Raw genomic sequence first — 144179 nt, 5'->3', positions numbered from 1 at the left:
CCGTTAGTACATTGACTTACCATTTATTGTCTTGCGGTAGCATGGATCTTTATGCCTGTCTTTGAAACAGCATCCTATAAGCAGACAGGCTGTCTCATTCATTTCATCTTCGACAGCACAAACTTTAATGTTTCTTCCATGGGGATTGCACCCTTGAAGGGAATCATATAAATCATACGTCGTCAAATATTCAGCACCGACACTGATGAATCATTGCTTTACACTATTAGTGAGATATTGAATGAGAAGTTACAAAACATAGACTGGTCAAAACTTGAGCAAAACACAAAGTGCTGGAGGAACCTAACGGTCAGGCATCATCTGTGGAGGGAATGAACAGATGACCCTTCCTCAGACTTTACCTGAAAGGTCACCTGTTACCTGTCCATGATGCCCACCACAGATGCAGTCTGGCCCGCTGAGCTCTTCCAGCACTTTGAATTTTGCTCAAGATTCCAGCATTGCATTTACTTGTATCGCCGCTGGTCAATACTTGCTATTGTTGTGGAAAATGATGAAGAGGGGGAAGGAAGGTGGAATAAAGACTAAGGAGAGGGATCAGGGAGGGGGAGGGGGAGGGGGGGGGGGGGGGGGAGGAGGGGGGGGGGGGGGGGGGGGGGGAGGGGGGGGGGGAGGGGGGGAGAAGGGGGGAGGGGGGAGAAGGGGGATGGGGAGAATGGGGATGGATGGATGGATGGATGGATGGATGGATGGATGGATGGATGGATGGATGGATCGAACAGGAACATGTAACCAGGATTACTTTCCATTTGGGATGTGTTTTACTGTACAGCTGGCCCCTCTTCTAAAGATATTGTTCTCAGATTCTGTGTATTCTGCTGGCTTTCCAGTAATGTGGTAGAATATCGGTTGAGGGTGTTTTATTTTTTAACTGAGCATAAGCCTTTCCAGGACAGCATCTCACGAAAGAGCAGGAGAATTCTCCTCAACATTCTGACAAACGTTTGGCACGCGATCAAGAAGAGAAACATTATCTTGGTGTTATAGATGGATGCAGCTTGGACACAGACCGTTCGACAGGCAGAGACTGTGTCGATCCTCAACCATCTATTTACACCTCTCCCATACTAATTCCATGCGTGTCCTCCATAACTCTCTCCCTAAAGTCTACGATATGATAAACTTTATTCATCCCTGGAGGGAAATTGGTCTGCCAACCGTCACAACACGCAAGGTGCACAAAAACCTGAAATTAAAAGTGAAAACAAAAAGAAAAAGACAAGCGACTGTTGTCCGGCTGCCGTGTGCCCAGCCCCTTCACCGGAACAAATGACCAAACACACAAACAAACACAGATTTATCCGCTGGACAGGGGATTCTAAACTGCCGCGTCCCCACTGTCTTCCCCTCCCCTCTCACCTCTGGGAACAGAATAAGATCCAACTTGCCCTGGATCCTATTGTCGCAGATTAAAGGGAGGAAACCGGATCACCCGGAGAAAACCCACGTGGTCACAGGGAGAATGTAGGAACTCCGTACAGACAACGCATGTAGTTAGGATCACACCCGGGTCGCTGGTGCTGAAAGGCAGCAGCTCTATGATTGTGCCACTGTGCCGCCCTTGCGGTCTTGAACAGAGTTGTTCCCAAACCAAGCTGTGATGCAACCCAACAAGTATGTTTGTTTTTATAGTTTGGGTTAAGAGATACAGTGTGGAAACAGGCCCCTCTGGCCCACCGAGTCTGTACCGACCAGCGATCCTCACACATTAACACCATCCTACACCAGGGACAATTTTTACATTTATCAAGCCAATTAACCTACGCACCTGTATGTCTTTGGTGCGTGGGAGGAAACCGAAGTTCTCGGAGAAAACCCACGCAGGTCACAGAGAGATTATACAAACTCCGTACAGACAGCACCCGTAGCCAGGATTGCCGGGTCTCTGGTGCTGGAAGTTCTGTAAGGCAGCAATTGTACCTCTGCGCCACCGTAAACCTTAATGGTTTCAATGAAAACTGTGGAAGGGAAGTCTCATTTCATTTTCAATTGACCATGGGAAAAGTAACTTGGTAAAGTTATATAACCATAATTACTTACGCATTGGATAAAATACATTGTTGAAGGTGTCCTTGATATTTGCTGCTCTCGTGAAGCGGCTAAAACTCCATGCACTCTCCTCCAGAGATCGCTCTTCCTGGTTGGACACCCAAAACTCACTTGCCATAACAAGACCTGCACGTCAGGTTTCAAGAGGCAAAAGTATTTTATCGTCACATGTCCCAAAACGAAACAATGAAATTCTTACTTGCAACAGCAGCACAACAGATATATACAGTAAACATAGTGCTTTGTAAAACCCATAATAAACGGGCAATGTTCATCACTTTTGGCAGTCTTATTTGTTCCTGAGTGAACAAGCTAACAGCCATCATTTTGTTTCTCAGGAATCCTAAGATTAAGGCAACTAGACGAGGTGGCCCATTAGCAGAGCTGTTACCACTCGACTGGAGACCCGACTTCAATCCCGATCTTTGGTGCCGTTTGCACAGAGTTTAAACATTCTCCCTGTGTCGGCTTGAGACTTTCCACAATGACGTACAGGCTTGTAGGATAGCTGGCCACTGCCAACTGTCTCCAGTGTGTTGGTGAGTGGCATAATTTGGGGGAGGGGGGTGGTGCTGGGAATGAGGTGGGTGGTGATGAGGAGATTAGAGACTGGTTTGCATGGAAAATTAGTGGGAGAATGGGAAAATGGGCCTGGCAGAGCATCACCAGAGAAGACACCCAGCAACTGGTGATGTCCATGAATCACAGACTTTAAGCAGTCATTGCATGCAAAGGATATGCAACAAAATACTAAACATTTACTTTCATTTACATGACATTGCTGTGTCCCAAACATTATGATGCCCAGAAATGGGGTGGGGGGGACTATGTATAAACACTGCTGTAGTGCGTGGGTCTCAAAAGGAAGCACGAAGTCCAGTGTTTTGAGAGGCACCTTTTATTATGTTCCTCCCAGTTGTAGGGAAGACCAAACGAGAGGAAGATGGCACCCAAACCCCTGCCTTTAAACCCTCTGGCTAAGGGCCGCCTCCGGACTGAACCACTCCTGTGCCGAGGGGTTTGACACTATGATGGCATGACCCTTGGGAGCCGCCACAGGACCCCCCCCCCACAGAACCAGAGGCACGAAACGCACCGGCGGGCGCACGACCTGGCCGGCCCGCGTGCGGAAGTCAGCCGCTCGTGGGGCTTGCGGAGGCATAGGTGGAGGGACAGGTCGAGGGACCGGCGGGAGGACAGGTGGAGTGACAGGCGGAGGGAACCGTGAAGGGGACCGCCCTCAAGGCCGAGGTTGGGCAACCAGCACCGGCTGGTCAATGTCCAGGTGTGCCGGCTTCAAATGGTCAATCGACACTGCCTCTGGCCGGCCCGCCATGTCCAAGACAAAAGTCGACTGCCCGTGTTCCAGCACTCGGAACGGGCCCTTGTACGGCCTCTGAAGTGGCATCACGGCGCAGGAAGATGTAAGGGCAGTCCCTGAGGGCTGATGACACGTGTGGGCGAAATGTCCCATGGCGGGACGTCGGGACGGGTGCGAGCATGCCAACTCGCTTGCAAAGGCGCTTTAGGGTGGATGAGGGCCATCCCTGCTGCCCTGACGCCGACGGCACGAACTCCCTGGGCACCGTGAGTGGCGACCCGTACACGAGCTCCGCCGATGATGAGGCCAAGTCCTCTTTAGGAGCAGTCCGGATGCCCAGCATGACCCACGGCAAATGGTCCATCCAGTCCGGGCCGGAGAGTCGTGCCTTCAGTGCTGCCTTCAGCTGCCGGTGGAACCTCTCCACCAGACCGTTAGCTTGCGGGTGGTAAGCCGTGGTGTGGTGTAGCCGCACCCCCAGCAAGCGAGCCATGACTGACCACAGCTCGGAGGTGAACTGTGGCCCCAGTCTGAGGAGATGTGCGCCGGCACCCTGAAGCGAGCAATCCAGTGCGCGGACAACGCACGAGCACAGATAACCGTTGAAGTATCGGCCAGTGGAATGGCCTCTGGCCGCCGCGTGAAGCGGTCTACCATTGTAAGAAGGTGGGTGATGCCCGGGGATGGCAGGAGAGGCACTACAATGTCTATGTGGAGATGGTCGAATTGCCGGAGAGGTAGACCAAACTCCTGGAGAGGCGCACGGACATTTTTGCCGTCTGGCACGGAATGCAGGTGCGAGCCCAATGGCCAACCTGCTTGTGCAGACCGTGCCACATGAAACGAGCGGCCACTAGTGCCGTTGTCGCCCGGATTGATGGGTGAGCCAGTCCGTGGATCACCTCGAACACCCTCCGGCGCCAGGTGGCAGGGACGATGGGGCGCGGCTGACCGGACGACACACCGCACAGGATTGTCACTCCCCCAGGACCGAGAGGGACATCCTCAAGGCGGAGGCTGGAGATGGCAGTCCGGTAGGCGGGCACCTAATCGTCCGTGAGCTGTGCCTCTGCCAGAGCAGAATAGTCAATTCCGGGTGCCACCTCGAAAACGGCGTTGATAGCCGGGGGGGGGGGGGGGGGGGGGGGGGGGGGACAATGCGTCGGCCACCCGGTTTTCTTTCCCCTCGATGTAGCGGATGGATGTTGTATACTCCTCCGATATGTAGGTCGAATGCTGCTGCTGTCGTGCGGACCAGGGGTCGGGAACCTTCACCAGGGCGAAAGTTAGCGGCTTGTGGTCCATGTAGGCGGTGAACGGGCGGCTTTCCAGGAAGTAGCGAAAATGGCGCACAGAGCGAGGAGCTCGCGATCGAACGCGCTGTATTTTGTCTGCGCACGGTTGAGGTGCCGGCTGAAGAAGGCCAGGGGCCACCAACCTCCGCCCGTCAGTTGCTCCAGCACAGCACCAACCGCCGACTCCGAGGCGTCCACCGTGAGAGCAGTCGGGGCATCTTCCCGCGGGTGCACCAGCAGCACGGCCCGAGCAAGGGCCTCCTTCGCGCCATCAATAGCTGCTCCTGCCTCGTGGGTCCATTCAACGTTCTTGTTCTGCCCACCCGCCAGAAGTTGATACAGAGGCCGCATGATGTGGGCCGCGGATGGCACGAAACGATGATAAAACGCCATCATGCCGACAAACTCCTGCAGGCCAGGCACCGTGCGTGGGCGGGGAAACCGACGGATGGCGTCGACCCTGTCAGGCAGGGGAACCGCACCTTGCGCAGTCACGCGGTGGCCGAGGAAGTCAATCTCGGTTACACCAAAACGCCACTTGTCTAGGTTGATGGCCAAACCATGCTCGCTGAGCCGCTGACAGAGCTGCCGAAGGTGGGCGCAGTGTTCCTGCTGCGAGCGGCTGGCCACCAGGATGTCGTCCAGATACACAAACACGAAATCGAGGTCGCGACAAACCCCGTCCATTAGGCGCTGAAAGGCCTGCGCAGCGTTCTTGAGGCCGAACGACATCTGAGTGAACTCGTAAAGTCTTGGGTACGTCATCCGGATGAACCGGGATCTGGTTATAACACCGTCCCAGATCCACTTTTGAAAAAATTGTGGCCCCAGCCAAATGGGCGGTGAAGTCCTGGATGTGGGGTACGGGGTATCGATCCGCTGTTGTTGCGGCGTTCAGCCGTTGGTAATCCCCGCAAGGTTGCCAGCCCCCGCTTGACTTAGGGACCATGTGGAGTGGGGACACCCAAGGGCTGCTCGAAGGGTGGACGATCCCCAAGGTATCCATTGTGCAGAATTCCCGCCATGCCAGACGCAGTTTATCCGGCGGCAGTCGGCGTGCTCGTGCATGGAGTGGTGGGCCAGTAGTCTGGATAAAATGCACCACTCCGTGGCTGGGGGTCGATGATCGAAACTGTGGGGTCAGAATGTCTGGGAACGCGGCCAAGATCCGTGTGAAGCGGGAGTCCACGGACGCCAGGGGCCGTCCCACCGGTTGATACAAACGCAACATGATCGACTCCATCGTAGCGGCGATTACCAAGCGCTGATGCCTGACGTCCACCATGAGTGAATGCGCCCGGAGGAAAGCGGCCCCGAGCAATGGTTGGGAGACGACGACAATGGTGAACTGCCATGAGAAATGGCAGGAGCCGAACACGATTGGAACCATGCACACTCCGTATGTGCGGATGGGGCTGCCATTTACCGCGATGAGGACGGGCCCCCGCTTACTGGAACGAATGTCGGCCAGCGAAGGGGGCAGGATGCTGAGCTCCGCTCCAGTATCCATGAGGAAGCGGGTCCCGGAGCGCCAATCCCAGGCGAAAAGGCGGTGAATTTGGTCGGCCGCCGCAGGGAGTATTGGCAGCCGACCCAGGCGTTTCCCGGGAATGTGCACGGCTGGCGGTATTGTCGTGCTGCAGCACCCCAGCACTGATGGAAATAGCACCAGCGCCTCGTGTTGGTGCTACTTGGAGCTTGCCTGCTCCTGCTGGTGGTGCCTGCAGCTTGCTGGCACTGGACTGCAGATGCAGGACCCCTCACTGCCGCTGGGGGCGATCGTGCGATGTAGGCCGGCAGCAGATGCAGGTAGGTGTACTCGAACAACAGGCACGGCGTGTGCCCGTCTAGTAGAGCCACCATCTCCTTTAGGGGGGGGTAAGATGGCCGTCGGTCGCCCAGGCCCCCCATATGCAGGATCCTACCAGCACGCTCCATCATGCTTAGTCCATAAATCTGGAGCAGGAGCTCCTTGAGGCCGAGATACTTATCAGTGTCTGGGGGGGCTGCGAGGAAGTCCGTGACCTCTTCAACTGTCCTGGTCGAGGGCCCCCACCAGGTAATAGAAGCAGGTGGCATCAACCGTGATGCCCCACAGGTTGAACTGGGCCTCCGCCTGCTGGAACCAGATGAGCAGCCGGGTGGTCCAGAAGTTGGGATGTTTCAACGAGACCGCGTCCAGAGACAGGGCCGGGCCGGGCCGGCCTGTGAGGAGGTAGGACTTTCTCTTCTCTCCATCATGACGCCAATGGAGCGTCGGGGTCACCAATGTAGTGCGTGGGTCTCAAAAGGAAGCACAAAGTCCAGTGTTTTGAGAGGCACCTTTTATTATGTTCCTCCCAGTTGTAGGGAAGACCAAACGAGAGGAAGATGGCACCCAAACCCCTGCCTTTAAACCCTCTGGCTAAGGGCCTCCTCCGGACTGAAACACTCCTGTGCCGAGGGGTTCGACACTATGATGGTACGGCCGATGGGAGCCGCCACACTGCTGTAATTTCTACATGGTGCAACCAAAATGTATAAAAATGGCCTTTATTAAAATCTGACAATGTGCACTTTGACCACATGTGGTTCTTTCTATTACAGATCTCAAATTGTGAAGTACAGATGCAAATAAATAAATGATGGGTCTGTGTCCCAAACATTATGGAGAGCACTGCAGCAGTGGCATTTTACAAGCTTTTAGATAGGCTCATGGATATGCAAGAAATATTAGGGGCAGCGGGGTGGTGCCACCGTAGAGTTGCTCCTCGAGTGGGCTGTAGACCCGGGATCGATCCTGACGACAGGTGCTGTCTGTGTGGGGTTTGTATGTTCTCCCTGTGACCATGTGGGTTTTCTCTGGGTGCTCCAGATTCCTTCCACATGCCAAAGGCAGGTTTGTAGGTTATTTGGCTTAAGTAAGTTGTAAATCGTTCCTAGCATGTAGAATAGTGTTAGTGTATGGGGTGATCGCTGGTCAGCGTGGTCTCGGTGTGAGGAAGGGTCTGTTTCCGCACTGAATCTCTAAAGTCGCCACAAAGAAAGGAGGGATATGGATCATGTGCAGGAAAATTAAATTACTTTAACTTGACACCATAGGGAAAATGGAGCTAAAGATGATCGAAACAATAATCAAAATGCTGAATAAACTCAGCGGGTTTGGCAGTATCTCTGGAGGACATGGATAGGTGACGCTTTGGGTTGGGTCCCATCAAAGCCTTCTTAAAATATAATGTGATGTCATTGTGATTCCGAGGGCTCCCTGCCTCACCAATAGTCAAAGTGGAGAAGGGAGTGGAGTCCGTGGAAGGGTCCCGATCCAAAACATCGCCTATCCATGTCCTCCAGAGATGCTGTTTGACCTGTTGAGTTACTCCAGCACCTTGTAGCCTGGAATCATGTTCGGCATGGCCATTGTAGGGCAAGGAGCCTATTCCTGCATTGCACTGTTCTATGTCCTACATTGAAGTTCTTTCTTAATTAAACTCAATCTAGCCTGGAAGCATTGGGCAATGTTTTTGGTCACTACTAATCTCCACTCACATGTTATGGGATTGATTGCAATAATCATGGACAACGTACACCAAGTTAGTGCCAAGTCTCCTTCAGAGGCTTTTGAGTAAATTATGCATTGCTCGAGTTAGAAGTAGTGTCTTCATTCATTGAATAATTTACAATGTTTCCACAACCAAAAAAGGAAAGAATTCTCTTAAATGCCAGAAGTAGAAATGCCAGAAGAGGGCAGGAAGAGGATTTTTTTTTGCCCATCATGCTTGTACGAGCCCTTTCCAATTGGACACACTTCTCTTTAGTTTGGACATACATTGGAGATACAGCACAGAAGCAGGCCATTTGGCCCACAAAGTCTGCGCCGACCAGCAATCTCCTCAAACACTAGCACTGTCCTACATACAAGGGACAATTGACAATTTTACTGAGCCAATTAACCTACAAACTTGCACGTCTTTGGAGTGTGGGAGGAAACGGGACACCCGCATAAGACCCATAGGGTCACCAGGAGAATGTACAAATTCCATACAGACAACAATCATAGTAACGTCTCTGGCACGGTAATGCAGCAAATCTACAGCTGCACCACCATGTCACCCACAAACAGCATGAAAGCCAATTATCATTTGGTAAAACGATTCTCCTGCATAAAAATCCCTGCAATAGTTTTCCTTCATCCTTTTAAATTAAAAAAGGAATAAAGTCTCTCAATGCGATGGTTACATTGGAAATTGGAACAAATGCAAATTGGAGGAACAGCATCTCATATTTTGCTTGGGCAGCTTACTGCCCAGTGGTATGAATATTGATTTCTCTCACTTCTAGCTTCTCGTTTTCACCCTACAAACAGACTACAATTTTTCCATATCATTCATTCAGTGTTCTTTATCTCTCCACATCACTGTCTATATCTCTCGTTTCCCTTATCTCTAACCAGTCTGAAGAAGGGGCTCGACCAGAAACATCACCCATTCCTTCTCTCCAGAGATGCTGTCTGTCCTGCTGAGTTACTCCAGCTTTTTGTGTTTATCTCCGAGGTATACCCTTAATTACATAACACCACTCATCCTTGCCGTCATTCTATATGGCATGTTGTGCCTCATTGGTTCTAGTTGTCTTGGTTGAGCAGCACTCTCCATGTAACATCAACAATGACTAAGTTACCTGATCACTCAAATCATTGCTTTCGTGAAGCCTTCTGTTATGTGAAGAGCCTGCCACATTTACCCTAATCCCTAATGTAGTCTTTTCGCTGACTGGAGAGCACACAACAAAAAGCTTTTCACAGTACCTGACACGTGACAATAATAAACGGAACTAATCCAAACTGCTCCCCTCGAGTCGTCCTGATCCTCCCAAACATTACCTTCTTCTCCATTCTTTCAGTACAGATGAAGGGTCCCGGCTTAAAAAAAAGTCTGTCATATTCCCACCCACAGATGCTGCCTGACCCGCTGAGTTCGTCCAGCAGATTGGTCTTTGCTCTGGAATCCAGCATCTGCAGTCCCTTGCGTTTCCCACCCAAACCTCAACATTATAATCCATTCACAGCTCTTTGATTATAGTATTGAAAAAGCAAGGTGTCTGAGCACAAGCTCAGGGCTCCTCAGTTCTGCACAAGTGAAGGATTTCTTCACAGCTATCCCCTGTCTTGAAAGAGGCAGCCAGGCTGATAATATGCCCACAAGTTCCACCACAGATCATTGTGTTAACAGCCCTGTGGTTAGATGTCAAAAACTATGGGCTAGCGCATCAGAAAGAACATGGCTGCTCTTCAAAGTAGAACTACAAGATCTTTTATGCCTGAGAGATTGCACGGCCTTCAGTTTAGCATGTTATCGTGAAAACACTCTTGGTTCTTGGTCCTCCAAAATATTCCAAATGGAATTTAAACTGGAGGTGGTGAAGGGAGGGCTTAAGCCAGAAAGGATTATTGGGAAGAAATAGCTACTTTAAATTTAGTTGCATCTGGTTGGGTAACTATAGTTGGGTGGAGATTATTCCATGCTTTAATTGTGCGGGGAAGAACGAATTGCTGTACACATCTGTCTTTGTAGCTGGAATCACAAATTGGATCGAATGCCCTCGTCTGCTCCTAATTGGTTTGGGTTTGGTGTAGGTCTTGTAGTCTATGTCGAGCTGACCATTTAACATTTTGTAAAAACAGGTCAAACGGTGAGCTTCACGTCTGTCTTGGAGAGGGTTCCACCCCAGAGAATTCAGAAGTTTGGTGACACTCGCTTCTCTATCATAGGTGTTAGTAACAAATCGAGCTGCCTGTCTTTGGACACGTTCGATGGAAGAAATGTTTTCATTTGTGTATGGGTCCCATGCTGCAACTGCGTAGTCCAAATGAGGTCTAACGAGGATGAAATATAGCTTCTCCTTGACAGAAGTTGAACAATGATGAACGTTGCGCCTCAGAAAGTTTAGGACACCTGTAGCTTTCACCGTTGCATGATGAGTCTGACCATTCCAACGCAGATCATTCTGCAATTTGATGCCAAGATACTTGGTTTGTTTGGATTCTTCAGGGGTGGCACCAAGTATATTTTAAGATGTTTCGCCTGGATTCCTCTTTCTGGTGACACGCATGGTTTCACATTTGGAAGGGTTGAACTGCATGCCCCATTGTTGTGACCACAATGTGATCTCCAAAATGTGGTGATTCCTCACATTTCACTTAGATTAGCAGTTTAGAGTTTTTAGGACCGATTCTCTATAAATTGGTCCTGACCTACCATCTACCTCATTGGAGTTTATTTTGAATTAAACATTATTCTCATTAATCATGTATCTATATGTTGTGGATGGCTCAATTATGATAATCTAAAGTCTTTCCACTGACTGCATAGCATGCAACAAAAGCTTTTCACTGTACCTCGGTACACGTGACAGTAAACTAAACTAGTGAAAGGAGTTGACGTCAGCAATAGAGTTGCTGCCTTACAGCACCAGAGATCTAGGTTAAATCTAGGTTAAGTCCTATCTGTGTGGAGTCTGAACGTTCTCCCTGTGAACGCGTGGGTTTTCTCTGGGTGCTCCAGTTTCCTCCTCCATCCCAAAGACATGCATGTTTTTAGGTTAATCATATGTATAAATATATATGTATGTGTATATATATGCATGTATGTGTGTATATGCATGTATATGTATATGTGTGTATATATGTATGTATATATGTTTATATGTGTGTATGTATGCATATAAATGTATCCATATGTATGTGTGTATTTGTATGTGTGCATATGTATGTGTATACGTATGTATGTATGTGTATATATGTATGTGTGTATATATGTATGTGTATATATGTGTATATATATGTGTGTATAAATATATATATGCATATATATATTATTACTATATAATTATATATATAATTGCCTTTATGGTTTAGGTATATCATCTGACAAGACAAATAAATTAATAGTGATTATTTAAATCAAAGTTGCTTCTGATCCATGAGAATAAACTTAACTATCTCTAACTTGCCTCACACACAGACACACATTCATATAAATATATATAATATGTATACGCTAAATTTAATTTTGTGCAGTGTGTGTTAAAGCAATACAATGCAAGGGAAACTACGCAAAGGAGGGGGCTGTTCCAGCTACAAGATACTCGAGGATCTTTGCTTTGGATCAAAGATTATAGCGGACCTCTATAATCTTTGCTTTGGATCACAGCGGGTGGCATACCGGAAGTCGCGTGTCGCATTGAAAAATGGCGGCCGTGACGTTCCGTCACGTACTACACGCCAGTCCATTGGATTTCGAAGGAGTGGTCTATCTTGCTCCTCTAGGATCTTTGGTGCTGCCCACTGTTGAATTTGTTCTTGAGACCTATTGTCACCGGAAATGCCAGTGCATTGTGTATCTGTTGCCGCTGATCTCAGCAGACAGTTGGAAGTTGACGGTACACAAAAATGCTGGAGAAACTCAGCGGGTGCAGCAGCATCTATGGAGTGAAGGAAATAGGCAACGTCTGAAGAAGGGTTTCGGCCCGAAATATTGCCCATTTCTTTCGCTCCATAGATGCTGCTGCACCCGCTGAGTTTCTCCAGCATTTTTGTGTACCTTCGATTTTCCAGCATCTGCAGTTCCTTCTTAAACAGTTGGAAGTTGACATTGGTTTACATTGGAACAAATAAATTGCTTTAACTAACAACACTTCAGATCACAAAACAGAAATACTTGTACAAAAGTGACCAACATACTTACAGGTTGTGATGGGTGTGGAAGCAATCAGCAGTAAAGCCAAACAAGTCTTCAAAATAAGACCCATCAAAAAGCCATTCCTAGTGACGGAATAAAAATTCTGCTGTCTTAAACCGCACAAAATACTTAAAATAAGAGTACAATGGATAGTCCTCCACCAGCTATGAATTGGGTGAAGTAACTCATCACTAATACAACAAATAGGTGAACCACTCTGGAATAATAACCATTTTTGAAGGTGTTATCAGAGATACAGCACGGAAGCAGGCTCATAAATGGAAACTAGTTAGTACAACGACATTTCCACTGATGAAAGTTCATTGACCTGAAGTATCATCTTTTTCTCCACAAATGCACTCTGCCCAGCTGAATGTTTTTAGCATTTTCAATTTATTCCATCAGCCAGTCAAGATCTCTTGGGTTATACTGTAGGCTTTGGCAAAATTGATGTTGCCAACTTTCCGACAAATGGAACTAATGGCCAATTTGCGTGGCACAGCAGTGCAACAGTAGAGTTGCTGCCTCACAGCACCAGAGAACCACGATCGATCCTGATTACACGTGCTGTCCGTACATAGTTTGTACATTCTCCCCCCGACCGCCTGGGTTTTCTCCGGGTGTTCCGGTTTCCTCCCATATTCGTGCAGGTTTGTAGGTTAATTGACCTCAGTAGGTTAATTGACCTCTGGAAAATTAACCCACGTGTGTAGGAAGTGAATGAGAAAGTGGAATAACATCAAACTAGTGTGAATGGGTGATCAATTGGACTTTCTCCATGCTGTATCTTTCAATCAGTCTCATATTAAAGTATCCTTGTTAAACAGACACAGAGATTAGCAAGAAAAGGTTTCATCTTAACTTGGCATTGTGACTTGATTTCAATTAAATGCTTTGATGAAACAATGTGAACACTAGGAACAGGCCAGTGTGGGAATTCTGGCTGCTTATTGCTCTGGAATTAATCATTTCCCCATGACATTCCAAAGAATATCTTGCATTATTTATGAAATTACTTTAGCAGCAATAAAATGTTTTGGGAATATAGCCACAGGAAGTGATTTGGAAATAAAAAACAATTTACACACAGCCATTCCTACAGATGGTAGTGTGATGTGGTTCTCTTTGGTGACAAAAGGACACAAAGTGTTGGAGTAACTTAGCGGATCAGGCAGCATCTCTGGAGAATATGTATAGGCGACGTTTTGGGTCGGGACCCTTCTTCAGAATTATTGTATGGGGCAGGGGGAGAAGAAAGTGGAGAGGCAGGACAAAACGTGGCAGGTGATATGTGGACATAGGAAAGGGGGGGGGGGGGGGGGGGGGGGTTGACAGGCAGATGATTGGAACAAAGGCAGAAGGTGTGAGAGACAAAGTGATGCCATAGGTTTAAAGTGAGATAGAAAGATTTAATAGAAACCCGAGGGGTAACTTTTTTTACACAAAGGCTGGCAGGTATATGGTACAAGCTGCCGGAGGAGATAGTTGAGGCAGGTACTATTGCAACATTTCACTGAACATCTCCGCTCAGTCTGCCGAGACCAACCCGCTCCCATTTGCTAAACAATTTAACTCCCCCCTCCTATTCCCACATTGACCTTTCTGTCCTGGGCCTCTTCAATTATCAAAGTGAGGCCCAGCACAAACCTCATATTTCAGTTGGGCAGCATACACCCCAGCAGTATGAATATTGACTTATCTAACTTCAAGTAAGCCTTGCTTTCCCTGTAGCTCCATCCCTCCCCCTCCCCAGCTGTCCCTGATTACATTTTATCTGTTTGCTTTGTTGTTACCTTCTCCTAGCTAACAATGATGTATTCTACATCTTACACCTCGCACTTCTTTATCTCTGTATCTCCCCCTCCCCTGACTCGGTATGAAGAAGGGTCTCGACCCGAAAGGTCTTCACCTATGCCTTCTCTCCAGAGATGCCGCCTATCCCGCTGAGTTACTCCAGCATTTTGTGTCTATTTTTAGTGTGGAGGTCTATGACAAGAGGTCTAATTCCAGGGATGATTAAAGTCCATGTTGAAAATAAGCTAGGTATTGTTATACCAAGTTATTCTGAACCGCGTTACTATCAGCATTCACTGGGTTATTAAGATTACACACGGCAGTGAATCAGCGTTCCAGTGAAACATTGGGAGGAGACACCACAAACACAGGTGGAACTTACTCAACAGCGCCGCTGCTAGGACCTCATTACCGAACACTCCGCCTTTGGGGAGTTCAATGTTTCTCCGACCTCGGGAGCACACCTGGAACGTTTTATTTGGATCACCGAGCCTTCATTTCAACAAGCAGGGGGGTCTCCAGTAAATCAAAACCGTGCACACCACTCTGTGAACGAAAGGGAGGCAATGTCACTGCAGGCCGGGCACACTTTAAAGCGCAGCTCCCTCTTTAGTCCCGGGACGCCCAGTGACTTCACAATGGACAGAGGTGACGTCGTGGACCATTCCCCAGATGTGACCGCAGCCCCGGAGATTATACACAAAACCTTGCAAAGGCGATAGCTGCAGCACTCAGTCCAGAATCACTTAGTTGCACCTCGTCAAACCAATCAGTTGCACTAGCTATCAAATTGCTTGTAGTTTTCAAGAAAACATTCTGAAGAAGGTGTGACAGACACAAACTGCTGGATAACAGTTTGTCAGGCAGCATCTGTGCAGAAAAAGAATGGTTGGTCTCGACCCGAAATGTCACCTAACCATGTTCTCCAGAGATGTTGCATGTTCTGTCTTTTTTTTTTAAACACCACTTACGCTTTCCACATTATTAAACGTATACTTCTTAAATCTCTTACCCTGCAGTCTGGAATTCATCCCTCCCACTTACTATCTTTAAATACACATGTTGAAATGTTTAGGAAAGAGACCAAGCACAGGCTCCCATTCCCAATCTGACCTTTCTGTCATGGGCCTCCTTCAAGTGCAAATTGGAGGAACAGCACCTCATATTTTGCTTGGGCAGCTTACACCCCAGTGATATGAATATTCACTTCTCCAACTTCAAATAGTCCTTGCTTTCCCCCTCTCCCTTCCCAGTTCTCGCACTCGTCTTACTGTCTCAGACTACATTTTATCTCTGTCCTGCCCACTCCCGACATCAGTCTGAAGAACGGTCTTGACCCAAAATGTCACCTATTCCTTCTCTCCAGAGATGCAGCCTGTCCCGCTGAGTTACTCCAGCATTTTGTGTCTACCTTGTTGAAATGTTTCTCTGTGACCAAAGGTTTTCTGCTAAAGTGACCAGGGAAGAATTTCACTCTGCATTTACACTTCACACATGTGACAATAAAAGCACAATTGAAAGAAATTAATTATCTATTAATTATCTATTAATTACACTACGTTCTTGTAAAATTATCTAAACCTTCCATACAAGAGGGCACGCTGGCTCGCCAGAAGATATGCTGCCTTACAGCGCCAGAGCACAGGGTTTGATCCTGACTCCAGATGCTGTCCATACGGAGTTTGTACATTCTTGTAAAAATCAAGAGAGTTTTATTGGCATATGTTCTGAAACTGAACAATGAAATAGAATGCAGTATTTCAACTGGGCCTAACTATTGTAAAGAATAGTTCAACATAATCTGTGTTTGAACCTTAATTTCATTTATGAAATTCAGGATACTATTTGCTTTCCTAACTAATTATCACAAGTGCTGTTAATTGTAACAGTTTGTTTAATGATAAAATCTTCAACCACAAGTCATTACTCTGGTAATTATATTGCTCTTTCCATTTCCTCCCATTGGCAATATAAGCATACAACCTTAATTCTATTCCTCCCACATCTATCATTGTAATAATTTAGTGCCGAGAATCTCACTCTGGCTTTATATTACTTTTCACTTGGAGCATTAAGATATCAAGGACGAAACAGATTGCAATAGTATTTAAATTAAGGCATGCGCAATGCATCAAAGTAATTGAGTTTTTCAAAGGCAAATGGTGAGACTTGACACTTAAATTTAGAGAGTGTTGAATACGATCAATAAACCAAACTGTTGTGAATCATTAAAAAGCAAAACACAGCAGATGATGTAAATCCAAAATAAAAACAAGATGATGGAAATACTCAGCAAGTTCTGATGAAAGGTGATTGACTTGCAAGATTGACTGTTCCTTCCCCCGGAGATGATGCCTAATCTGAGGATAGACATAAATGCTGGAGTAACTCAGCAGGACAGGCAGCATCGCTGGAGAGAAGGAAGGGGTGACGTTTTGGGTCAAGACCCTTCTTCAGACTGAGGATAATCTGAAGATATCTGCCGCCATGTGTGTCAAGCATAAGGCCCTTGTATGATTAAATTTTACTCCAGACCTTTGAGCTCCTATCTCTAGCCACCACTTAAGGAGTGACAAAAAATGTCTTGCATTTATAGAGCACCTTTTTGTGTCAGCTTCCTATCCTTAAGCACTTAACAATTGAAATGATTTGAGCTACTGTAACAGAAAATCCTCGCAGCAAGTTTGGACTTGTTGAGACCCCAAAAACAGGAATGAAATAACCAAATAAACTGTTATGGACATGTTGTATGGAGGGAATATACTGGCTGGGACGTTGAAGATAACTCTTCCTGAAAATAGTGCATGATCACTTGCAGCACCTGTGTTCAATATATCATGTAAAATAGTGTCCCTCCGACAATGCAGCACTCCTGATGCAAGTACCCAATCTGGCACTTGAAGTTCCAGCAAACAGTTTGCCTTTTAATTGTCTACTGAAATAGCCTTGCAAGCTAGATAGTTATATCAAAAATAGACACAAAGTGCTGGAGTAACTTAGTGGGTCAGGCAGCATCTCTGGTGAAGAAAGAATGGGTGACGTTTCAGGTCAGGACCGTTCTGCATACCTGAAGAAGCACCCCGACCCGTAACGTCACCCATCCTTTTTCTCCAGAGATGCTGCTTGACCCGCTGAGTTACGCCAGCACTTTGTGTTTATCTTTGGTATAAACCAGCATCAGCAGTTCCTTGTTTCTACTAGTTCTAACAGAAACCTGCCATTCATATTATCTCAATTGGAAACGGCAATGATTTGGAGGGGGCTCACCACAGTAGTATCACAAGGTAACCAGACTGAAAATAAATAAGATCTTGTCAGCCCAGTGTGTGTTTTTCCTTAAAAAACAAGTATTTTTTTCTTTTACAATCATTCTTGGCAAGTACTATGGGACAACCCTTCTTCCGACTGATGGGGGGTGGGGGGAGGCGGGGAGAAGAAAGGAAAAAGGAGGAGGAGCCCAAGGGCTGAGGGAGAGCTAGGAAGGGGAGGAGACAGCAAGGACTAATAGAATTGTGAGATTTCCAAGTTCATGCGACCATGATGCAGACTGGGAGGGGGAGTTGAAGTGCTGAGCCACCGGAAGGTCTGGTTGATTAATGCGGATCGAGTGTAGGTGTTCGGCGAAACGATCGCCAAGCCTACTCTTGGTCTCACCGATGTAGATCAGCTGACATCTAGAGCAGCATAGATGAGGTTGGAGGAGATGCAGGTGAACCTCTGTCGCACCTGGAACAACTGCTTGGGTCCTTGAATGGAGTCGAGGGGGGAGATAAAGCGAGAAGTGTAGCATCTCTTGCGGTTGCAAGAGAAAGTGCCCGGGGAGGGGGTGGTGCGGAGGGAAGGGAAGAATTGACAAGGGAGTTACGGAGGGAGCAGCCTTTGTGGAAGGCAGACAGGGGGGGAGATGGGAAGATGTGGCGAGTGGTGGGGTCACGTTGGAGGTGGCGAAACTGACGAAGAACTATTTGTTGTATGTGACGGCTAGTGGGGTGAAAGGTGAGGACCAGGGGGACTCTGCCCTTGTTGCGAGAGGGGGGGGGATGGGGAGAGAGCAGTGTTACGAGGTATGGAAGAGACCCTGGTGCGAGCCTCATCTATAGTAGGGGAGGGGATCCTCGTTCCCTGAAGAATGAGGACATTTCCGATGCCCTGGTGTGGAACACCTCATCCTGGGAGCAGATGTGGCGTAGACGGAGGAATTGGGAGTAGGGGATGGAGTCCTTACAGGAAGCAGGTGGGAAGAGGAGTAGTCTAGATAGCCGTGGGAGTCAGTGGGTTTATAGTGGATTTGGAGGAAATGGGAGGAGTCAAACAAGAAGTTATTGAGGGCACTTTGAAAAATAAAGAATTGTAAGTCGTATGCTCTGATCTGTCACAGTACTGCTTAACTGTTTTGTTGCTAAATTCCTCGAATGCAAAAATGTATCGATTTTGATCATGTACTCAGCCTTTTGGTGTGAAATTCTAAGGATATACAGTGCCCTCCATAAAATTCGGGACAAAGATCCATCATTTGTTTTATTTGCCTCTGTACTCCACAATTTGAGGCTTGTAATTTAAAAAATGAGGTTAAAGTGCACATTGTCAGAGTTTAATGAAGGCCATTTTAATACATTTTGGTTTCACCATGTAGAAATTACAGCTGTGTTTATACATAAGAGTCAAGAGTGTTTTAGTGTCATATGTCCCAGATAGAACAATGAACTTCTTACTTGCTGCTGCACAACAGAATATGTACTGGGTAATCATAATAAATAATAACAAAAACTCAGAAAAAAAACAAACAATAATAGTGCAAAAATAATAATAATAATAATGAAAATAGTATATTATCGTTCATAGGTTATGAGGTTGTGGTGTTTAATAGCCTGTTCCTGAACCTGGACGTTACACGTCTCTTGGAACCTGGACGTTACCTTCTTCTCAATGGCAGGGGTGAGATGAGTGTGTGGCCAGGATGGTGTGGGTCTTTGATGATGTTGGTTGCATTGAGGCAGCGACTCCGATAGATCCCTTCAATGGTGGGGAGGTCAGAGCGGGTGATGGCTCGGGCAGTGTTTACAACTTTTTGCAGTCTTTTCCTCTCCTGGACGTTCAAGTTGTCGAACCAGGCCATGATGCAACCAGTCAGTATGCTCCCTACTGTGCACCTGAAGAAGTTCAATAGAATCCTCTTTGACATACAATCATAAAGAAAAAATTACGGAGATTTGGTATCAGTGTGCTGGGTCTAGGAAAGATAGTCGGAAATATGTACGCCCAGGAATTTGAAGTTTTTTTACTCTCTCCACCATCGTCCCATTGATGTAAACAGGATTGTGGGTCCTCAATCTTCCTCTTCCAAAGTCCACAATCAGTTCTTTGGTTTTGCTGATATTGAAAGCCAGGTTGTGCTGGCACCATATGGTTAGTTGGTCATCTCACTTCTATACTCTGACTCAATACCATATGTAATTCGTCCCACACCAGTGGTGTCGTCAGCAAAACGTGAAAATGGAGTTCGCAATATGTCCGGCTACGCAGTCATGGGTATAGAGTCAGTAGAGCAGGGGGCTGAGCATGCAGCCTTGAGGTGCTCCCGTATTGATTATCACTGAGGATGAAGTGTTTCTGCTAATTCGAACAGACTGTGGTCTAAGGATGAGGAAGTCGAAGATCCAATTGCAGAGGGATGCGCAGAGACCAAGTTCCATGAGTTTCGTAACAAATTTGGAGGGGATGGTATAGAACGCCGAGCTGTAGTCTATAAACAACAGCCTGACGTAAGTGTTATTATTGTCCAAGTGGTCCAGTACGGAGTGGAGAGCCAGTGAGATTGCTTCTTCCGTGGACCTATTGTGACAGTAGACAAACTGTGGTGGGTCGAGGTTCTTATTGAGGTAGTAGTTGATATGCCCCATAACCAACATCTCAAAGCACTTCATCACCACAGACGTTAGTGCCACTGGTTGATAGTCATTGAGGCACGTCACCTTACTCTTCTTGGGCACCTGTATTATTGATGCCCTCTTAAAGCAGGAGGGAATCTCAGACCTCAGCAGTGAGTGATTGAAAATGTCCGCAAAAACCCCTGCCAGTTGGTCTGCACAGGTTTTGAGAACTTGATCGGGTATATCATCAGGTCCAGGCGCTTTCCGAGGGTTTACCCCGCCGAAGGTTCTTCTGACGTCGGCCTCTATGACTGTGACAGTAATACCATCAGGGCGTATGGGGGCTCGGGAAGGCACATCAGTGTTCTCCCTAGAATGCATTGAGCTCATCAGGGAGTGATGCTTCGCTGTCGTTTGAGCTGCCTCCTGAAGTTGCCTTGTAAGAGGTGATGGGATTCAATCACTGCCACAGTTGCCGAAAATCCGCCTCATCCTCCAGCTTTGAGCGGAAGTCCCTTTTGGCCTTGTCAAGGTCGTATCTGGACTTCTTATAAACCTCTGCGTCACCAGACCTGAATACCCGGGATCTGGTCTTCAGCAGAATGCGGATATCATAGTTCATTCAAGGCTTCTGGTTAGGAAACACACCAAAGGTTTTTTGTTGGAACGCAGTCCTCCACACATTTCCTTATGAAGTCTGTAAGGACTGTGGCGAATTCATTTAGGCCCGTTGCCGAGTCCTTGAGCATTGCCCAGTCTAGACTCCAAGCAGTCCTGTAGTTGTTCCTCTGCCTCCCCCGACCAGCTCTGTACAGTCCTCACCTCTGGGGGTGCACTCTTCAGTTGCTGCCTATATGCAGGAAGAAGCAACACCACTTAATGGTTGGATTTCCCGAAGTGAGGGCGAGGGATCGAGCGATAGGCACCCTTGATGATGGTTTATAGCAGTGATCAAGGGTGTTTAATCCTCTGGTGTTGCAGGAGACATGTTGATGGTAGTTTGGGAGTGATTTTTTCAGGTTGGCTTTGTTGATGTCCCCAGCTATGTTGGTAAACGCCTCTAGGTAAGCTGTCTGGTGCTTGTTGACCACGGCAAGCAGCTCCTCCAGTGCCAGCCGGACATCTGACTGAGGTGGGATGTAGACCGCAGTCAGGACGATGGTGAATTCCCTCAGTAGGTAGAAGGGACGGCACTTCACCGCCAATTGTTCCAGGTGTGGAGAGCAGGAGTTAGACAGAACTGCTACATCTGAGCACCAGGAAGAGATGACCACGAGGCAGACGCCTCCTCCTCTCCCTTTCCCAGATGCCTGCGTACGGTCCATATGGTGGATGGAGAAACCTTCAGGCTGGATCGTTGAGTCTGGTGAGCTGGGGGTGAACCATGTCTCTGTGAAACTTTGTTTTCTAGTGACTGCACGTTTCTAGGGACTGTAGTGACTAGTCCCGCCATTTTAAGGCTCCATAATATTTGGGACACATGGCTTCACAGACGTTTGTCATTGCTCAAGGTGTGTTTAATTGCCTCCTTAATGCAGGTATCAGCACCTAGTCTTTCCATCACCTTTGGGAACTTTTATTGCTGTTTATCAACATGAGAACCAAAGTTGTGCCAATGAAAGTCAAATATGCCATTATGAGTGAGAAACAAGAATAAAACAGCTAGAGACATACATTAGGCTTATCAAATCAACTGTTTGGAACATCATTAAGAAGAAAGAGAGCACTGGTGAGCTTACTAATCGCAAAGGGACTGGCAGGCCAAGGAAGACCTCCGCAGCTGATGACAGAAGAATTCTTTCTTAATAAAGAAAAATCCACAAACATCTGTCCGACAGATCAGAAACACTCTTCAGGAGTCAGGTGCGTATTTGTCAATGACCACTGTCCACAGGAGAGTATTGTGTTCAGTTTTGGTCATGATGTTTTAGGAAAGATGTGGTTAAGTTGGAAAGGGTGCACAGAAGATTTACGAGGATGTTGCCAGGACTCGAGCGCTTGAGCTATAGGGAGAGGTTGAGCAGGCTAGGACTCTATTCTTTGGAGCACAGAACGCAGGAGGATGAGTGGTGATGTTTAGAGGTGTATAAGATCATGAGAGTAATAGATAGGGTAAATGCAGTCTTTTGGCCAGGGTAAGGTAATCAAAAAGTAACATGCAAGTGAAGCAAGCTATTAAGAAGGCAAATGGCATTAGGATATGATTTGAGTACAAGAGTAAAGATACCTCACTACAGGACCTTGTAGTGTCCTATAGTACAATATAAGTGTATCTAATGTACAATATGCACTATTAGTACATCAAAGATACACTATAAACAAGCTTCTCTCTCTTTCGCTCCAGGACATGAAAAGGTGATGTTTCAGGTCAGGACCCTTCTTCAGACTGGAAAGTCCCGCCCCAAAGAGTCACCTATCCATGTCCTCCAGAGATGTTGCCTGACCCACTGAGTTACTCCAGCATTTTGGTTTCAATGTTTTTATTGGAAGCATTTGTACAAAAAAAACTTGACAATTTTACACCTTCAATTTTAACACTTTCCAAAAAGGACATTACATTAAAAAGGAGACAAAAAAAGAGGGGAAATATACCTGTCGACCCACCCATGCGCCTGCTCACCCAGCTTTATGAGTAATTTCGAATTTGTGTTCAAATATTGTGTTGTTCGAGAAAATCAATAAAAGGTGACCATATTTTTTAAAAATTGCTTCAGTTTATCATTCAAGATAAACCTAATTCTTGCTAGATGTAATGTGTCCGTCGTTTCTATAATCCACATCTTCACTTGAGGAACTTCAGCATTTTCCCAGAATTTAAGTACGAGTTTTTTTGCTGATATTAGTCCATAGCCGACAAAGTGTAGCTGAAAAACAGTCAATTTACTACATGCCTCTGATATTCTCAGTATAATCAGTTTTGAGTCTCTAATGGGATTTTCAGTATTTTGGAGAGGGTGTTGAATGAATACTTCCGTCTAAAAATGTTCTATTTTTGTAGAGTACAAAACTGTGGGTTAAAGTGGCCTCTTGGAACTGACACTTATCGCAGAGGGGAAAATGTTGTTCAGTTTGTTTTTTGAGTAGTATAACCTGTGCAGCACTTTGAAATATATCAGACAATGTCTGGCATTTAAGGAGCAAGTACGGATATATTGTAAACTTTCGTCCCATATATCATTTGAGATTTGTGACCCATCTTATCTTCCCATGCACACCTGTAAACCTCAGATGATGGGGTATTGATGTTTTGAAGAACGTTGTAAATGCAGGATATCAACTTCTCTGTATCTGCATGTCTATTCAAACGTTCATTGAGTGTATCTGGACTTGCAGTGTTGTAGTCTTGCATGTATGTTTTCACATAGTCCCTAACCTGAAGATATCTGAAAAAATTATTGGTATTCAAATCGTATTTCTCCCGCAACTCTTGGAAGGAGGGAAAAGTCCCCTTTCAAAAAACGTCTCCCAGTGTTCCTTTGTTCTTCCATTGTGTGAAAACACCACCTAAAGTAGAGGGTTTAAAAGAGGGGCTGTTTGTAATAGGAAGGAGAGACTGAACTTCAATTGTTACTGATATGAACAGTACCATGTATTATAGGTTTAAGAAGGAACTGCAGATGCTGGAAAATCGAAAGTAGACAAAAATGCTGGAGAAACTCAGGGGGTGAGGCAGCATCTATGGAGCGAAGGAATTATCAACTTTTCGGGCCGAAACCTTCTTCAGACCAAAGAAGCGTTTCGGCCCGAAACGTTGCCTATTTCCTTCGCTCCATAGATGCTGCCTCACCCCCTTAGTTTCTCCAGCATTTTTGTCTACCCATGTATTATAGGGTTGTGATCGTACATTGACTTATTCAGGGATATTGGAGACAGGACAATCGAGCCTATGGAGAAAGGCAAGCAATCTTCTCTTTCCATTTTTAGCCAGTTGGCCTGTTCGTGTGAATCTTCCAACCAGCCGATTATGGTTTTAATATTCGTTGCCCAGTAGTAAGAGAGGAAATTGGGTAAGGCTAGTCCTCCATTCTCTGGATTTGCACAGGTGTTGTTTATGTATTTGGTGGCTTTTGTAGTCCCAAATGAAGTTAGTAACGTTGGAATCAATTTTTTGAAAGAAAGATTTGTTAAGATATATCGGTACTGTCTGGAATAAAGCTGTGGGTGAAAGATCACCTTTAAGGCATTCAATCTGCCGAGGAGGGAAATAGACAATGATTTACAAAATTGAATATGTATGAAGTTTTGTGATTAATGGAGGGAAATTTGTTTTTAACAGGAGGGAATATTTCCTGGTAACGTAAACTCCGAGATACAACCCTAAAAGGGAACTGTTGGAGCCTGGTGACGTCTTGTTCGTTTATTGGCATAATTTTGCTTTTATTTCAATTAATTCTGTAGCCAGAGAAGGTGCTGAACTGGTCTATAATGGATAGTAAATTTGGGATACTAATTCGGGGGTTAGTAATGTATAATAGTACATCGTCTGCATAAAGGGAAATTTTGTTCATAGTATGTCTAGTATTGTAACCATATATGTCTGGGTGGGAACTGATACTCTCAGCAAGTGGTTTTATGGCTAATGCAAATAGCATTGGGGAGAGAGTGCATCCTTGTCTATTGCCCCTGAATAAGTAACATTTAGATTAAAGTATTTGATTGGTTAATATTCTGGAGCTCGGGTTCGTATATAGAAGCTTCAACCATGAGATGAAGTTTTTGCCTAATTGGAATTTTTCTAGCGCTGTGAAGACTATTCAACTTGGTCAGCATTTTATGTCAACAATGCAACCAGTATTTTATGTCTACAATGGGCTGTCAATTAGTCTACATCAAACATCAGCTAAGTTGTAATACCAGTTCCACAGTTCACGATTATGCATCCCTCTTGGAACCGTACCATCCCTAGTCAACAATCAGCCTATTGGAACCACTCTGACTGCTGCCGGTCGTGATTTGTCCTGGTCTTTTCTTGCTTCCAGGTCTCCCCCTACAATCAGCCCGAAGGAGAGTATCAACCTGAAATGTCACCCATCCATGCTCTACAGAGATGATGCCTGACGAGCTGAGGTACTCCAGCACTGTCAATCTTCAGCTAAGTTATTTTACATAATTGAGATCCATATCAAGAAAGTGTCCAGATACATTTTGTCACATATCACATCAAACATGGTTATTGGCATCAATTTTCTAAACCAGCATCTGCAGTTCTTTATGTCTACATCAAGAATCGTGTTTTATTGTTATATGTCCCAAAACAGAACAATGACATTCTTACTTTCAGCAGAGCAACAGATATGTAATTATATGACTCTGTAAATCCCATAACAAAAATTCTAACAAAGAAAAATCCAGTTTATATTAAAAAAAGATAGCAACATCAAAAATAATGTCCCCAAGTCTCTATAGCTCCGAGCCTGTTTGGAGGTTGTAGTGTTTAATAGCCTGATGGTTGAAGGGAAGAAGCTGCTCCTGAATGTTAGTTTACAGGTTTCTGTACCTTCTTTCCGATGGCAGGAATGAAATGAGTGTAGCCGGGGTGGTGTAGGTATCAGATAATGCTGGCTGCCTTTATGAGGCAGCAACTCAAAGCATTTTGTTGCTCTATCTAAAATTGGGATATTTGACTACCCAGAGAATCAAGTCTCAACACACTAATTTTGGGTGTCCAAGGTACTCTGCCCAGAAGCTTCTGGACCATCTATGTGAATGTGTGTCCCAGCAAAGGTGTTCTGAGCATTTAGAGGTGTCTTGACAGTTATAGCATGTAAGCATTTGTAATTATGTAATTCAATCGACCATTTGTCAGACTCAAAATACTAAACGTGTCATTAAAGGTTTTTAAATTGTATTGAATCACCTGCAGTTATCTTTGTTCTTAAGAGTACAAAAACTCTACTGCTTGCTATGACGATTAAAGACCTTTTATATCTACCAGCTTCCGTCTCGTGATTAAAGCCATTCACAACAGGCTCAGCCAAAGGTATCAGCACACTATAAGTATTATGTAAAAAGCCAATATTTTAGAAAACATTTAGAGATTTAAGGATCATGCTTAATGCATTTGGCAGCTGTGTGTGAAATATCCATGGCAGTGGCACTGAGTACAACCATGGAAAATGCTGCCTGACCCACTGAGTTACTTCAATACTGTCTTTAGTTTAGTGTGGAAACAGGCCCTTCAATAGGTCATCTGTTGTGGCCCTGATTAGTCCTCGTCTTTTCTTGTTTCCAGGTCCCTCTCCCTACAATCAGTCTGAAGGAGGGTACCGACCTGAAACGCAACCCATCCATTTTCTACAATGATGCCTGACCAGCTGAATCAATATTGATTTGTCACATATGCAACTGCATAGTGAATTTTTTGTTGCATATATTACATGCCATTTTTGACGTCATTATTTTGACTCAAAAGTCTGGTCGGCTGCGCACTCAATGTACAGCAGCAATTCCCACAAACAACATCCCTCTCCTAGCCATTTCTGTGTCCTGGGGGCACCTCCTGCAACCTACCTGAAGGCGCTGGAGGAATTACCCCAGTTTACCCTCCTTTGTTCCTCGTGTCTGATTTCTACAGCTCCCACCTGGTTATGCTGTCTGCCAAGCCTTCGGGAGGGTTTCCGATCCCATCGACCGCCGAGTCGTCAATGTCCCGCCGACCGCGAGCATTCGGGCAGACTCAGATTCAATTTTAATTGTCACTAGACCAAGTGCAGACCCGTTGGGTCTGCTCCCCCAATGGTGTGATCCCCCAACCCAATATTCCACCATGCACCCGTCTCCTCCATTGGAACTGAGCCCGTTCCCAAATGTAAGATTGCAGCTCTCCCCTGCCTGCTGCAGCAGTTAAAAGTTCAGTGTTCCTCTCTTGCAACTTTGTTTCGAAGTGTGTTGGAAGCTGACATGTAAATGGAGAAGCCTGTTTATTTTTGAAATACTTGGGGGTGGGTGGGGGAGAAGGATTTGATTAAAAACATGTACTTCAACACGACGAAATGAAATGAGGAGCGGATACTTAGAAAGAAAAGCGAAATCTCTACCGAAATGGAAAATATCTCGGAGATTGAGCGTCTGGATTGGGCGTGGCAATGAATCAAAGGAAGAAATGCAGCCGGGCGGCACCGGACGGCAGGCGGACTGATTTGAGTTATATATACTAGACCAAGTGTTTCCCCAACAGCGTTTTGGGGGGGGGGGGGGGGGGGGGGAGGGGGAGGGGGAGTAGGGGCTGCGGCATCACACTCAAATTAACCACCCCCCAAAGTCACAGGTGGGCGGAAGGGGGGGGGGGGGGGGGGGGGGGGGGTGGGGGGGGGGGGGGGGTGGGGGGGAGAGGAGGAGGAGGAAACATGACAGATTTGGGAGGGAAAGGATAGTGGGGTAGGGGGTGAGAGAGGGGGATGGGGAGAGAGATGTGGGGGAGGGGGGGGGGATGGGGAGGGAGGAGAGGAGGGGGGGGGAGGGGTGGAGGGAGAGACGGGAAAGAGTAGGGATTGAGAGGGAGGAGGAGAGGGGTAGGGGAAGGGGGCGGGGGGAGAGAGGGGGAAGGGGTGGGGTAGAGAGGGAAGGGGGGTGAGGGAGAGGGGTGAGGAGAGGGAGAGGGGTGAGGAGAGGGAAACATAGAAATGAAGTGCAGTAGTAGGCCATTCGGCCCTTCGAGCCTGCACCACCATTCAATATGATCAAGGATGATCATCCAACTCAGTATCCTGTACCTGCCTTCTCTCCATACCCCCTGATCCCTTTAGCCACAAGGGCCACATCTAACTCCCTCTTAAATATAGCCAATGAACTGGCCTCAACTACCTTCTGTGGCAGAGAATTCCAGAGATTCACCACTCTCTGTGTGAAAAATGTTTTTCTCATCTCGGTCATAAAGGATTTCCCCCTTATCCTTAAACTGTGAACCCCTGTTCTGGAGTTCCCCAACATCTGGAACAATCTTCCTGCATCTAGCCTGTCCAACCCCTTAAGAATTTTGTAAGTTTCTATAAGATCCCCCCTCAATCTTCTAAAATCTAGCGAGTACAAGCCAAGTCTATCCAGTCTTTCTTCATTTGAAAGTCCTGACATCCCAGGAATCAGTCTGTTGAACCTTCTCTGCACTCCCCCTATGGCAATAATGTCCTTCCTCAGATTTGGAGACCAAAACTGTACGCAATATTCCAGGTGTGGTCTCACCAAGACCCTGTACAACTGCAGTAGAACCTCCCTGCTCCTATACTCAAATCCTTTTGCAATGAAAGCTAACATACCATTCGCTTTCTTTACTGCCTGCTGCACCTGCATGCCTACCTTCAATGACTGGTGTACCATGACACCCAGGTCTCGCTGCATCTCCCCCCCTTTCCCAATCGGCCACCATTTAGATAATAGTCTGCTTTCCCGTTTTTGCCACCAAAATGGGTAACCTCACATTTATCCACATTATACTGCATCTGCCAAACATTTGCCCACTCACCCAGCCTATCCAAGTCACCTTGCAGTCTCCTAGCATCCTCCTCACAGCTAACACTGCCCCCCCAGCTTAGTGTAATCTGCAAACTTGGAGATATTGCCTTCAATTCCCTCATCCAGATCATTAATATATATTGTAAATAGCTTTATTGGGAGGGGGGGGGTACCCCACTAGGGCCTGAAGAATTTGATTAAAAATGTCTACATAAATACGACAAAATGTAATCAGGAGTTTCTATAAGATCCTCCCTCAATCTTCTAAAATCTAGCGAGTACAAGCCGAGTCTATCCAGTCTTTCTTCATATGAAAGTCCTGACATCCCAGGAATCAGTCTGGTGAACCTTAACCATATAACAATTACAGCACGGAAACAGGCCATCTCGACACTTCTAGTCCGTGCCGAACACGTATTCTCCCCTAGTCCCATATACCTGCACTCAGACCATAACCTTCCATTCCTTTCCCGTCCATATAACTATCCAATTTATTTTTAAATTATAAAAACGAACCTGCCTCCACCACCTTCAATGGAAGCTCATTCCACACAGCCACCACTCTCTGAGTAAAGAAGTTCCCCCTCATGTTACACCTAAACTTCTGTCCCTTAATTCTCATGTCATGTCCCCTTGTTTGAATCTTCCCTACTCACAGTGGGAAAAGCTTATCCACGTCAACTCTGTCTATCCCTCTCATCATTTTAAAGACCTCTGTCAAGTCCCCCCTTAACCTTCTGCGCTCCAAAGAATAAAGCCCTAACTTGTTCAACCTCTCTCTCTGTAACTTAGTTGCTGAAACCCAGGCAACATTCTAGTAAATCTCCTCTGTACTCTCTCTATTTTGTTGACATCCTTCCTATAATTAGGCGACCAAAATTGTACACCATACTCCAGAATTGGCCTCACCAATGCCTTGTACAATTTTAACAGTACATCCCAACTTCTATACTCAATGCTCTGATTTATAAAGGCCAGCACACCAAAAGCTTTCTTTACCACCCTATCTACATGAGATTCCACTTTCAGGGAACTGTGCACAGTTATTCCCAGATCCCTCTGTTCACCTACATTCTTCAATTCCCTACCATTTACCATGTAATTCCCTACCATTTACCATGTAAGAGGAGAGAAGTGGGAGAGTGGGGAGGAAGGGGTAGAGAGACTGGTGGAAGAGGGACAGAGTGGTAGGGGAAGGGGGTGGGGTAGAGAGGGAAGGGGTGGGGGGAGAGAGAGAGATGGGTGGCAGAGGGGAGAGAGAGGGGGACACATAGAAACATAGAAATTAAGTGCAGAAGTAGGCCATTCGGCCCTTCGAGTCTGCACCGCCATTCAATATGATCACGGCTGATCATCCAACTCAGTATCCCGTACCTGCCTTCTCTCCATACCCCCTGATCCCTTTAGCCACAAGGGCCACATCTAACTCCCTCTTAAATATAGCCAATGAACTGGCCTCAACTACCCTCTGTGGCAGAGAGTTCCAGAGATTCACCACTCTCTGTGTGAAAAAATGTTCTTCTCATCTCGGTTTTAAAGGATTTCCCCCTTATCATCAAAGACCCACACCATCCTGGCCACACATTCATCTCCCTGCTACCTTCAGGTAGAAGGTACAGGAGCCTGAAGACTGCAACAACCAGGTTCAGGAATACCTACTTCCCCACAGCCATCAGGCTATTAAGCCTGGCTCGGACAAAACTCTGACAGAATGACAGTTAGTGAAGAATTTGAATAATCGCTGAGCGTTCTCTATGGCAACAATGTATTTGAACATTGGGCATTGTGACATCACACGATGGAACGTTCACCGGGGCTGTGGCTCCTGCAAAGGCAGATGTAAATGAATCCATTCCGATTGGCCATCTGTGAGCATCGGGCATTGTGACATCACACGATGGAACATTCACCATGGGCTGGTTCTGCTTGTGTGGGTGTGAATCCAGTTTCTTTTTGAAACATTGAGGTGGTGGGGGGGGGGGGGGGATGTAGGATTTGATTTTAAAAAAAGTGTACTCAAACACGACGAAATGTAATGAGGAGCGGATACTTAGAAAGAAAAGCGAAATCTCTACCGAAATGGAAAAGACGTCGGCGATTCTGCGTCCGGTTTCGGAGTTGCGGAGCATCAAAGGAAGAAACGCGGCCGGAAAGCCGTACATGCAAATGGATCCATTCCGATTGGACGTCCGCGAGCATCGGGCATTGTGACATCGCACGGCGGGAACGAATCGAAAGGCAGGCAGCCATCCGTACTGCAGGCAGGCGGACTGATTTGAGTTTTATATATTACTAGACCAAGTGCAGACCCGTTGGGTCTGTTTCCCACAGCGTTTGCGGGGGGGGGGGGGGGGGGGGGGGGGGGGGGGAGTAGGGGCTGCGGCATCACACTCAAATTAACCACCCCCCAAACTCACAGGTGGGGGAAGGAGAACTCACACGAGAAGAGGTGAGAAGAGGGGAGAGGAGGAGGAGGAAACATGACAGATTTGGGAGGGAAAGGAGAGCGGGGTAGGGGGTGAGAGAGGGGGATGGAGAGAGAGATGGGTGGGAGAGGGGGGATGGGGGGGAGGGGGGGGAGGGGGGGGGGGGGGGGGGGGGGGGGGGGGGGGGGGGGGGGGGGGGGGGGGGGGGGGGGGGGGGGGGGGGGGGGAGGGGGGGGGGGGGGGGGGGGGGGGGGGGGGGGGGGGGGGGGGGGGAGGGGGGAGGAGGGGGAGGAGAGAGGAGAGGGGAGAGGGGTGAGGGAGAGGGGTGAGGAGAGGGAGAGGGGTGAGGAGAGGGAAACATAGAAATTAGGTGCAGGAGTAGGCCCATTCGGCCCTTCGAGCCTGCACCACCATTCAATATGATCAAGGATGATCATCCAACTCAGTATCCTGTACCTGCCTTCTCTCCATACCCCCTGATCCCTTTAGCCACAAGGGCCACATCTAACTCCCTCTTAAATATAGCCAATGAACTGGCCTCAACTACCTTCTGTGGCAGAGAATTCCAGAGATTCACCACTCTCTGTGTGAAAAATGTTTTTCTCATCTCGGTCATAAAGGATTTCCCCCTTATCCTTAAACTGTGACCCCCTGTTCTGGACTTCCCCAACATCTGGAACAATCTTCCTGCATCTAGCCTGTCCAACCCCTTAAGAATTTTGTAAGTTTCTATAAGATCCCCCCTCAATCTTCTAAAATCTAGCGAGTACAAGCCAAGTCTATCCAGTCTTTCTTCATTTGAAAGTCCTGACATCCCAGGAATCAGTCTGTTGAACCTTCTCTGTACTCCCTCTATGGTCTGTTTCCCCAACGGCGTTTGCTCAGGGGGGGGGGGGGGGGGGGGGGGGGGGAGAGAGGGGGGAGGAGGAGGAGGAAACGGATAGATTTGGGAGGGAAAGGAGAGAGGGGGGTAGGGGGTGAGGGATGGGGAGGGGGGATGGGGAGAGGGGTGGGGTACGAGTGGGGGGTAGGGAAAGGGCGAGAGTGGGGGGGAGGGAGGAGGAGAGGGTAGCGGGAGGGATGGAAGAGGGGACAGAGGGATAGGGGAAGGGTGTGGGGGGAGAGAGGGATGGGAGAGAGGGGTGAGGAGTGGGGGGAGGAGAGAGTGGGAGGAAGTGGAAGAGTGGGGAGGGAGGGAGGGGTAGAGGGGTAGCGGGAGTGGGAGAAGAGGCACAGAGGGGTAGGGGGAAGGGGGGGGTGGTGGGAGAGAGGGTGGGGGGTGGTGGGTAGAGAGGGAAGGGGGGGGGGAGAGAGGGATGGGAGGGGGAGGGGTGAGGAGTGGGGGAGAGAAGTGGAAGAGTGGGGAGGGAGGGAGGGGTAGAGGGGTAGAGGGGTGTGGTAGGAGAGGGTAGAAGAGGTGGTGGTATAGAGAGGGGGGGGCTGGTGGTGGTGGGGGTGAGAGGGGTGGGGGGTGGTGGAGAGAGGAAGGGGGGTGGGGGGAGAGAGATGGGTGGCAGAGGGAGAGGGGTGAGGAGAGGGACACATAGAAACATAGAAATTAAGTGCAGTAGTAGGCCATTCGGCCCTTCGAGCCTGCACCATTCTCCATTCAATATGATCACGGCTGATAGAAACATAGAAACATAGAAATTAGGTGCAGGAGTAGGCCATTCGGCCCTTCGAGCCTGCACCGCCATTCAATATGATCATGGCTGATCATCCAACTCAGTATCCCGTACCTGCCTTCTCTCAATAACCCCTGATCCCCTTAGCCACAAGGGCCACATCTAACTCCCTCTTAAATATAGCCAATGAACTGGCCTCAATTACTCTCTGTGGCAGAGAGTTCCAGAGATTCACCACTCTCTGTTTGAAAAAAGTTCTTCTCATCTCGGTTTTAAAGGATTTCCCCCTTATCCTTAAGCTGTGACCCCTTGTCCTGGACTTCCCTAACATCGGGAACAATCTTCCTGCATCTAGCCTGTCCAACCCCTTAAGAATTTTGTAAGTTTCTATAAGATCCCCTCTCAGTCTCTTAAATTCTAGAGAGTATAAACCAAGTTTATCCAGTCTTTCTTCATAAGACAGTCCTGACATTCCCAGGAATCAGTCTGGTGAACCTTCTCTGCACTCCCTCTATGGCAATAATGTCATTCCTCAGATTTGGAGACCAAAACTGTACGCAATACTCCAGGTGTGGTCTCACCAAGACCCTGTACAACTGCAGTAGAACATCCCTGCTCCTATACTCAAATCCTTTTGCAATGAAAGCTAACATACCATTCGCTTTCTTTACTGCCTGCTGCACCTGCATGCCTACCTTCAATGACTGGTGTACCATGACACCCAGGTCTCGCTGCATCTCCCCCTTTCCCAATCGGCCACCATTTAGATAATAGTCTGCCTTCCCGTTTTTGCCACCAAAATGGGTAACCTCACATTTATCCACATTATACTGCATCTGCCAAACATTTGCCCACTCACCCAGCCTATCCAAGTCACCTTGCAGTCTCCTAGCATCCTCCTCACAGCTCCCCCCCTCTCCATACCCCCTGATCCCTTTAGCCACAAGGGCCACATCTAACTCCCTCTTAAATATAGCCAATGAACTGGCCTCAACTACCTTCTGTGGCAGAGAGTTCCAGAGACTCACCACTATCTGTGTGAAAAATGTTTCCCTCATCTCAGTACTAAAGGATTTCACCTTTATCCTTAAACTGTGTCCCGCGTGTCCTGGACTTCCCCAACATCTGGAACAATCTTCCTGCATCAGACAAATGCAATTCAGGACTTTTCACTTCACAAGCAAAATCAGAAATGACAGTTAGTGAAGAATTTGAATAATCGCTGAGCGTTCTCTATGGCAACAATGTATTTGAGCATTGGGCATTGTGACATCACACGATGGAATGTTCACCGGGGCTGTGGCTCCTGCAAAGGCATATGTAAATGAATCCATTCCGATTGGCCATCTGTGAGCATCGGGCATTGTGACATCACACGGTGGAACGTTCACAGGGGGCTGCTTGTGTGGGTTAGAATCCAGTTTCTTTTTGAAATATTGAGGTGGTGGGGGGGGGGGGTGTAGGATTTGATTAAAAAAGCGTACTTAAACACGACGAAATGTAATGAGGAAGGGGAGGAGGAGGGTGGAGAGGGAGAGGGGGAGGGGGAGGAGAAGAAGAGGGGGAGGAGAAGCCGCGGTCTCAATTAATAAGCGGCCGATTCGCGATCGTGGAGCCGAGGATCATCTCCGCGGGCGGGCGGGGGTTGGGGGGGGCCTTTACATAGTGCCGTCTGTAGCGGTCGTTTGCTCGTTTTCATACCCTGTTAACGGGAGAAAAACGGAGGGATATCGATCGCTATTTACAGCGAGTACCTAAGTTCCGCGATCGGAGCACTTTTTCCCGGCAAGTTTTCGCAGGCAGCTTCGAGATTATTTGTTAAAGACTTATTACTGTACAACAGGCTGGCATTAGTGACAATGTTTAATTGACCGTGTTATAGTTTAGGCCCTCAATTTCATGAATGAATGAGTGAAAAGTAGGGAATTTGCTTTCTTGCACTTTAATCCACTTCGCAGCACTTTCTTCAGCCTTTTTTATGCTTTTCCCACTAAATACAATGAAACTGCAGCAAGTTTCCATGACATTTATTCTACAGAACAACACATCGGAATCTCCAGTAAAACAGGCATCTGTGAAGCCCCCTCAGCCATTTTGTGTGCTTGCCTGAAACAAAGCGCGTGATTGGCCAACTGGCAGACAACTCAATGTCAAACGTGCTTTCATTGGACTATAAAATTCCCGACATTTTTCCGGTTTTCTCTAATTTAATAAAAATGTGCAAGTCTTATTCATATCGAGTTTCAGCGGTGATTTATATAAATATTTTTACACAATATGTGACAATTTCATGTAGTTTGGTGACTTGGGTCACGAAACTGCTGAATAAAGCTCCTCGGCCCACAGCCTATTCTCTGTACTCCCAATATGGCAACAATGTATTTGAGCCTTGGGCATTGTGACATCACACAATGGAACGTTCACCGGGGCTGTGGCTCCTGCAAAGGCATATGTAAATGAATCCATTCCGATTGGCCATCTGTGAGCATCGGGCATTGTGACATCACACGATGGAACGTTCACAGGGAGCTGCTTGTGTGGGTTAGAATCCAGTTTTTTTTTTTAATATTGAGGTGGTGGGGGGGGGGGGGGGGTGTAGGATTTGATTAAAAAAGCGTACTTAAACACGACGAAATGTAACGAGGAGCGGATACTTAGAAAGAAAAGCGAAATCTCTACCGAAATGGAAAAGACGTCGGCGATCCTGCGTCCGGTTTCGGAGTTGCGGAGCGTCAAAGGAAGAAACGCGGCGGACGCCGTACGGCGGCAGGCGGACTGATTTGAGTTTTATATATATAATGATATGATAGATTGTCAGCGTACAGTACAGAGACAACGAAATGCATTTGAGACAAGCCTCCGGGCGGGTTCCTGGTCCCGCCGGGCAGATCCTCCGTCGTTGGTCTGCAGCGGGCCGGTCAATGGCGAGCAAGCAGGGCCTACCTGGGGGGCCTCAGTCATTGGTCTGTGGTGGGCGAGTCCTCTTCAGAGGTTGGTCCGTGGCGAGCGAGTTTGGTCTGCCTTCCGGGAGCGTCCCGGCCCGAATTTGACCCAGAGTCCGCGCCAACCAGCAATCCTTGCACATTAACACTATCCTACACACACTAGGGATAATTTACTATTTTACCAAGCCAATTTACCTACAAATTTGTATGTCTTTGGAGTGTTGGAGGAAACTGGAGCTGGAGTCAGGATAGAACTCGGTCTCTGGCGTTGTAAGACAACTCCACTGCAGCGCCACCATGTATATTATGGAAATTACAAGCTCTACTTTACTCAACTGGCACAATAACATTTAGAATTCTGCTGTTTACTACAGTATCCGGTAGTGTTACTCAGAGGGAGGCAGTGTCTGCAAGCGCGAGAGAAAAAGGGAGGGCGCATGAGGGAAACAGGGAGAGTGGGTGCGAGAGAAAGTGACGGAGTGAAAGAGAAAATTACCAGCACATTCTCGTGCAGCACAAGTTATACTAAGCCACCAGGCTCCTGTATATTGGCTGTGGTGTGAAATTCTGGAAAAACAATGAATTATGAGAGGTTCATAATCCCACTAAAATTACAAACACAAGATGAGTCTGATCTGTATCTTTGTCAAGGATTTATGGGCAAGAAATGCCCAAAAAGTAGCAAATTAAATTAACAAATGGGCTAGGGAAATTAAATATCAGCTTCACAAAGTTAATTCTAATCACGGGGTACATCTTTACAACTAAATATTGTCCAACCTGTGCATTAGTAAGCACGTACATTGTTCAGACCCATTCAGTTTTCCAACAAAACCTGGTTAATTATCTCTTCATTTACTCAGACAAGTCATCAATTGCAAACATCAACCCATTCCTTTAGTTCCCCTCCCAAGTCACCTCAACAGCAACATAGCTCCTTACACCACTTGCCTAATTCCCCATACAATTAAATAAAGAGACACCAGGGGAAAGAAATGGGAAAGAAAACATTGCAAATGTTGTATTTTGTACACTGCCACGTCTTGTCACATTTCTAACCATTGTAACCACATGCATAACATTTCATAATTTTTACCAGGGAAATCCACTTAACTAGCGAAAAAATCAGTGTCGGATTAAATTAGCTAATTGAAAAGTCATTAAAACTGATCTCCAACTCTTAACCCTTAACTGTAGTAAATCAGAAGGAAGTAACTTTTGTCCTACAGTCAGCAGAGGAAGATCAAACTTTATTAATTGAAACTGCTTGCATACAAAATATATTGCACTTCAACCGAACAATATCAACATAAAACCAAATTATTTGTTTTCACTACTATGTACAGAGAAAAATATTGCCCCGTTGCAGATCATACACTGTAAGGTCAATCTACCTTTGTTAATCATCTATACTAAGTTAACACAATAGCCCATAGTGGACAGGTACATAAACAAAGCTTTACCCCTCCCCAAATACTGTACATTCCCAAAAATAAATAACTACAAATCATCAGTTTGGCAACAATCTCCAGGCATTATATGCCTATCAAACAATACACTATTTAATTCTTTACATTTACCCTTGTACATCAAATGCAGAGGTGTAAAGAAAAAAAGTGCCCTCCCACACTGACCAATCAATGCCATACAAACTTCAGTGCAAGGATTTCTGATCCTTTACTGTTCAGCTAGATGCATATATAAGGAAAATCATGAAAAGCATGCATTCTTTTGTAAAGGTTCGCCGGTATTTAACCACACTTTATCTACATACATGTATTTTACATTGTTACTGTCTTCTGCTCATTTAGCTTCCCTGATTTCTGCAACTATAGTAAGGTTATCCCCTTCTGGCAAGTTATATTGAAGGCACAGATCAAACAATATACTTTTTTTTTTCAAAAAGGAGTTTGCTAAGTGAAATGAAAATGGTTACTGCACAAATGCTCCACCTGTCTGGCAAAAGACAACAGTGGGCCGTGTGCATCTGCTGTGCACAAATGAGTTTTATGTCTTTGGCCTAATAGGTTTCTCTAAGTGACATGTAAGCATCTGGTTTGTATGGTTAATGAAAGGAAATTAAGAGAGAACATCACTCTGCAGGTACACGCTTTAAGAGACGCCGTTCACCATCACTTGCTGGTTGTCTGCGGAAGTTTCCGACTTCTCCTTCTTTGGAGTGCGCTCCTTGCCTATGCGTTGTCGAGTGCTCTCACCAAAAACGTTTGGGCTGTGTGAAGCTTTCGTTATGACACTCCTTTCATTATTGCTGTCAGTTCTGATCTGAAACAAATCAGAAAGTGTTCAGAAACTAAATACTGCAGGCATTACACTGAATATGCACCAAAATCAGAACAAAACATAGATCAGTACAGCACAAGAACAGGCCCTTCGGCTCGTAATGGCTATGCCAAACACAATGCCAAGTCCATCTCTTATCTACCGGCACATAACCAATAACTCTCCATTCCATGCAAATCCAGATGCCTATCCAAAAATCTTTTAAATGCCACTAACATAGCTGCTTCAACCACTATTCCCAGCAAAACGTTCCAGGCACTTACCATCCCCTGCTTAAAAAAAAAAACCTGTCCTGCCCATCGCCTTTAAACTATGCTCCTCTCACTTTAAAGTTATGCTTCTCAAGTATTTTAATTTTCCAAACTCGGAAAAAGATTTAGACTGTCTACCATCAAACCTTTCAGAATTCTTTATACTGATACTGGAACGTATGCAAAATATCAAAAATTATGCAAAATGTATATAGCTGCAACACTTTAAATAATTCAGCAAATGTTCTAGTGCATTACTGGCACAATGTCCTCAACTGACCAACCACAATGATAAACGAGCAACAATTGATGAGGGCACATTATAAGGCACAAAGAGCCGGAGTAACTCAGCGGGTCAGGCAGCTTCTCTGGAGAACATGGATCTGTGACGTTTTGGGCTGGAACCTTCTTTAGACCCAAATGTCACCTATTATGCCCCAACCAGAAATGTCATCTCTCCACATCGAGTCTGAAGAAACATAGAAAATAGGTGCAGGAGTAGGCCATTCGGCCCTTCGAGCCTGCACCGCAATTCAATACGATCATGGCTGATCATTCAACTCAGTATCTTGTACCTGCCTTCTCTCCATACCTTTAGCCACAAGGGCCACATCTAACTCCCTCTTAAATATAGCTAATGAACTGGCCTCAACTACCTTCTGTGGCAGAGAATTCCAGAGATTCACCACTCTGTGTGAAAAATGTTTTCCTCACCTCGGTCCTAAAAGATTTCCCTCTTATCCTTAAACTGTGATCCCTTGTTCTGAAGGGTCCCAACACAAAACGTGACCAATCCACGTCCTCCAGAGATTCTGCCCAAGTTACTTCAGCATTTAGTCTATTTTTGCTAACCAGAATCTGCAGCTCCTTGTGACTCCATCACATGTGCAAACAGTACATTCAGAAAGTATTCACACACCTTCACTTTTCCTACATTTTGTTCCATTGCAGCCTTATTCTAAAATTGATTAAATTCTTTTTTTTTTTTTTTAAATCATCAATCTACACAATAACCCATAATAAAGCAGTGAAAACAGGCGTCTAGAAACTTTTGCAAATTAAAAACAAATAACTGAAATATCACATTTACACAAGTATTCAGACCCTTTACTCAGTACTTTGTTGAGGCACCTTTGGCAGCTATTACAGCCTCAGGTGTTCTCGGGTATGACGCTACAAGCAAGGCAGACAGACCTGTATTTGGGTAATTCCTCCCACTCTTCTCTGCAGATCCTCTCAAGCTCTGTCAGGTTGGATGGAGAGCGTCGATGCAGTTATTTTCAGGTCCCTCCAGAGATGTTTGATGGAATTTAAATCCGGGGTCTGGCTGGGTCACTCAAGGACATTCACAAACTTGTCACAAAGACACTCCTGCGTTGTCTTGGATGTGTGCTTATGGTTGTTGTCCTGTTGGAAGGTGAACTTCCGCCCCAGTCTGAGGTCCAGAACAATCTGGAGCAGGTTTTCATCACGTATCTCTCTGTACTTTGCTCCGTTCATCTTTCCCTCAATCCCGACTAATCTCCCAGTTCCTGCCGCTGAAAAACATCTCCATAGCATGATGCTGCCACCATCATGCTTCACCGTAGGTATGGTATTGGCCAGATGAGCGGTGCCAGATTTCTTCCAGACGTGATGCTCGGCATTCAGGCCAAAGAGTTCAATCTTGGTTTCATCAGACCAGAGAATCTTGTTTCTCATGGTCTGAGAGTCTTTTAGGTGCCTTATGGCAAACTCCAAGCGGGCTGTCATGTGCCTTTTACTGAGAGATACTTCCATTTGGCCACTCTACCATAAAGGCCTGATTGGTGGAGTGCTGCAGATATAATTGTCCTTCTGGAAGGTTTTCCCATCTCCACATAGAGGAACGCTGGAGCTCTGTCAGAGTGACCATTGGGTTCTTAGTCACCTCCCTGATCAAGGCCCTTCTCCCCCGATGCTCAATTTGGCCGGGTGGCCAGCTCTATGAAAAGTCCTGGTGGTTTCAAAGTTCTTCCATTTAAGAATGATGGAGGCCATTGTGTCCTTCGGGACCTGCAATGCTGCAGAAATAGTTTTATACCCTTCCCCAGATCTGTCTCTCGACACAATCCTGTCTTGGATGTCTACGGACAATTCCTTCATCTTCATGGCTTGGTTTTTGCTCTGACATGCACTGTCAACTGTGGGACCTTATATGGACATATGTGTGCCTTTCCAAATCATGTCCAATCAATTTAATTTACCACTGGTGAACTCCAATCAAGTTGTAGAAACATCTCAAGATTAATCAATGGAAACAGGATGAACCTAAGCTCAATTTTGAGTGTCATAGCGAAGGGTCTGAATACTTATGTAAATGTGATATTTCAGTTATTTATTTTTAATTACTTTGCAAAAATGTCTAAACACCTGTTTTCGCTTCTTCATTCTGGGGTATTGTGCGTAGATTGATGATAATAAAAATAAAATAATCCATTTTAAAATAAAGCTGTAATGTAACAAAACGTGGGAAAAGTGAAGGGGTCTGAATACTTTCTGAATGCACTGTAGTTGCTCTTGAAAATCCTTGCATTACTCTGCACATTGATAAAATTTAGTTTTCCTCAAAATTCCTGATATTTTCTGAACTCTGTCTTCTTTGACAAAACTTACCATTCTCATCTGTGATGATGTTCATTGGTTCTCTACATAGTCTAGAACAAAAACGATACCAGTCCCTTGCTTATTCCTCTAACCAAAAAGTATTTGTTTAATTGCAACCTTCTTCACATGGCTCTTGTATGCATGCCCCCTCTCATGCCTGCTCCATAAACAGCATAAAAACCTTGATGAAAGTTTCCTACATTATTAATCTTATTATTACTTCTTGATCCATGTCTTTGATCACCCCTCCAACATCTGTTCTTTTCAGCATCATTCACTTTTCAGCAATGACACCTCAACAAAATTCACTGGGTTATTTCAAAAGGCGCTATGAGCGCATAAGACCATGTGCCGTTCTGCACTAGAATGTAGCATGTTGCCAGTCAGTCATACCTGTGATTCCCCATATTGTGGCTTCCCAACCTTGGCAGTGCCAGCAAAACATAAAAAGGGGGAGAAAGGTAATACGTTTTAGAATGTACAAGGTAATCAAGTTCAAGCTAGCGTCAAGTGTACTTTCCAACACAAGATAAACAAGGTAAAAGATACGGAAATTTGAGCACACGAGCAACTCAGCTAGCACACCGCACTAAACCAAATACCTTATTTTTGAACAAATACCTCATTTGAAATTAAACCAAATTGCAGCATCCCAAAATCATTATATCTTATTGAGGAAATATATTAAGAAAAATATGAGAAGATTCAAACATTGGGTGTAAAAGATTCTCGTTGGGTAAAATCCACTTTTCAACGGCACTGATCTGGATTACATAAAGATATCGATTAAATAGAATACTGAAGTTATAAAAGTTTAATCCTAATTTTTTGCATGTAAATTTCTAGATAAAGTTATTTTCTGAACATTTGCTGATTTCTATCTGCCTACAAAGCCTTGAACAAGTCAAATATCACAAGATACAACATTGCTTACATGGAACGTTAACTCACCACATAATCAGTTTTTTGAACTTTGGAAGATTTGATTGCATTTAAGAGGGTTCTGAATTGTTCAGTTAATGACTTATGGATGCTTAGTTGATATAGAATTAAGTTTTCATTAGATGAACAAATAAGACTGCTTCTCATTTAAATATTCTTTCAAAATGTAATAACTTTAGAAAATCAATTGCTGATGTCCTAATACCTCAAGCTTAAAAGCAAAAAAAATGCTTGTGCTAAACTTGTGTAAATGTTGATTGTGAGATCACAATACTGTAACACAGATCATAGACTCTGCAGGCGAGATAGTCTCCCATGAAATATGATATAAAATAAACATAGGTTTTGAGCACTTTGAAATCTAACTACCCTGATTATCTGACAAAGAATGAGAGTCATACAGCACAGAAACAGACACTTCGGCCCAACTCGTCCATGCCGACCAATATATCTCCTTTAAGCTAGTCTACACTTAGAGACATAATTTGGTAAACTTAGCTTCGGGGACATTTAACAGCAGAATATACCTCAGAGTAGACAACTCCAAACCATGCAAACCTAAACCATAACCGAAAGGCTACCTCCAATGAGCTGTCCGTCGTCCCAGTCTTCGAGTCTCTTGATGAATTGCGTTTACGGATGTCTGCCCTCAAGAATTCATCTAAAACACCAAAAAAAAAAAAAAATTGAAGTCATCCCAGATTTGGACTCGGGCCACAGATCACAGAACACGAATGCCTGAGCAAAATCATGTATGAAAATGCACACACACACACAAACAGAATATATTCAGTTTGAAACATGATACCATTATGTGTGGCACAGTGGCGCAGCTGCTGCCTCACAGCACCAAAGGCCCAGGCTCGTGTGGAGTTTGCACATTCTCCCTGTAACCATGTGTATTTCCACTGGCTACTTTGGTTTCCACACATCCCCAAAACATGCAGAGCTGTAGATTATTTGACCTCTATTGTGTAGGGAGTGGGTGTGAAAGTGGGATAACATAGAACTAGTGTGAATGGGTGATTGATGGTCGGCGTGGACTCAGTGGCCGGAGGGCTTGTTTTCATGCTGTATCTTTTAATCAATCAAAACTATTCATCTGTGCAAGGAAAATGTTGTAGCCTTTTCAGTTTGTAGGACGTGAGCGTGTTAGTTAGCCATGCACACGAAATTCAGGTGTCATTAAAAAAAACCCACTGTTAATCTTGACACATCTAGGCACGGAAAGACACAATCAGCAAATACAAATTGATGCCATTTGGATTGTAATGTCAATCTAGGATTAAATGATGCAAAACCACAAAATGACAGAACAAACATTCTTGTCAGTAGACTTCTTTCATGAGAGACCTTGACCAAAAAAGCATGTAAATCATGGAAGAGTTGACATGGAAGGAGAAAAGAGCAAATGTGTGGCCATTTACCTGAAGTTGCCGACAGGTTTTTGTTACTCCCACGGCCGCGGCCTCCACCGCGACCACGCCCGGCATTGCCACGCCTGCGATTGTCACCCCGGCGAGAATATGGTTCCCTCTCCTCATCTGTAGGCGCCAGCGACCAATCACTTAGCTCATCTCTGTGCTCGGATTCAGTCTCAGAGGCATTAGATGCTTCAGAGTTGTTTCCTTAGCAACAAGAAGGGGAAAAGAAATATTTTACAAAATACAAACTGAAAGAAAAACAATATTCTTTATTTCTGAAATAGCATTTGATTAGGAACACACCTCCTCTCTTAGATGCCACTTATCAACCTTATAAAACAAATAAAATGAGTCCAATAGTCATTGTTTAATATATTCGCTGGCAGCTCTACCCACATTGTTCTAACCTTTTCTTTAATAAATACAACTCTGAAGGTTGCACATCAAAATCCACATGGCAAACCCCTCCCACCTATTTTTTTCTCCAAATAACTAAATTTCCATTATAATCCTGCCTTTAAGAAACATGGTTGACATGCCTCAGGCCTCACGCATCATCTCCTAGCCTTCAAATCTCCTATTTTTAAAATGTATCTAACCTCTCTTTAAATACCTCAAATTTTCCAGTTTTCATCTTCTTCCCAGGCAGAGAACTAGAGAGAGATTCACCCACCACAATCTGCGAGGTTCCTCCCTAAGTCAATAAGATTATGCCCTATTCTGAACTCGAAAGGATAATAATCTAATTTCTTCAGCCATCCTCTCATGTCAGGAATTAGCCTATTGAATGTTCCTTGCATCACCTTTAATGCTAGTTCCCCCGTTCCTAAATAAGGGGACCACAACCACCTGTAGTCGCCTCTCCAGTAACCTCTACAATTGTAAGAAGAATTCCTCATGATTGCTCCAAACAATTTTTAATCAAAGCCAGTGACATTGGACTTCCGAACCACTTGCTTCACCCTCCTATCAATTTACTGCGATTCATGGTCAATAATGCCTAGATCCTTTGTGTGCTTTGCACACCTGCATTCGTTCGTCCATTTAGATAAGTCTTAAATGTGATTTCTCTAATCGAAGTACATCACCTCAGCTTCCCATATAACACTCCGTTTTCCGAGTATTTCACTCCCTCACCATGTAGTATTTCAATCATCACACTCACTAAGTAGCAGTCCAAAAATCCTCATCTCGATTTGTCACCCTCCCCACCCCATTTCCGTGTCACCGGCAATCTTGGATACCTTACACACTGCTCCACATTCAAGTTATTAATATGAATAGCAGTTCAAAATATTCAAGAGAAGAATCCAATTTCTGTCACATGAATTTCTTCAAACGGTGTTTACAAAATTTAAATACATTTTTTGAAATTGTAAAATACAAAGTTTTAAAATACAGTCATGTATAAATGTTGATTGCAAATAGAAAACAAACAAATAAACTGATTTTTTGCAGGTTGAAATGATACCTGATGCATAGCCTGGGCCTCGCCTACCGCGACCTCGACTACCATAAGGTCTTCCCCCGCGCAAGTAACTTGTGCTCTCGTCGGTTGAGTAGCCCCTTTCTTTATCGGGGCGATTTGCCGGAGTCCTCAAACCGGCACCCATCTGCCGAAGCTGCTCATCTATTTGTAAACGTTCCATCCGGAGCTGGTCAACCTCCTGTACACAAAACACACAATCACCTTTACCTCTGCCACAATTAATAGAAGACAGAATCTACCGAACCTGTTCAATGTTCCTAGAATGTTATGACCCTGATAATTAAAGTTATATGATTTATGTTTTTGGTGCCGGCAGGTGCGTGGCAAAGGGGGAGTGTGAAGAAATGGAAATGCATCCAGTTGGATTTGGGCTAAATGCAAAGATTGGCAATATTTTCTGAAAGCAGATCTTTCACCCCAAACAGTTTAAGATGGACAATCAGGGCAGCATTCTACAAGCTGACAGAAATGGATCCATTTGCAGTATAATGTGGATAAATGTGAGGTTATCCATTTTGGTGGCAAAAATAGGAAAGCAGACTATTATCTAAATGGTGGCCGATTGGGAAAGGGGGAGATGCAGCGAGACCTGGGTGTCATGGTACACCAGTCATTGAAGGTAGGCATGCAGGTGCAGCAGGCAGTAAAGAAAGCGAATGGTATGTTAGCTTTCATTGCAAAAGGATTTGAGTATAGGAGCAGAGAGGTTCTACTGCAGTTGTACAGGGTCTTGGTGAGACCACACCTGGAGTATTGCGTACAGTTTTGGTCTCCAAATCTGAGGAAGGACATTATTGCCATAGAGGGAGTGCAGAGACGGTTCACCAGACTGATTCCTGGGATGTCAGGACTATCTTATGAAGAAAGACTGGATAGACTTGGTTTATACTCTCTAGAATTTAGAAGATTGAGAGGGGATCTTATAGAAACTTACAAAATTCTTAAGGGGTTGGACAGGCTAGATGCAGGAAGATTGTTCCCGATGTTGGGGAAGTCCAGGACAAGGGGTCACAGCTTAAGGATAAAGGGGAAATCCTTTAAAACCGAGATGAGAAGAACTTTTTTTCACGCAGAGAGTGGGTGAATCTCTGGAACTCTCTGCCACAGAGGGTAGTTGAGGCCAGTTCATTGGCTATATTTAAGAGGGAGTTAGATGTGGCCCTTGTGGCTAAGGGGATCAGGGGGTATGGAGAGAAGGCAGGTACGGGATACTGAGTTGGATGATCAGCCATGATCATATTGAATGGCGGTGCAGGCTCGAAGGGCCGAATGGCCTACTCCTGCACCTAATTTCTATGTTTCTATTTCATCTGACTCATCTTTCCTTTCACCAACCTGATAACAGTAAAGTTAGCAATATGCATTTTGGAAATGACAAGGCTGCATATGAACAAATTTGAATTTAATGTACACTTTTGACTCAAGGAAAGTAAAATATTTTAGCCAGACTCGCTTCACTGATAATCTACCTTGAGGATGGCATCTGAGGATGGGAATGGCAAGGAGAGTCACAGTGCAACATGTCAACATTAGCTAGATATAGTCACAGTTGTCCATAAAATAAACGTTTTCAGCATACCACATCTATGCCTAACTACCAATTCCACATACCTGTAATAATTCCATGTCCCTCTCTGCCCTGCTCATTCAAATACCTTTTCGAAATTGGGGTCAATGACACAGCATAGAGTTCCAAACATTTACCACCCTTAGAACAGAGATTTCCCCTAATTTCAGTTCTCTAGAACTGCTGAGTTCCTCAAATGGTTTGTTTTTTTTGCTCCAGATTCCGGCGTCTGCAGTCTTGTGTCAATATCCTAGTGAATCTTTTGAGCTGCTTCTTGAGCGTAATCACAAACTTCCCGTAGTGTGCTGATCAGAACTGCACACAACACTCAAACTGTAACCTACTCAACTTTTTGTACCACTGTAACAAGTTGTCCCAACTACTGTTTTCAATGCATCGGTTGATAAAGGGAAGAATGCCATCCATTTTTTTTCACTTGCCTGTCTACCTGTGTTGCAACTTTCAAGATATATTTGGATCTTAAGATCTCGCTGTTCAATAACACTTCCCAGCCCCTGCCATTCATTGTGCATGCCGTGGCCTGGTTTAATTTCCCCGCTAAGCCGCTTTGCTATTACTTTAATACTTCTCCCCATCCATCCCAATTCTGATGGAATGCCATACACCTAAAACATTTACCGTTTTCTCCTCCAGAAATACTACTTCACTTGTTGAACATTCCTAGCATTTCCCATGTTTAAGGTAGACAAAAAAGCTGGAGAAACTCAGTGGGTGAGACAGCGAGGGAAGGAATAGGCAACGATTTGGGTCGAGACCCTTCTTCGGACTGATGTCCGAGGGGGGGGGGGGGGGGGGGGGGGAAAGGAAAGGAAGAAGTGGAGACAGTAGGCTTTGTGAGAGCTGGGAAGGGGAGGGGAAATAGGGAGAAAGCAAGGACTACATGAAATTGGAGAAGTCAATGTTCATACCACTGGGGTGTAAAGTACCCAAGCAAAATATGAGGTTCTTTTCCTCCAATCTGTCGTGGGCAATTTCCTCCATTCACTCTGGCCATGGAGGAGGCCCAGGACTGAAATGTCGGATTCGGAATGGGAGGGAGAGTTGAAGTGCTGAGCCACCGGAGATGAGGTTGGTTATTGCGAACTAAGCGGAGGAGTTATGCGAAGCGATCGCCAATGTCATTTGAAGAAAAATGTCTGATACAAATAACTTGTATTGTGGCCAGAGCTTTTCATTTTAAGCAGCGGGTAATTGAAAATTCCTTTCCAATTTCAAGCAATCAGCTTACTGGGATACTATTTACACAACAGAAGCTAATAATAGATAACAGATGAGTTGGGAAAGAGGAAATTGGTTTGTGGAAGTCTACATTCCACCATTCTATTGTTGGCCAAAAACTTTCGATACTGCATCAACATTGTAAAGAATTTTTAGATTTGACAAAATATTGAGATTTTAGATCACTCCAATGTCATCTTTTGATTGCAGATTTAAACTGCAGTAAGAGGTGAAACAACTCAAGAAGAGCAACATAATATTTCTTACACCTCAGGCAGAATAAAGTTTATTACACCAAATATTCCTTCTCCATTTTACGTATCAAAACAAGGAAATTAAACAAATTATATGTTAACAGAGTTCACTTCTTACCTTTAAGTAGTTTAGATGATAGTCTAATAGAACGCGAGCATTGCTAATGCTTTCCTTTGTTCCAACGAAGACAAAAGGAACCATGCCCTAAAAATGATCAATGAATTAAAATATTTATGCCCTTAATAGAATGATCTTTCAAATTAAAACTTATTTTATTAGTACATCTCAGTCTAAAACATTTTAGTACGCTGACGAATTCTATGACATCTTAGTATTACACTGCTTATGCTTTTGTAAGCTCAAATATAGATTCTCTGCTTCTCAAATGGATTTATAAAAAGCATGAGTTAAGGTATGGGTAATATTTAAAAGCACATTGGTGAATCTAGTGATCGAGAAAGATAGCTACTTCATGATATTCCTGGTCATTTAGACTGAGTTTGAGGTCAGATCATTGCTTTCATATCTTGCCACCCTAATCCACTAAACATTAATCAACTTTTGTCCTTATGGCAGCTATAGCTGTGGACTATTTTGGTTATGTGGTCCTTGAACACTCCATTCCAGGACTAAATGATATTTCGGAAAAGATTCAAAACTGATCTGTAGAGCCAAGATCAACTGTGAATACTTAAACATTTTCATTATTTTCTGAAATGAAAAGAGAAAAGCCAAATTCATCTCAAGAGTCTTTGTATTGGATAAAGCCTGTAAAGTTGTGGTGAATACATTTACTTTTAGCAAAGACAGTAAGACAAAAAGATGATAATTGTTATGGCTAATATTTACACACCAGTAATGAATATCAGTAATGTTTGTGAAAGTTGCATCTAATTACTTGCCAATATCACACAAGGATTTAAATCCATGATAGAACAACAGGCTTCAAGTAACACAATCAACTTGTTCATATATTATTGTAATATGTCTTCAGGACACCTAAGACACTCCAGCGTACAATGAATTATTTTCAAAGTACAAATTTCTGTTATACCGGTTGATATGGTAACCATTTTGCATGCTGCATGGTGTCACAGCCATATAATGATGTTGGTTTGTTTTGTGTCGCGTTAATTAAAAAAGACCAGTATTGATCAAAAGCCAAAACTGCAGTCATGCACATGCCTCGATTGTAGACTGGCAACTAATTAGGGATGGACATTAAAAGAGATGCCCAAATCTTGAAAAATGTATAGGGTTATTGGGCTTTGTGGAAAAATTTCAGAAACAGGAGATAGGGCAGTGCCGCAGAAGGATGATGATTACAATTGATAAATTGGACTTTCATTACGATTTCGTTGCTTCAGGTGTGATAGAATTGGAGGGGCAAGAGGTGGAGGTGTTGCATTGCTAGTCAGGGAAGATATTACAGCAGTGCTTTGGCAGGATAGATTGGAGGGCTCATCTAGGGAGGCTATTTGGGTGGAACTGAGAAGTGGGAAAGGTGTAGCAACACTTATAGGGGTGTATTATAGACCGCCAAATGGGGATCGAGAATTGGAAGAGCAAATATGTAAGGAGATAGCAGATATTAGTAGCAAGCACAAGGTAGTGATTGTGGGAGATTTCAACTTTCCACACATAGACTGTGAAACACATTCTGTAAATGGGCTGGATGGTTTGGAGTTTGTAAAATGTGTGCAGGATTGCTTTTTGCAGCAATACATAGAGGTACCTACTAGATGGGGCAGTGCTGGACCTCCTGTTAGGAAATGAGACGGGACAGGTGGCGGAGGTATGCGTTGGGGAGCACTTCGGGTCCAGTGATCACAATACCATTAGTTTCAATATAGTTATGGAGAGGGTCAGAACTGGACCTAGGGTTGAGATTTTTGATTGGAGAAAGGCTAACTTTGATGAGATGCAAAATGATTTAAAATGAGTGAACTGGGACATTTTGTTTTATGGGAAGGATGAAGAAGAGAATTGGAGGACATTTAAAGGGGAAATTTTAAGAGTACATAATCTTTATGTTCCTGCTCAGTTGAAAGGAAACAGTAAAAATTGGAAAGAGCCCTGGTTTTCAATGGAAATTGGACATCTTGTTCGGAAAAAGAGTGAGATCTACAATAATTATAGGCAGCATGAAGTAAATGAGGTGCTTGAGGAGTATAAGGAATGTAAAAAGAATCTTAAGAAAGAAATTAGAAAAGCTAAAAGAAGATATGAGGTTGCTTTGGCAAGTAAGGTGAAAGTAAATCCAAAGGGTTTCTACAGCTATATTAATAGCAAAAGGATAAAATTGGTCCATTGGAGAGACAGAGTGGACAGCTATCTGCAGATCCAAAAGAGATGGGGGAGATATTGAACAATTTATTTTCTTCGGTATTCACCAAGGAGAACGATATTGAATTATGTGAGGTAAGGGAAACTAGTAGAGTAGCTATGGATACTATGAGTTTCAAAGTAAAAGAAGTACTGACACTTTTGAAAAATATAAAAGTGGATAAGTCTCCAGGTCCTGACAGGATATTCCCTAGGACATTGAGGGAAGTTAGTGTAGAAATAGCCGGGGCTATGACAGAAATATTTCAAATGTCATTAGAAACGGGAATAGCCCCCGAGGATTGGCGTACTGCGCATGTTGTTCCATTGTTTAAAAAGGGTTCTAAGAGTAAACCTAGCAATTATAGACCTGTTAGTTTGACTTCAGTGGTGGGCAAATTAATGGAAAAGATACTTAGAGATAATATATATATATATAAGCATCTGGATAAACAGGGTCTGATTAGGAACAGTCAACATGGATATGTGCCTGGAAGGTCATGTTTGACTAATCTTCTTGAATTATTTGAAGAGGTTACTAGGGAAATTGACGAGGGTAAAGCAGTGGATGTTGTCTATATGGACTTTAGTAAGGCCTTTGGCAAGGTTCCTCATGGAAGGTTGGTTAAGAAGGTTTCAACTGTTGGGTATAAATGCAGGAATAGCAAGATGGATTCAACAGTGGCTGAATGGGAGATGCCAGAGGGTAATGGTGGATGGCGGTTTGTCAGGTTGGAGGCAGGTGACTAGTGGGGTGCCTCAGGGATCTGAGTTGGGTCCTTTGTTGTTTGTCATGTACATCAATGATCTGGATGAAGGTGTGGTAAATTGGATTAGTAAGTATGCAGATGATACCAAGATAGGGGGTGTTGTGAATAATGAAGAGGATTTCCAAAGTCTACAGTGTGATTTAGGCCATTTGGAAGAATGGACTGAAAGATGGCCGATGGAGTTTAATGCTGAAAAATATAAGGTGCTAAATCCTTAATAGGCCAAATCGATATAGGACGTACATGGTATATGGTAGGGAATTGAAGAATGCAGTTGAACAGAGGAATCTGGGAATAACCGTGCATAGTTCCTTCAAGGTGGAATCTCATATAGATAGGGTGGTAAAGAAAGCTTTTGGTATGCTAGCCTTTATAAATCAGAGTATTGAGTATAGAAGCTGGGATGTAATGTTAAAATTGTACAAGGCATTGGTGAGACCAAATCTGGAGTATGGTGTACAATTTTGGTCGCCCAATTATAGGAAGGATGTCAACAAAATAGAGAGTGTACAGAGGAGATTTACTAGAATGTTGCCTGGGTTTCAACAACTAAGTTACAGAGAAAGGTTGAATAAGTTAGGTCTTTATTCTCTGGAGCGCAGAAGGTTAAGGGGGGACTTGATAGAGGTCTTTAAAATGAGAGGGATAGACAGAGTTGATGTGGACAAGCTTTTCCCTTTGAGAATAGGGAAGATTCAAACAAGAGGACATGACTTCAGAATTAAGGGACAGAAGTTTAGGGGTAACATGAGGGAGAACTTCTTTACTCAGAGAGTGATAGCGGTGTGGAATGAGCTTCCAGTGGAAGTGGTGGAGGCAGGTTCGTTGGTATCATTTAAAAATAAATTGGATAGGCATATGGATGAGAAGGGAATGGAGGGTTATGGTATGAGTGCAGGCAGGTGGGACTAAGGGAAAATAATTGTTCGGCACGGACTTGTAGGGCCGAGATGGCCTGTTTCCGTGCTGTAATTGTCATATGGATATAGAAGCAAAAAAGAGAAGGAAAGAGAAAGTTAACTAAAGTAGTGATATTGATAGTTCGTGAAAGAAGATAGAAAGAACCCGTAAAGATATAAAGAAAGAGAAAAAATACCCGCGAAAAAACCGAAAAAAATATAAAATATTAAAACGAAACAGAAATAAAATAAAAGGGAAAGGGGATATGCCTGCTTCATATCTTTCCACACCCGAATAGCAGGACTTTCATTTGAAGAAAGACTGGATAGACTCGGCTTGTACTCGCTAGAATTTAGAAGATTGAGGGGGGATCTTATAGAAACTTACAAAATTCTTAAGGGGTTGGACAGGTTAGATGCACGAAGATTGTTCCTGATGTTGAGGAAGTCCAGAACAAAGGGTCACAGTTTAAGGATAAGGGGAAAGTCTTTTAGGACCGAGATGATAATTTTTTTTTCACACAAAGAGTAGTAAATCTGTGGAATTCTCTGCCACAGAAAGTAGTTGAGGCCAGTTCATTGGCAATATTTAAGAGGGAGTTAGATGTGGCCTCTGTGGCTCGAGGGATCAGGGGGTATGGAGAGAAGGCAGGTACAGGATACCGAGTTGATCATATTGAATGGCGGTGCAGGCTCGAAGGGCTGAATGGCCTACTCCTGCACCTATTTTCTATGTTTCTATGCTTAAATATACTACCATTGGAAAAAATGTGAAACATTTTAACTCAGTTGGATCCTGTAATTAATTGGCTGTGTTGAGGAAAGATCAAATTGACACTGGACTGGAGTTCAGAAGGACAAGAAGACACTGAGAAAATGTGTTCTGAAGGACTTGCCACGAGAGATGCTGTTTTCCTTCATAACATGAGGACAGAGTTTCAAAGGGGTAATTTACTTGGGAAAGAGACAAGGGGGTCTGTAAATCTTTGAAATTATATATTTCAGTGAGCTGTGGAAGATGAATCATGGAATATAATGAAGGACAAAAAATAAAACATTTTTGATTTGTCCAGGGTTGTATTATTAGAAAAGTATAGCCGAGATTAAGGCCAGCACCGTGGTGCAGCAGTAGAGATGCTGTCTTCTAGTGCCAGAGATCTAGGTTTAATCCAGATCACGGGTGAAGTCTGTACAGAATTTTTACATTCTACTGTGACCACGTGGATGTTCCATGGGTGCTCGGGTTTCTTCCGACACTCCAAAGATGTACAGGTTAATTGGTTTCTGTAAATTATATTTGTCCCTAGTGTGTAGGATAGTGTTTATGTGCAGGGTAATTGCCGGTTGGCATTGGTGGGCCGAAGGGTCTGTTTCCACACTATAGATTGACCATGACCTATTTGAATACTGGAGCAGGTTTGAAGGCAATTTCCCTTACTCCCGCTCCTTTAGATCTTTCGCACCTGGGCAACTGAGTTTTCAATGACTAGAGAAAAATGTTAACTAAAACCACAAAAATGAATGCTGAAAATACAGCATTTGAACAGAAGAAAATGTTAACATTCTAGGATCATGACTATTTATCAGAACTGTATAAAAGTTCTGAGCTCTATGCAGAGATTCAGCCAGAAAGGCATTAGAAGAGTGAAGTAAAAGAAAATAGGTGCAGGAGGAGGCCATTCGGCCCTTCAAGCCAGCACTGCTTCAAGTCAGGAGAGAAGGAAATAAAAAAATGAGGGCATTAGCATGGATGAACTAAGGCAGGAATTAAAAATATTGTTGTGGTAATGACACAGGTGTAAATGAAGCTTCCCTGGGTCAAATGCAACACCATGTTGGAAATAATAAACAAAGATGTCAGTTCCGACAGCAGATAGCAGGCAAAAAGTGGCGTAACCTCTTTCTTCAGGAAAGAGTGTGATTTGATGTATTAGAAATTATGGGCTTAGTTTACCACTTTGGGGATAGAGGGCAACATTGAAGTCCTTGATACTGAACCACTAGGAAAAGCAGTCTTCAATTGTATTGGACCTTGAGGAAATAATATCTGCTGTCTCATTGCTGGAGGGGACAGATTCCACAGTGTATTTGAACTAGGGTATCATACATGCTTTGGATATATTTTTTCTCAATAACATGCTGCAGTGTTATTAGGCATTGAACATAGCACAACATACCTCTTCCCGTGGAATCTTCTTATCGCCATCTCCTTCAATTCTCACTCGGACAACTCCAGATTTGTCGACAATTTCTTGTATGAGCTTTCCATTTTTGCCTATTACCTTTCCTGGAAAGGAATGTATTGCATAGATATTAAGAGCCACCAAATCAGATTATACAAGCTTAATAATGAATATTTGTTTTATAAATGATAGTCTTACCTACAAGGTTCCTCGGTACTTGTACAGAGTCTTCTGTAAATTCGAGATAATTCCTGGCCTGCTTGACTGCTTCTTGGTCCTATAAATCAGATTGATATTAAAGGAAGAATGTCGCCTAGAGAAAACATTAATTTCAACTAAATTAATGACATTAATGATACTATTCCTGTATAAAGCTAAACTGCAAACCTACTTGTATTGGATTTACTTGCTATTTTTGTCTACTGAATGAACCTTAGAGCGATTACAGCACGGAAAGCAGCCATTTGACCCGTCAAGTCTATGCTTTCCCCCTGCAAGAACAATCCAATAATTTGCATTCTCCATTGGACCTAGTTAAGTTAAAGAACAATTTCTTCCTATCAACCATCACAATCTTGAACCACCCTGCACAACCCTAAATACAATCCTACCATGGACTTTGAATAAGGTTGCACAATTTCATTTGGCTTGCACTATTATGGTCTGATTTACGAAGTGTAACTGATAATTGTTGTTTAGCTGTGCTGTTGTTGTGTTTAATGCGACTGTAAAACTGCAGCAAGCAAGAATTTAATTGTTCCGACCATGGTACATATTATAATTAAACACGCCCGACTCTTCAGAATCACACAATAATCCACGAAGTTAAACCAACCTTTTAGAGATTCAACATAACCATTCTATGAGTCTATCTATAAAGTCTAGCATCGTATCTGCTTTAAAAAAAATATTTTTCATAATCAGCACTCGTCACAATACATACATATACACAAACACCCAGGTGTCCATATATTAGTACAATTCATAAGAATTGTACTCAGTAAATTCCATGCATGCGCAAAAGGTTGACAAAAATTGTGCCTGCCCAAATCTTCCAGCCTTGTGAATTCCGTAGATACATTCCATAATTGTTTATTATATTTCCCCACCTGAACATTCTGAAATCGTGCTCTTGGACTCTGGTTCGTCATTCTTAAGTGGAATAAAATCTGTGTTCCTAGTTTGGTCTTTGGGGAACATGAGCACACATCTTCCTCTTGCCCCCCCCCCCCCCCCCGAAAAAAAAAGATGTCCATGGCATTTCTGACGTCAAGGTAATGATGGCATGATCTTTCTTTCAGCATAAAAGTTTATAAACCCAGATGAGATCCGAAAAATAAATTAATTCTACAGCATACACACAAAAATGCGAAAGAACCCAAGAATAAAATTGTCTGACCGCATGCAGAATGTTTTTGTTTATTCAGAACAGAGGGGTCCTTACTCTTTCTTCCACATAGTATAATTCCAAACCACTCGCCTTGGTGGGGTGAAGATAGTAGGCTTTAAATTAGATCAATTGACTGCCAGGCTGCAAATCATCCTTAGTTGAAATATCAATGTAGAATTGGGTTCAAGTACACAACATACAAATATGAATTATAAACTCCTCAGGTTAACAAAATCCAAGACTGAGAAGACATTCAAAAGGCTTTAAATGCATTGGTGTTTAGCCAAATGAATATCAGTTTAGCAATTTGTCTAGTACCTTCCTAGGAGACTACGCCTATGAATCTCTTGAAAAGGCTAGTTGTAAAATGCAAATAAAGTTTTCTTCGTCTCCACATAAATGTCAATCCACTGACAATCCATGCAGAGTTGGATAAACATTCACTTAGTTAAAAGCTTAGGTAAGAAGCTTATGCAAAGCATTCACGCAACACATTGCATATGGCAGAAATAAAAACAAAATTGCTGGAACCAATCAGAAAGTCAGATAACATGTGTGAAAGAAGGCTCAAAGAATAATTCTTGACCTGAAATATTAACTCTTGTTTCTCTTTCCAGGGATGCTGCTTGACCCCCTGGTCATTTATAACATTTCCTGGTTATATTTTATATTTGCAGATTATCATCTGCAGTTTAAAAAAAAATTAGTTAAGGCACAGCTCATCAATTATTTAAAAACGTTCATTCTCTCATGGTCACTAACTTGTATCACATTGTGGTTTACGCATAAATGGTAATTAATTGCCAGGAAGTGCCAAATTTGAGAACGATATGCATCCTAGTGGCTGCCTTTTTTCGGCACTCTTCTACTCTTGACTCTTTATTACATGTTTGGCACACAAAGCTTAATAGCAGTGATGAATCCCTGCTTTCATTACATTTAAGAAAGAACTGTGGATGCTGGAAAAATTGAAGGTAGACAAAAAGCTGGAGAAACTCAGCGGGTGAGGCAGTAGCTATGGAGCGAAGCCATTCCATCGCTCCATAGATGCTGTCTCACCCGCTGAGTTTCTCCAACTTTGTCTACCTGCTTTCATTACTGTTGGTTACTGGATCTCTTAGACTCTTTCCACCTGCCCTCCCTTCCTTGGGCCATAGTTTATTTGGACCTCAGCCTCAGATGATGGTAGATCTGCTTTTCTCAGTCTTTTCCTCTAACCCAAAGAATGCTTACGATTTATTAGCTATCGAGCTCACCTTTGGGCATTGTGGTAGAGAGCATATTTACAGGTGCTAATTATACTCCTGCCTTTGGCTGGAAGCCATCACTTCAGCCATAAGATGTGGATTGACCACAATGGTTTTGGTGAGCACTTTGATATTGATTTTCCAGTTGCAGCATTTCAGTCACCATCATTATTATTTCGGGGTCAGGTGAATGGAGGCGACAGCGTGGATCTGACAGTGGTTGGTTTTGCTGTCACTGGCATCCACCATGGCACAAGACATGCCCATGTACTCAAAGAGTATTAGCTGCCAAACAGTGGATCACAAGCCCGTATAGTTGTTTCTCTTGACAAAAGGTGCTGGTTATGATAATGCTGTGTTTTCAGCATTTTGGTTGGAGGAGAACTCCACTGGAATTAGTTTTCCTTTCTCCTTTGCTGTCTTTCTACAGTTTTCCTCGGGGGATAAGCTTTGGGACATTGGGACATCAGTCATGTTCCATCACCAAATCTCAGCACAAGACTGTCATTGCATTAACCCTCTTCTCATTCTTCCTCTTTGCAATATTTGAAGCTCATCTCACAACAAGCTCTCTGCTGGTGTGAAACTGTTCAGCCTTATCACCACCACTTCAGAATCAAGCTTACACCACCTTAGTCAATGAGATAAAGCATGTCGATAATGCTTGATCTTATATAGAACTCAAAAATCATCCCTGATTCCTTTAGCAAAATGTAAAAGGGAATGGGCTTTATACTAACCTCCCCACCACACAATACTGCTTCCCTCTCCAATTAATCATCACTTTGACGAGGCCCTGGTCAACAAGGATGTCACCGATAGCTATATCAGCAAAGACATATAACTGTACAAATGAATCTGTGCAGGGATGATTATCTGTTGCATGGATGTTGGTGGCTCGATCTGTTGCACTTGTTCCATCCACCATCTCTTCTTTAGGATATGATGCTTCTGTTGGACCTCAGCATCCACTGCAGTGCATTAGCAGGGCTTGAATGGCAAGACCAAAAATCACCTCCAAGCTCATGATCCACAAGCAGCAATGATTGCTCCCCTCTCAGCAGAGATGTCCAGACACATCAAAGCACAAATTCAGTTTCCAAAATCTTCCAAATCCGATGGGAGGTCGGGTGAATCAATTACATTACCCTCTTCCAGGCCACCAACTCCAGCCTCAAGATTCTGATTGTTTAACTAGCTGAGATGTAAAGTCACTTTGTCTTCAGAACTGACGCAAAACTCCCAAAATAAGCAATTGACAAGCTCTCTTGAGCTAAAGGATATCTTCAGGAAGGTGAAAAAAAAGCCTCAAAGCCAGCCTTAAGGGCAGCATCTGGTAGAGCTACTGTCTCTCAATGCCAGCGACTCGGATTTGATCCCGACCCTGGGTGCTGACTTCTGCGTGGGGTTTGGATATTCTGCCTTTGACGGCATGGGTTTCCTTTGGTTACGCCCATTTCCTCCCACACCCCAAAACGTGGGGTTTTGCAGGTTAATTAGTCTCTGTAAATTTCCTCTAATGTATAGGGAGTGGATGATAAAGTGGGGTAACATAGAACTAGTATGAACAGGTGAACTAGTGTGAACAGCTGATCGATGGTTGGCATGGTGAGCCAAAGGGCCAGTTTTACTTCTCTCTCCAAACTATAACTAAACTAAGACTTCCTTGTAGAAATGTCACCACCAAGGAATCATTGGGTCATAAACCTGGGAGAAAATTCTGAGAAAGCTCCAGACACAGAGCATATCCTGTAAGAACACATGCAAGCCAATGGTTAATGGCAAAAAAAAGAGCACAAATACAAAACAACCAACCAACTTGCTTTTATGTGATTCTGATACCTGCCCATCTGGATTAGAGTTTGCAGATCCCATATATTAATCATCACAGAATTGAAAGGAAGCAAAATATTCTTGAGACTGAAGCACTAAATAAAATTCAACAAGCTAGGATCATGCTTCACCATATAGGCAACTTCAATTGACAAAGAGCACAATTGTCTGAATGGAAGAATATACAAAATTCCACACCAAGTTTAATCCAATCGGGTGACACATGGAATTGAATTTCAAAGCTGTTTGCACAAAATATTCAGATATTCTACCTCAAGGGATGAAGTCTTAAATGGTGCATTTAGTACACCCCAAAGCTGCATTATGCTGTGTTTCAAAACTGCACTCTGGAAAAATTGGGTCAAAAACATTCAATAACAAGATTTTTAAGATGTCACCATTGCAAACAAGGTATGTCTAGAGGTTAATCCAGTGATTAAAATGAACATTTTTCTGTTTATCTTTTCTTATCCCCGTATATCTACTGAATATTCCTCAGACAATTTAGTTGCATTGATAAAATAAAAATATAAATGGTACAAAGCACAAAAAAAGACAAGCAGTATTATAATAAAAAATTACCCTCTCAAACATGTTGTGGGAGGCGTGGTGAATATTTCTGCCATTTTGATTGGCACGAAAAAGAACAAACAGCTTTGGACATTGCATGTCAGTTCATTAGACATTACCTATGCTTTCAAATAGTACTTTGAAATCTTTAGGTTCTACCTATACAGGCAAGACCAGATCATTGTTTCCTACTTTACCTCATGATGAAACTTTTTTTCTTCTCTGGCCATTGTCTAACCATCTGCCTGTTTTGTTTTCTATTTGTTTCCTAGAAATTAATCCAATTTTTTACCTCAACTAAACCCCTCGTCTCGACTAAATTTCGCCTCACACTTTTTTTTTTTTTTGAACTCAACATTTATTGACATAACAAAATATACATACAGACCAAAGAGAAACACAAAATACAATCGCAAAATGACAAAATACAAATCACCTAACATCTATTAGCATCGCATCAGATCCTCTTAACAATCTATCATAGAAGCATCTTATTCACAGGCACCAGAGCAAGCTCATCCATTCATATCTTCGCCTCGCGCTAAACCTCAACTCACTAAACCTCGCCTCGACTAAACCTCCCACCTCTCACATAATTCCCGCATCGACTAATCGCCGCCTCTCTCCCGCTCTGGCGGGGATGGGCTGTGCCGCCGTGGGCGGGGCTCGGGCTTGACTTCAACGCGCGTGCGCCCCTCCCATCGGCTCACTCGGCCAATGCGCCTGTGCTGCTCTCGGCCCCCCCCCCCCCCGGTTGGGGCCGTTCCGATCACGCAAGACGCCACCAACAGCGCGGGGGGGCTATAAATAGCGGGAGCGGGAGGGAGGTGCAGATTAGGTGTGGTGGAGTTTAGTCGTGAGGTGGGAGGTTTAGTTAAATTGAGGTAGGGGTTAAGGTGTGAGGTGAGTTGTGAGATTTATTTGAGGGGCGAGGTTTAGTAAGGTACGGTTTAGTCGAGGTGAGGTTTAGGTGTGAGAAGTTTGGTAGTGAGGTATCATCGAGGTGAGGGGTTTAGTCGAGGTGTAGGTGTGTAGGTGAGGGGAAGTGAGCGTAGGTGAGGTGAGGAGAAGTGGGTGTCAGAGCTCAGGAATGGAGACCGAGGTGCTGAGGAGGAGACGAGACCACTGCCTTCTGTGGCAGAGAATTCCATAAATTCACAACTATGGGTGAAAACGTTTTTTCTCATCTCAGTGCTAGGCAAAGAGACATTCCAGGTAACATATTTTTTATCAAGATTTTTTTTAGCTGTATGAGGCCATTTATTGAAACATAAGATTATTAAGGGTTTGGACACACTAGAGGCAGGAAATATGTTTTCAATGCTGGGAGAGTCCAGAACCAGGGGCCACAGTTTAAGAATAAGGGTGGGCCATTTAGAGATGAGGAAATATTTTTTCACAGCGAGTTGTGAATCTGTGGAATTTTCTGCTACAGAAGGCAATGGAGGCCAATTCTCTGGAGGCTGTCAAGAGAGAGATAGAGCTCTTAAAGATAGCAGAGTCAAGGGATATGGGAAGAAGGTAGAATGGGGTACGGATTGTGGATGATCAGCCATGATCACAGTGAATGGCGGTGCTGGCTCGATGGGCCGAATGGCCTACTCCTGTTGTCTATTTCATGAAATATCTTTTGGAGGTTATTTTACTGCTTATGTGCTAGAAAAATTCTAAGTTTCTGTTATGAAAACTACCAGCAGAAAGCTTGAGAATCATTTTCAATATATTGAAAATGCAGGAGCTTCAGGGGACGTTGACCCCGGAAGTCCTAGCCAGCCTCCTGAACCCCCCGGCCAATACTTCCAACTTTTTTTTCTGGAAGTGAATATCATGCTTAGTCCACATTGCTTAAAAATGTTGGGTCTACTGTATGAGAAGAGATTTTTTTTAAATAATAATATTAATAGTGTAATTCAATACAAAATAATTGTTAAAATAAAAATTAAAAGGTTATTAAAGTAACATGTAGGCTAGCCTTAAACGAAAAAATGTTCAAATTAAGGATGTTTCATTCTAAATATATTTAATATATAATTATAAATAATTTAAAACACTATTAACATTTATGACAGAAATTAAAATGTGTGGTGATCTGTCGTGGAACAACCCCATTGAAGAAGATAACAGTGGTTAGCCAGACCTCGTTGCTGATTGCGAAGGGGCCCCCATAACAGTTCAAGCTTCAGGGCCCCAAAAATGTAGGTCCGCCACTGCTCTTATGTACCTGCACATAATGCATATCCCTCCATTCCCTGCAAATGCATATGCCCATCAAAAAAGCCTCTTAAATGCCACTATTGCATCAGCCACAACCACCAACCCTGGCAGCACTTTCCAGGCACTCACCCTCTGTGTAAAAAAGTTGCCCACATATCTTGTTTAAACTTTGCCCCTCACCTTATGGAAAGGCTATGCACATTGGTACTTAATTTTTCAAGCTTGGGTAAAAAGTTCTGACCATCTACCCTATCTGTCGCTCATAATTTTACATACTTCTGTCAGGGCAGCACGGTGAAGAAGCAGCAGAGTTATTGCCTTACACCGCCAGAGACCCGGGTTCGATCCTGACTGGGTGCTGTCTATATGGAGTTTGTATGTTCTCCCCATCGCCATGTGGGTTTTTTCGGTGTTCTGGTTTCCTCCCACACTCCAAAGACGTACAGGTTTGTATGGTTTTTTTTTAATAATATTTTTATTAGTAGACATATTATAAAATGTAGTTACATATTATAGTAAAAAAACTTTTCATATACATCAGTCATACATTATTAACATTTTCAATTGTCAATTACTTCTGCTTCTAGTGTTTTTTTTTTATATAGATAGAAAAAGAGAGAAAGAGAGAAAAAAGTTACAAATATAAAAAAAACAGAATAGGTGGAATGGATTACTTATAATACGTCATTGGAGATAGGTTCGTAGATTATAAAGTATAACTTTTTATCTACTCATGAGTTCAAGTTTCAGTTGGGTTTTCGTGCGGGGCCAGTCTATCCCTTCAGATAATTAATGAATGGAGCCCATATTTTAACAGAGTTCTTGTTTGTCCATTAAGACAAGTCTAATTTCTAGATATAGGGTCTCCGACATTTCCACAATCCACATTTTAATTGTGGGGGTTACAGGGCCTTTCCAAAATTTTAATATTATTTTTTTCCCGGTTATTATACTGTAGTCGAGGAAATTTATTTGGCTTGTTGTGAGTGTTAAACTTTGTTCTGGATCCAGTTTAGTATTAATAACTTCTGAAATTATTTCAAAAATATCAATCCAGAAATGTTTAATTTTTGTACAATTTGCAAATGTGTGTGTTAAATTAGCCTCTAGATGTAGACATTTATCACAAATAGGAGAGATATGTGGGAAGATTCTATTTAGTTTTATTTTGGAGTAGCGTAATCTATGTAAGACTTTAAATTGTATTAAAGCATGTCTGGCATTTAACGAGCATTGATGTATATGTTGTAAACTTTTGCCTCACATATCTTTCGTTATAGGATGACCTAATTCATTTTCCCATGTGTATCTATATGGTTCCATCGGTGGTACCTCGCTGTTTAGGAGGGTGTTATAAATATAAGCTATTAATTTTTCAGTGTTAGGATGCTTGTTCAAACATTCATCAAGGATTTCTGGTTCCCTAGTCCTGTAGACTTGTGTATTAGATTTAACATAATCTCTAATTTGTAGATATCTGAAGAAATTATTTGAGTGCAGTCCATGATTCTGTTGTAACTCTTGAAATGAAAGAAAAGTGCCTTTCCCCATAAAGATGTCCAATCTTTTTAAATCCATGATTTTTCCATTGTGCGAAACCCTTATCCAATAAAGATGGCTTGAATAAAGGATTATTTACAATGGGAAGTCATAGTGGTATATTATTCAATTTTAAAGCTTTTTAAAAAAAATTGTTTCCAAATTTGCATTCCACTATGTATTATGGGGTTTTCCTTATGGGTTTTTTTGTGCAGTTTTGTGGGAGCAAATATAATCGGAACAATTTCAAAACCAATTTTCCATCCTTAACCAATCTGGTTGTTGATCCATTTCTTCCAGCCAGAAATTCATGTTTTTAATATGGACTGCCCAGAACTAAAACAAGAAATTTGGCAAAGCCAAACCTCCATTTATCTTTGACTTACATAAATGTTTTTTACTTATTCTATGATTCTTATAATCCCAAATAAAACTTGTAACAATGGAATCGACTTTTTTGAAAAACGTTTTGGGATATATATCGGGATTAATTGAAATAGGTACAGTAGTTGCGGTAAGATCATTTTTATAGCATTAATTCTACCAAGCATTGAAATGGGAAGTGTTTTCCAGTATTGAATATTTTTGTGTAGTTTATTCAGTAAGGGTGGAAAATTTAGTTTAAATAAAGAGGTATATGTCTTAGTTACGTAGATTCCTAAGTATTTAAGTTTATATTTAACTATTTTAAAAGGGGATTGTTATAATGTATGTAAATTGAGTTTTGTTGTTGGCATGATTTCACTTTTATTTTAATTCTATATTATGAAAACTGACCAAATTGAGTTATTAAATTTAATAGATTTGGAATACTAGTTTCTAACTTTGTAATATATATTAGTACATCATCTGCATATAAAGAAATGTTATTCCTTGTTTCACTTGTGTTGTATCCGTATATTCCTGGATGGGTTCTAACGCTTTCTGCTAATGGTTCAATTGCAAGAGCAAATAATAGTGGGGACAGTGAACATCCTTGTCTACAACCTCTAGAGAGATTAAATTTAGTTGATAACATTTGGTTTGTCAATATTCTAGCTGTTGGATTAGAGTATAACAATTTAACCCATGTACAGTACTTCTCTCCCAATTGAAATGTTTCCATCACTGAAAATAAATATGGCCATTCTACCTGGTCAAATGCTTTTTCAGCATCTAACAAAATAATTGCTAGATCTACATTAGGAATTCTATTGGAGTATATAATATTGAATAGTCTTCTCAGATTATAAAATGTTATAAAATGTTTTGGAATAAAACCTGTTTGGTCGGGGTGTATTAATTTGTTAATCACTAAGCTCAATCTATGAGATAGAATTTTAGTTAATATTTTCTGATCAGTATTTAAGAGGGCTATTGCTCTATATGAACCTGGGTCTTCAAGATCCATATCCGTTTTTGGTATGAGTATGATTGTAGATTCATTTAGAGTTTCTGGGAGTTTCTGTTGAGTGTAAGCATATTTGTACAGTGTCTGTAGGCATGGTGAAACCAGTTCATAAATTTGTTTATAAAATTCAGAACTTAGACCATCAGGACCGGCAGCCTTTCTGTTTTTTAAAGATTTAATTGACTTTGATGTCTTTTATCATAATTTCAGCACCTAGTGACTCTCTCTCTCTTTCTGATCTAAACCCACAAGATTACATTTCTGTAGAAATGTTTCCATTCCTGCTGATGTTTCTGTCATTTTAGACGAGTACAATTTTTGATAGTATTGTAAAAATCTATCATTAATATCTTTAGGCAGTGTTAATGTTTCTCCCTTGTCTGTTCTAATTTTGTAAATTGTTTTTTCCCCGTCCAGTTTACGAAGTTGTCGCGTTAATAGTTTTTGTATGTTGATAAAGTTTTATAACTTGGTCTGAGTATATCTTGTTTAACTTATATTTCAGTACTGCAATTTTATTGTGTTTTATCATGGATGGTGCTGCTGGATTTTCTATGTCTAATTGCCTTATTTCCATTTCCAATTTCTGTTGTTTGGCCCTATTCTCTTTGTTAAGAAATGATTGGGAAGAGATTAATGCTCCTCGCACAAATGCTTTAAATGTTTCTCAAAGAAGGGAAGCAGAGGTTTCATGGCTATCATTAGCCTCAAAAACATATTAATCTGTTTTACGAGGTATTCATTACATAACTTTTCTTTTAAGATTCGGGGATTAAGTCTCCATTGTGACTGTCTCGGCCATTCCGTTTAGTTTAATCATATATGTTAGTGGAGCATGGTCTGAGATTATGATATTATGACATTGCGTGTTATAGGTAAATGGGATAAGTTTTGAGTCTACTAAAAAAAGTCTATCCTTGAGTAAGTTTTATGCACTGGTGAGTAAAATGAATATTCTCGACCCGATGGGTTTTGAATTCTCCAAACATCCTTAACGTTGGTAGTATTAATATATGAGTTTAGAAATTCACTTGATTGAGATTTTAGTTTTCTTTGAGTTGATGATCTATCCAAATAAACATCCAATGTGCAATTTAAGTCTCCACCGATTATTTTGTTGTAATATATTACAATATATCTGCCTTCAATATCTTCTATCGTTGATATATGTTTAAAGGGTATACCTTTACGAATTAATATTGCAACCCCTCTAGATTTATGTGAGAATGAGGAGTGGTACGCTTTAGCAATCCATTTTGCTTTCAATCTATGTTGTGCTTCCTTTTTAAGATGTTTTTCCTGGAGAAATATTATATCTGTTTTCAATGATTTTAAATGAGCTAACACTTTGCCTTTCTTGATAGGTTCATTAATTCCGTTAACATTGCAGCTACAGCATTTAATTCCTTCACCCCCCAATTTTCCTATTCACTTCTTGCATCTTGTGATTAGAGTGGTCTATGTTAGAGCAGATGGCTCAGCACACTCAACCCTACCTTATACTCGAACATCAGGTAGATGAATTTTAAGTCTCGTCTGTTTTCCATCCGAACACATCTCCCTAAATAAAATATGTAATTCCATTCCAGATACAAAATATAATATAATACAAGATAGAAAAGGTAAGAAAAAATGGTATTAGTAACGTGTAAAAGGTTGAGAAAGAAAAAAACTACAACTACGATTAGTGCAGTTAGTGATAGCCACACTAATGTGGCTAAGCATCTGAGGACTTCCGTAGCTTTTGGTAAAAAAAAATTACTAGCTCCATACTTTCCTTAAAAGAAAAGTTTCAAATTCAATTAAAACAATTTATGGAGGGGGGGAAGGAAATAATGGTTATTCCATTAATGATATGATTATTAGTCTCAAATTGAAATGTTAGTCTCGTATAACATAAAAATTTGTCAAAGAATAATCAAAATCAAAAATATCAGAGAGAACCTCTATAAATTTGTATTAATAAAACATCTGAATCACATTTTACTTATATTTCATACTTTTAGTTAATTTTTAGTTGATCCAGTTAACAATAATTAGTATTAATTAGTATTCATGATTATTAATAGTTGTTAGAAATTAGTACAGGTGCACAACCTTTTATCCGGAGTTCCGGAAACCGAAAAACTCCGAAAACCGGCCATTTTTACCAGGATGTCATCTGCACACCAAAGCTCGCGTTTGGCGCCAAACTTGACCCGAAACGACCCACGGTCAACCCAGGTCTATATTACTGTAGCGGCTGCCTCCTCCCCGGAGACCGGGGAGACACTTAAACATCTGTAAATCATTGCTTAAATGTTAGTCAGTTATTTTGGAGGGCTTTTATGTGAAGGGGGGGGGGGAAACTTTAATTCTTAGTCCCCTACCTGGTCGGAGAGGCGGGGAGCGGTCAATGCCTTACCGGGTCGCCATGCAGTAAGCTCCGCACGCTGTGGCCGCCAACTCCCAGCTGGGGCTGCGGGCATCCGGCCGCGGCAACTCTACCCCTGGCTGCGCGGCGCTCCGGAGCTTACCGCACGGCGAGCCTGCAAGGCATTGCCCGCTCCCCGCTGGTATCCCAGCGCTGCAACGCCGCCGACTCCCAACATCGCGGAGCTGGGGCTGCGGGCGTCCGGTCGCGGGCCGCGCTGGATTTGGAGCGCCGCGCAGCCAGGAGTAGAGTTGCAGGGGTGGGAGCTCCAACCGGGGCCACCCGCAGCCCTCAGCTGGGAGTTGGCGGCCACAGCGCTGCGGAGCTTACTGCACGGCGACCCGGTAAGGCATTGCCCGCTCCCCGCCCAGGTAGGGAACTAAGAATTAAAGTTTCCCCCTTCACCCCACCCCCACCCACATAAAATCCCTCCAAACTAACTGACTAACATTTATGCAATAATTTACAATGATTCCCCGGTCTCCAGGGAGGAGGCAGCCGCTCCAGACTTTTCAAACCGCCCGCGCTACCTACCTAATCTACGCTAAAAATCTTCCATTCGGAAATCCGAAAATGTCCGAAATCCGACAAGTGTCTCGTCCCAAGGCTTTCGGATAAAAGGATGTGCACCTGTACTAAAATGTAAGGATTATATATCAGTAGCAAGATATTTGCCCAATTCTTATTGCAGATTTTGGGCAGCTCTTAAGTATAATAGTGGTTAGCCAGACCTCGTTGCTGATTGCGAAGGGGCCCCCATTACAGTTCAAGCTTCAGGGCCCCAAAAATGTAGGTCCGCCACTGCTCTTATGTACCTGCACATAATGCATATCCCTCCATTCCCTGCATATCCATATGGCCATCAAAAAAGCCTCTTAAATGCCACTATTGCATCAGCCACAACCACCAACCCTGGCAGCACTTTCCAGGCACTCACCCTCTGTGTAAAAAAAGTTGCCTACATATCTTGTTTAAACTTTGCCCCTCACCTTATGGAGAGACTATGCCCATTGGTACTTAATTTTTCCAGCCTGGGTAAAAGGTTCTGACCATCTACCCTATCTATGTCGCTCATAATTTTACATACTTCTATCAGGGCAGCACGGTGAAGAAGTAGCAGAGTTATTGCTTTACACCGCCAGAGGCCCGGGTTCGATCCTGACTGGGTGCTGTCTATATGGAGTTTGTATGTTCTCCCCGTCGCCACGTGGGTTTTTCCGGTGTTCTGGTTTCCTCCCACACTCCAAAGACGTACAGGTTTGTATGTTAATTGGCTTCGGTAAAAATTGTAAATTGGCCCTAGGGTGTAGGGTAGTGCTAGTATATGGGGATTGCTGGTCAGCACGGACTCGGTGGGCCGAAGGCCTGTTTCCACGCTGTATCTCTAAAACTAAAGTCCTCCTGCAACCTCTGGCGTTCGAGTAAACAGTGAAGAAATCAATAATATGCCTTAATAAGTAGGAATGCAATCATTACTTAATATTCGGACTCGATAAATCACACTTCATGTAGACTTGTAGATGCTTCTCGATTCCCTTGTGCATCATAAATTTACAAAAAATTGTCCTCAAATATACATACACACATATGGTATAATATATGGTTTAAATAGACTGCAACACGGAAATAGGCTCCCCATGGTGTAATATGGGCATTGGACACTAGACGGCGCTTACTTTTTCGAACTCTTTTTCTAATTAGTTTAATTAATTAATGTGCAACTTTTGGCACTGACGCGTTATGACTTCCTTCTCAATAATATTTTATCTAAATCAGTGCAAAATTTCATGTAGCTCCGAGACATGGGTTACGAAAGTTGATATCTGGACATATTTTTGGTGCTCAGCCCACAGCCTAATTAGAAAAGCCAGAGTTGGATATATAGTTTGAATAAAACTTCACTGCTCTCATAGTTTTTAAATAATGACAAAGTATCCTGCTATACAGAATTCTAAAGTTTCACCATCTCCAGTGATAATTTCCTCTAATCCTCATCTGATCATTCTTTAGCAGAGAACATGGTCTTTCAGTTTCTACCCTATTAGCTTCCAAACTTTTACACCTTTCATCTGAACACTGGACAACATAGCAGCCAGAATAAAGGCCTCGACCCGAAAAGTCACCCATCCTTTTTCTCCAGAGATGCTTCCTGACCCGCTGATTTACTCCAGTACTTTGTGTCTATCTGCAGTTCCTTTCTACACACTGGACAATATAGTTTCAATATAGGTTCATAAAACCAAGAAACTCTAATATATCTGCATTTTTCTTTAATTGAAACCAACTTGGAAAAACTCAGCTACATCCATATTATTAACATTAAACAGGCTTATTTTAAAATATATTCTAAAAGAACCCACCTCACCGTAGATGTGGAAAGTGCAAGTCTCTTCATCCAGCTCAATAGCAGTAACACCTGACACTTTCCTTGCCTGTTGAATGTTGGCTCCATGCGTACCGATTGCAAGGCCCATGAGGTCTTCTCGTACTATGAACTGCTCATGGAAGCGCGAGGCAAGCTGCCGTGAACTCTGAAGGAAATTCGTACATGCATACAGATAGTATTAATGGAGACAGCAAATACACTGTGATACTTGGCAAATCTTAAAAGAACACATACTTTTAACTGAAGTGAGCTGTCATCAGTGGAAAAGGAATGATTTACATTTTGAACACATTTGCTCACTACAAATTGCAAATCAAATTAAGCCCTTTTACCCACAGGTTAACTCTACATAATGCATATATATTCCATGAGTAACACTCAGTGAATATTCTGCGGGTCAGGAAACATGATAAACAAGGAAGGAAAAAAATAAGAATAGGAGATAAATTCAGCTAGAAATACATAGACTGATGGGAAAGCTCTTTATAGATATTTGAAAAAGATAAAAAGTGCTGGAGTCACTCAGCTGGTCAGGCAGCTTCTCGAGAGCACATGGATAGACGCCAGTTTGGGTCAGGACCTTTCTTCAGAATGATAGGTCCCCACCTGCGCCTATCCATTCCCATCACAGATAGCAATACACACTGATTACCTCTAGCATTTTGTGTTTTTACTCAAGATTCCAGCAGTTCCTTATGTCTTCAGTTGATATGGTCTGGGGAGTTACCAATGGAAAACGGTGAAAGAACACGATCAACCTTCACGATAGAGGGTACAATTAATACATGAGAAATAGATGGAAAATGAGAAATGAAAGGAAGGGAGGAAACTGGAAAATTGCTGGAAGCTGGAAACTAGGGGGCCTGATGGACTTCATACTAAGATATCAAAAGAAATGGCTAGCTGCATTTATGATGGGATTGCTTTTACCTTCCAGATAGAATGCAAGTAGCAGTAAGCTAGGGTAAACACAAAATGCTGGAGTAACTCAGCGGGTGAGACAGCATCTCTGGAGAGAAGGAATAGATGACGTTTTGGGTCGAGACACTTCTTCAGACTGATGTAAGTAGTAAGCTAGTTAGCCGACCATCTATTTATAGGGAAAATGTTAGAAGCTATTCTTAATAAACTTGGTAGCAGAGCATTTACAATGATTTTAGGTAACCATACAAAGTCAAAAATTTTTAATGAAAATAAAATTATGCTAAACCAATTTTTGTTTTGGAGTTATTTTAAAAGGTAGTTTATGTACTGTTCTTAGTTTTGCAAAAAGCATTTGATGAATGCTGCCTCAAACACTGCTGCAGAAAATAAAAGCTCATGGTATAAAAGGCAACATGCTGGCACGAAAAGAAGACTGAATGGCCAATAAGGAAACAGAGTAAGCATTAATAGGCATTTAACTGGTTGGCAAAACGTAATGAGTAATGTGCCCCAAGGATCATTGCTTGGCCCCAACTTCTTTCAATTTATGTAAATAAGTTGGATGAAAGGTGGGAAATTCAATTGTGAACTCAACATCCCTTTGAATACAAAGGGATACAAATATATTAAACAAGTGAGCAATGATATGGAAAATAGAGGGAAATGCAGTCAAATATGAAATCATCCAAAGGATGGAATGAGTGCACCAGTATATATCTTAAGTATCTGAACTTGGACCTGAACCAACAACTTCTGATTCAATGGGAGAGTGTATCACTGACTAAATTACTTGGTCAAATTGAATTTACTTTCATATGAACTAGAGCTGCAATTAAAATCTTATTTGCAGTTGTTTTACAAGCACAGAATCAGACAACACCACATAACATAAATTATACAAGACAGCAAAAAGAAAGACTCACAAAAGCAAGATAATAGTGGAAAAACACAAGTAGAAAAGAAATCCATGGGAGTGTAATAGGTGGTCCACAGTATTCTGTGCTGGGGTAGGATTAAGGTTGTGCAGGTCAGTTCAAGAACTTGATGATTGCAGAAAGTAGCTGTTCCTGAACCTGATGGGGTGGGACAGGAGAGCAGTGGAGATAGTCAACAGCTTCAAATTCCTAAGCGTGCATATATATAAAGATCAGTTCTGGCACAGCAATTTGTGCTATCACAAAGAAAGGTCAACAACACCTCTACCTCCTCAGAAGATTGCGATTTTGATGTCACTCAATACTCAAACTTCTATAAGTGTACAGCAGAGAGGATACGAATTGGTTGCATCATAGACTGGTTATGTAACTCAAATGCCCAGGAACGTAGGAGGCTGCAAAATGGTCGACATTCCAGACAAACCAGTCTGAAGAAGGGTACCAACCCAGAACATCACCCATCCCTTTTCTCCAGAGATGCTGCTTGACCCGCTGAGTTACTCCAGAATTTTGTGTCTATCTTTTGAAAGGTAGATATTACCAGGTCCATCACAGAATCTGACCTCCTCACAATCAATGGGATCTAGTGGAGGCACGGCTCCAAAAAGACAGCTAACATCAAAGACCTATATCACCCTTGCCATGCACCCTCGAGAGAAGGTGCAGCAGTTCTGAAAGCTGTGACCACCATATACAAGAACAGTTTCATCCCAGCAACCATCAGGCTCTTGGACACTGCACAGCACTAACCATTAAAGGGCCTGTCCCACGATGCAAGTTTACCCAAATGCAGTAAGTTCATGAAACTCGTGAAGTTTTTTACAACAGTGTGAAATATTTCTAAGAGTAAAAAAATACTCGTGATGAAGCTGATTTTTTTTAAAACTCGGGAGAGCTCTTGGGTAAACTCGCATCGAGGGACAGGCCCTTAAGTCAGCAACTATGATGTAGTATGGAGAAACAAAGAACTGTAGATGCTGGTTTGGCACTGCAACGTAGCAGCTCTACCAACTGTGCCACTTTGCTCCTTTTTTGTTGACCTGTTCTGGCAATAGGCAAGTTGGTGACTTGTTGTGGCGATAGCAGATCCAGGCCATTTCTGAGGCTGGAGTTGATTTGCCAAAACCTCTTGGAGCCCTTCCCCTAAAGATTATCCTACCTTTCCAAACAAATGCTTTATTTCATTTGTCAGTCATTTGAGGTCCTAACAAACTCATATTTGAATCCCTTTAGGTGGTTTTATGGACAGTGAAGAGTGTTATCAAAAATAAGCACGTAAATGAATTGGGGAAATGGGCCAAAGAATAGCAGATAGAATTTAACACTTGACAAGTGCAAGGTGTTGCATTATGATAAGTTAAATCAGGACAGGTCTTACAGTAAATGGTGGTGCCCGGGACAGTATTATAGAACAGAGACACCCAAGGGTGGAGGTACATGAATTATTTGAAAGTGGCAATGAATATAGACATGGTGAAGGGAACGATTGGCATACTGCATTCACTGATAAAAGCATTGATCATAGGAATTGAAACGGTTTCAATCATTGGTGAGACTACTCTTGGAGGATTGTGTGCAACTCTGGTCACCCAGCCATAGGAAGGAAGTTATTACGCTGGAAAGAGTGCAGAAAAGATTTACAGGGATGTTATCGGGACTGGATGGCTGGAATGATAATACATTTTTTTTTCTTGGAGCATAAGACATTGAAGGGTGACCTTATAGAGGGAAATAAATTAATGATGGTCAGTCTTTTCCCCCTGAGATAGGGGTAAAAAACTAGAAGGCAAAGATTTGAAGTGAGAGGATAAAGATTTAAAAAGGGGCAAATCTTTCCACACAGGGCATAGTGGGTATGTGGAATGAGCAGCCAAAGGAAGTGGTAGATGTAGACACAATTACAATGTATAAAAGAGATGTGGACAACTACATGGATGGCAAAGTTTGAAAGGGATATTGGATAAACTCAGGCAGACTCTAGCTTAGATAGACTTCTTGTTTAGTGTGGAGAGTTGTTCCATGCTGAATAACTATGATTCTACAACGATAACGATGTAAACAGCAAAGATAATCAGTGATGATGTACTTAAGGATATAATGGATGTGTTCTCTAAGAAATCAGACATTATTCATTTTATTTGGTCAGTTGAAATTACCCTAAAACCATCTGTTTAGTTGTACCATCCTTAGAACTATAAAACTCTGATCTTGGATGTGTGTGTGCGCGCGTCTGTCTGTGTCTGCTTGTGTGTGCGCGTGTGTCTGTCTGTCTGTGTGTCTGTCGGTGTGCCTGTGTCTGCGTGAGTGTCAGTCTGTGTGCGTGTCTGGGTCTATATATATATATATATATTTGTTTGTGTACGATCACATCTACTCAAAGAAACACACTAACGGTAACATTTTAATATTCCGGTAGAGATATTTATCCCGTGAAATCAAAAATGGCCTTATCTGAAAATTTCATGCATTATTTCTCGAGTTATTTATGAAAATGTTCACAAATCTCAAATAACTTAGAAAATAAAGGAGATGGTTTCGCTGATGACGTCACAATGAATCTGCCGGCCTGACGCTGCTTGCGCTGCGAGTGACATCACCCGTTCTGTCTTCTGTACTTCTTGGCTTCTTAACTTTCACTTCTTTAAATTTGTTACTTAGCATTTTTAAACTCCCTCTGGGAGAGGCAGTCTATGGAAACTATGTCGACCGCAGAGACTTGGGGAATCGTGACGCATTTTCCTCGCTGGTGATCCCGATCCCACCTGGCGATATCTGGCCATCACGTGGGACGACCTCCTCTCCATCTCCTCCTACCGAATGTCTGCCACGCGAGTGGGTGGGCGGGCTTCCCCTCGCGGATGCCACGATCGGCCGGCCCTCTGATGCTCTTGACCGTCCTCAGATCGAGTTCATGTCAGCCACAGCCTCGCTCAGGCCCGTCGCCTGGTGGGGAGGATGCTGCTCTACAACCTGGGTAGGTGCTGCATCAACCCCCTTCCCGGGGGAGGTAGAGGAGAGGGGGGGGGGGGGGGGAGAGAGGAGAGAGAGAGAGAGAGAGAGAGAGAGAGAGAGGAGAGGAGAGAGGGAGAGAGAGAGAGGGAGGGGGAGAGAGAGAGAGAGAGGGGGAGGAGAGAGAGAGAGGGGGAGGGAGAGGGGGGAGGGAGGGAGGAGAGAGAGGGGGAGAGAGGGAAGGAGAAAGAAGAGGAGGAAGGGAGGGAGGAGACGGAGAGAGGGAGGGATAGAGAGAGGGAGAAGGGCAGAGAGAGGGAGGGAGAGAAAGACAGGGAGGGGGAGAGAGGGAAGGAGATAGAGGGGGAAAGGGGGGAGAGAGAGAGAGAGGAGGGGGAGAGAGAAGGGGAAGGAGAGAGAGAGGGGGGAGGAGAGAAGGAGAGAGTGGAGAGAGGAGAGGGGAGGAGAGAGAGAAGGGGAGGGGGAGAGGGAGAGAGAGGAGAGAGAGAGGGGGGAGAGAGAGGGATGCGGGAAAGGGAGAGAGGAGAGAGAGAGAGAGAGAGAGGGGAGAGAGAGAGAGAGGGGAGAGAGAGAGAGGAGAGAGAGAGAGAGAGAGAGAGGAGGAGAGATGGAAAGAGAGGGGAGAGGGAGGGAGAGAGAGAGAGGGGGGGGAGAAGAGAGAGAGATAGGGAGGAGGAGAGAGAGGGAGGAGGAGAGAGAGGAGGGGGGGAGAGAGAAGGGGGGAGGGAGAGAGAGAGAAGGGGAGAGGAGAGAGAGGGAGGGGAAGAGAAAGAGAGAGGGGTAGATAGGGGAGAGAGAGGGGGGGGAGAGAGAGAGAGAGGGGGGGAGGAGAGAGAGAGGAGGGGGGAGAGAGAGAAGGGGGGGGGGAGGAGAGAGAAGGGGGGAGAGGAGAGAGAGAGGGAGGAGAGGAGAGAGAAGAGGGAGGAGAGAGAAGAAGGGGGGGGGAGAGAGAGAGGGGAGGGGGGGAGGGATGAGGGAGAGAGAGAGGGGGAGGAGGGAGAGGGAGAGAGAAGGGGGAGGGAGAGAGAAGGGAGGGGAGGAGGGAGAGGAGAGGGAGAGGGGGGAGAGAGAGAGGGAGAGAGGGTGGGAGGAGAGGGAGGGAGGGAGAGGCGAGAGAGGGGGAGAGAGAGTTGGGAGAGGAGAGGAGAAGATGGAGAGGGAGAGGAAGAGGGAGAGAGAGAGGGAGAGGGAGAGGGGGAGAGAGAGGGAGAGAGGGGAGAGAGAGAGAGAGAGAGAGGGAGAGAGAGAGAGGGAGAGAGAGACAGAGGAGACGAGTTGAGGAGACTAGAGGGGTGAAAGAGGAGTAGGGAGAGAGAGGGAGAGAGAGAGGGGGAGAGAGGAGAGGAGAGGGAGAGAGAGAGAGAGGGGGGAGAGAGCAGACCCGTAGGGTCCTGTTTCCCAACGCGCGTTTGCAGGAGAGAGAGAGGGGGGAGAGAGAGGGGAGAGGAGAAGGAGAGAGAGAGAGGGGAGGAGGAGGGAGGGGGAGGGGAGGAGGAGAGAGGAGGAGAGGAGAGGAGAGAGGGGGGGAGAGAGAGAGGGAGAGAGAGAGGGGGAGAGAGAGAGAGAGGGGGAGAGGGAGAGGGGGGGAGAGAGAGGGGAGGGAGGGAGAGAGAGGGGGGGGGGGGGGGAGAAGGAGGGGGAGCGAGAGAGGGCGGGAGAGAGGGGGAGGTAGAGGGAGGAAGGGACGGAGGAGGGGGGGGAGAGAGAGAGGAGGGGGGGGGGAGAGGGAGGGGAGAAGAGAAGGAGGGAGAGAGAGGAGAGGGGAGGAGAGAGGAGAGAGGAGGAGGGGGAGGGAGAGGGGGGGGGAGAGAGAGAGAGAGAAGGAGAGAGAGGGAGAGAAGGAGAGAGAGAGAGAGAGGGGGGAGAGGGAGAGAGAGGAGAGAGGAGAGGTGGGAGAGGGAGAGAGGGAGAGAGAGGGAGAGGGAGGGAGGGCGAGAGAGAGAGAGAGAGAGAGGGGGGGAGAGAGAGAGAGAGAGAGGGAAAAAGAGAGAGAGAAGAGGGGGGAGAGAGAGGGAGGGGAGGGGGGGAGGGAAGGGGGAGAGAGGGGAGAGAGAGAGGAGGGTGAGCGAGAAGGAGAGAGAAGGGGGGAGAGAGAGAAGGGGGGAGAGAGAGAGGGGGGAGAGAGAGAGAGAGGGGGGAGGGGGGGGAGGGGGAGGCGAGGGGAGAGAGGGGGGGAGAGAGAGGGAGGGGGAGAGAGAGAGAGAGAGAGAGAGAGAGAGAGAGGGGGGAGGGGGGGAGAGGGAGGAGAGAGAGCAGAGAGAGGGAGAGAGAAGGGGGGAGGGGGGGGGAGAGAGAAGGGGGAGAGGAGGGGGAAAGAGAGAAGGGGAGAGAGGAGGGGAGAGAAGGGGGGGGGCTCGCTCGGGTACACGCCCACCCGCAGCCTCGCTCAGGCCTGGCGCCTAGTGGGGAGGATGCTGCTCTACGACCTGGGTAGGTGCTGCCTCTACCCCCTCCTTCTTGTTACCTCCATTTTTTTGATAGGTAGTTTGAAACCACTCACGTCACTGGGCTAATTTGTTGTTTAAGAAGGAAGTGCAGATGCTGGAAAAACGAAGGTAGATAAAAATGCTGGAGAAACTCAGCGGGTGAGGCAGCATCTATGGAGTGAAGGAAATCGGCGACGTTTCGGGTCGAGACCCTTCTTCAGACGTTTGTTGTGTACTTTTTTGTTTCCCATATGGCAGCCTTTCACAGAAAATTTCCTGATGAACTTTGTCCCCCACTTTGGATTGTCAAAGAAAGTACATTGAGAAATGCTGATCCACTTCAACGTACCTCCAGTTGCTTGCTCGCCTCCTCATTCCTCAACATCAGAGTCAACTTTGTCCGAATGCTTCTGAAATGCATGTCACTCAGCATGCTTGCTCGCTTTGCTGTCATTTCATTTGTGGACTGCGTTTAGTAAAAGAAAGTGGAGTTAAGATCAAAGTGCTCCAATAAACCTCAACAGTTAGGATATTTTAAAAGCACAAAGGAAGAAAGAGCCAAACATACCAACACAACTAGTTGATTGCTTTCCGAATCAAAGTACACGCAATAAGCACCAATGGCCTTTTTAAAATCCTTGTGTGCAGATTCATTGGCACATCTAGAAATACATAATTGGAAATCCAGAAAGACTGTTAAATGCATCAAAGATTTTTTTAAATGTGCAACAGAATCGAGAATTAATAACGGTTGTGAAATTCTTACTTAGCGTGATAAATTTACTTACGCTCGTCTCAGGTCATCAGGAACATCAAGTTTTATTTTGTGAAACGTGCTTTTTGTCGCAGGTTTATTAGGGTTGATGGGTCTTAGTCTTTCAACTGTGACAATTTCATTGAATGTTGCATCACAAACAGCATACTCTATAACATAAAACTGAATAACAATTTTCATGAGAAAAAAGATACTTGAAATGTATGCTTTACTTTCACTTAATGCACTCAAATCATATTTTTCAATCAGAAATTTCCACATTGATATTGCACATCACAATGGTATGCTTGTTACTGTTTGGTAAAAACCACAGGTTTATATTTTGAATGCACTTAGTACAATGTGTATCAGCCAACCCACACCTCAACAGTCTATAAAGAGCGTGATAAGAATTGATCAGCAGCAACATCAAAACTTAATTCACGTGTTTACTTTGAGAAGTAAATTTCTACCTATATTTTTGCCACTTTAAGTGAAATTCAAATTCCGAATTAAAATGAGATCTTATTAAACTGTTTTCAAGGTCAGTAAATCGATGGTATGTGCATGTGTGTGTGTATACACTGAACCTCTTTTTATTATATTGTTTACAGAGAACTATGTTTACATATTCTATTGTGCTGCTGCAAGTAAGAATATAATTTAGTTCTGTTTGGGATATATGACAAAAACACTTGACTCTTGAAGTCTGATAACTGTGCCATTTTTGCACACTTGAAAAATAGCTTGATTTAAAATTAATTGTCATTAAATGGTCACCATTAACTAGCCTCAATTATTATCATGTTGCTATGTAGCTTTTGTTATATACCTATTCACTGAATGTGCTGCCTGGTGGAAACCTAGATAACATAACGTTGCAGGAAGTAGTTCCCGGCAAAACAATCCTATTAATGTTACAAACTTACATGAGATCACTTTCCTTCCTCTCTCACCCTGTAACATTAATTGGATATCATTATATGATTCTATAAGCAAATGTGTAGGGTGAGAACAAGTTTATTCAAGATAAGAAAAGCAATTAAGATAACTTAGAACACACTTATCTACAAATAATTTAAAATGCAGTATCCTCAAATTGCTGTCTTTGTTGATTTTTTTTCCACAGCAACTTAAAAAAATTAAACCAGACCATAAATTAGTAGTATTGAATTACTATAAACCAAAATACAACTTGAATTTATAAACAAATAAATAGCTTACTTCACCCTTCATCATTCTAACTTTTGCCAACCACCAGCCGCAAGGTTCCTTTTCATTAGCTCGAGAATAAACCTAGGAAATATGAAATAACAACTTTTAGATGGAAAAATTCAGTAAAGCACAAATACGAGTAATCATGATGGATTTATTTTTTTTATTGGTAATAAATTCAGCAACTGGATGTCTTTCCTTAATTAGGCTGCGATTCAAATGCCTCATTCACTTAATTAAATTGGCAGTCTGTACATTCTGGACACTTTCTGTTCTATATAAAACACCTTTAGACAGCTTTACTTTACATGATTTTAAGTACTCTTAAACACTATTGAAAAGTTACCAATACAATGAAGAAAAGTCCACGCTCAAGTTGCTTGTTTATGGTAATTAAGCCAATCTATTTTACAGCCCGCAAGATGATTCCAGAGTTCTGACTTGCACATTTAGCTGAAATCACCTCTTCGAATTGTGCCCAAATCCACATATCAAATAAATATGGTAGCCTAAGTTATATACTGAACTACTAACTCAAGAGGCTCTAAATTAAAATTCCACCAAAGTGTGTAACTTATTCAAAATATTTAGCTATAAATCATACACTTTATAGGGCCATGGGGCAAACTGGATAGTGAGATTAAGCATGATAAGTTAAAATGTGTCAACTAATCTCCTTCCATGTTTTATGATTCCATGACCTAGTAATGGAAAACTATCTGCACATGGCATTAGATCACTTACAAACTCAAAATTGACAGTTCTTCAAAAGAAAAGTACATGGGACTCATTTATCCATACACAGATGTAGAAATTTAAACATTGAATGGTATAATCCCCATGCCACGCAGGTTAAAGTAATTATTTGCAATGTCAAGAGTTTTATTACACGTCCAATTTATCAATTGAAGCTGATAAATAGAAGTTTCCAGTGTTTAGAAGTAAAAAGAAAAAACACAATTTTCTCTATCATTTAACCTCATTTTTTTCCCCCAGGCAATAAATACACTGGTCTTTACACAAGGCAATGCATAGTGATTAATCCCCAGTAAACAGATTTCAAACCATGCACTCCTCCAAGACTGCAACAGAATAAGACACTTTCTGCATAGCACAAACTCAGTTTCAGCAAAACATTTTACAATCTCTCATTGCTGTAAAAGTAAAGTGCTCATAAATCCTTGAAACTGAGCGGAGCAAATCAAAGTAACTTCTTTATAATGAAAAGAAAACTGGTGACATAAAAAACTTTTGTGCACAAAAAAACAAGATTGTGACATGTGCCAGAAAGGAATCGAACTTTTTATTTCACTTGTACAAAGTGGAATGGTGATATGGTTTAACCTGGGAGCAAGGGAGTTGGCTCTTCACCCAGAACTGAACAACTGATCTGTTGCAGCAGGCAAACTTCAGAGATCAGAAAGGAAAACTGCCAGAAGTTATCAATATAAGAAACTCTTCAGCATAGATAAAATGACAAATCATATAAACTATGTATTCAGATGTCAGTTCGGTCATTTGCACCATTAGAGCAAAAAATAAACAGCAAAAACATATAAAGCTAGTCATGGAACTAGAGCCCCGTCCTCACAACGCATGATTGCTGGGGGCCTGCGGTGTCACATACACACACAATGAGGGGGAAGAGGAGGGGGGGGGGAAAGGAGAGGGAGGGGGGGGGGGGAGAAGAGGAGGGGGGGGGGGGAGAAAGAGGAGGAGGGGGAGAAAAGAGGAGGAGGGGGGGGAGGGGAAGGAGGAGAGGGGGGGAGGGGGTGAGAGGGGGGGGGGGGGGGAAAGGGGGGGGGGGGAAGGGGAGGGGAGGGGGTGGGGGGGAGAGGAGGGGGGGGGGGAGGGGTGGGAGGGAGGGGGGGGGGGGGGTGGGGGGGGGGGGGGGAGAGGGAGGGGGGGGGGGGGGGGGGGAGAGGGGGGGGAGGGAGAGAGGGGGGGAGAGAGGGGGGGTGGAGAGAGGGAGAAAGAGGTGGGAGAGAGGGGATGGGGAGGGAGAGAGGGGGAAGAGGAGGAGAGGGGGAAGAGGAGGAGGGGGGAGAGGAGGAGGAGGGGGAGGAAGAGAGAGAGGAGAGGGGGAAGAGGAGGAGAGGGGGAGAGGAGGAGGGGGGGGAGAGGAGGAGGAGGGAGCCGGAGGGGAGGAGAGAGGGGGGGGGAGAGGAGGAGGGGGGGGAGAGGAGGAGGGGGGGGGAGAGAGGGGGGGGGAGGAAGAGGGGGGAGGGAGAGAGGGGGAGGAAGGAGGGGGGGAGGAGAGGGGGGGGGGGGGGGGGGAAGAGGGGGAGGGGGGGGGGGAGGGAGGAGGGGGGGGGAGAGGGGAGAGGGGGCAGAGGAGGGGGAGGAGGGAAGAGGAGGAGGGGGGGGAGGAGGGGGGGGGGGGGGGGGGGGGGGGGGAAGAGGGAGGGGGGGGGGGAGGCGAGGGGGGGGGGAAGGAGAGAGGAGGGGGGGGGCAGAGGAGGAGGGGGGGGGAAGAGGAGGGGGGGGGAGGGAGGAGGAGGGGGGGGAAGAGGAGGGGGGGGGGGGAAGAGGAGGGGGGGGGGGAAGAGGAGGGGGGGGGGGAAGAGGGGGGGGGGGAGGGGGGGGAGGGGGGGGGGAGGGGGGGGGAGGAGGGGGGGGGGAGAAGAGGAGGGAGGGGGAGAGGAGGGGGGGGGGGCGCGGGACACACATGGGCCGGTGGCTGGAAATCGGATCGGGGGACCGGGATCTGAAGGACGATGCTCCGGGGGAGCGAAGGGCAGACACCCCGCAAACATGGAGCACATGACGGGGAGTGAGGGGGGGGGGGGAGAGGAGGGGGGGGAAGAGGAGGGGGGGGGAAGAGGGGGGGGGGAGAGAAGAGGGGGGGAAGAAGAGGGGGGGGAAGAGGAGGGGGGGGAAGAGGAGGGGGGGGAAGAGGAGGGGGGGGGGGGGGAAGAGGAGGGGGGGGAAGAGGAGGGGGGGGGAGAAGGAGGAGGGGGGGAGAGAGAGGAGGGGGGGGGGGGGAGGAGAGGGGGGGAGGAGGGGGTGAGGAGGAGGAGGAGAAGAGGAGGGGGGGGAAGGAGGGGGGAGGGGGGGGGTGGGAGAAAAGGGGGGGGAGGGGGGAAGAGGGGGGGGGGGGGGGGAGGAGGGGGGGGGGGGGGGGAGGGGGGGGGGAAGAGGGGGGAGAGGAATAAGGGGAAGATGAGGAGGGGGAGAGGAAGAGGGGGGAGATGGGGGAGGGGGGGGGGGGAAGAGGGGGAGGGGGGGGGGGGGAAGGGGGGGAGAAGAGGGGAGGGGGAGAGGGAAAGAGGAGGGGGGGGAGGGAGGAGGAGGGAAGGAGGGGGGGGGGGGGGGGAAGAGGAGGGGGGGAGAGGAGGAGGGGGGGGAGGGGGGACGGAAGAGGGAGGGGGGGGGGAGGAGGGGGGGGGGGGGGGGGGGGGGGGGTGGAGGGAGGGGGGGGAAGAGGAGGGGAGGGGAAGAGAGGGGGGGGGGGGAGGAGGGGCGGGGAGAGGGAGGGGGGGGAAGAGGAGGGGGGGGGAAGAGGAGGGGGGGGAAGAGGAGGGGGGGGGAGAGGAAGGGGGGGGAAAGAGGGAAGAGGAAGGGGGGGGAAGAGGAAGGGGGGGGAAGGGAAGGGGGGGAAGAGGAAGGGGGGGGAAGAGGAGGGGGGGGGGGGAAGAGGAGGGGGGAAGAGGGGGGGGGAGAGGAGGGGGGGGGAAGAGGGGGGGGGGGGGGGGGGGGGGGGGGGGGGGGGGGGGGGGGGGGGGAGAGGGGGGGGGGGGAGAGAGAGGGGGGGGGGAAGGGGGGGGGGGGGGGGGGGGGAAGAGGAGGGGGCCCAGCAGCGGGCGTCAACCAAAGGACTGCGAGTTCGGCGGCTTCAATCCAGAGTCCGGGTTCGGGATTGAGATTAAAAAGGTTGGGAACCCCCCTGCTCTACGGCTTTCACTGGCAGCTCTCTCCATGTACCCACCACAGTGTGAAAAGCTACTCCTCGGGTTCCACTCAAATCTTTCCTTTCATCTTAAACACATGCCCTATGCCTTTAGAATCTCTCACTGGCGGAAAGACATGCCTAGTTCACTTTATCTATGATCCTCATGATCCTGTATACATCTAAGGCCATTCCTTGGCCTCTCATGCTCCAGGGGAAAAAGACACAGCATATAAAAACCTCTCATTTATCGCCCCAGATCAGATAACATACTTGATAATCGTTTTTGCTCCCATTGGAGTTTAATGTCTTCCTTTTTATAGCAGTGACCAGAACAGCACATAGTAATCCAAATGTGGCCTTGCCAACATCTTGTACAGCTGTAACATGACTTCCTAACATGTCCCAATTGACCTTTTTAGACGGTATTGACACTTATGTGGCATGTGTAACATCATGCATCGTTTTACCCTCACACAACATCTCAATCCCAAACTCAATTCCCCGACTGATGAAGAAAAAGGCGCTAAAAATATTCTGTCCGGCTGTATTGCCACCTTCATGTAACTTTAAACCTGGACCCTTGGGTCAGTTCTATAACACTCCCTAGGGCCTGCCAACTTACAATGGGACCCTGTGATACACCACTTATTACAGGCCTCCAGCATGAAAAACAACCCTCTACCACAACTCCGCTTCCTACATGTTTTGTGACAGTATACATCGGTTCCAGCAACTTAACAACACAATTACATTTTTTGAATTTTGAAATTTCGAATAAGATTACTCAAGCTTAAACAATAAAATGTATTAAATTAGGTGGTCAGGCCCTTAAACAGATTAAGCATTTTATATTTCCTTTCTTTTGGTTAAACAGGTGTGGAAAGATAAACAAAATGAACTTTTCAGGTGAATCACATTTCATTATAATAAAGTAAACATCATGACAGCACCCCACAATAACCTTTAGATGCATCAACACCATACCACACATTATCTTCATAAATAATCACATACCTCAACATCATCACCTTCGTTAATATCTTTGTGATAGTCTGCTGGTGGTGGAAATCGTACATCGTGGAAAGGGATTTGTCTTTCAGGTTGCCAGCTGAAATAAGAATTTGAAAGAGCTAATTATGAGACTTACACATTTGTAAAAGGGACATAAACCAATATTATCCATTTGTTTAAGAAGGGCAACTGGGACAAACCAGGAAATTACAGGCCTGTGACCTTACATCGCTGTTAAATAAATTATTCTAGAAAACTTGCACAGGATTTACTCGCATTTGGACTAATTGGTAAAGTCATTGTGGCTGTGCAGATGGAGGTCTTATCTGACAATTATATAATGAGTATAATCCAACACTACTCAGTTAGTTTGGATAAGGGATGAGGAACAATTTTCATCACTGCACTGTCATTGTAAAGTGCACATTGTCAGATTTTAATAAAGGCCATTTTTATACATGTTGGTTTCACCAGGTAGAAATTACAGCTGTGTTTATACATGCCCCCCCCCCCCCCCCCATTACAGGGCACCATAATGTTTGGGACACAGAAATATAATATAAATGAAAGTAGTCATGTTTACTATTTTGTTGCATATCCTTTGCATGCAACGACTGCTTGAAGTCTGCGATTCATGGACATCACCAGTTGCTGGGTGTCTTCTCTGATGATACTCTGACAGCCATCTTTAGCTTATGCTTGTTTTGGGGGCTAGTACCCTTCAGTGTATAAAAAACATGCTCAATGGGGTTCAGATCAGGTGATTGACTTGGCCACTCAAGGATTGACCATTTTTTAGCTTTGAAAAACTCCTTTGTTGCTTTAGCAGTATGTTTGGGATCATTGTCTTGCTGAAGAATGAACTGCCTGCCAATGAGTTTAGAGGCATTTGGTTGAACTTAAGCAGATAGGTGTTTATACACTTCAGAATTCATTATGCTACTACCATCAGCAGATGAATCATCAATGAAGATAAGTGAGCCAGTACCTTCAGCAGCTTCAGTACCTTATGCCGAGGCCATAACACCCACATCATCATGTTTCACAGACAAAGTGGTATGCTTTGGATCTTGGGCAGTTCCTTCCCTCCTCTATATTTTGCTCTTGCCATCACTCGCATACAAGTTAATCTTCGTCTCATCTGGCCACAAGACCTTTGTCAAGAATTGTGGTTGCTCTTTTAAGCACTTCTTGGCAAACTGTAACCGGGCCATCCTATTTTTGTAGCTAACCAGTGGTTTGCATCTTGCAGCGTAGCCTCTGTAATTTTGTTCATGAATTCTTCTGCAGGCAGTGGTCATTGACAAATCCACACCCGACTCCTGAAGAGTGTTTCTGATCTGTCGGACATGTTTGGGGAATTTTCTTTATTAAAGAGAGAATTCTTCTGTAATCAGCTGTGGAGGTCTCCCTTGTCCTGCCAGTCCCTTTATGATTAGTAAGCTAACCAGTGCTCTCTTTCTTCTTTCTGATGTTACAGACAGTTGATTTTGGTAAGCCTACGGTTTGGCTGACGTCGCTAACAGTTTTACTCTTGCTTCTCAGTCTCATAACGGCTTATTTGACTTTCATTGGCACAACTTTGGACCGCATGTTGATAAACAGCAATAAAAGTTTACAAAGGTGATGGAAAGACTGGCCGAAAGACTAGGTGCTGAGAGCTCTCTTATACCTACATTAAGGAGGCAATTAAAAACACCTGAGCAATTACAAACATCTGTGAAGCCATGTGTCCCAATCATTATAGTACCCTGAAATGGGGATGGGGGAGACTATGTATAAACACAGCTGTAATTTCTGCATGGTGAAAACAAAATGTATAAAAATGGCCTTTAATAAAATCAGACAACGTGCACTGTAACCACATGTGATTTTTATCTATTACAAATCTCAAATTGTGGAGTACAGAGGCAAATAAATGAATGATGGGTCTGTCCCAAACATCATGGAGGGCTATGTAGACTGCTGCTTGTTAAATTAGATGATCACCCCATCTCCAGAGCTAATGACAGGACTATCAAACTTTTTTTCTGGTAGCGTTTTCCTGATAAGGAAGGGTACTTCGGTAACTTGATACCAAATTAAAAAAGATACCTCAGTTCAAAAGATACTTCGGGTCGGAACAAAAATCTAGAGATAATGATAAATTGCATAGACCACAACCAGCTCCAAGGGCATCTAAATAACTAATTGTCAGTGAGCTGTTGCCCATCAAAGAATCTTTAGATAAATAGAGGACTTCAAGTTTACACAAAGTTCATATTTGAAGGTGCTACTTAAAACGCCAGGGTGCTTTCCCACATCAACCATCAGGTTGGTTTCCACATCCCAAAGAAGTGTAGGTTTATAGGTTAATTGGCCTCTGTAAATTGACCCAAGTATGTGAGATAACATAGAACGGATGATTGATGGTCAAGTGAGCCGAAGGACCCGTTTCCATGCTGTATCATAAACTAAACTAAGAGGCTTCCCACAAGGCCCAATATGTGATCTAGTTGGAACACAGAGAAATACCATAACATGTTCTTGACCTGGACTAAATTATACCACCAATCTGAAAGCAATATAATCAAAGATGTTGCAAATCTGAAATAGAAACAGAAATGCAAGAAATACTCCTGTTGTATCCACGAAGAGTTAACATTTCAAATTGATGACTTTACACCAGAACACAGCTCTATTTTTTTTCTGATGAAGTTCATTGACCTGAAATATTTACTGTTTCTTTGAAGATGCGTTATAAAGTGCTAAGAGATTCCACTATTTATTGTTCCAGGTTTATCAAGGCTGTAATTGGTCAAAGAACATTCCTCACTCCAACCTATTTACCCCAAATCCATGGAGAAAAACAAAGCCCTTTACTGCTATCAGCAATAGTCACCAGGGGTTGGAATTATGTGCTGATACCAGTTAAGAAAAGTAATGCGATCAGCAGTGAATCAGGTACTGCTGCTGTTGAGCATTATGATTATGTGGTGAAGATTGATTCTTCGAGAAGATACTCAAAGCTGACAATGCTTCAGTACATAAAAAGTGGAAAACAGTCCAATAAACAATCAAATGTATTCTTATCCTGTAAATTACCATTACTTGTAATCTGACCAAAGAATAATAATAAAGCATTCATGCAGTTTTCATTTTGACATTTCATAAAAATTTCACATCCTTTCCAAGCAGATCTGATGTACAGGAAATATCTTACAAAACAAAGACTTACTTGTTCTCGAAAGCCACAGTCAAAGCTTCTTCATGCACATCCTTCACAAATGCCTGTAAGAGATTTAAAAATATTGAACACAAAATAAAGGGCATCGATGAAGTTTGTGCAGTTTATCATGAGGGTTACCATGATTAGTAAATATCGTTAGCGATCAAGCACCATTGCAACATTCAGATGACAGCTTAATAGTGTGTTGATTATATTAAAGTTACCCAGGAAAGAGCATAATACAAAGAGCTGGAGGGAATAGACAGGCCATGCTTTGGGTCGGGCCCTTCCTCAGATTCTGCACATTTCAATTAATCCACAGATGCTGTCTGACCCGCCGAGTTCCTCCAGCAGTTTGTGTTTTGACCAAGGTTCCAGCATCTGTTGTCTCCTAATAACCCGAGTAGATATGTACAACAGCACATACAACACTACCAAAGCATGATAAACACCCATAAGTGTGAAGAAATTCCTTTTAGTTATTCTTAAAAGCATACTTCTAAAACCACCCAATGAAAAGAGCAACTGTCAACAGCTTTATGTTCCCGGAGAAAGCCTATGCGGTCACGGGGAGAACGTACAAACTCCATAGACAGCACTCGTAGTCGGGATCAAACCAGAGTGTCTGGCGCTCCACCACTATGTGTTGTCCCGGTATGGCTTGTATGACTCTGAATCACTATTCTCAACACCCCAGATTTAGCCGTCGGCCAATTCTGACTGTGGTTCATCAAGGGGTTCTGGCTGAGGAATGTTTTTGTACGCACATGTTCATCCATTCATTTTTTTTGTAAATGAAGTCAGTGACAAATGTGGCTTATTTATTTAAACTGCTGAGAAATCTTTGAACATGGCCTCATCCAAAGCAGTCTCATAACCACTCCTCTGACTCCCCATACCAGCTCTTCATAGTCCTCTTTGTTAGTGCTGCACTCTTCAGTGTTATGTGCCCAGCATCTTTATCAACTCTTATGTCCGGTACATGGCATGGCCACTAGATTCTTGAAAAAGCACTCCATTTGCAACTCCATCATGAGGTAATTAGGCGGAAAGAGAAAATGCTTCAGGCTGCTCCGAAAGTCTTCTTGAAGAAAATGCAACGTCATCACCAAAACCACACAATGGAATAACAGCATCTGGAAAGGCCGTGAACAACACTGCTTTCTACCATGGGATCACATGGAGGCAGAGGGCAGACAGCATAACTTCGGCAACGACACACTTACCCCATCAAGTACATGTGGCACAGTCTACAGATCCCACGTAATCAGCTCAGAATTCAAATCTGACACAAAACAAGTGTCATTAACCCCCAAGATCATGCCTCAGAAGGAAGATGATGCTGAACACTTCTTGCCTAAATGGATAACTATCCAATTTACAAAAGACAGGGCAGCATGGACACGCTAAGTGTTAGGATTAAGAATAAATCCTCAATAGTTTTGGTGGGGCGGATGACGTGTAAAAGCCTTGGAGTATTGTAAGAACCATTTAGCTTCCAGCCACTTAACAAATGTTAGAACTTTGATTGATATAACCATTGATAAGGTGCAAATTTTACACCATTCTGCATTCATCTAGTTTTTTGATTTGTATGCACTTTAGAAAAGTTTTTGATAAGGTAGACCATTACAGAAAGTTAATACGCAAGGGATCTGTAGCTTGGTGGCAAAGTGGCTCTAGAATTGGTAGGGTGACAGAAAGCAGAGAATTTTTGTGTTTTTCCTGACATGAAAAACTCTAACGTGTGGTGTACTACATGGATCTGTGCTACATTTAGTTTTCGTTTTTTGAGATAGCGTGGAAACAGCGACCATGGCTCACCAAGTCCACGCCAACCACAATCACCCGTACAACTAAGTCTGAAGAAGGGTTTCGGCCCGAAACGTTGCCTATCTCCTTCGCTCCATAGATGCTGCTGCACCCGCTGAGTTTCTCCAGCATTTGTGTGTACACCCGTACAACTAGTTCTATCCTAGACACTGGGGACAATTTACAGAAGCCAATTAACCTACAAACCAGGACATCTTTGGAATTTGTTGCTAGTGAGATATATAAACAATTGAATGAGGGTGTAGTATGTAGGAAGTAGTATGACATTATGTAGACAACACAAAAATCGGTTTAATTTAGATAGCGAAGAAGGTTGTCTAACACAGCAAGACACAAATCAGCTGGAAAGTTGGGAAGAGTTTTGACAGGTGGAAGTTAATCCAGACAAAGGTTGAGATAATGCACCCAAGAAGAGCAATTTCTGGTAGGAGACACTGAGTACATGGCATTGAGCATGGAAACAAGTCCATGACTCCCTGAAAGTGGCGGCATAGGTGGATAGGGTAATGTAAAAAACATTTAATATTTTGGTTTGGCCTTATAGTTTAAGAATTGGGATGCCATGATGTAATTGTACAAAATGTTGCTAATACCACACTATTATGTACTGTTCTGGTTGTCACAATAGAGGAAGGATAATTCAGTTGGTCAGGCAGCATCTCTGGAGAAAAGGAATAGTTGACGTTTCGGGTGGAGAGGGGAGAAATTTAAAGGAGATCTGCAGGATAGGTTTTCTACAGCACGTGGTGAATACCTGGAATGAGCCACCAGAGGCCACCAGAGTCAGATACAATTACAAAAGTTTAAAAGGTACATGGATTGGAAAGGCATACAGGGTTACAGTTCTAATAGAGGAAAAGCAATTAGTGTAGGAAGGCATTACATGTGAAATGGATGAGGAGTGTTGAAAGAGCCTGTGGCTATGCTGTAGGCTTTTATCATTCTTCACATGAATCTTTGGAAAAATGTAAATGTAAATGCCAGTTAATAGTTTCAGAAAACGTGGAAGGATAATTTACATGTAGCAAAAATAAAAACATATAAATAGCAATACCTAAAAAAACTTGAGCAACTCAATGGTCAGGCAGCATCCCTGGAGAACATGGATTGCTGACGTTTCGGGTCGGGACCCTTCTTTGATTGAGGTGGGTTAGCTCTCTCTCCATCCATCCCTCCAACATCCCCCAATCATCCATCCAACATCAAAGCATGATATCCAGGGATGTTGTCTGACCTGCTCTATTTATTCTAGTACTTTGTGCCTTTAAATTTTTTTTAAAAAATCAGCATCTGCAGTTTCTTGTTCCTGCAAAACTTTAAGTGGATATCAAGGTATGATTTATTGGATTTGATTTATAAGAAAAAGAAATATGCTGTAAGTCTTGAAATCGAAAATTTGACCAAAGAAAAGTCACAAACAGTAAAAAGACTAGATGGAAGATACACCAAAATCTATTTCTTCACTATTTGATTCTGCAAAATTAGTGAAAAATGGGAATTCAGCATAAATTTGGCAAAAAAGCATGAAAAAAAATATTTTGCACCAATGAAACTCAATCAAGCATTTGATATTCCAATCTTAAGCCAGAATATTCAGAATAGCCAACCAAGATTGCACTGAACAAACTAATTATATTGATTACCAAGCTGCAAAGTAAATTTGATTTCCAAAAATGGCAGAAATGTTTTCCAGATCAAATCCCATGTCACAGGGTCAAATGGCTGATTCAACAATATGACTACCATAATTTGCTCTTCCATTTTATCAGAAGTAAAGGTTTTGTTGCACAGAAGTCACTCCACCATGAGCCAGAATCCAGTTGACCTAAAGACAATGAGTACAAATTTCACCATGGCAGATAGAAAATTTAAAAATTTGAGTAATTTTTATAAATCCAAGATCGTAAAAAGGTAATAAAATGATGGGAACAATGAAGCTACTGAAATGGAGACAAAAATAATTTAATATACTTCAGGGAAAAATTTGATATTCTTAATCATTCAGACTAATAAAATTAGCAGTTTGACTTTCCAGTGCTTCTTCAGTTTAGACTTAGGAGGTACTACGCAGAAACAGGTCCTTCAGCCCACTAGGTATGCGCCGACAAGCGATCACCCCATACACTAGCACTATCATACACACTAGGGACAATTTGAAGAAGCCAATTAACCTATAAACCTGTACATCTTTGGAGCATGGGAAGAAACCAGAGCACCTGGAGAAAACCCATGCGGGTGCTACAAATTCCGAATAGCCAGCATCCGTAGTCAGGATCAAACATGGGTCTCTGGCACTGTAAGGCATCAACTCTATCGCTGCATCACTGTGTCACCCCTTTGGGGCATCTGGGGTGAGGGCAATAAATGTTAGCATATCCTGTAATTAAATAAATATCAGTGCCAGAGTAAGCATATCTAAATTCATATTTTCATTGTACAGGCAACCCTCCGCATTACTGAGGCTCTTTTCCCAGAAAATGGTCCGTTTAGAACGCAATTTTCTGTATTGCGAGGTAGTGTCACCTGAGCGTGTCAAGAAACAAGGTTGAAAAACGAAATTTTAATTTATTTGTTTATAAGAAAAATCTGTGAGTAAATTTTATCCTGCATTTCAAATTTTTTGGTAATGATTTTTGAGTTCCGCATGGGCCAATTCTCATTACCTTACACACCCAACGATCAACAGATAATCTGGCCAGCAGGAAATAGAAATCAGAACAATAAGGAAGGCTCATCCATATCAAAGGGGGACAAAATGGTCCTTGCCTTTGTGCTGTAATGCATCATAGTGATACGTCCAAATAGTCAGCAAAGAGAATAGCCAATTTGTAGGTTTGCTGGACAATAGTGGCGAGTTATTGGCCAATATTAATTCATCCAGCAAATCCCAATAAAAGGAAAATTGTTTCACTCTTAAAAATAATCCCAGCTCGATTTTCATTGTCATACATCAGATTTTCACATGCACTTTTCTAACCTCATCTACTGCATTCGGCACTCCTGATGTGGCTTCCTTTACATCAGGGAGACCAAGCGTAGATTAGGCAACCTTATCGCCATATATTTGCACTCGGTCGAACAAGACTTTTTGGATCTTCAAGTTGTTGACCATTTTAACTTCCATTTTCATACTGGCCTTTCTGTCCTGGACCTCCTCCTCCTCCACTGTCAGAGTAAGGCCACACACAGACTGGAGGAACAGCACCTCGCGTTCTGTGGGGTAGTTACAGCTTAATGGTACGAACATTGAATTCCCCAATTTTGGGTAACTAACTGACAAACATCCCACTTTTTCCTCACCCCTCATTCTCCTTCCACCAGTTCCGCATCTTTTATCCTTATCTTCTTATCTTACACATTGTGTATTTTCATCTCTGACCTTTGTCTGAAGAAGGGTTTCGGCCCGAAAAGTCGCCTATTTCCTTCGCTCCATAGATGCTGCTGCACCCACTGAGTTTCTCCAGCATTTTTGTGTACCTTCGATCTTCCAGCATCTGCAGTTCCTTCTTGAACACTTTGTCCCACCATTTGTCAATCAAAAGCACTTCTCACCCGTATCCACCCATCACTTGCCAGACTGTCTCGCCATCTTTCCTCCAGCTTTCTCCCCATCCCCCACAATCAGTCTGAAGAAGGGTCCTGACCCGAAACGTTGCCTATCCATGTTCTCGATATATGCAACCTGACCCACTGCATTACTCCAGCACTTATGTTTTATGTATTTTTTGTAAATCAGCGTCTGCAGTTCCTTATGTCTATATTTCACAAGTGTCATCATTTGAAGTGATATTACGGTTGGACAATTGGTACTAAACCTGGTCCACTAGTCTCATTCTTATGATTGCCCATAATGCAATGTACTCAAAAGTTCAAATAGACCTCAAGCACTTCAACAGCCGATAAATTAACCCAAAGTTTCAAAATGGGCCCCCTTTACACCGAGCAAAGAACAATATTTTTTCTACACAGCATATTGTTGTCATCTGGAACACAATTCCCAAGAGGACAGTGAAAGCAGATTCTGAGTAATTTTCCAACGGGAATTGGATAAGTAAGGAGTGAAAATTAGTTGGGTAGTAAAGATTAAAAAAATAAGCAAGATGGTGGGGCTGGCTGGGTAGCTCTACCAGAGAGGCATGATGGACAAAATGCCTTTGTATGCTGCAAGATCTTTTGAAACACTGAACAACATTGGCAGCAGACAAAAGCAAACCGTGCAGCACTTTAATGTTTAAAAGGCAACAACAGAAGACATTTCAAAATTTGTCTGAACAAGGTTCCAAATATATCCTCCCATGAAAAGCTACAAATTAACTGAAAACAATGATAAATTAAATGGAAGAAACATTCCAGTTTTCATACAATGTCTAGATACTTCTGCGTTTGCTTTCATTCTTTATCTTATCAATGGTCCAACTTAGTATCCAATTCTATTTCAGTGTTCTGCTTTTCTGTTAACTCATAGCTGCTTCTCTATGAAAATTCTGAACACAGCTTTCCTATCTCTTTTCATTCAGTACTAAACTGATCAGCTATTGCTCCAACAGCTTTGCATGTCCACTGTTTTGGTATTAGTAATTTTATGTGTATTTCAATTTTTTGAAGTAGAGCATGCAAGCATTTCCACGTGCAATGTTTTTATACAAGCTAAAAGGAAGTTGCATTGACATGATGCTGTTCAAAATCCTAGGGTGTCTCACAACACTTCACAGCCAATAAATAACTTTCAAAGATTGTTTTTCAGCTAGCAATTTCCACACAGCAAGGTGCCACAAATAATAAGGGAGATAAAGTAGATAACCTGTTGGTTGAGAACGGAATATTGTTCAAGGTACGAGAAGAACTCCCTGTTCTTCGAATAATGCAATGGGAACTTGTACAACAATCTGAATAAACAGACAGACCTTGATTTAGCACTTCATCCAAAAAGAGAACATCTCCAACATTGTACATTACCATCACAACACTGAAAAAAAAAACTTGTCTGTAACAAAAGTGAAAGTAACCCATTAACACGAGTTCACAAATATTGACACTTGTCCAAATAAAAGTCAGGCTAGATTATCAAAAGCTTGACTAGCAACAAGTTAAGGAACATCAGAAGGAAAAATGGAAAAACAAGAACAGAATTGAGAAAATTAGTTCAACCTTGGCAGCTGAAGGCACAGCAAATTTGGAATTATTTCAACGTGACCCTGACACCAGTCAACTCTTCCGGACCCCACCCCATTCTGTAGCTCTGCAACTCCTTGGTTCGCTCATTCCTCCCAACCAACCTGCTCCATTCCCGCTACTTTCCTAGCAACTGCAGGTGATTCAACACCTGTTCCTGCACCATCTTATTACCATCCAGGGATCCCAGCAGCTTTTCCAGGTAGGTCAGAAGTTCATGTGCAATTTTCCAACCTCGTGTATTGCATTCAGTACTCCCAATGTGGTCTCCCGTTACATTGGTGAGATCAAGCACAGAGGCAAAAGTTGTGCCGAACACTTGGCCTGCTGGATTTCCTGGTTGCCAACCATTTTAACTCCCCTTCCCATTTTAACCTTTCAACCGAAGCCACATATAAACTGGAGAAATAGCAACTCACATTCCGATTAGGTAGCTTACAACACAATGGTATAAATATTGAATTTTCCAATTTAACAGAAAACTAACATGGTTATTTGTGCCTTGACAGTAAAGAGTATCCAAAATAAATGTCAATTTACAGTAGACTCAAGGCCTCCACATTGTTATTAGTAATAAGTTTGTCAAATAAAACTAAGTTAATTCCACTTGGGCTCCATAACAATGCATTGAATCATGGTGATTAAAGTAGGAACCGCACTTATGATCAATCACCTTGCTTGGAACAGAGGCAAACGCTAGGCCAACAATCCAAGAATGGGCGTAATAGAAAAAAATAATAAACACTACTTAACACACTGAATTGCACAACCAATAAATATCTCCCCCCACACCAATATACCTCCCACCCCACCTCCCAATATTTATTTGAAGGCAACTATACAAATGCACAGGAATTTAAACTACAACTGATGTTCTACAATGCTGAGAACTATATCCCGAACAGGTATGCAAAACTTTTTTTACCAAAACCAAAAAGATTTTTACTGCACTTTGGCACATGTGACAATAACAAATCTAATGGTAAAGTTTAAGCACAATAAAATGCCATTAAAATGATTACAGGAATCCCGTTCCACTGCTGAAAATTCATCAACCCGAGACATTATCTCTCTTCAGATGCTGTCTGACTTGCCAAGCATTTCCAGTGGTACTTTATTTCAGATTTCCATTATCTGCAGGATGTAACAATCTTCAATGTATGATCTCACGATATTCATCCTTCCAATATGGATTTGGAAATCCATCTTGCTTTAATAAATGTTTGTACATCTCTTTATAAAACCTCTCAGAATCTGTTCAAAGTAAACACCAGTTTGCGATGCCGTAATATCCTCTGAACTAAATTTCAGACACCACCAATTAACAGGATAAGGAAAAATAAGTTCACTGTCATTGTTTGGTCACTTTTTGCGATCTAAAATCACAAATCTTGAAACTTGGATAGGAGGCTGCCAGCAGCTTCCCGGACGCCATGCGTCTTTCCCAGATTCGGGCGCAGATGGCCAGCGTCTGCCAAGACAGCCAGCGGCGCTCCCCTACCAACAAGACGTGAAGACACCCCTCCTCCCCCGGTGACTTACAGACGGCGAGAATCCCTCAACAAGACAGTCAGAGTCCATGTCCCGCCCAACACACGCAGAGGGCCAGCAACGTCCACCCGAAGCACAAACGGCCACCACCTTGAGGTGATGGCTGGACGCCCTGCCCGAGATGTGCAGACATCCGCCGCCTTCACCCCGAGACACGCAGATGGCCGGCAGCCCCCCCGAGAAGCACGGACGGCTGGACGTCCTGCACAAGCTGCACTGACAGCAGTTGTCTGGACGGTCAGTTTCCCTGTGCCCCCCCCCCCCCCAAGACATGCAGATGAGCGGTTCCAGACAGCCAGTGTCCGCCCGAGACAAGCAGGCGATTATAGATGTAAAAATTCATGACGATGTATAGATAGGATGAACGAGTAGACTCTTTTACCCAGGGATGGGGGAATAAAGAACTAGCAGACATAGGTTTAAGGTGAGGGGGAAAATAATTAATAGGAACCTGAGAGTCAACATTTTTCAGAGGGTTGTGGGTGTATGGAACGAGCCTGCTGGAGGAGGTAGTTGAGGCAGGTATTATAACATCATTTAATAGACTTTAGACTGATACATGGATAGGATGGGTTTAGAGAGATATGGTCCAAACGCAGGCAGGTAGGACTAATGCAGATGGGACATGTTGGTCAGCGTGGGCGAGTTGGGCCGAAGTGCCTGTTGCCACGCTGTCGAACTCCCCGCGACACACAAACAATGAGCATCTCCAAGACGTTCAGACAATGAAGAGGCGCCTGGGAACGGAGTGTAAATACAAAGGGGACGGGATCTTGGTCGGCAGCCAGCGGGGCGAAGAGTAGCCACAACACGGGGGAGAGTGATCCCCATTGCCCAGGGCAGGGCCTTCGTGTGAGGGGGCGGAGGAGGTGTAGGGGTAGACAAGAAGGAGCCGAGGGCCCAGCCTGACCGCCCACCGAGCCCAACGTATCCGCCCGGCGGTCCGGCCGCAGCAGAGGGCGGAAGGGGGAGGAGGAAGATGGTAGAGACGGCGGGAGGGGATGAGATGGGAAGGGGAGCGAGGGGGCAGCGACCGGCGCGCTTACCTTGTAGAAGGCTCCGTTCGAGCCGCGCACCTCCACCATCAGATCCTCCATCTTGGCCGCGCCAGGTGCAGTCTGGGAGCCGCGCGGGCGCGCCCCCGACAACGCTGCTTCCGACCGACGCGCGCTCCAGCTCCACTGTGGAGGGGAAGGGGGGGCGAGCGCGCCCCCGATCTGTCCAACGCCCCACACACGAGAGCGCGCTCCCTTCTCCCCGCCGGCGATCCGCGCGCTCTCGCACGGCGACCGTTGGTCGTTGGTCGCGTGTGCGCGAGCCTTCTTTTAAAAATCGGGGTTGGGTTTTTCTTTTGACGCTCGTCAAAAAAAAAAAAAAATTCGCCACTCCTCCCCTCCTCCTCTTCCTCCTCCTCCTGCCGGGTAAGATATTTCTTTTTTGGCCGTGCGAGCGATAAGAAGAAATAATAAATACATAAAATCTATTCCCTCAGGCTCCCAAATGGCGCGCGTTGCTGCCGGCCCGCCAGAGGTGATTGACTGCCGGTCGGACCAATGTGAGGCGCCAACACGGTGAAGATGGGCCGGGCCTCCGCCGGCAGGGTGAGAGGCGGCCGCGGGTTGGCTGGCAGGCCGGTCGGTTGCCATGGCGGCGGGGCGTGGCCAATAGGGAGTTGGTCCCCGGAGCGGGGCCGTTGCCGCTCAGTCTGAGGCGAGGAGCAGCTGGGAGCGGAGCTTGCTACGCGATGTGAGTCTCCACACCTCACACAGAAAACATATTCACTTAGCGATTAAAAGAAGGGTCTCGACCCGAATGGTCACCCATATCTTCTGCCCAGAGGTGCTGAGTTACTCTAGCATTTTGTATCTTTCTTCGGTGTAAACCAGCACCTGTAGTTTCTTCCCCATACAAAACTGCGTCGTCCCTGGCTGTGGACCGCGGTTGAGGTTTATTCGGTTTTCACACTATCCTAACAAATGATACAATGTATCAATACAATCGTCAAACTCCATTACAATGGAGAACAAAAGGGAGGATAGAGTGCCTGCAGAATATAATTTCCAGCTTCATAGCACCACCTTTCCCTTCAATTTCTCTTGAGAACAAATTAACTTAAATCCGTAAACTCTTTGTTCCTTTCAGGCCTTGAAAGTCATTCTTATATATATTCATATTCTACATGAAACACGAGTACCCTAAAACTTATTTAAGGTTTAGTATTGTCACGTGTGCCAAGGTAAAGGAAAAGCTTTATTTTGCATGTTATCCAACCAAATCAGAGTATATCTTGAATACAAATAAGATCTAGTCAACATCAGGTGAGCTCCCAGTGAGCACTGTGCAGCCATGCTGGGCCGGGCACAGTCGCCAGAGTGGAGCCGTTCAGGACCAGGCCCTCCGTCAGCAGAGCAAGGACAACGGGAATAATCCGGAGATCGTCGTGGCCCATAGACTGTGAACCGCACCGGCAGGTCCAGCTCGCCTGCCACAGACGAGATTCGCCCGGCTGGTCCGCCTCACCCGCTGCAGCATTGGACCCGCGTCGCAGTACAGAACCGGCTTGGCACAGCTTGCCCGCCGCAAATCGGGGACTTGGGAATCTACCAGGTGGGCTGGTAAGTAGACCGTCTGCGGGAGGGTGTGCATGGGCCCGATGGAGTGGGCCACTAGAAGCCCTGCAACAGCCTGGGGCGCTGCTCCAAGTGGCCGAGCACGTGGATGGGAGCGGCGTGCAGCTGTGATGACACAACAGCTACACTTGGCCATGCCGACCCTGCAACACATGTGTTTATGTACACTTGTACTGAATTCTAGTTCTGATAATTGTCCTGGACTTTATATAAAAATTAATTTCACTGTGCCTCGGTACATGCGACAATACAATAGAGAAAAAGGGAGGATACAGAGAGCAGAATATAATTCTCAGCTTTATAGCAGCACCTTTCCCCTCATAGTTCATTCTGATGCATCTCTCAGGACCAAATTAACATCAATCCATAAACATTTATTTCCTTTCTGATATGGAAAGTCATTTTTAATTGCATGTAACCACCGGGTGGCGACATCAATGATGGCAACCTTGCAAACCGTCTCTGTGTTTTCATATTTTTTGTTATTTTTAGTATGTTTTAAAATTAAAATGTTTGTGTTAATGTTCTCTGGTTTGTTTTATGTGGGGGGAAATTTTTCTCAATCACTTACCTTGCCGGAGATCTGATTGTTTACTGGATCATAACCCTGGTCGCTCTGCGGCGTAACATCATGGAGCTGGCAGCCTTGCTCGAGACTTACCAATGGAGCCTGTGATCCCTTGTCTGGATCGACACGGATTCCAACATCGTGGAGCTCGCAGTCTCGGGTAGAGACTGATGTCGGGAAGCTCGCAGAAGATTCGACCAGCCCCGACCCAGGGTCTGATCGCCCGGCGCAGGGAGCTGGGATTCCCCACGATGCAGGAGCTTAATCGCCCTGACACGGAGGGCCCAACCACCGACTACGGGATCCAAGATCGCCCCGACAACGGAAAGCTCGTGACCCCCCGACGGAAGGCTCGAGGACAAAGAAGGGAAGAGATTGAACTTTTTTTTTACCTTCTATCACAGTGAGGAATGTGGAGGAGTCACTGTGGTGGATGTTTATATTAAAATGTATTTTGTGTGTTCTGTTGCTTTTTATTGGTATGACTGTAAGGCACATCAAATTCCTCATATATTGCAAAACGTACATGCCTAATAAAGTTTGATTATGATGTATGACACACGAATAACCTAAAACTGCTTTAAGGTTTATTGCCATATGTACCAAGGTAAAGTGAAAAGCTTTATTTAGCATGCTATCCAATCAAATCAGCGTTTACCTTGTACACAATTAAGATCTAGTTAACCCCAAGTGAGCTCCCAGTGACTTCTGCGCCAGCGCAGATGGAAGCTCCCAGCCAGCCTGTGCAATCGTGCTGCACTGGGCCCAGCTGCCGACACGAAGCTGACCAGGCCCTCCGCCAGTTGAGCGAGGAGAGATAATGTGTGCGAGGCGGGATTATCCAGGGGAGCGCAGTGGCCCGTAGACAGAGAACCCACCCGGAAGGTCCAGCTCACCCGCCAGATATCACGTCGCGGGGCAGAACCCGCCTGGTAAGCCTAGCCTACCCGCCACGGATGGATTGAGAATCCTCAGGAACCCGCCTGGAGAGCCGGTTAGCACACTGCTGTGAGAGGGAGTGCACAACCTCGATGGGGGTAGTGGGCCACTCGAGGCCCTGCAACAGCCTTGGGCTCCACTGGAGCGGGTGCCGCTCCAAGAGGCTGAGGACGTGGATGGGACGCGGCCTGCAGCCGCGGAGGACACATCAGCTATGCTTGGCCGTGTCAACCCCGCAACACCTGTGCTTATGTACACTTGAACTGAATTCTTATCCTGATACTTGCCCTGAACTGTACACAAAATGAATTTCACTGTTCCTCGGTACATGTGACAAACAAAGTTTGGACTGGATCGAGCGCTGCTCCAAGAGGTTTAGCACGTGGACTGGACAGTGGTGGAGGGCAGCAAGGCTACGCACTTATAACTGTGACTTGTAAATTGGGCCAAACTGGCGACTACTATCTCAGTGGACTACTACTACAATACTCTATACTCTATTTGAGATGGTTATCTAATATGTATCCAAGTACAGTGAAAAGTACTGAATTGTATACAAAAAATATCCGCGGGGGGGGGGGGGGGGGGGTTAGAGAGGGTAGGGTAGGGCAGACGGAAGGGATGGGTAGAGGTGGAGGGGGTTGGGGAGGGAGGGGGCCGGCGGGCGTGGACTTGAGAACTCGAGCAAGGCCGCGAGCGGGTGTGGACTTGAGGTCCTGAGTGAGGCTGCCCGCGTGCGGGCGTGGAACCGAGGACCCTGAACGAGGCTGCGTGCGGGTGTAGATCCGGGGACCCCGAACGAGGCCATGTGCGGATGTGGACCCGAGGACCCCGAGCGAGGCCGCGGGCGGGCATGTGTGAAACGAGTGCCGACTTGAGCCATGGTGCCCGCCCACCTCATTGTAACATATTGTTAAAGATTGCGAAGCCGCAATGAAGCACGAATGAGTGCATCAAGCAGTGAGAATGAAGCAGGTCGACCGTTGGGCAGGTGGTGAAGTGTCAGAAGAATGTTCTGGTAATGTGGCCCTCTACCTGACGTCACTCAAAGCTCGTGGAATATTCTGTGTGTGAAACGGGCTCCAAGCCGAGCCATCGTGCGCACCCACCCACCGTCATCAGTGGAACCTGGTCATTTTAAAAGGGAGTTGTTTTTTTTTAAACTTTAATCAGCAATAAGTCGTGAAATAAAGCATAAAATCTTAAATGCTTAGAGGGCAAAAATTTGTCAGAATATGTAAAAATCTTATTGTTACGGCGTAGTATGTTTGCGAAAATATAACGACACACATACACACACACACATATACAAGATGAGAGTTTTAAAGTTATAGAGATATTAAACACAATACTCTCACTGTAGAAACAAAGAACTGCAGATGTTGGTTTATACCAAAGATAGGCACCAAAGTTCCTGACATTCCCGCAAGCAGTGTGCCGGAACACTCCTGGCAAACAGCGGGCCATGACACTCCCAGCGAACAGCAGACTGGGACTCTGCCAGAAAGCAGGCCTGGCTTGCTGCTACAGACCAATGACAGAGTTCTCGCCGGCTGTGGTCAGAGGAACACCCGCCATGGATCGATGATGGAGGATCCACCCGGTAGGCCCGGATCACCATTATGGACGCCAAATCGGCCCGAGCCACCGGCATCGACATGAAGCGCACTGCAGAGAGCAAGGAGGGACCAAGAGCATGGTGGGCGGCTGAGAGTAAGGTGGACTGCCAAGCTTAATGGGGAGGACCTGGCATGGGACCACCGAGAGCATAGCCGGACCTGGCGTGCTGCAGGCGAGAACCAGGGGGACCCAGCAAGAGGGAGGAATTTTCAGCATTGCCCTTACTAATACAACTATGCATAAGCTTCAACACATACAACATATACAATAGTCCTGTGGGCCTTCTCGACAGCGCTATTCCTAGAGGCATAACGGGGAAGAAACAAGAGTTGACAGCCACCTATAGCTTTCCCTCATCATGTCAGCACCCAGTTTCATATTTTCTCATATTTCATTGATGTCTTCTAAGGACCAAATTGGACTTACCACACCATCGCATAGAGACCTTAATAACGTGCATTTGAGGTCAACAGGCATGTTGAAACCGCTAACCATTCCTGACCTATATGGGGGGCAAAGCAAGTGCTAGCATTATCATCGGTTTAAGCTGCGACGATGTGCAACCCGTATTTTATAGTCTGACCCTAATGGCACACCACAGTCAATATACTCCACGATCTAATTCTGGATTATTCCAGCAACTACGCTTGTGCACCTACCTTTCTACAGTGAAAAAGCTTGTTATTTTACAATCGGGCCCCAGAGAAAACAAGATACAACATGGGCAGACAATCTACGCTTTGTGGTTCCCGCCCAAACTTGGGGGAGGTCGCCTTTCCAACGAGGAGGCCGCTCCGTCGGCGGTGGATCATGCTCTGCTAGGCCGAGGACACTCCCTAACCCCAGAAGGATGGGCGGTTTTTCAGGACCAGTGCGATCTGGGAACGGTGGACATGTACTGTAGGCCACGGCTCCTGAGATTGAGGGACTTCCCTCAGTGGGATGGCTGCCTGCGATCGGCCCCCGGGTACACAGACTGTGGGAAGATAGTGTACCTGACTCAGATGCGGGGAATGAGTCGCCCGGCGGCTAAAGCAAACCCTCTCGGGCTTCTTGCAAGGACGGGTGCTCTAAAAGAGGCTGTGAGCTTTCGTCGGACTGCAGGCGGCTGTACAGTGGATGGAGCAGCCACTGGCGGAAACCACCTTACAGATACAGCTGGCCAAGGCTTCTGACCCCCAAACAACCAACTAGGATCGTATTCGATCTTCTTTATTAGTCAGATCAGGTCCCCTGCAACAATCAATTCGCAACAAATACAGAATTCCCTCATATGTTACGAATACACACTACTGGCTAATAAAGGAGCGTTATGAATGGGAAATTGACTGAATGGTGGGCAAATCTGGTGCACCCTTGATACTATCGTTGTACTACTGCTATAACACGGCCTACTCGTCTATTGAGCATTGCTTACTCTCTAATAGTACTATATAGGCTTGCGTTTTATGTATAGTGAACCTGTGCTGAACAGGTTACCACCAATAATAGGCGACTGTACCCTCGAACCACCCCTGTGGACAAAGTCGACATTCCCGATACAACATCACGGGCTAGAGCTAAAGTTGACTCAAAGACAAGTGGCTTCTCTGGATGGCTCGATCCTTAAAGTCTACACTACGTTTTCGTTCTTTTTTATCGTTGATCTTGTCCTTGTGGGACATAGTTGCTGCTTTTGGGATAGATGACTTTATGCGGGGGATGTATGTGGGCCCGATGGTAGGTAAGGGGGAACTTGGATTTCAGTCATCTGTGCGAGTTGCACCTTCTGCCCGATGTAGGTCCTCATTTATCCGATGTCCTGCTGCCTATCCCATACTCCCCCTACTCGTGCTCTATCTGGACTAGATTGGCGGGCCTCCTCTTCCTGCTGGGGAGCTCGGGAAAGAGCATACCTTTTTTATGCCCAGCCACGGCCAGCGCAGAGCCCGGATGCCTCACATTGGGCGAAGCGTCGTTTGAGTACTCGGATTAGTGTTTAGGTCTGGCCGAGTCAGACACGCAGAGCTAATGTGGCCCTTAGGGGAGCCTTCCCAGCCCAGGCGGCCATTCTCACGCTTTTTTGACACCAACAATCCGGGCCGAGGTCCTACACGGCGCCAGGTTTTGCCATCTCTTACCAGGCTCGGCTTGGAATTCGGTACAGCGGGGGGCTGATCTGGACACCCACGACGAGATCAGGGTGGGTTCCAGGCCACATGCTGAGTCCAGGCATGAGGGTGTCGTTTTCAACGCTCGGGGGCCGTGCAACTTTCGTGCTCAGGGAGGTGGCGGGTCAGGTCGGTCTGGCATATCGAGGTCGCCGTAGCGGCTTGATAGTGCTGGTGGTCGCCTATCGCGAGTGTGTTGCCGACCCGGAACACGGGGGGCTTCCCATTCCCCTCCCGTTGTTTACGGGTGACAGCATCAGGGAAACATCACAGCACAAGCAGGAGATGACTAAAAAACTCACCAGGGATTGGTGAAACGTCGGCTTTCGTCGCGCGAGTTGGCGGACTAGAATTGCGTGACGCTGTGGGGATATGTGGTGTTGTTGGGGTGGTCTATGGGAATAGTTTTTCTCTGTTTTTTTGATTCGTCTATGACTGGGGAACCACTAGTCATTTGATATGTCCTCTTACTGAAGTGCAAAAGGACAATAAGGTTGAATCAAAGCAATCAAATCATACAGGGTTCGGATACATGCGACGCTTTCCTCTTTATACCAGATTCTCAGCATCAGCACCCCCCTCTCTCCTATAGTCATTCTGATGGGGTACTCTCAGGATCAAGACGAACTTAAATCCCATAGGAACATTTCTATTCCACTTCAGAGCCTATAATAGTATTTAATTTCATGTATGAAAAACACAAAAAACCTAACAACCCCTGATTTAAGGCGCTGTATTGTATCTGGTCCGTGTACACACAAGTGCAAACCCACTTATCTTTGCATGCTACCAATCAAACAGTCGCTACCTTTGTAAACAAATAAACTGGAAGCTCTATAGAACCTCCGGTTAGCGCAAACCCAACGAGCGCGGTGCATCAGCAGAAGGGATCCGAGTGGTCCGGCGAGGCATGTCGAATGTTTTGATTGCGGAACCGGGCGACAGCTGCTTGAACTCACAAGAGTCAACCGAGGCCCCCCCCTACGCCAAGCAAGAGTACGTGCATTGACAGGACTCGGTGAGAAGATGCCTAGGTACGAGTGCTAGGCTTCCCCATGACTTCCACCCCTTCGCGACTGGACCTGCCCGCGAAGGTCCAGCGCCACACGGACCCCGAGAAACAGGACTCGCCGAATTTGATAGGGTCACGGTGAGTTCCCTGCTGAATGCGGAGCGGGAACAAGTGTTGCAGATGCATATAACCTGCCTGGTGTAGGCCCAGATAACCATCCACAACAGAAGACCGGGGACCATGGACCCACAAGAGGGCGGGGAGAAGTAGACCCGGTGAACCGGAATAGTCTGGTAATGCCTCGTCGCGGAATTGTGAGGCATTCCAGGAACCACCACGTGCAAGAGTTAAATAATAGAACCCATGCTAGAGCACGTGCATCCCTTGCAGGAGAGTGAGCAGCTTGTGTGGTGAGACAGCCCGGGCTCGAGGATGTCTATCACCATTTTGCCCGTGCGGTCCAAGATGAGGACATTGTTTGAACGTCATGTTGCGACACCTTTCCCCATGGTGGTTTCCGAACAAACGTGCGACAGGGTCTTGCACAAACTTGGCCCTGCAGTTAGTGGAGGACACCACGGCTGAAAACCGTAGGGCAAGGTTGACATACTTGCAAACCGTTGACCGAGCTACACCACTGACCTCGGCAAGTTGGGGGGGGCAGACTCCACACTGATCGCATGGGTCATTTAAAAAAAATGGAGAACTGACGCTGTATCAGTCGCTACATATTGCACGGTTGGTGGCTAACACATGTACTGTACTTTGATGTATGCGTATCTCAAGAATTCTCCTTGCAGCGAACTGTTTCCCAAAAATGAATTATCCTGTACGTCAGAGTGCATGATAAATAGCACAAATAAAGTACCAGAACTGGGACGTGAAGCCGACAGAAGAAAGTAGGACAAGACCCGCGACCGGAAACCTGCTGGCAGGCCTCAGATCGCAACCGCACGCGATTAGACAAAATACAGTCCAGAGGACTGGATGTAGGCCGAGCGTACGCGATGAGCAACGTCACGACACCAATGGGCGAAATCCAAGCATTTGGGCTGGTGCCATGGGCCACTGGGGAAGGAGATCTCCACAGCCGGACCTAGTGCCTGTAGCCAAACAAGCATGTCTTCAACTTTGATCAATCAGATCTGGCTGTATTGCAACCCCAGTCTCTTGAGAAAATTGAAAAAACTCAATAAACCACTGGGAGCTCGTATCTGTCCTGTACGTTCTATGGTAGATTTACGTCAGGCTGCTGGGGCAGGTTCCTGCCTAATGCTATGGTACTGGAGTAGGCAAGCTGTGGCTGTCTAGTATGCCTGAATCGTATGTAATGGGTTCTACCACTTGGACTGGATTAGGGGCTTGAATTCAGATTACGTTTACTGTGATCTGATACCAAAGAATTTTGACTGTGACTTCAGTGGTCATCCGACGTGAGAAAACAAGGAGTACAGCCAACAAAAAAGACAAAAGAGCAGTCAAAGTGCAGAATAGAAGGGATAAGGTCAACGGTATACGCCACCTTAGTACCCTGTGGCGCGATACCGGGGTTGGTACGCAAAGTGCACGGGATTCTGTCAAGGGGGCTCGCAAGGGAGACGCCAGGCGGGCGTGCTGCGGAGCTGCGAGTCTGCGTGCACGCGTGGGGTATAAATGAGGGGCGTGTGTACAGGGCTAGCTTCCTTGACTATTTTTTGTTTGATATTAGTGGGTCCAAATGTGAATGTTGTGTGGAGTGAACTCTCGGTATGGCTTGTGTGGTGTGGGGGCGGAAGGGGGTTGTGAATTTTGGGTCGCCCACGGATCAAGGGGGGTCCCAGGAGGGGTGCCTCGCGCGGAGGGGGAAAGGCGTTTTTTCCAAATGAATCGCCTCCCACGCGCCTACAGCTGGGGTGTAGCGGACAAACACTAAAAAAAAATATGGCTTGTGGCGTTGGGGGAGATAACATGGGGCCGTTGAGCTACACGCTGGGGGCCGCAGGCGTGGAACCAAATTTTCCATCACAAGCGGGGTGAACGAACCTTGTCGGTGGGTCCAACAGAAAGGATGCATCCGCCAACCGGGCGGGCGATGCCAGTCGCGGTGTTATCTTCATTCAAAGGGCTAAATAGTGTGGCGCGTGGGCCTGACTAGGCTAAAATCTACCGCCATCAAAAGGGATTGACAAATTAGACATAGCCGTGCGTTGGGGCCGGATTAGCAAAACCTCGCTGAGAGCGCCGTGCGTCGCGGAGGGGCGCCGGGGGACCTAAAAACCTCAGAAATCCTGAAGCGAACCGGCAATCCGGTAGAAAATGCCGATGGAACTGGGAGCATGCAGGCATTCGTGAACAATGCCCGGCTTATGGAAAACTGCCACTTCTGTAAACGCAGAAATCATTTCATTCATTGTTGCCGTTCGCAAAGCAATCCGTCAACCTACTACAATTTGAGAGCTTAGATCCAGAGCCTTCCTATGCGGCTCCCACGAAAGCTCCTCTGACTAACGTGGACATACTGTCTGCTAACGAGAAACTAGATATCAACATCTATTCCTTGTCGGATTTGTCTCGTAAACATCAAGATCCTATGGTCACTCTCTGTAAAGGAGTCTAGTCTGACACACTGTAACCTTTACTAGTGCCTTTATTAAAGCACATGGCACACACGTCCCAGCACTGGCTGCATCCAGCCTACAGGCGTACCAGGACAAAATGGGAGGAAGAAAGGGGAGGATATCATAGTTATACTGATATGATGGGGCGTGTTAATGGTGATGAGGTAGCTACATTATAGGTTGCATGCATAAACCATCTACATCCTTTCCCATACAATTTAAACAAGGTTGTAAAAGTAGCAGGTTAATTATACAGGACCTGCGAATCTAAACGAAGTCTGTATCGAGCCGGAGCTTTGACAATCCGACCCGAGCGAGTGCACGGAAACGGCATTTTGACGGGTTCAACTTGAGATTTACCTGCCGTGCGCGGTCCAGAATTCTTCGGAGGTGGCGATCATGCTCAGCCACATCTCTGCCGTAGACCAGAATGTCGTCCACAATAATCGCACAGGGCAGACCTGCAAACAGTTGCTCCATAGATCGCTGGAATACCTCACTAGCGGAGTTGATGCCGAACGGCATCCGCAAGAATTTGAACCTGCCGAAGGGTGTACCGAAGGTTGTTAAGTCAGAGGAGCGTTTGTCCAGGGGTATTTGCCAAAATTGACTCCTGGCATCGAGGACGGAAAACACCGTGGCTTGTCCGACCTGGGCAGCGACGTCTTCAACGGTCCGCATTGGGTAGTGGGGCCGCTTGATCGTCAAGTTCAAGTCCTTGGGGTTAATGCACACCCGTATCTCGTCTTCCTTTTTTCATCGTGGCAACCATGGTGGAGACCCACTCGGTGGGCTCGCTGACAGACGCCAGCACTCCCATGTCGACCATGTCCTTTAGCATAGCCTCCACCTTGCCCTTCATGGCGAACGACACTCTGTGCGGTGGGCGGATCACAGGCACCACGGAGGGGTCAGTTGCAATCTTGTACACCAGCGGCAGCTTCCCCAGCTTGCCGTCAAAAAGGTGTGGATACTCAGATAGCGGATCCATCACAGCTTGTGCCTCGTGGACCGTCCGGTCCAAAGATACCAGACCGAGATCCTGGCAGGTCTGGTTGCTCAGCAAAGTGACACAGTCGCAATCCAGAATAAAGAAGGACAGGTCACGGGATGATTTCTGCAGCACACAGTGGAAGGTAGCCCTCCCCACAGGTGTTAGCTCCTCTCCGCCATAGGCACGCAAAAAAGCGATCGGCAGTCAACAGCTCATTATTCCTTATCTGGTTGAAAAGCAATGTTGACATAACGTTGACTTTTGCACAAGTATCGAGCTTAGCAGAAAATGACTTGTTGTTCACCGTAATGAGCACAGAAGGATCGGGGAGGCGAGAGCGGCTGTGAAGGACTGTGTAAACACTTGACTCTCCCATGGAATATCCGAGCTCAGAGTCGGGGGCAGTGTCGACAGTGGACTGAGAATCCATCTCACTATCACGTTGCTGAAGGTTGTTTAGGATTCGCCTAGTAGCTGGTGGCACATTCCCACGGGAGCGGCATGCAGCTGCAAAATGGTTCATTTTTTTACAGTAATTGCAGGATTTTCCGAAAGCCGGGCACTGGGACTGCACGGGGTGGACATAGTTACAATTAGGACACTTTTGAGACCGCGGGTCCCGAGATGTACGAGCGGGCCGCGTTGGAGGGCGAGAGTTGTCTTGCATACGGCGCGGCCCTGCAACGCCAGTCATATGGACAGCCCGGCTGTCAGATCCCCTCACCCCATGCGTAGGGGCCACCACTTCGGCGATGCGGCACGCATGCATTGCCTGAGTCAGGGTCAGGTCAGGTCGTTGCAGCAAATCAGCACATAATTTCTGGTCCAACATGCCAGTAACGAGAATCTCTCTGGTTAGCTGGTCGCGCATATTTTCAAAATGGCACCGCTGAGCAAGGTAGCGCAGGTCAGCGATGAAACACTCGACAGGTTCATCCGGCTGTTGCTTCCGTGAGAAAAATCTCGGCAAATTTGCGCAAAAGACATACCGGGTCATCGGCAGATTCAACTGGCTCGACGGGCTGGCCGTTGTCATCCATGACTGCTGGTTCATAGACGAAAGCCTGAGCTCTCTTCATAGCGTCAGGACCTGCCAGATTAAGCAGGAGGGAGGCACGGACCGCAGCTGGGTCATTCCTGTGCACAATGTTAACGAAGTGGGTGTAGTCCATCACAAAAGTAGCCCATCGCTCCGCAATGTCGGCATCAAAGACCAGGGGAGATGGTTTCCGGCATGAGGAGGCCATTTGAAGGGAAAAACTAACAGGGAACACCGGGAAACAATGAAAAGAAAACCGGTAAATGGGAGGCGCGAGCGTAACTATCTGACACCATATAAAGGAGTCTAGTCTGACACACTGTAACCTTTACTAGAGCCTTTATTAAAGCACATGGCACACACGTCCCAGCACTGCCTGCATCCAGCCTACAGGCGTACCAGGACAAAATGGGAGGAAGAAAGAGGAGGATATCATAGTTATACTGATATGATGAGGCGTGTTAATGGTGATGAGGTAGCTACATTATAGGTTGCATGCATAAACCATCTACACTCTCATTAACGGAATGAATGTTGTTGTTAAACTCGACACGGGCTCGTTGCAACGTTTTATCCTCATCTGAAAATAGATTAGGAAAAACGAGGTAATGAATCACACGGCCGCCACTCTACTTCCATTTGCAGGTGGCGCAGTGCACCTTATCGGTCAAGTCGAGCTACGATTCTATCTTGATTCATGTGTCCACAGCCTGAGCTTCTTTATTGTCCAAGAAAAAGTGCCTTCTCTGCAAGGCATTGATGCTTGTAATGACATGGGTCTGGTCACCTTCAGTACATCTGTCTATCAACTGTCAGCTACATGTGGCTGCACTCAACAAATCCTGACACAATACAAAAGTCTGTTTGACGACAAGCTACGCGAATTACCTGTCAAGTACCCAATCACGACTGACCCCGACCTACTCCCAGTTGTACGTCCGGCACACTGGATTCCCCATGCCATGCGGGACCAGGTACAAGGTGAACGCAATAGAATGGTGACTATGGGTGTGATTGCCCTCATCGCTGACCCATCTGATTGGGTCTCAAACCATGGCCGTAGCAACAAAAAAGAATAAGGAAAAAATACGGATTTACATCAATCCTAAAGATTTAAACACTGCCATTAAGCGACCACACTATCCCAAGTAATTAAGGTGAACTACGTAGACCATGTGTTCACTAAAGACGGTCTCAAACCCGATCCATCAAAAACAGGTTTGAGGCTATCAACGAGTTACCAGCACCCACAGACGTGCTCAGCCTGCAGAGATTCCTTGGCTTGGTAAATTACTTGGGGAAATTTATTCCAAACTTCATTGAAACCTATCGGCCCCACTGCGCCAGCTAACCCACAAAAGACACTGAGCCTGGCATGAGCAACATCAGAGGGCGTTTGACACTCTTAAACAACAGATGTCTTGTACCCTCACTCTCACCTACTTTAATGCTAAATTATCAGTCACACTGACTTGTGATGTCTCACAGTATGGTTTAGGAGCAACTTGCCTCCAAGATGATGGTGACAGCAACAGGCCTGTTGCCTATGCTTCGCGCACTATGACAGACACAGAGCAACGCTACGCCCAGATTGAAAAGGAGCTGCTAGCGGTCATTTTCGCATGCAAGAAGTTTAATGACTTTATCTTCGGGAAAACGGTCACGATTGAAACTGACCATCAACCTCTGATCAGCATCTTGAACAAACCAATACACGCCTCTCCAGGATGCGTTCAACGGATGTTGCTACAGCTTCAGAAGTATGACATTGTTCGAACCTACAAACGTGACAAGGACATGCACCTGGCTGACACCCTCTCGCGTGCTCCTCGTAAGACTTGTGAGGGTTCATCCACACCAGATGACGGTTTTGTGGTTATGACTGTTTCCTTTATTCCCTCATTCTGCTTGGAAGACTTGGTAGCCCACACTGCCGCTGACCATACCTTACGATCGCTCTCCTCTGTCATTAAGCGTGGTTGGCCTGACAAGCAATACAATCTACCACTTCCAGTTCGACCCGATGTTCCCGATGTTAGGGAAGTCCAGGACAAGGGGTCACAGCTTAAGGATAAGGGGGAAATCCTTTAAAACCGAGATGAGAAGAACTTTTTTCACACAGAGAGTGGTGAATCTCTGGAACTCTGCCACAGAGGGCAGTTGAGGCCAGTTCATTGGCTATATTTAAGAGGGAGTTAGATGTGGCCCTTGTGGCTAAGGGGATCAGGGGGTATGGAGAGAAGGCAGGTACGGGATACTGAGTTGGATGATCAGCCATGATCATATTGAATGGCGGTGCAGGCTCGAAGGGCCGAATGGCCTACTCCTGCACCTAATTTCTATGTTTTTATGACCCTTCTTTGCTGTCCATGATGAACTAGTACTACAAGATTACATTATCATAAAGGGCCACAAAGCTGTAGTTCCTGCCTCTCTACACAGCAAGTATTTTTTCAACTGTCCTGCGAGCAAAAAACATGTTTTACTGGTGTGGCATGACATTCATGAGAAAGTAGAATCCTGTGATGTGTGCAACTGTTTGGCACCACATCAACAAAAGCATCCACTTCTCTCACGCCCAGTTCCTGCCCTCCCATGGTCCATAGTGGCAATTGACGTATTTGAGTGGCATGACAAACAATACCTGGTTCTTGTCGACTCGTATTCTGGTTAGTTTGACATCGATCTTCTTGTAGCTCCACTTCTCTTGGGGTAGTTCAGAAGCCGGCACACCATTTATCCGACCACAGAGCTCCATGTCAACTACTATCTGATAATGGCAGTCAATTTCCCAGCCAGTACTTCAAAGACTTTGCTACATGCTGGAGACACATCACCATCAGCTCTGAATACCTTCAGTTGCATGGACTAGCGGAACGTGCCATCAGGAGTGCCAAACAATTAATGGAACAATCCCACAGAGCAAAATCAGATGTGTACCTGGAGCTACTTAACCTGTGCAACACCTCCCGGTACCCAATATTGGATTCACCCGCTCAGCGTCTGATGTCAAGGTAGATCAAAGCCATATTACATGCGGCGAAACGGGCTCTGCACCAGTGTCCCCACCATCAAAAGTCCAGTCCAAACTACAACAAAAGTGCCTCATTCAGAAAGGGTGGTATGAGAAAACGAACAGATCACTTCCACTGGCCGAGGGACAAGTGGTGTGTCTGCAAACCGTCAGGCCAGCCTCGGTGTAATTTCTGGAACTACCTTCGAGCCACGTTCATACTTGGTCAATGTCAATGGCGGAACCAACAGACGCAATAGACAACATATCCTGCCTGTGAATGAGCCAGCACCACCATACTATCCTGACCGCACAAGTGTACTTCCATCCACATCCACCGGCATCGGCCCAACTGCACCAGCACGACAACCTGTTTCTGATCCGATTACTTTGCCAATGGCCACGCCACCTCCACCTGTGCCAAAGTCTCCTGTTTCGTCTCCGGGAGTGCCGTTTCAATCCCCGACAACTATTTCACCACCGAACATGTCCCCGGTGATGGGAGGAGATGCAGGACTGTACCGTACGCCTGCTGGTCTTGTTTGTAAGCCCACCGTAAAGTACCCAAGCTATGTTTGAACTTCCTCCAATTTATTGCCACATACTATGTGGTTTATATAATCAGCAGTATACATTTGCATTTAATCCTTTGTAGTATTCAGTAGTTTTGCATTTGCATTTAATTCTTTAAGAGGGGGGATGTAGATTAGTGTGTCGATACTATATATATGTTACCACACAGATTATGCTTGCTGCACATTCCTTATGTTGTAGTGTGTGGGTCTCAAAAGGAAGCACGAAGTCCAGTGTTTTGAGAGGCACCTTTTATTATGTTCCTCCCGGTTGTAGGGAAGACCAAACAAGAGAAAGATGACACCTAAATCCCTGCCTTGAAACCTTCTGGCTAAGGGCCGCCTCTGGACTGAACCACTCCCGTGCCGAGGGGTTCGACAGTATGATGGCACGACCCTTGGGAGCCGCCACAGGACCCCCCCCCCCCCAGAACCACGGGCGCACGACCCGGCCGGCCAGCGTGCGGAAGTCAGCCGATCGTGGGGCTTGCGGAGGCATAGGTCGAGGGACCGGCGGGAGGACAGGTGGAGTGACAGGCGGAGGGAGCCGTGAAGGGGGGCGCCCTCGAGGCTGAGGTTGGGCAACCAGCACCGGCTGGTCAATGTCCAGGTGTTCCGGCTACAAACGGTCCATCGACACTGCCTCCGGCCGGCCCCCCTATGTCCAGGACAAATGTCGACTGCCCGTGTTCTAGCACCCGGAACGGGCCCTCGTACGGCATCTGGAGTGGCGTCCGGTGGGCATCACGGCGCAGGAAGACGTATGGGCAGTCCCTGAGGGCTGATGGCACGTGTGGGCGAAATGTCCCATGGCGGGAAGTCGGGACCCGTGCGAGCCTGCCAACTCGCTCACGAAGGCGCGTTAGGGTAGATGAGGGCGTTCCCTGCTGCCCCGGCGCCGACGGCACGAACTCCCCGGGCACCGTGAGTGGCGACCCGTATACGAGCTCCGCCGATAATGAGTCCTCTTTGGGAGCAGTCCGGATGCCCAGCATGACCCACGGCAACTCATCCACCCAGCCCGGGCCGGAGAATCGTGCCTTCAGTGCTGCCTTTAGCTGCCAGTGGAATCTCTCCACCAGACCGTTAGCTTGCGTGTGGTAAGCCATGGTGTGGTGTAGCCGCACCCCCAGCAAGCGAGCCATGACTGACCACAGCTCGGAGGTGAACTGTGGCCCCAGTCTGAGGAGATGTGCGCCGACACCCTGAAGCAAGCAATCCACGACAACGCACGAGCACACATAGCTGTTGAAGTATCGGCCAGTGGAATGGCCTCCGGCCGCCGCGTGAAGCGGTCTACCATTGTAAGAAGGTGGGTGATACGGCGGGAGAGGCCCTACAATGTCTACGTGGAGATGGTCGAATCGCCGGTGAGGTAGACCAAACACCTGGAAAGGCGCACGGACATGGGGCTGGATTTTTGCCGTCTGGCACGGAATGCAGGTGCCAGTCCGTGGATCACCTCGAACACCCTCTGGCGGCATGTTGCAGGGACGATGGGGCGTGGCTGACCGGACGACACATCGCACAGGATTGCCACTACCCCAGGACCGAGAGGGACATCCTCAAGGCGGAGGACGGAGATGGCACCTCATCGTCCGTGAGCTGTGTCTCTGCCGGAGCAGGATAGTCAATTCCGGGTGCCACCTCGAACACGGCGTTGATAGCGGGGCGGGACAATGCATCAGCCACCCAGTTCTCTTTCCCCTCGATGTAGCGGATAGATGTTGTATACTCCGATATGTAGGCCAATTGCTGCTGCTGTCGTGCGGACCAGGGGTAGGAAACCTTCGCCAGAGCGAAAATGGGCGGCTTGTGGTCCGTGTAGGCGGTGAAAGGGCGTCCCTCCAGGAAGTAGCGACAATGGCGCACTGCCAGGTACAGAGCCACGAGCTCGCGATCGAACGCGCTGTATTTCGACTGCGCACTGTTGAGGTGCCGGCTGAAGAAGGCCAGGGGCCACCAACCTCCGCCTGTCAGTTGCTCCAGCACAGCACCAACCGCCGACTCCGAGGTGTCCACCGTGAGAGCAGTCGGGGCATCTTCCCGCGGGTGCACCAACAGTATGGCCCGAGCAAGGGCCTCCTTCACGCCGTCAAAAGCTGCCCCTGCCTCGTGGGTCCATTCAATGTTCTTGTTCTGCCCGCCCGCCAGAAGTTGATTCAAAGGCCGCATGATGTGGGCCGCGGATGGCACGAAACGATGGTAAAAAGCCACCATGCCGACAAACTCCTGCAAGCCACGCACCGTGCGTGGGCGGGGAAACCGACGGATGGCGTCGACCCTGTCAGGCAGGGTAACCGCGACTTGCGCAGTCACGCAGGGGCCGAGGAAGTCAATCTCGGTTACACCAAAATGGCACTTGTCGAGGTTGATGGCCAAACCATGCTCACTGAGCCGCTGACAGAGCTGCCGAAGGTGGGCGCAGTGCTCCTGCTGCGAGCGGCTGGCCACCAGGATGTCGTCCAGGTACACAAACACGAAACCGAGGTCGCGAGAAACCCCGTCCATTAGGTGTTGAAAGGTTCTTGAGGCCGAACGGCATCCGCGTGAACTCGTAAAGTCCGAATGGCGTGATGATCGCCCTCTTGGGTACGTTATCCGGATGAACCGGGATCTGGTTATAACACCGTGCCAGATCCACTTTTGAAAATATTGTGGCCCCAGGCAAATGGGCGGTGAAGTCCTGGATGTGGGGTACGGGGTATCGATCCGCTGTTGTTGCGGTGTTCAGCCATCGGTAATCCCCGCAAGGTCACCAGCCCCCGCTCGACTTAGGGACCATGTGGAGTGGGGACGCCCAAGGGCTGCTCGAAGGGCGGACGATCCCAAGGTCTCCATTATGCGGAATTCCTGCCATGCCAGACGCAGTTTATCCTGCGGCAGTCGGCGTGCTCGTGCATGGAGTGGTGGGCCAGTAGTCTGGATAAAATGCACCACTCCGTGGCTGGGGGTCGATGATCGAAACTGCGCGGTCAGAATGTCTGGGAACGCGGCCAAGATCCGTGCGAAGCGGGAGTCCACGGACGCCTGGGGCCATCCCACCGGTTGATACAAACGCAACGTGATCGGCTCCATCGTAGCGGCGTTGACCAAACGCTGACGCCTGACGTCCACCATGAGGGAATGCGCCCGGAGGAAATCAGCCCCGAGCGATGGCTGGGAGACGTCGGCAATGGTTAACCGCCCCGAGAAATGGCAGGAGCCGAACACGATCTGAACCATGCGCACTCCATATGTGCGGATGGGGCTGCCATTCGCCGTGGCGAGGACGGAGCCCCGCTTACCAGAACAAATGTTGGCCAGCGAAGGGGGCAGGACCAGCGCCTCAAGCTTGTGTTACTTGGAGCTTGCCTGCTCCTGCTGGTGGTGCCTGCAGCTTGCTGGTGCTGGACTGCAGGTGCAGTACCCCTCCTGCCGCTGGGGGCAATTGTACGGGCCGTCAGGCTGGAGCTGTCACTCCTTCCACAGCTCCCCCGACCCACCGGAGGAAATCGGGAGCTGCCGGGGTGATGTCATCGGCGTGCCTGCCGACGGCCAGCGCGTTGACGTCATCAGGGCGCGTCGGTCTCAGCCCGACCCTGTCCCTGCTGACGGCCCGCGCGCTGACATCATCAGGGCGCGCCATCCACAGCGTGTCTGGGCACCTCCCGAGGGCCCTGAGGTCGGCAAACGAGGTGTCTGTGAGCTGCAGACGAATGTAGGCCGGCAGCAGATGCAGGTAGGTGTACTCGAATAACAGGCACGGCGTGTGCCCATCCAGTAGAGCCACCATCTCCTTTAGGAGGTTAGATGGCCGTCGGTCGCCTAGGCCTTCCATATGCAGGATCCTAGCAGCACGCTCCATCATGCTTAGGCCATAAATCTGGAGCAGGAGCTCCTTAAGGCCGAGATATTGATTAGTGTCTGTGGGGGCTGCGAGGAAGTCCATGAACTCTTCAACCGTGTCCTGGTCGAGGGCCCCCACCAGGTAATAGAAGCGGGTGGCATTGACCGTGATGCCCCGCGGGTTGAACTGGGCCTCCGCCTGCTGGAACCAGATGAGCGGCCGGGTGGTCCAGAAGTTGGGCAGTTTCAATGAGACCGCGTACAGAGACAGGGCCGGGCCGGCCTGTGAGGAGGTAGGGCTTTCTCTTCTCTCCATCATGACACCAATGGAGCGTCGGGGGTCACCAATGTAGTGCGTGTCTCAAAAGGAAGCACAAAGTCCAGTGTTTTGAGAGGCACCTTTTATTATGTTCCTCCCGGTTGTAGGGAAGACCAAACAAGAGAAAGATGGCACCCAAACCCCTGCCTTTAAACCCTCTGGTTAAGGGCCGCCTCCGGACTGAACCACTCCCGTGCCGAGGGGTTCGACAGTATGATGGCACGACCCTTGGGAGCCGCCACAATGTCACTCATATTACTGGTCAGCCCACAGGCTTATTAGTGAGCTCTATCTCTCTTTCCAGTCAGACTAGCTGAATGCATTGAGATGAAAGCACCTTGTTTTCCTCCGTAGTTCCTAATAAAAGACTATGGATTCTAATCTGATCATTTCCTACAATCGTCGAGTGAGGAGGACAATTGGAGCATGAGGAAGACATTTGGAGAGCAAGGTCGGCCGTCGGAGAGTGAGGAGGGCCACTGTAGAGTGAGGAGAACCGTTGGAGAGTGAGGAGGGCTGTTGGATAGGGCTGTCTGAGAGAGGAGGGCCGTCTGAGAGCCGACAGAAACCATTGGAGAACAAGGAAGGCCGTCGGAGACCGGAGAGGCCAGCCGGAATGCATGGAAGACCCCCGAGAATGATGGAGGACCCAGCACCGAAAATGAAGGGCTGGAGTGTTGTAGGCTGCTGTGAATCAATGTGACATAATTGGGGGAGGGGGGAAGTGGCTGGCAGTAGATATAAATGTTTGGTGAACTTTTGTAACTTTGTTGGTGCCAAATCGTGGTGACACGTGAATTGCCTAAATGAGGTCTGCTACATGATTTTACCGGCATTATATGCAAAACAAAGCATTTCACCATAGCTAAGCACATGTGACAATAAAGTATAATTGAAATAATTAATTGAACCCATTGAATTCCCTCGATAAATAAAGAGGCTTCACTTCACTGCCAGATGTTCCTATTCATTGTCCCCGATGCCCTCTGTTCTGTCCATGTGATGGTTGGAGAAACCTTTGGGCTGGAGGGCTGAGTCTAGGTGAGCCATGTCACTGTGAGCACACAGCATTCCCTTATCTCTCTTCTTCCTCGTGTCCGGCCATCTTCCATATCATATCTTTATGGTCGGTCAGTGACGGTTGACGGTCCATAGTCTATGAATGGAAAAGTGTAGTTGTATGTTGCATGTTGTTTGTTGCTTCAGTGCTAGACAAAGGCCTGACTGGAGTATACCGTGGTCATGATGATGGAGATGAACTGCGTGCCCCGGACTGTTCCCCGTGACTGGAGCCAAGTCCTCTAGTAGGCCCAGTTCACCCAATGAGGGCATAGACGGGACCCACGGCGCGAAAGCGAGGAGGGAATCGCAAGCGAGGAGATTGTCGAGGAGCGAGGAAGGTTGTTGGAGAGTGAACAAAGCCATCGGAGAGAATGGAGGTGTGAAACAAGAGTAAAGAGGGTGATCGAAGAGCCATTGGAGAGGAGGATTGTGGGAGAGCTGTCGGAGAATGATGAGAGCCGCTGGAGAGCGATGAGGACCGTTCAAGAGCAATCAAGAAGGGCTGAGAACGATTCTGGACCGGGAAGGGGGGGGGGGGGGGGGGGGGAGGAGCACCAAGAATGAAGGAGAACGGGTGGGGGAGGGGCAATCCTGCTGCCACATGTGGGGCAAGCAATAGATAGGCATGTTTGGTGAACTTTTGTAACTTAGTCGGCACCAAAACATGGCCAGGAGTATCAACTAGCGATACCTAGGTGAGGTCTGCTTCATGATTTTGGTGGGTTGTGTGCAAAACAAAGCATTTCACTATACCTAGGTACATGTGACAATAAAGTATAATTGAAATAAATCATTGAATTCCCTTGAGAAGTAAAGAGGCGGCACTTCACTGCCAGTTCCAGACGCGAAAAGCAGTGTTGGAAAGGATCGCTACATATGAGCACCATGAAGAGTTTACCAGCAGCACCTCTCCATTTCCCCGATGCCTCTGCTCTGTCCAGGTGATGGCTGGATAAACCCAAGAGCTGCAGGGCTGAGTCTGGGGAGATGGGGGTGAGCCACGTCTCTGTGAAATGGCACACCTCATTCCCCTTCTCCCTTTGATAAAGCAGCCTTGCCCTTAAGCCCCCTCTTTTCTAGTGACTGGACATTTGCCAGTAGAATTGGGAGTGGGTCATAGTCCCCTGTGTCTCATTCTAACTTGCAAGCCTGTCCATTGGCCACGTTGCCAGACTTCTAGAATGGAAGCCTCCCGGCTGTTTACTCGCACCTACTGTAAGTGCGATCCTTTGTGAGCTGGGGTTCCCATTGGAGCTAGGAACGACCAGCGGGCCACAAGACAGAAGGATAGACTGTGATTGGCTCATCGCCAGAACCCTGGAAAACTGGAGAGGAGGATAGATGATGGTGGAACAAGATCAAGGGCCGGTAAGATATGGACCTGGGGTTTTATCTTCCGCGCCCTTAAGGTCAGCTGCAGGAGATGATCCCGGTGCAAATAAGTTGATGGTGGTTGGATGAGGAGAGGGACAATAGTTTACTATACAATCATTGAGGTGAGGGTGACGCACGAGGGATGTGGCAATTGGAAGCAGCAGCCTGGGGCTCGTCTGGATCGTGTGCTTCTCCAGGAGACCAAGGGTGTGGATTAATCTGGACTTTAAAACTGGAGCCAAATCGAAGCATGATAATCGGGGATTGTGCTTATGTATGGGAATACTTCACTGAACTGAGTGCAACAAAAAAAATCACTATGTTTGTACAATAAAGCGCCTTTGACTAGCGAAGTTACCAAACTTACCTTCAGCAGCGCTGCAGTTCTGCTACTGGCCTTGTGCGCGACTTTGGCGCCTTTGAGGTGGGGGGGGGGGGGGGGGGGGTCGCGGGATTAAAATGCCGTTTTCTACTACTTATCAGAGGCCGACTTCCTCGGGCTGCTAGCTGCTGAAGAAAAATCGATCCGACTTCCATTCCCGATTTATTTTTTTAATTTCATCGCGAGACAATTTAATAATTACATTAAAATAAAAAGCTACTTCTAACGCCCTCAACGCCTACAGCGTGAGGGATCGCATGAATGGGACAAAACAAAATGTAAGTTGTTTATTTTACATATTATCTTGTTTCTTGGAATGGCTTTAATCAAATTTTACGATGCGAAAATGTGATTTGGGTCCCATACGAACCGGCAGTGTTTTTCCTGCCGATATGGGGTTCAAATTCACTGCAAATGCAACGTTCCAATCGATCGCGTTCCAGAAAAAGCCACTCGCAAGATGATTTAAATGCTCTTTTTTTGGACAATCATGTCATAAGAACATCTAAATCGTCTATATTTTGTGTTATTGTCTACCCATAGTCAATATTTTTATACTAAATATCAGTTTTAGTCCAATATATTGGGCAAAAAAATAATTTAAATTATATTGTGGATGTTTCTAGATTAATTTATGGGAATTAAATTCCTTCCATCTGGCATAAATTCATGATAGTGAGATTTACAAATCATGTTATTTTGTGAATTCTTGTGTGAATGAGATTATTTGGATACTTAGGTTTTTTTTAAATATATTATTTTCTTAAGAAATGGAATCTACAGGACATTCTTAATGGGAAAGTAGTGGGCAGAAAGGCATGCCATGCGTGGTTTGAAGAGCAAAAACTTGTAATTTACTATGCCAAAATTGAAAAGTTGAGGAAAAACAAGATGTACAGAGTTACTTATTGGTTATAATCTGATGAGTATGATGATGCTACTGATTATGATATGCCAATGTACCAGCTAGCTACTGATCTTCTCCATAAAGACTTGGTCTTTTTGCTAGAAATTGTAATTTATTTACCTATCTGTTACGGACTTACAGCATATAATACATTAATATTATTAATAATAATAATAATAATAATAATATTTCTGATCTTGAGAATATCACATTTTTGAATTTTCAAGGCAGTCTGGGTGTTTATTACTATTTCAGTCAGAACGGTCAATTTTGTAATTAACTTCAATTAGGTAATTGACTAATGATATGCTTTAATTTCAGGTCATTCAAGTAAGATGTTTGATATTTGTTTCAGAATGCTTCATAATAACTGAAAATGTCATTCAGTTCTCTTGATTTTTAAGAAAGTTATGGGCTTTTGACTGTCCTCGATCACAGCGTTTGTGTTAAGTCAATGGAAAAGCAATAGGGAACAAGTTGCTAATTTCCGAGTATGAAAATGGCTATAACCATTTTAATACTGAAGATATGAAAGTGAATTAGGTGTCAAATTAAACTTCTTTGTGTGCTTTATCTGATGGGATAAATTACAGACTTGATTTTTAAAATCTCAAAATGTGATATTCTCAAGATCATTGGATTCTCCTGCAATTGGGAATTCAGTACTAGAAAATATATTTAATTCATTTTCATGCTTCTGTGATTCAGGTGATCCAGATGCTAAACCATTAGGATTTCCAACAGTCGGATAGTGGATTATTGGATTTTTACTGTATGTTAGTGAGTGGCCAGGCAGATAGTACAATAATGTGGGAAAATGTCAGGTTTTTCACATTGGACGAAAAAATTAAAAAGCAACTTATTATGTAAGTGAAATGATATTACCAACTGTACAAACACAGTAACAGCAAGTCATCAGGCTTGGGCTTTATGAAAAAGATAAGGAGTATAATAATTTGGAAATTCTGTTGCAACTTTACATTACATTGGCGAGACTAAAGTTGGAGTACTGCATGCAGTTCTTGTCCCCATATTTAAGGAAGAATGCATGATAAATAATCATGAAATAATAAATAATGGAAGTAGCCCTTCAGCCTATTACATGCATGGCAATCATTGATCACCCAATCACACTGGTTCTATATTATCTTACTTTCTCATCCACTCTCTACACAGAGCCATTTTTTAAAGAGGCAAATTAACCTACAAATCGGCACGTCTTGGGATGTGTGATGAAACTGGAGTACCCGGAGGAAACCTACACAATCACAGAGAGAATGTGCAAACTACACACAGACCGCACCTGTGAAGCATCATCTCTACTATCTGCACCGCTTGATTCCTAGTCTGAAGTAGTTGACCAATGAAGAAAAGTTGAGGATGAATTAGAGGCGATCTCATTGAAATGTATGAAATACTGAAGGAAATTGATGGATTGGAAACATTTGCTTGGCTGGATATCTAAACCAGGGATCATAAGGAATCACCCATTTCAGATGATGAGGAAACATTTCTCCCAGAAGATGATGGATATTTGCAAATCTCAACTGTAGGGAGCTGTAGAAGCAGAATAAATGCATATACTTTACGCCTCCTCGCAAAAGCCACCAGCACATTTAAGGACAAGTCTCATCCCAGATACTCCTCCGTCTCCCTTCCCACTTCAGGTGAGAGGTACTGAAATGTTAAAACACTGACATCCAGTTTCAGGGACAGTTTCTTCCCTGCTCTTTATCAGCAACTAGAGAGCCGGTTCTGACCTGCCATCTACCTTATAGGAGACCCTCTGACTATCTTTAATCAGACTTTTCTGGACTATAATAGAAAGATTAAATGAAAACGTACCGTTTGAAGTTTGATCTTTATTTTATGAGACGTTGAAGTGAGGGAATACGTGAAGAACCTGCCAGCTCGCATGCGCGTCAATCTTCAGAGCAACTGTATGAAACCACAGACCACTTGCACAAACTTAAACTATAGAAAGATTAATAACCCTTGACTTACCGAATGATCTTTATGAGATTCAGGGTTGGGAGTGGAGGGCACGTAGTCCCTCATTTCAACTTCTCATAAAATATAGATCAATCTTCAAACGGTAAGTTTTTGTTTAATCTTTCTATTTTATATCGAAATCTCGTGAGAGGCTACGTGAAACCTTCGAAGCTCTGTTGTTTCATGCAGTAAACCAATTTGTGTGTGAAACACTTAAACAGATAAGCCTAAAATGGTAGATAAGACATGGGCTATTAACAACATGATGCTAGTTTACGTACATGTACATTGCCCTTCATCGGACCACAGTCCCAATTGTCTTTGGGTTAGATAATAGCTCATGCAACACTATTCAGAATTCTACCTGCAACCACCCAGACATGTTCAACAAAATTTCATAACTTCTGAAAATGCACTTATCTGAGCCTCCTGTTGTTGCAAGGAGATGATTCAAGGACACATTCCATTCTATTGGCTGCTAACCGACCCCCCCCCCCCCCCCCCCCCCTTATAGAGTGAAAATTGAAATTAAAAAAAAAAAAAATGAAATGATTCAATTTATTGTCATTGTCAGTGTACAGTACAGAGACAACGAAATGCATTTTTAGCATCTCCCTTGAAAGGGAGACACAGGGCGTCGCGGTGTGCCCGCGCCTGCCGCCGTAACATTCCATTACAGGCAAAGGTGGGTGAAGTGTCTTGCCCAAGGACACAACGACAGTATGTACTCCAAGCGGGATTTAAACCGGCTACCTTCTGGTCGCCAGCCGAACTCTTAGCCCATTGTGCTATCTGTCGTCCTGACACAAATTATTTGAATTCACTCCTGCTTTTAGCTGCTTACACTATCCATCTTGAAATAGTCTGCACCAACAATCTTGTGTGAAATTATTAAATAACTATGAAGGAACTATACTTCATTTCATACGTACTATTGTAATCATTGCAATACTTTAATCATATAATCCCATTCTACTTGATCAAATGCTTTATCTGCGTCCAATGAAATGATTGATAACTCTTGTTCTTGAGATTTGTGTGAATGCATTATGTTAAGCAGACGTCTCAGGTTATTAAATGAGTGGCTCTTGGCTATAAATCCCGTTTGATCCTCGTTTATTAATTTACTAATATATTTACTTAGTCTTCTAGCTAGTGTTTTCGCTAATATTTTTTGATCCGTATTTAACAGTGCAATAGCTCTATATGAGCCTGGTTCTTCTATGTCTTTTTCTTTTTTAAGTATTAATGTAATCGTTGATTCTGCTAGTGTTTCAGCTAGGATTTGTTCTTTAAAAGCGTATGTATACATTTTCTGTAAACGTGGTGTAACTATGTCGTAAAAACATTTATAAAATTAGTTACTGAATCCGTCTGGTCCTGATGCTTTTCCATTCTTTAATGGGGCTTTCTCACGGGGCGACTTGACGCAAGAGGTAACCAGAGTTGAACATCGTCGGAACCTTGTACGATAACCGTACGGCATTCGTGGACCACCGTGGCGCTAACGGCAGGTATTCGTGTAACTTGTTGACTCGGGAGAAAATTCAAGCAAGCTTGAATTTCTCCAAGAGTAACTTGTACACTTGTGGTTGAACATTGAAACATTATATGGACGTAGTGGCCAGTGCAATATCCGTAATAACTATTGCGTTTACCGTGGGAACTCCTGCGAACGGTGAACCCGGAAGCTGGACAGAGGGGACAGAAGGTGAGTACAAAAGGTGGTCTCAATATCGCCAATGGAACATGTGTCCATCGAGGACGTCCCACCTCATTGTCATTGTTGGAGAATCTTTTTCACTGGAACACTTGCAGAAATGGCTCCCAGAAAAGCTCAAAGAAAGGGGGTAAAGCATGTCAGAAAGGTTTTTGCCATGCAGGAGAATGAGGAGGAGATGCAGCAAGAGAGACAGGTGGAGAGGCAACAGGAGATGCCACAGATAACACTGCCTGTGGGCTCCTTGGAGCAGGGAGAGGGTGAGCAAGGTGGATTTCAGATTGCCTCCCCAGTAGCCATTGTAGGAATAGCCTCAACAGACGCATATATAAAGGGAAGATGGCAGAAGGTAAGGCCATATAACTTTACCAGGGAACAAGAGGGGGAACTTGTAGAATGGTACCAATTCAACAAAATTCTTTACGATAAATCCAGAGAGGATTACAGAAACAGAGAAAAACGGAACCTGCTGGAGACGAAGGCTGCGGAGGCTCCCGGGTGCTCATGAGAGTATATATAACGATATATTAGTACATCAACAGGAAAACCATTTAATGTTTTAGCTCGAGTGAAATTCTTACAAAGTTTGTGAATGCACTTTTATCCTCTTCGCACAGCACATTAAGCAGTTTATCATAGTCCAAATAGAGGTCTCCGTTGAAAGATGGACTTCACCCAGTGAGACTTCCACTTAATTCTCTTTTTAATTAATCTCACCCTTCTGCCTTCACGCAAGCGTCTTCGATTCACATAGAGGGCTGCTGCATACAGCGCGTCAATGAAAAACACCACCATCCTGTACTCGAAACTACTTAGTACAGGCAAGTCTCCAAATGAGCCAATTCAACCAAGGGAGGATATTTATAGTGTGTGAAAAAAAAAGTGACATCATTTGTGCCACGTGATGATTTAACAACACTTCACAGCTCACAATGTTCATTCAAGATTTAACGGGAAAGCTCGGGAGACGGACAAGTCACTCGCACAAATAATAGAAATGCCGAGTACCCGTGGGAACTCTTTATCTACCCCCCGTTATATCGTGTGATATCGTGTTAGACCACGACCACTCCACTCTGGTTACATCTTGCGTCAAGTCGCCCCGTGAGAAAGCCCCATTAGTGTGTTTATTGTGTCTTCTATCTCCTTAGATGTAATTTGTGCTCCCAGTTCCTCTTGTTCCTTCAATTCTAGTTTTGGAAGATTACAATTGTCCAAGAACTTTGAAACTTTATTATTATCTGTTAGCGTTTTGGATGTGTATAAATTCTGGTAAAATTGAGCGAATCTTTTATTGATATCATTAGGTAGTGTTAATAATTCCCCTCTATCTGATTTAATCTTTAAAATTGCGTGGTCTTTTTCCCAGTTTTTCAGTTGGCGTGCTAGAAGTTTGTGGGGTTTATCCCCAAATTCAAAGTGTTCCTGTTTTGTAATTTGGAATAGCCTTATAACTATCTCTGATAATAACTTATTTAGTTTAAATTTCAATATTAATATTTTATTATGTTTATCCATAGTTGGATCTTTAGCATTATCTATATCTAGTTTGATTTGTTCTTCTAATTGTCTTTGTTCGTTCTTATTCTTTTTGTTTTGAAAAGCTTGGTATGAGATAATGACTCCTCTAATAAATGCTTTGAAGGATTCCCATAGTAAAGTGGGCGGTATGTCTGGTGTATCGTTTGTCTCAAAAAATAAGTCCATCTGTTTTTTTAGATATATACTCCCTTGTGGGTCTTTAAAATTTGCGAGTTGAACCTCCAGAACGATTTATTCGTAGACATTCCTTCCAGTTTTAAAAAGAATGTTAGCGGGGAGTGATCTGAAATCGTATTGGTGTGATATTTAGGGTTCATAGTGTAAGGGATTAGTTTTGTATCCACTAGGAAATAATCTATACGTGAGTATGTTTTGTGTACCGTTGAATAAAACGAGTATTCCCTTCCAGTCGGATTCGCGATCCTCCAAATGTCTGTTATATTTGTATTTTTTGTGTATGTATTTAAGAGTTCACTTGTTTTAGATTTCATAATACCTCTTTGTTTTTGCATCGATTTATCTAAGTACGGGTCTAAAACACAGTTGAAGTCTCCTCCAATTATAACATTTTGGTAGTTGAACTCTGCGATTGTATTCAAGATTTTATTGAAAAATTGAGGATTATCAAAATTGGGCGCATATATATTTACCAAGGTGATTGGCGTAGCATGGATCTCTCCTGTAACTATAAGATCTGATATAATGTTCTTTGATTTAAATGGTATTCCTTTGCGAATAATAATTGCGGTACCTCTGGATTTCGAGGTGTGTGAAGAGTGATATGTTTGGCCTATCCAATTCGCCCTCAATCTCATCTCATCTTGGTGTTTAAGATGCGTTTCTTGTAAAAAAGTTATGTCCGTGTTGTATGATTTCAACTGAGCTAGTATCTTGCCCCTTTTGATTGGTTCATTAATACCCCTTATGTTCCAGCTACAGAATGTGATTCCTCCCATTTTCTTTTGTTTATCGTCTTGCATTTTCGCTGATTTTAATACCCTTAATTATTATGGTGAATCCATACCTCAGGACTCTGGATATTTGGGGAACGTTTATGTTACTGACTTCCTTTGGTAGATCCCTTTTGCAATTGTCCTTAAAAAAAAAAAAAACATAGTTGTGACATATTGTGATTTAAAAAAAAATTGAACAAGTGAAATTACAGTGTCTAGAGTAGTCGACACTGTAATGAGTGTCCCACACGTCTGTGGGGTTTGACATCAATTCGACTTCCGATGTTGATGTTATGCAATTAGCTGCGCTCCCTTTATTACTCTTAGACTAGGAGGGAGGGACCTTTTCAAAATCAGTTGTATTTCACCCAATTACAGTATATATATATATTTCATTAAGACTTATCAAATTGTATGTTCAGCTACTATGAAACTTATATATCTAACACCTTTATCTACTAACTATTTATAGTTATAGTTATACCTTTGATAATAGTCAGCTGTCGGCTGAGAGGGTTAACCACTCTGGTGCCAGGATAACAGCCTCCTCTTGAACATCAAAAAAACGAATGGTTGGGAATGGTCCCCTGTGCTTCATTTTTACCAGCAAGCATGCATGTTGGCCACATTTCCAGAAAAAATGGAAGCCTCCTTGGTGTTTACTGGCACTGTACTTGCTGTATGTGTGATCCTCTGTGAACTGGGGGATTCCCATCAGAGCCGCGAAGGACTGGCAGGCAACGGGACATAAGCAAGGTCTGGCATGTCGTGACTTGCAGAGGGAAGCTGCCAAGTCTGGCCCCTGCTCATCTCCCCAAGACTGAAGAGGAGGATGGAGGAAACCAGCAACGACGAAAGCAACGTGCAAGCGTCGTTAAGAGAGTGAACCAGGGTCTTACCTTCTACGCACTCCAGGTGTGCTGCGGGAGCCGACCCCAGGACATAGATGATGAAGATTTGCCGGGTGAGGCGAGCCGATATTTCATTGTATATTCCTGTCATTGGCAATGGTTGGAGGCTCTGCAGCCCCCTGGGCTCGCCTAGGTCGTGCACCGCTCCAGGAGACCGAGTGCACAGACCAGACTGGAATTTGAAAATAGCATCAAAACCTGGTGGCACTTGCATGTCGTCCGAGTGGACTATTTCTGCACACTTTGCTAATCGGGGATTATGTACTTTACTTTATCAATCAATACTTTACTGAACTGCATGTAAAAAAATGTATCAATAAAGTATAAATGAAATAATTCACTGAAATCATTGAATTTCAGTGAATGAAATTTTACTTCACTGCCAGGTGTTCCTCTCTGGAGATCAGGAGATGGACAGGACCACTACATCTGAGCACCACAAAGTGTTTACTGTAAGGTAAATGACTATCCATTTTCCCCGATGCCTCTGTTCAGTCCATATGATGGATGGAGAAACCTTCGGGCAAGAGGGCTAGGGCTGTGGCTGGGGAGCTAGGGGTGAGCCATTTTGCAATGACACAGAGCACACAGCATTCACCTATATTTCCCAAGATGGCGGCGCTGGCTTAACAGCTGCGGCCCACCTGCAGTCCGTCTGTTTTTTTTTTTTTCTTTCGTTTTGTTCTTTGCCATGTTTTAGTTAATTTTGTTTTATTAAGTTGTGTATGTATGTGGGTGTGGTGGGAGAAACATGCTTTGGCCTCTTCCTTCGGGGGATGCGACTTTTTCTTCGGTCGTATCCCCCGTCTCCGTCTGCGCCGAGGCCTAATGGCGGAGCTGGCGGCAACGGAGCTGTAGCAGCGGCAGCAGCGGCGGAGACCGGACTCGGCACCGAAGCTGTAGCGGCGGCGGCAGCAGCGGCAGCAGCAGCGGAGACCTGACCCGGCACCGAGGCTGTGGCGGCGGCGGCAGTAGCAGCAGCAGCGGAAACCTGACCCGGCACCGAGGTTGTGGCGACGGCGGCGGCGGCAGCAGCAGCAGCAGCGGCGGAGACCTGACCCGGCACCGAGGCTGTGGCGACGGCGGCGGCGGCGGCAGCAGCGGCGGAGACCTGGCTTGGTACTGAGGCAGCAGCGGCGGCAGCAGCGGCAGCAGCGGCGACCTGACTCGGCACCGAAACTGTGGCGGCGGCGGCAGCAGCGGCAGAGACCTGGCTCGGCACCGAGGCAGTAGCGGCGGCAGCGGCGACCTGACTGACGGCCCCGAGGCTGTGGCGGAGGCGGCGGCAGCGGTGACCTGACTCGGCCTCTGAACTGTGGCGAGGCAGCGACCACCCGCGGAGTTTGAATCGGCGCAGAGGGAGAACAAAGAGGGAAGAGCCAGAGACTTTAAGATTTTGCCTTCCACCACAGTGAGGAGGTGTTTGGTGAACTCACTGTGGTGGATGTTAAATTTGTGTTGATTGTGTGTTTTTGTCATTTTTTAAATTATATGTATGACTGCAGGGAAACAGAATTTTGTTCAGACCGAAAGGTCTGAATGACAATAAACGAATCTAATCTAAAAATCTAATCTATATCCCTGTGATAAGCAGCCCTGCCCTTTAAGGGCCTGTCCCACGAGCATGCGACCTGCTTGCGGCAAGCGCGACCAAACCGGAAGCGGGGGTCGAGTGATCCCCGTACAGGGCCAGTCCCACCAGCATGCGCCTGCATGTGGCGAGCGTGACCTAACCGGAAGCAGGGGCCACGCGGAGGTCGAGTGAGTGACGTGAAGTTCGAGCGAAGTCCATGCGTCAAGAAGCTGCGTACGGCGTCAAGAAGCTGTGTACGGCTGCGCACGCCCGTCGAGGTGCTGCGTATGGCATCGAGGCGGCTGCGAGCCAGCAGGCCGTTGCCGCGCGGAATTTATGAACATGGTCAGTTTTTCGGCGCGATATCGGGACCAGCTCCGCACAACTCCATACGGCTCCGGCGATCGAAGTGGGACCGGCCCCGTGAGGCTGCATGGCTCAAGCGACCACATTAGGTCGCGCTTGCCGCATGGAGTCGCATGTTCGTGGGACAGGTCCTTAAGTCCTCCACTTTATTTTCTAATAACTGAACATTTGCCTGTAGAATCGTGGGGCAGTCCCCTGTGATTTATTCTTACTTGCAAACCTGTCTGTTGGCCATGTTTCCATACACAATGGAAGTCTCCCTGGTCTTTACTGACACTTACTGTAAGTGCGATCCTCTGAGCTGGGGGATTCTCATCAAAGTCGGGAAGAACTGACGGGCTACAGGACAGAAAGAAGGCCTGCAGAGGCAAGCTGTCCAGCCCGGCCCCTCTCGTTCTCCGAAGACCGGAAAACCAGAGAGGAGGATGAAGGAAGCCGGAGATGACGAATGCTGTGCAAGGTCCGATATGAGAGAACCGAGATCTTACCTATCGCGCCCTCAAGAACGGCTCCATGAGGGAAACTTTATGACAAACTGCACTGTGAAATGGCACCAAAACCTGTCAACTATTGCAGATTGCATATAGACTCAATAGGCTGTTTCTATGTGTTGCTTTATTTATTGTACTAATGTATGACAATAATCTTTTGATATGTATGCAAAAAAAATTGATTTCACTGTACCTTGGTACTCATGATAATAAAAAAAACCATTAACCATTATTATTATGACTAAATGGCTTGTCATCATCTATATAATTAAAAGTCTCATCTTGACCACGTCCTGTCTGCGATGTATATAGATTTTACAAAAAATGCTAACATATGATTTTTGGCCACCTTACAGTCCTCTTCCGCTGAGCAGGTCCCGAGGATTTTTCCAATCGATGAAAAATTAAAAAGTTATGAGTGTTTAAAAAACTTGTGCTTGAAACTGCAATGGCAATGGTGGTGAAATGAAAATGCAATGAGCTGTTTGTGCTGCCCTGTGCTTGAAACTGCAATGGCAGTGGAAATAAAATGAAAATGCAATGAGCTGTTTGGCCGGCCCTGTGCTTGAAACTGCAACGGCAGTGGAAGTGAAAAGAGAATGCAATGAGCTGTTTGGCCTGCCCTGTGCTTGAAACTGCAACAGCAGTGGAAGTGAAATGAAAATGCAATCCATTTGGCCTGCCCTGAGCTTGAAACTGAAACGGCAGTGGAAGTGAAATGAAAATGTAATCAGCTGTTCGGCCTTCACTGTGCTTGAAACTGCAATGGCAATGGAAGTGAAATGAAAATACAATCAGCTGTTCGGCCTACCCTGTGCTTGAAACTGCAATGGCAATGGAAGTGAGGTGAAATGCAATGAGCTGTTCGGCTTGCGCTGTGCTAGAAATTGCAATAGTAATGGAAGTGAAATGAAAATGCAATCAGCTGTTCGGCCTGCCCTGTGCTTGAAATTGAAATGGACATGAAACGAGTTGTTTGGCCTGCCTGAAACCACTACTTTCGGCCCACAAATCCCCTTTAGGTAAGAAACCAGTCGCTTTTGCCGAAAATGCCTGTATTAACCCAGGAAGAACATTTGGGCCCAAAAGGCCCATGCCAGGCCAGGAAAAGTCCAGAAAAAAGTGCCTTTCACTGAGATTTCACAGATTTTTTTTTAAAGAGCCCCTTCGGCCCATCAGCCCTGTACTACCCCAGGAGGTCCCTTCGACCCATCAGTAACTATTACCCCATCAGGTATTAAACCTCACACCAGTATTTTTCTCGCTCCCTTCATTGGCTCCCTGTGAGATCCAGGCCAAGATAGACTTTCCTCCTTCATGGCTGTGATCTGCAGAAAAAGATGAAAAATGCCTAAAATTGATTCTCCACCCTCTCCCTCTTCTCTTTCTCACAGTCTCTCACCTATTTTGGGCAGAAATTCTGGCAGTTTCTGAGCCGCCAGCCCAACAGGCCAGAGTGACTGTGCTGCCAGCCCACCAGGCCTGAGTGACTGAGCTGCCAGCCGATCAGGCCTGAATGAGTGAGCTGCCAGCCCACCAGGCCTGAATGACTGAGCTGCCAGCCCACCAGGCCTGAATGACTGAGCTGCCAGCCCACCAGACCTGAGTGACTGAGCTGCCAGCCGATCAGGCCTGAATGACTGAGCTGCCAGTCCACCAGGCCTGAGTGACTGAGCTGCCAGCCCATCAGGCCTGAGTGACTAAGCTGCCAGCCCATGAATCGATTCGACCCACAATGTCCATTCTAGCCCTCTGGAAACCACTCCCTTCGGCCCACAACACCCATACTAGCTCTCCAGAAAGTCACCCCCACTGACCACCAATATTGGAATTGGTGGAGAGGTGGAATATTGCATTTGGGGACCAGCATTTCCGTGTGAACGTGGGACCCAACGGGTCGCACTTAGTCTAGTAGTATATATTTTTAATTTTATTTGTTTCTATTAAGATGAATTCTAACTTGTCACCTCCAAATTCCTTCTACCGTTGTTATACCTTTAACAAAAATATACAATGCTGGAGTAACTCAGCAAGTCAGGCAGCATCGCAGTAGTCATAGAAAGATAACATTTTGGGTTGGAACCTTTATTCTACGCGTGTTCCTTCATCGGAGGTTGGAATAAATGCATTAGAAAATTCTTGTTCACTTTGCATAACTATTACATTGCATGAAGCAGCCAACAAACTATTCTTAGAATTTCCTTAAAGCTCCACATGAAGTGACTGAAATATACCATAGTGTACGTGGTTTATGGCTCTGCTATTAAATTTATACTGTATGAATTAAATTTTCCAATGCAAGTATATTTGAATTCCCTAGTCAGTTGCTGCAGGGAATTCTGTACTCCCTTGTTTAGTTTCGTCCCCTTGTTTACTAACACTAATACTAGTGTTAAAATATCAAAATGCTGCTCCTTTGGTGGAAGATTTATAAATCTATCTGCATTATGCAGCAAAAAATGTATTTATAACCAGCTTCCATCTAAAATAAACTCATCCTAAATTTTTATTTTCAGATTTTCCTTTATTTACTGTTTTAGAAGTTCAGCCATGATCATACAGTATGGCAGAGCATGCTGGAAGTGACCTATTCCAACTCTTTGTGATTCCACGGTTACCTTTCTTCTTTTTCTGCTTGGAGCTATTAGTCACGAGGCAGTTATTTAACAAAGAAAAACTTGCATTAAAGGAGTGCCTTTCATGAGTCGGGACTTCTTATAGTTAGTTAAGTTCTTCAGAAGCAATCGGGGAAAACCAACCAATTTGCGCACAGCAAACTCCTACAAACAGCAACTTTTTTGGATAGAGACACGGAACTGCAGGAGCTGGTTTACAAAATAAGACACAAAGTAATGGAAATTACTCAGCGGGTCAAGCTGAACAGCAAGCCACTTATTCCTATTCTTCAGAGATGCTGCCTGAGCCGCTGAGTTACTCCAGCATTTTGTGTCTATCTGGTACAAACCTGCATCTGCAGTTCCTTCCTGCACAAATAGAAAGAATGTGCAGGTAAACAAACTCACTCCAGATGAGGAAGAATCCACAAAACCAGGCAATTCATGTTTTATAGTTTTCTATCAAAGTAATTGAGACAAATAATATAAAATAACCCAATACATTCATGATGACAGATTAACAAATTGTACAACAGAATAAAATCAATCATTGGGAAGCAAAGGCTGCTCAAAGGTATGTTCACAACTCTCAGCTCGAAAGAGGCTCTCTGCTGTCTGATGTATTACCATGATCTCATACACAACAAGCAAATCTCTTGTACATGTCAATTTTGCAAAGTCTTGTTTTTCAGGTAAGCCATTGCTTATTGCTTCAGGCGATTGTGTTATTAACAGTACTTTCAAATTAAGATGATGTTCAGTGGTTGCAGGAAGTGCAACAGTCCATATTGGCAGTCTTGTTAACTTCAAGTGTGGGAAGCAACTACAGATGCCTGTTTACACCAAAGATGGACACAAAACACTTGAGTAACTCAGCGGGTCGGGCAGCATTCTTGGAGAAAACAAATAGTTGACGTTTCGGGTCTGAAGAAAGTTTCCGACCCAAAATATCACCTATTTTCTATCAGAGATGCTGCCGAACCCGCTGAGTAACTCCAACATTTTATGTCTATCTTCTTGCTAACTTCATGTTGGTCCCATGAGACAGTGGGATAATTGACATACTTGCTCAAAGTGACAGCGGTAACATTTATGAGATTTTTTGTTGAGATGACTGCTGTAGGTTGCCTATGTCTCTACAGGTAAGGGATAATTACAGCTCAGTAGTTTACAAGCTTAGTGCTGGATTTAAGGAGATTCAATATGCCACTAATACTCTCTCGAACTTCTACATGTGTATGGTAGAGTGCATATTGACTGGTCGCATTGTGGCCTGATTCAGCAATTCAAACACCCAGGAACAAAGGAGATTACATAAAGTGATAGACAGTTACAGTTCATCATGGATAGTGACCTCTCCAACATCGAAGGGATCTACATGAGGCTCTGCATCAATGAGGCAGCCAGCATCAACAAAGATCTACACCACCCTGGCCTCACTCTCATTTCACTCCTACCGTTTGGAAGGATGTTTAGGAATCTGAAAACCATGATCACCATGTTCAAAAATAGCTTGTCTGCAGTTACTTTTACAAACTTCACAAATGCACCATAGAAAGCATACTGTCAGATAGCATCACAGGATGGTTTGGGAACAGCTCCAAGACTAAGAAATTGCAGAATATTGTAGTTGCAGCCCAGTACATAACATAGACCTGACTTCCCAACATTGACTCTACCTACACTTAACACTGCCTATGAAAAACATAAAACATAATCAAAGACGTCCCACCCTGTCATTTCTTCCTATCCCTGCTCCAGTCCCGCAGAAGGTACAATAGCTTGAAAGCATGCACCCCCAGACTCAGGAACAGCTTCTTCCCCTCTTTTATTAGGTTTCTGAATGGTACTTCAATAAGCTAGCCATTCACATCTAAACTTTTGCAAACATTGGACTTTGTCTATGAAACTGATGCGCTATAATGTTGAGAACTATTCTGTATTCTGTATCTTTCCTTTCACAGTACCTATTGTACTTCTCTATGACTTGGTTGTGACTTTATGTACAGTAAAGCATTATCTGATTTTATTGGATAGCATGCAAAATAAACCTTTTCAATGTACCTTGGTGCACATGACAATACGTTTGAGTTTAGTGTATTGCCACGTGTACCAAGATACAGTGAAATGCTTATGTTGTGTGCTAACCAGTCAGCGGAAAGACAATACATGATTAATAAAACGTAAAGCCTGCCAGTGATGTAGTTTTTTGTGGAGAAATACAAATAATCAACTACAATTTCAGCTCATTAATTGCTTTCGGCTGTGGAGGCCAAGTCATTGGATATTTTTAAGGTGCAGTGTTGACAGAATTTTGATTAGTCAGGGGTTATGGGGGGAAAGCAGGAGAATGGGGTTGAGAGGGAAAATAAATCTGCCATGATTGAATGGTGAATTGAAATCTGCAATGGACCCACTGCTGTTCACTTACCGCCACAACAGATCAATGGTGGATGCGATCTCACTGGCTCTCCACTCCGCTCTGCTCCACTTGGACAACAAAAACTCATATGTCAGGATGTTATTCATTGACAACAGCTCAGCATTTAATACCATCATCCCCTCCAAGCTGGTCTCTGCGCACCCCTCTGCAATTGGATCCTCGACTTCCTCATCCACAGACCACAGTCTGTACGTATTGGTAGAATTGTGTCATCCTCGATAACAATCAGCACGGGAGGACCTCAAGGCTGCGTACTCAGCCCTCTGCTTTATACTCATGACTGCGTAGCCGGTCATAGTGCGAACTCCATCATCAAGTTTGCCAACGACACCACTGTTGTGGGACAAAGTATAGGAGTGAGATCGACCGATTGACCAAATGATGCCAGCACAATAACCTGGCTCTCAACACCAGCAAAACCAAGGAACTGACTGGGGACTTTGGAAGGGGTAGGATAGAGACCCACAGTCCTGTTTATATCCATGATGGTGGAAAGGGTCAAGAACTTCCAATTCCTAGGCGTGCATATTTCCGAAGATTTCCTGGTCCCAGCACACTGATGAAATTATAAATTATAACAATAATTGTGTCTCCCTTTCAAGGGAGATGCTAAAAATGCATTTCGTTGTCTCTGTACTGTACACTGACAATGACAATAAATTGAATCATTTCATTTTTTTTTCATAAAGAAAGCACATCAGCGTCTCTACTTCCTGAGAAGATTATGGAGAGTCGGGATGTCAAAGAGGACTCTCGAACTTCTACAGGTGCACAGTAGAGAGCATGCTGACTGGTTGCTTCGTGGCTTGGTTCTACAACTTGAGCGTCCAGAAGCGGAAAAAAACGCAGAAAGTTGTGACCACTGCCCAGTTCATCATCGGCTCTGCCCTCCCCACCATCAAAGGGATCTATCACAGTCGCTGCCTCAAAAAGGCTGCCAACATCATCAAGGACCCACATGATCCTGGCCACACACTCATCTCTCTGCTGCATCAGGTAGAAGGTTCAGGAGCCGGAAATCTGATACATCCAGGTTCAGGAACAGCTGCTTCCCCACAGCCATCCGGCTATTATACTCGCCATCAAACAAACTGAACTGTAACAGCCTATTACACTTTATCTGTTTATGTGTATATATATATGGTCTATGCGATATAGACACACTGAAGTGTTCTGTATTTATGCTTACAATATTCTGTTGTGCTGCAGCAAGCAAGAATTTAATTGTCTTATCTGGTACACATGAAAATAAACTCTCTTGACTTGACTTGGAACAGACTTGGGTCAATTGGCCTAATTCTGCTCCTATAACTTATGAACTTACATGGCTTGTTCTCCCAAAGCTTAATTGCTTGCACTATGCCTCTCTCTACCATCACATCTTGCTAAATTAAGTAGGTTCCCAATTGTTCAAATTTCACTCTCTCTTTCTGCCTTGCCATTTTCCTTCATAACTCACTCTAGCTGTCTGCAACCACACAATGCACACTTATTTGGACTTTGACGCCACTCTTCCAACTACCTTGGCCAGCTGTGCTTTCAGCTGTTTAAGACAAATTTTGGAATTACTATTGTAAAAAACATTTCCTTTCCAATAAAATCCACATCTGATTAAGGCTTTTTAAAAATCCCCGTCTCTTATTTAGCAAGCATCAGTTTTTGTTTGATTACATTTGAAGTGCATTCTGAAAGCATAAAGTCCAGTAAATAAATGTAAATTGCTGATGTTTTGATGCTTGATCTCTCAAGTTTCTGTTTCTGAGATTAGATTTCTACCAGCCATCAGGGCATCTACAATAACAACCTTAATTTGTGCCATGTCCCATATCCTCTTTAAATAGCAATAGCAAATAGCTAAAGAATCTTTATCATCTGCCTGTTTCTCAATCACAAGGCAACAGCAGATGTTATTTCACCGGCTATCAACTCTTCTCTGAACAGGAACACATAAGTTATTAATTTTAACAATGAATGAGTATTTACAAAGCTTTGTTTAGAGATACAGTGTGGAAACAAGCCCTTTGGACCACTGAGATGCTGGTTTATACCGAAGAGAGACACAAAGTTCTGGAGTAACTCAGAGGGTCAAGCAGCATCTCTGGAGAAAAAGGATGCGTGATGTTTCAGGTGGATAGTCTGAAAAAGGTTATTTTTCTGTAGTCTGACCCAGTTACTCCAGCATTTTGTGTCTATACATCAACCAACACTAGTTCTATGTTATCCCACTTTCGTATCCTACACACTAGGGGCAATTTTACAGAAACCAATCGACCGAGAAACCCGCACATCGTTGGGATGTGGGAGGAAACCAGAGCACCCGGAGAAAACCCATGCGGTCACAGGGAGAATGTACAAATTCTGCACACACAGTACCCGTAGTCAGGGGCGGAAAACACGGGGGAGCCTGAGGGGACACGTCCCCCCCATGTTTTAAGAGGTGGGGGACATCCCCCCCCAGGTTTTTGTAATCCGGATTTTAAAACCCGGTGAAATCTCCCCTTTCCGTGAGACAGTGAGGGTGGGACTGATGATCGAGGGCGCCGATTCGATGAGAGAGACGTCAGTCAACAGGCCATGGGGGCGTGACATGATGATTCAGTGTGATGATTGGAGGAGGGAGGAGTGGTGGGGGGGGTGGGACTGAGTTTAGAGTGCGGTGATTGGAGGAGGGAGACGTGGCACAAACCTGCGCTTGATTCGTAGCCAGGATCGATCTCGGCTGGGTCTCCGGTGCTGTCCTGAGTGCCCCCCTCCCCACAGGTGGCCAGAGAGGTCGGCAGCAAAGATCCTCCGCTATAGGATCTTTGGTCGGGAATCAGATGGGCGCGGTGCCCACAGGCCCACAGCCAGTGCAGAGAAGCAGCGCTAAACCCAGCTCAACTCTGCCTGTCCCACCAAGTGAGCCTACAGCCCTTCCTGGACTTGCGGGAAATATGGCCAGCGCAGAGAAGCAGCGCTGGTGTCCCGTCAGTCCAGACAGGGCTGTAGTTAACCCGGTAGACAGGCAGAGTTGAGCTGCGTTTGGTGCTGGATTGCGCCTCCGAAGCCTCGCGCATGTGTGAGTGTGTGGCCGCCAAAAAATTGTGTCCCCCGGTCTCCATGTTTTGATAGCGAGTTCCGCACTTCCTCGAGGTCAGCATTGAACCAAGGTCTCTGGCGTTGCGAGGCAGCAGCTCTACCACTGCGCCACTATGTAACCTTTGCAACCTTTATGTTTTCTGGGTCCATGTTATTTGCAGACGACCCTTGTACTGAGACTGCCACTAGTTTTGGCTTATCCACCCTAAGGAATCAGCTTATTGACATTTACACTTCAATCCCACACAAATACCAGAGATTTAATGAAATCTCACAGGAGCCTGAAGAAATGAAAGATGTTACGGCAAATGTTCTCAATCTCTTTTTAGGTCAGCCCCATAATCCCCACAAACAATCAAGTGAACTGCACTCTGAGTACATTCTTAGATGTGGAAATCAAAAATGTCACATCATTGGTCTCACCAAAGGTTTATAAAGACATTGGCAGACTTTTTTTATTACAGTGAGGAGCACTATATCTTCACAATTTCTTGCTGTGTCAATGTTTCGCAAAATAGAAGATCCTTAAGACAACTAATTTTTCACCCCCATGAAAAGCATTTTTCTGCATTAGGTAATAACTTCATATTTCCCCTTATTTATCACCATTTTACCCAAATCTTCCTTGGGTGACTTTCCTAAATCATTCTGTCTTCACTTAACAGTTCAATATAGTTGAAAGCACAGTGCTGAACCTTACAAAACATCTCCAGTGACAATCTGCTTACTTGAAAATGGCCTGTTTATTTTAAATCTCTTTTTTTCTGATCTCTAATAGGCGGTTATCTTGTCCAAAAAGGGAATCCGTAATCAGCAGAGAGGAAAATGGATATTTTACAACACTCCAAACCAATACTTAATTATAGATTCTTCCCCCAACGTTTTCTGGCTTCAACTTGAACATTGACCAACCGGTGATTGAATTAAGTGCAAGATACAGCATGGAAACAAGCCCTTTGGCCCAGTGAGTCTGGGAATTTGAGAGGAAACCGAAGATCTCAGAGAAAACCCACACAGGTCACGGGGAGAACGTACCACTCCGTACAGTCAAGCACCCATAGTCAGGATCAAACACGGGTCCCTGGCAACTTTACTGCAACACCACTCTGCCGCCAAGGTCCCACTTTCACATCCACTCTCTGCACAGTGCGGATAATTGACAGAGGGCAATTAACCTATAAACCCGCACGACTGGGACATGGGAGGAAACCAGAGCTCAGAGATATAGGATGGAAACAGGCCCTTCAGTTTACCAAGTCTATGCCGACCATCAATCACCTGTTCACACTGATTCCACGTTACACCACTTTCTCGTCAACACCTTACACACGGGCAATTTACAAAACCTACAAACATGCACATCTTTGGGTTGTAGAAGGAAACTGGAGCACCCGGAGGAAATACATGGGATCACAGGGAGAAAGTGCAAAGTCCACACGGACTGTACCCGAGGTTAGGATTGAATCTGGGTCTCTGGTACTCTGCGGCTCCTGTGTTGTACTGCTATGATTTGAACAGCATTTTGCAGTCAGTTTTCATTCATAAGAGCCAGATGAAGCATTGCCCCCCTCTTTAAAGTGCATTCTATTTATCACTGACAATGTCATCCTCATATTAGGGATACACATGGGATGCATCAGTGCCTGCTACATTCAACATTCATCTGTGTTATTTTTACATATTTTTCAAATGCAGACATTTCATGTTTGCCAATAGATTCTCTCAGATTATCAAGATACAATTATGGGTAAAAGTGCAACAACATTTTTTTTTGTCAGAATCGGAAACCAAGTTCACTAACGGGTGAACAATAATTCCCAGCTTACCTTGAACATTTGTGAAACAGCATGGTAATAAGACTAATGAGATTTGGCATAATTCAGCATGACTATAGATGGAAAAAACTGTTAAGATTGACAGTTAGTTTAAATGCAGCAGTCTACATGATGGCATGGTGGCACAGCGGTAGAGTTGCTGCTTTCCAGCTCCAGGAACCTGAGTTCAATCTTGACTATGGGTGCTCTCCATACTGAGTTTGTACATTCTCCCCATAACCACGTGGGTTTTTCTCTGGGAGCTCGAGTTTCCTCCCACACTCCAAAGACATACAGGTTTGTAGGTTAATTGACTTCAGTAAAATTGTAAATTGTCCCTAGTGTGTAGGATAGTGTTGGCATTTGTAAATTCCTGGTTGGTGCGGACTTGGTGTCAAGTCAAGTCACTTTTATTTCTATAGCATATTTAAAAAACAACTCTCTTTGGTCAAATTACTTTACATTGGTGGAGGTACTAATGGGTCAAAGGGCCTATTTCTGTGCTGTATCTCTAAACTAAACTAAACAAAATGGTAATTGTTTAGTTCAGTTTAGAGATACAGGCATGGAAACAGGCCCTTTAGCCCACCGAGTCCACGCCAACCATTGATCACCCGTTCACACTGGTTTTATGTTATCCCCACATTTGCATCCACTTCCTACACATGAGGGGCAATTTGCAGAGATCAATTAAGCTACAACCCCACATGTCTTTGGGGTGTGGGAGGCAACAGGAGCACCCGGAAGAAACTCACGTGGTCACTGGGGGAATGTGCAAACTCTGCACAGACAGCACCCAAGATCAGGATTGGAACCGTGTAGTACTGTGAGGTAGCAGGCTTACCAGCTGTGTTACCTGGTTTCAAAATCACGTATTCTCTCTCTCGTCATGGTTAAGCAAATAAAAGTTATTTTTTAAGTAGACAGAATAAGGTCAATTGGAGCTATTAAGGAAAGAGGCAGCATTGAATTCTATTGCACTTTTCATAACTTTGCAACATCCTGTAGTGATTTACAAGTACAACAATAATCAACAATACAATCAGTTTTATTCGTCACATTGCACATAAAGTGCAAGTGAAATGAATTTGTCAGCATCGGTACAATGAGAAAGAACACACAATACACGATAAAAATTTAACACAAACATCCACCACAGCATTCATCACTGTGGTGGAAGGCACAAAAATTGGCCAGTCCTCCTCCATTTTCCCCCATGGTCGGGACCTCAACCTTCCACAGCCGTTGCTGCGGGCGTCCAGATGGTAAAAGGACAAGGTAAAAGTCAAGGTAAGTCCAGGATCAGCTCTTCCCCACCGGAGACCGCGGCTTCAGGCTGGTGTAGGCCGCAGGCTGGCGGTCGTAGATTTAAAGTTTGCGCCGCAGCCAGAAGCACCGCAGACTGCAGGGCCGGCGGTCAGAGCTCCTCTCCAGGGATCCCTGGCGAGGGACCCCGCTCCTGATGGTAAGTTGCCACGGTGCCCGCGGTAGAAGTTGGCCGCTGGCCGGCATTCGGAGTTCTTCTTCCCCCCGGGTCCCCAACGTGAGATCCCGGGCTGCAGACGAAGTAAGTATTTAATGAGGAAAATTAAGTATTTAAGGGTTTAAAGAAACAAGTTAATGTATTCAAATTCCATCACAGCTGCTGAATAATTTAAATATTGTTAATTGAATAAAACTGATCACCATGTAATTACTGGAATTTTGATAAAAGAAAATCTGGATCATTGCTCTTTAAGTAGATTTGTTGTCCTTATCTGGCCTTTGAGCCCAGACCCAAAACCACACAGTTGATCATCTAGGCTGCTCCTTAATTTAATTTAAATTATCTTCTGAATTGGCATTCCCTACTGAGCTAAGGTAGAGGATTGCTGCAAGATGGCAGTCTGAATGATTATCAACACAGTTGCACTAGTTTAGTTTTAATTTTGTTTAGCGATACAGTGTGGAAACCAGCGACCCCCATACACTAACACTAACACGGTACCTGGACATGGCGGCGAAGGATGAGAAACTGAAGCGAAGAAGTGGAAGCCAAATAACCAAACGGAAACGACACTGAAAAGCCAAATAACCGAAAGGGCGCAACGCCGAAAAGCCAACTAACCGAACAGACGCAACGCCAAAAAACAAAGTAACCGATAGGGCGGGATGCTGAAAAGCCAACTAACTAAAAGGGCGGGACGCCTAAAAGTCAACTAATCAAAAGGGCGCAATTCCGAAAAGCCAATTCACCAAATGGACACACCGCCGAAAAGCCAAATAATGGACATGACGTCGCCGGGGGGTGGGACTTTTCAGCAATTGGTCCAGACCCCAGCGTCCATCACATCACTGGCCGGGGGAGACGGGAGGGTGGGGGTCATTTTCCCACACAAGGCTGCCCGGGGTTGGAGGGTGACTGGGCACTCTGAACCCGTGCACTAAGGGATAAGGGCCGAAGGAGCGCATACCTCAGGACAGCCCTCACTCTTTCCCCCCCATGGTCAGCACTGTCCAGCCATGGCCGCCCTCCACCTCGTTTCCCCCATGCTGCCGCACTGTGATGGGTTGTGGATCGGCAACGCACACACACACGGGGACGGTAACCCGCCAACGTCCCCGGCCCATCAGCTGCTGCAGTCTGGTCCCTCCGCCCACCCAGAGTCACTGACCGCGATGCACCGCCACCGGACCCCGACCCACACATGGGGTGATTCACCTCCCCCCCGGTTGCGGGGACAGACGGCCTGGGGCACTGGCAGCCATAGTAAATCGCGGGACCTGAAAGTCCCTGGCGGGCCGATGACAAAGCAGCAATAAAATATTTGCCACATATTTGCCTTCAGACACAGTCTTCAGGTCTGAAGAATGGTCTTGACCCAAAACGTCACCCATTCCTTCTCTCCAGAAATGTGGCCTGTTCCGCTAAGTTACTCCAGCTTTTTGTATCCATCTCCAGTTAAAACCAGCATCTGTACTTTATTCCAACACAACTGTCACAGCAAACTAATTGTTCAGGTTGGCTCACTGAATATTGCATAAGACATGGTCAGAAGAATGGGGTGGTTATATATATATATATATATATATATATATATATATATATGTACTGCCTCTTTTATGTATATTCGGGAAAAAGATTCAACATGTGGCAAATATGTTATTGCTGCCTTTGTTTCGGGGAAGGGGAAAAGTTGCAGTTGAATAATTTGCAATTTCCATTTCATTCTTTCCCGCTCTGTGATGTGGGCTGATCAATAACGTGTCGCTCGGCTATCTTTCGCTCGTGCTCATGAGATTGATTTCAAGATGCTCATATGATCTTTAAATGAGCCCCGGGCCATCTGTCCCGCGGCCGGGGGGGGTGAATCAACCGTTGTGGGTGTCGGGGGTGAATCACCCCGTGTGTGGGTTGGGGTCGGGGGGATGAATCAGAGTGTGGGGGTCGGGGTCTGGTGGTGGTGCATTGCAGTCAGTGACTGGGTAGGTGGAGGGACCAGACTGCTCCCAACTGTGCTGCACCCGGCCCCGTGTGTGTGTGTGCTGCCGACCCACAGCCCATCACAGTGCAGCCGCACGGGGGAGATGAGGCAGACAGCGCTGACCCTGGGGGCGAGAGTGGGGGCTGCCCGAGGGATGCGCTCCTTCGGTCGCTTAAACCTTGGTTCTCGGGTTCTGATCACCCAGTTATCCTCCAGCCCCGGGCGGTCTTGTGCGGGAAAATGACCCCTACCCACCCATCTTCCCCGGCCAGTGATGTGATGGATGCGGGGGTCTGGACCAATCACTGACAAGTCCCGCCCCCCGGAGACGACATGTCCGTTATTTGGCTTTACTGACTGTGTAGGCAGACAATTTGGTAGTGATTGCCCAATGGGGTTCACTGTCGAGCACTTCATAATGCAGAGAGCATTATAAACAGTGGAGCGATTCTCTCTGAGGGGGGAGAATTCTCTCTGAGTTGGACCCAGGAAACTGAAGCAGGCTCACGTAGACTTAATATTTTCTTCAGGTTATTAACGACAGATAAATGGATGGGAAGGGTTTAGAGGGCTATGGGTCACATGCAAGCAAATAGGGCTACCCCAAGACGCCAACTTGGACGCCAAGCTGGGCCGAAGGACCTGTTTGTGTTGTACAGCACCATGACTAAGGCCTATCCAGTGGGATTGACATGTTTTGTATTTTTCCTTTCTAAAGATGCAGTGTATTTTGGTGACTATTGCACACTGCAGACCAGAAGCGCCTTTAATACCCAGATATACCAGATCCACACAAAATCTTTTTTTGTGGAACAAATTTCCTCAGTACCTGCCGTTGGCGTTACGAGTTGCTAAGTTACGTCCACTAGTTCCGACGTTCCCCGCTACATTAATTCTACGTGATTAATACGAGTTTGATTTGCTTTAAACTCGTGATTACTGGTGGGTGGACAGGGCCATTAGCCTGCTCAACCTTTCCCTATAACTCAGACCTTTGAGTCCTGACATCATCCTAGTAAATTGTCTCTGAACCCTCCTAAGTTTGACAACATCATTCCTATATCATGGTGACCAAAACAGAATATCTATATGTGGCCAACGTATTTTCTAACTGTATCTTGACCTCCCTTTGTTAAGTATTTGGAAGATTAGGACTTCACAATAATGCAAATAAGGAGTCAATCAATGAAACGTAAGAGAGTCGGGACAGGCAGCTCAATGTTACAGTTTTGACGTTTCAACATGATAGAGAGAGAGTTACATCATTCATCAGGAAGAATGTTTCAGCTACACTCAGAGAGGACATACTGGAGGGTTCATCCACAGGCAATATGGGTCGAGGTATAAAATAAGCCATGTGCCGTCCCCCTGGGGTGGCATCGTGGCGAAGTGTGGAGATGCTACCTCGCAGCGCCAGAAACCCTGGTTTGATCCTGACTTTCGGTGCTGTCTGTATGGAGTTTGTACAAACTCCCTGTGACCACGTGGGTTTTCTCTGGGTGCTCCGGTTTTCTCCCATATTCCAGGTTTGTAGGTTAATTAGCTTCTGTAAACTGTCC

General features: G+C 45.3%; 1 protein-coding gene across 3 annotated transcripts; it reads right to left on the bottom strand.

Annotated features, from left to right (window-relative positions):
• Nucleotides 1–36740: 36740 nt before the first annotated feature.
• fmr1 (fragile X messenger ribonucleoprotein 1) lies at nt 36741–96098 on the bottom strand. 3 transcript variants are annotated; one of them, XM_055643992.1, is made up of 16 exons: nt 95699–96050; nt 86106–86158; nt 82892–82985; nt 77995–78066; nt 76805–76953; nt 76585–76678; nt 76366–76482; nt 68736–68906; nt 53978–54056; nt 53774–53883; nt 47720–47806; nt 44524–44719; nt 43056–43256; nt 42210–42289; nt 41080–41109; nt 36741–37792 (listed from the first exon to the last, which is right to left on the bottom strand). In XM_055643992.1, exons 1-16 carry the CDS (start codon nt 95747–95749, stop codon nt 37622–37624), a joined length of 1755 nt encoding a protein of 584 aa, XP_055499967.1. In that variant the 5' UTR covers nt 95750–96050; the 3' UTR covers nt 36741–37621. The 3 variants fall into 3 exon arrangements, with proteins under 3 accessions (XP_055499967.1, XP_055499969.1, XP_055499970.1); XM_055643995.1 differs by having other exon boundaries at nt 37651–37787; nt 95699–96098; XM_055643994.1 differs by lacking the exon at nt 41080–41109 and having other exon boundaries at nt 95699–96097.
• Between the last annotated feature and the right edge of the window lie 48081 nt (nt 96099–144179).

The sequence above is a fragment of the Leucoraja erinacea genome, chromosome 12 (assembly GCF_028641065.1).
Source record: "Leucoraja erinacea ecotype New England chromosome 12, Leri_hhj_1, whole genome shotgun sequence".
Classification (NCBI taxonomy): domain Eukaryota; kingdom Metazoa; phylum Chordata; class Chondrichthyes; order Rajiformes; family Rajidae; genus Leucoraja; species Leucoraja erinaceus.
The sequence above is the reverse complement of the archived record's forward strand: the minus strand, read 5'-3'. Positions and strand labels throughout refer to the sequence as shown.

Coding starts and splice junctions, on each gene's coding strand:
- fmr1 (XM_055643992.1), bottom strand. CDS start 95,749: ATGGAGGATCTGATGGTGGAGGTGCGCGGCTCGAACGGAGCCTTCTAC. Junction 76,679..76,804: donor CCTGATGACCTGAGACGAGC/GTAAGTAAATTT, acceptor ATGTATTTCTAG/ATGTGCCAATGAATCTGCAC. Junction 76,483..76,584: donor GCAATCAACTAGTTGTGTTG/GTATGTTTGGCT, acceptor TACTAAACGCAG/TCCACAAATGAAATGACAGC.